This window comes from Hydra viridissima, unplaced genomic scaffold (genome assembly GCF_058129835.1).
Source record: "Hydra viridissima isolate aposymbiotic clone 2 unplaced genomic scaffold, HvirCarnegie_v1 scaffold_15, whole genome shotgun sequence".
Taxonomy (NCBI): domain Eukaryota; kingdom Metazoa; phylum Cnidaria; class Hydrozoa; order Anthoathecata; family Hydridae; genus Hydra; species Hydra viridissima.
This window is the reverse complement of record NW_028324314.1, coordinates 1,550,329-1,692,480: the sequence shown is the minus strand read 5'-3', so window position 1 is coordinate 1,692,480 and position 142,152 is coordinate 1,550,329. Positions and strand designations below refer to the sequence as shown.

Genomic DNA, 142,152 nt, shown 5'->3' with positions numbered 1-142,152 from the left:
AACTCACCTTAAGTAACAAAATAATTTCTTTCTGTATTCATCAGAAAATGATCAGACAAAAAGGAAATTATTTTCTATATTTTCGAAGTAAGTGAAGAGAAAGTAAGGATATTGTTGTGTTTATAAACATCTTTTCTCTAAGACCGGGTGTCGTACAAATTTATTTCCGTGGCGCAAGTTTCAGTTACTAAGTAATTAAAATTATGCAGCTTGCGCATAAAATTGTTTCCCGTTATAAATTTATTTCCGCAGCAGAAAAAAATTTGCAGAAGAAAAAAGAAAAAAAAAAAATTATTTTTTATTTATTTGTGAGGTAAAGAAGGTAATTTTATAGCAGAATTTTTCAACTCAAAAGTAAACTAGTCACTTAAATAGTTAAGGAGATCTAGAGGGGGAGCGCAAAATACCTGAGCCCATAGATTTTTGGGGCTGATTTTGTTTACTTTTTTGCTGATATTTTAATTTTTTCTATATTTTCTTAAATTTATTATACCAATACTGCCAAAAGGGGCCCTATTGGAATTACTTAGCCCAAGCGTCTTAGTACTTTTAACCGTGCCTTTGAAATATTCTCATAATATTAACTTTACCAGCTGTGAACAACTCTTAACACGGATTACTAGTAAATAAATCAATAACAATTTAACTTATCTGAAACCTATTATAATATGACAAAATGGATAAAAAGGCTAGTATCACAACCTAGCCAGCACGGGAACGTACAAAAAACATATGATTAACGTTTTGGACGCATTCTAAATGCATGCAACTAAAGACGCTCAGCGATGTCCTCTTTGGGCGATTATTAATATGCGTATAAAGTTGAACCTCATATCCTAGCTGATATTTGGTCCGGAAAAGACGTCTTTGAACGTTCAAAAGACTTTCAGAATTTCTTTTAAACGTTAAAAAGATGTTTGTTATGCTTTGAGCGTAATTTAGTAATCACAAATATTTTTGTGACTTTAAAGTTTAAAAAACATAAGTGACATAAGTGAATAAACAATTAAAAGAGCTTTTTTCCAAAAAATATTTTACATTAAAAAATCTACAAAACTGACAATATGGATTTCTTTTTCACGGTCACTCCTGCCTTTTCTATCCACCTAAAGAAAGAGAACAAAAACTTGACGAGCGTGTCATTAAAATCTTCTAGGTCTGATGCCTGATTAATTAAGCATGAATCAAGTAATTCACTTTGTTCACCTACCATAAATGTAAATCAAAGTTCATATATTAACTTTGAAAAACGAAAAAATTGTCTTGTTCTTATACGTGTTACAGGATATGCACCCTATCAAACATCTTTCTTGACTCTCATTGTCATCGAATATGCTAATCCAACAGGTAGCTGAAAAAGTTTTAGTACAAAAGGTAAACTGGGATTTTTGGTTAAAATTTTTCACTATTACTTTTTTTCCCATATGCTTAATAATGTTTTTAACAGAATTGTGGCTATGAAAAAAGCCTTTTTTGTGATGATTGTGACTGCCTAATCCGAACAAGACGCATCTTTTGTATTTACCATAAAGCATTGATATCATAGATAGAAAATGTAGATTCTTCAAGCAGGTTTAATCTTGTCTTCTGAAGACATTAATATCCACAGAAGCAAAATTCTAACTTTCAGCATGCTCTGATAAACCCTTGCAATAATAAACAACATAATTTATATCTGTATGCCCTAGGGTAAAAATAAATCAAAGTAACTTAATTCCTGATGCATAACACATTCTACCATTAAAACATTAGTATAAGTCGTTCCCTTAATGTTTGCTTCGACAAATCCTCACGTTTATGAACTTTCTTTTCCAAATATGATCTTGTAAATGATTTAAAATACTTTGCATTTAAGTAATTTTGCAAATGCTGGCGCATCGCAGATTGATTGTACGAAATGGATGCAACATTTTGTCCCGTACAAATATCTGCTGCAAATGTAATTGAAAACAAACCGCAGTCAATTCTCCAATTTGTTGCTGACATGGTTAGTGAAGACACATAACTGTATTTTTAGAAGGCAATATAATTGAAACAATTTGGTTTTGTACATGCCAAGTTGGGATTCATAATAAATCCATCACTGCAACCATGTGTGCTAATCAAAAGCCAGTGCAGGGATCCGTTATGCAAAATTTGTAGCACCTCCTGTGACTGTTTGCTGAACATAAGATTAGTTCCTAATAAAGTGTCTTGCATACCTTGAATAGCAGGATGTTGATTTCTTAATATTGCTTGAGCAGCATTAATTTCAATATTTGTTAACATGTTTTGATTCAGAATACTCTCAAACACAGATAAACTAACTGTTATCCTATTTTTGGGTGAATAAAAATAAATATGATCAATGTTTTTAATATCTGACTGATTTTGTAATGACATTGTTTGACTAAATGTAGTCTTTTGGACTACATTTGTTTTATGGTAACTATTGAATCACAAATCTAAATGAGTTGCTTCTTGATGTTGAATATTAGTTTCTACGTCTTGACATGGATAATAAGGTTTAAGCTGACAAACGTTTACTTTTGTCTTTAAAATTTCACCCTTAAGGTTTTTTAAAGTGCATTGACCTTTCACATTTAAAGCAGTAAGAATATGTGGTCCCAACCACTCCTTGGAAAAAGGTTCACCTTTGCGACCACGCTTTCTTGGATTTAATTTCATCACTTGATCATTAGCTATAAATATAAACGTCTTTACACCTTTTTCATGTGCTGCTTGCACTGCTTTTCTTGACCAACTTTTACATTTTCTCTAACTTTTTTCTCTACAGCATCACACTCATTAACTAGCTTTTCTACTGCAAAGTCAGCTATTTTTTCAGAAAAACTACTAGTTAAACTATCATGAGTCTCATTCTAAACATTTATCACCTCAATACCTGGAGGATGTCTTAAATACATAAGATAAAATGGAGTCATCTTTGTAGATTTCTGGCATGATATGTTCAGTCCATAACCAATTGCAGATGTGTAACTTATATAAATCATCAAAAAAGAAAATAATAATAAATGAAGTTGTACATTTTAGAGAAAATTAGCTAAAATTATAAAGACTATCTAAACTATCCCAGTCATTCATCTCATTACTAGTATACTTGTTTAAAGCACGCTTAAAAGTTTGATTTGTACGCTCATCTTGACCATTACTTTGAGGATGGTATGCTGATGTGACAGAATGTTTAATACCCATTAATTGAAAAATTTTATGGTTAAGCTATATAACAAAAAAATTAAAAATAATTGATAAAAAAATTTAAGTACCACAAAGAGGATGAAAATTTTTAGAAAACCTTTTAGCATTTACCTCATTTACAAGTTCTCTTCGTTGATCAGTAATTACTCTTTATGGTGCACCATACATATGAAAAGTGTTAACCAAAGCGGTAGCTAAAGCAATTGCAGATTTTTCAGGCAATGTCCTCGCAACAATCCATTTTGTAATTAAACCTGTTATTGTTAAAACCTATTTTTTGCAGTTTAATGTTTCTGTCACTGTTAACCACAGTGATTGCCAGGTTTGATTTTTCCCCACATCAATTTTTCTTTTATGTATATTTAATTTCATATATGAAAATAAATATTTGATTGGTAGAAACCTCTAATAGAGTGGAAAAATGTAGGTAAATCAAAATAACAAAAGAAGAATTTTTAGTTAAACCACCATTTTTAATTAAAACTATCCACCAAAAATATTGACTTCTCAATTAAAAAAATGGCATTATTGTATTTAAACATACTTTGGTAAACAGTGGCTTCAGTGTTCTTAAATGGAGGAAAACAATGTTTGTGCTGTTTGTTTTAAAACTTTTAGTAAGAAGTCTGCAAAGCTTCATAAAATGACTTGGGCTAAAGAAAAAATAAAAGCATTTATCTTGGATAGCTATGATCAAAATTTAGCAACCATCCTCAAGTTATTTGTAGCAATTTTTAAAAGAATCTTTATTGTTTGGAAAAAAATGATACAAAATATCTTGATAAATGGCTGAAAAAAAAATCTCAGGTTAGTTAATAAGATAAATTTTCATTTTGTTCATGACTAGTTAACTGTTTGATTACCTTTATTTGTTTTTGTTTTTTTGTTTTATCAATTTTGTCGAAGGCAAGAACTCATTTTATAGTTATATATATAAAAAAAAGAAATTTATCTCGATGAACCTTCATAAATTTAAATGCATTTTTTTTTCTTAACTTTGTATTTTAAGATCTTAGTATGTTTATTCATAAATTATTATGTAAGTTTTGTAAATTACCTTTTTATATATTTCTTCACATATACTGTTAGATTTGTGTGGTCATAATTATCGCTTATATTTAAGGACTCATTGAAATTCAGTTTTGCAACTAAATATAAAAAGTTAATTACTCTATATTAAGATATTTTCTGTTTAGATAAAACGTCAAGTTATCAGAAGAACTTCAGATATTTCAAAAATATCAAAAGATATTAGTATTAATGCTTCTTAATTGAATCAAGAAAAAATGGAAGGGATGTGCTTTAAATGTTATGGAGTTTTTAATTTAGGAATTGTTCACCATTGTGGGAAAGTTCGAACTTTAAAAAATTTAGTTGATGCAGCATATGGGTTGGAATCAGCAAGTGCAGAGCGTGTTGCCTCAAGTATCTTAAAAACCAAAATGAAACAGGAAAATATTTTTATAGGTAAAAAATTCACAATTGCTACGCATGGTAAACCATTTACCATAATATCTGGGACTCAAGACAAAAAAAGTGACTGTGCTGGTCTTAAACAAGTTTCTTTTGGAACAATAATGGAGCTTATTAAATATCTTGAACTTTCCCAGCATCAAACTAAGAAAATGTGTTTTATATTTAGAACAAGTCTTGCTTTTCAACATAGCATTGAAGAAAATATATTTGAAAAATTAAAGGCTTTAAAAGCTGAGTTGGATGAGTATTTTACTTGAAAAGAAGAAGAATTCTATGAAGCTGGTGATATAGTGAATTAATCAATGGTTTATATAAAGGATATTGATAAGTTTGTTATACTTATAATCACTGAAAGAAATATTGACCCTCTTTCTACAATTGTAAGAGCTGCTGTGGATTCTGGTCAAGGTTTTTTGAAGGTAACTATGAATACTTTTAATCCATCTAATAAAACTAGCAACCATCCTGACCTTGACGATGCTGGAGTCAAGTGCTGTTTTATTGTTGCTATTGCAGAGGGAGTATCAGAACACGATGGAAATCTTAGGAAATTACTTGATCCTTTTGATCTTCAAAATACTAAGTACTCTGTTACATTTGATTTTAAGTGTGCAAACCCAATCTTAGGTACTTCAAGTCATGCTGGAAAATATAGTTGTCTGTGGTGTGAAGGAGAGAGTCCTTTTGATGCTGGAGAAAAACGAACAGTTAGTTCTCTTGATTACCATTACAATAAATATACTGAAGCTGGAAAACTAAACTCAAAGATTGCTGGTTACAAAAATTTAATTAACCCAAAAGTATTGTATCTTGAAGTGGATCCAAGTAAAATTATAGAAAATTTAGTTCCAGTACCTGAATTGCATGCATTAATTGGGTTAGTTGCATATATTAATTGGGATAGTCGCCACTCTTGGAAAACTATTTTTGAAACTATGGTTTGACTTTGAGCAATGGTTAAACTCAAGTACTATATTTCTTAGAGGCTACCATGGTATTGGATTTGATGGCAACAATGCCAATAGATTCTTGGATAAGTTAGATATCCTTGCTCGTGATATTTCTGATCAAGGAAAATTTGAGTCATTTCCAATAATTGAATGTTTAAGAAAGTTTCAAGCAATCAAGCAAGCCACCTTTAGTGTAAAAATAAATGCTAATTATGAGATCTTATGCCAATTTGATGGAATATGTAAATAATTACATTCAAAATGTCCTTTAAATATTCCCGGGAAAGTTCATATTGCAGTTAACCATATTATACCATTCCTAAAAAGTACCAATGCTAGCCGTTTACATTTGGGTCTGTTTTTACGCATAATCTGTAGTTCAAGAAATAGACTAGACTTTGTGAACAGTTGAACCAACTTTTTGGATTGTTAACTGTTAATCAAGTTCAACATCTTTCAACATTAATTATTGATGAATATGTGACTGTACCAAGTGGCCTTGGCCCACTGTAGTTTTTCTTCAAGCAGAATTGTACTGCCTAAACAGAAAACTGATTGATTAACGTTTATAAAACTTGTTTGTGTGCATCAATCCTAATTGCAGTGCATCACGTGCACCAATGGCTACTAACTTAAGCCATAACACCGAGCAGATATTACTCAACTAGAGGTGAATTGTAATTGTGACATTTCTTTATTACGTTGTTTTTCTTCTCGTGTTGTTTTGATCATTCATAACGACACGTGAGGAAATGGTTCTTAACCCATGCCTGCCGCATTTTAAAACGGCTTTTTTTGAGCTGCATTTGATAAAACCTTAATTGAAACCTTTTAAGAACTAGCTAAAATTTTGATGAGCTTTCAAACGTAAAATACTCTTTCTTCATTGAAGAAAACCATCTATTTAAGTCCGCATTTATTTTATAACTACCAATGTAACTTCACTACCTTCTTCAACATTTAAGTAACCGCTCTTGTAAAACTTCTAAAATGAAAAAGGTCAATAATAAATTATAAGTTTGTACTTGCCATACATTCTGAGGTTATTGATTATTGTTTTCTAATCTATTTGCATTTCATTATTATTTACCAAAAGTTTTACCCAAAACAAAACGATGAAGCCTATTGCAAATAAAAAGATTAAAAAAAGAAGTTATAAAAAATGCAAAAAAAATTGTTATATAAAAACCATATTAAAAAAATATATACATATTGTAAAAAAAGTTGAATAAATAGGTAACTGTTAAACGAAAGACTTTTTAATCTTTTTAAAGAAATTTAACAAAAAAAGTGATATCTTAAGCTGAAAACTAATGTTTTCACTAACACCTACATTTTGTCCTGAAAAGTTATTAGTTGTTAGCACATTAAACTTTTTTTCCACAACTTTTTTAAGGTACTAACACCAAGAATGGTGATACCCGCCATTACACCGCCTCTTTCTGTGAAAATTCTCAAACATGAATTTGGTATAAGCAGTGTTAGAAATGTCTCTACACAATTAGCTGTCTAAACAACCCCCAACCAATCCCACTGAATTTTTAATGTTACGGACCCTAAGTGCTGTGTCTTTTATTTTCCTCGTTATTATTACTGCAATTTGTAAAGTAGCTTTGCTGTTTGTGTTGAAAGATGATTTCAATATTAAATGTAATAGTTACAAGTTATGAAACTAGCATGTTAAAAAAAATGCTGTCTTTCATTTAGTTATCTTTAATAAAAAAATAAATTTCTTAACTTTCAATATAAATGTAATTTAATTTCATAAACTTTAATCATTACATTTACTATCGGAAGTCTTTTCAAATTATCCTTAACGTTACGAGCTAACTTAAAACAGTTAAAACTTCTTTATGGATTCCAAGAGCGGCTGATGAACGCCCTTTTTCGGGCGTAAATGAAGACAATGTTAATGTCAACAATGTTATTACTATTTAACGTCTGCTATTGGAATCCGACTAATAGAAATATAACAAGGCTGAGGAAACAACTTTATACTGGAATGGTTAACTGAGAAAACATGAAAGTTGAATGACTTCTCTTTGTTAATAGTTACGGCTACATCACCACCTCTCAGGTCAACAATTAAGCTTAATACGATATCCACTAACTATTTTTAACTGTTGAACCTCAGAACATTAGGCATGCAGTTTTGAAGCAATGCTTATTCATAGAAACAACGAACCAAGGAGCATTTTAAGCGATAAAGAGTCTTAAAAGTGAAAGGATGAGAAGGGGACAAATGAGATCTCTCACTCTCTTGAAAACTACATTACGATTATTAGAAGTGAAAGCAAATAGAATAACTTGTGGTGCATTCTTTGATTCTGGATGCAGCATAACTGTAGTTCACAACGAATGATTGAAATCCCGAGTGTCAAAAAGCCAAGTATGGAGCCAACATTAGGAGGATTTGTGCATGTTAGCGGGGGCTCAAAAAAAAGCAAATTTTTCATTATTTTACAAATTACAGAAGTTACAAATGTATAGAGACAACTTTTCCGCTCTACCCAAAAGTAGAGCGGAAAAGTTGTCTCTATACATTTGTAACTTTTGTTCAAAATTTCAACAACCTAGAATAATGTCTTCTGTTCTGGCAAGGAACTTAAAGTTTCAAAAATTTTGTGAAATTGTCGTATTTTTATATTATTTTTGAAATATTTTTTAAGGGTCACAACACTTTACGGTGGTGTGCAAAACTTGCACTTATATATGGTTAATTACTGTACAAAATTTGATGCCCTACGGAAAATATGTTCCGTTCTGCAAAGAGTCTCAAGTTATCTCAAAATTGTAAAATGCACTCTTTATTATACTTTTTTAAAGTTAACTTTTTTAACGTGATTTTAAAACCAAAAACAATTGGAATAAGTGCAGCTGTTTCTATTCTTGTATCGATTTTTTTTGTTCTAATATTTTAAATCTCTCGAGACAGTAACTTTTTGATTTTATACGCGAGTATATGCTGTACACTAACATTACAAAATTAAAGCTTAAATATTAATTTGTATTTTTTATAATCTGCACACATTTCATTCAATCATCCAGATACTTGGATAAAGTTAATTGCATTGGTCCAGTAATTTCTTGGAATGCTTACTTTGCATCTCCAGAAAACATTCTGTTCGCAATGCTAACTGATAAGAGAACACATAGGGGAGAACCTTAATGAATGGAACAGTTTTTGTAAAATGCATTTTTTGAGGTTGATAAATTTGTTTAAAAATTACTTTGAAAATAGTTTGATAACTATTAACTCTCGTACTATGATAAACAAAAACAAAGAAATTGATTCCGCATATGAGTATTGGTAAAAAGAGAGTTTTATTGGACCATGGCATTTGTCCCATTCATTAAGAACTATCCGAGCCCTCGCCATTCGAAGAGTGATAAAAGCATGAGAATCAAATGAGATGGTTGAAAACGTTGGGATTAGACATTCTTATATTCCGAAAATAAACTTTAAAGCGAACGACTACATCGATCTAATTGACTGGTGGTCCAGCAAAATTACTCCACCACCAATACTAAATAATAAGACCACAGAAGATTTGAAAAAATACTGGAATAATCAATACCAATTGACTAGACTTTAACAAAGTTCCCATACCACACACAAGCTGTGGAAAGAACAATAAAGTTGGTTACGGAGGCCTAAAAGATTGTCGTCATAACAGTGCAGTCATAACAAACGAGAAGGATTTATTCGCTCCAGTCTAAAATCGAGATAGTCTATGCCCAATAATTAACCGTACATAGATGCAACTTTAGCACTATACCACAAAGTTCTGTGAAGTTTATAAAATATTTCAAAAAAATATGAATATATGGCAAATTTACTAAATTTTTGAAATTTCAAGTCCCTCGCCAGAACAGAAGACATTATGCTAGGGTGTTAAAGTTTTGAATATAAGTTACTTATGTATAGAGGCAACTTTTCCGCTCTACCTCGAAAGCATTATATAAAATATGTTTTTTTCAAGCCCCTCTAGTGCATATACTTGGAAAAAAGGAAGCTAATTTGGATGTTGATGAAATACGGGAGGCAATAAAATCTTTGGTAGCATCAGATTAACCATTTGTATTTGAATTCATATTTGTAATGGACCCCGTTGAAAAACGTAGAAGACAAGTTTTTAATTGGAATACGAAACGAACCATTCAAATGCTAGCGTTTGCGTTTGCAAAGATGATTTAATGAGATGATTTGATGAATGAAGCCAAAACAGAAGAACTCTGAGAAACAAACATCAGAAAAAATCGGCAATAAAGCAGCGAATTGGCAACATTCAATCGTAAAAAATGGATAGTAACGAGGAACAAAAGTTTCGAAAACCGAATCTAAGGTAACAGTATTCTAAAATCTATTCACAGAAAGTTTTATAAAAGTGGTATAATCATATTTTTTTATGAATATAACTTTTGATAACAAAACAATATCCTACATAAATACTAAAAGTCCCGACAAGCAGTTCAAACGAAAACCATCTTGCCATACTCCAAACGTTGACTCTTTGATGCAAAAATTTGCACACAAGCGTGAAACAAATAAAAAGTTTTACGTTAGTGGTGGTGGTATTTAGTCTCTTTTTTACAACTAATAAATACATAAATAAAGTTAAAGAAACAGCACTTCAAGCTGTGTAAATAAAAGTTTCGGGTGTCCTCGATGAAATTCGGTCGATTTCAACATGAAATATTTTCACATCAACAATTTCAAATTAATTCTTTTTTTTTACCATAAATAGTTAGAATTAGTTTTGCTTTGTTATTAGTGCGAAATGTAAACAAAAATTAGTTTACTCAATGTGCTGCAAATAAATTTTAAATTTATAAAAAGTGTTGCTGTTTTAAATAAAAAGTATACTAGCTTCACATTCCGCAATTGCAAAAGAATTAAACTTTGCGTGATCAATTGCAGGATGTATTTTCACACGCTTCAAATGGTCAATTTCTAATTGAGAGAAAATTTCTGTGAAACAAAGCTAAAACTTTTAAAACAAAACGATAAAAAAAGTGAGTCTGGATAATTGCAGATTCAATAACTTTTAACTGCTTAAAGACTGCGCCAAATTTTTTTCATCAGGAGTTAATCATTTTACTAAGACGGGTAAGGTAAAACCAATTATTAATTAGATGGGTAAGGTATAAACCAATTAAAAACAAAAAAAAAAGAGGAGACTTTATAATTAACTTAACCATATGCTTTGATGTTCCCCGATGCGGGGGAAATAGCCAGCCCTCTTAGTGTGGCAAGTAGTCAAAAAGAAATCGGAAAGGAAAAAATAAGAAAAAAGTGAGAATTTTTCTACAGAAAGACTTACAAAAAAAAAGGAAATCATTTTTTTTTAATGTAAAGTATTGAATAATTTAAATTTAAAAAAAAGGATCAAAGCAGGAACATAAATGTTTAAAAAAATGTTATAAACATTCTTAAGCTTTTTATACTTATTTTTTAATGTAATTTACAAATAAAGTTTTTATCTATTTTCACAACATATTTTAAAATAATTTCACAATATCAATATTTAGTTGTCTTTTTTTTGCTTTAATTTCTTCTTCAAAAAGAAATTAAAGCAAAAAATTAAAAATTTTGGTATTGATTTTATCAGAAGTTAAATTTGAATACTGACAAAGGCTTTTCTTAAATTTTTTCTAAATGATCTGTCGCCTTCTTTTATCTAATAGTTTTCAAAAGTGCCCTATTGGATTTAAATTAGGGCTTTGTGCCTATTTTTCTAAAAAACTTACATTGTTTTCATCAAAAAAGGTACGAGTTTTTTTATAAGTTTGTTTTTGAACTTTGTCCTTTTGATATACAAAATTGCTTACTAGCGTTAGCGTTTTAGCAAAAGATTTTAAATTTTTATCCAATATGTCAATATATAAGTTAGCATACATAGTTTTATCATTAAATTCTTATTTATCAACATCATGTCATGCTATACTAGTCCAATTTATCATATATTCATTACCATGCTTAACTCCTTAGTTTTTGCACCCATTCACACACATCCTCATACATACCATAAATTTTCAGCAGAATTAACTTTGTCATCTCATCATCACATTTTTTTTCTGTAAGAAACTATTCCCATCCAACATAAGTTGACTGAAAGACGTATGTAACTTATCTTTAACTCGTCTAGACGTCTGCAACTAGTTAAAGACGTGTCTAAGACGGCCTTTCCACACCTCATTAAGACGTCTTCCGACAACCAGTTTAAGACGTCCTTAAGATATCTTAACAAGACGTCTGTCGGAATAACCAGATTAAGATGTATTTCAGATTAACCGTTTTAAGACGTTTTAAGAATTTATAGAATTTTTAAGAATTTATCTAAGCCAATTTATGGCAAACCGCAAGCATTACTAAGTATTTAATATTAACATAATATGATTTACCAGCTATATAAAAACTAAATTTTATTTAGTTACAATTACAATTTAGTATAAAATTACAGTTACAATTTAGTATAAAAACTAATGGGTGATTATGAAATTTTTATGTTAATGAAATAATATATAAAATATGAAAAACGAAACCATGAAATATCTGGCCGCATTTTGCAAGATAATTATAAATTGGAATAACTTTTTAAAAGGTTTTACATTGTAAAATGAAATATAAAAAAGTCTGGTGAATGAAGGACCAAGCTGGTGAATGACGGACCAAAGAATTGAATGAAAACAGATCTTAACAAAAAATTTTAAGCTTTTTTATATTTCGCTATACTTTTTTTAGTCATTTTAAAATTAACCTTACAGGTCTTTTTTATCATTGACAAACTTTGTTTCCACGAAAAAAGTTCTCAAATTAAAAATTTGTTCGTGCCGACAACTAATTTCCTTTACCTTGCTGTAATTTGTTTAGTAATTTTTCAACACATGAAGTCGTTACTTTATCCTAAGCAGTTTTGTTAAACAAATGCTACAAAAGTTTAAACTAATACAAAAAGTTTAAACTATAATAATAAGTTGCACGTCCACTCTTATACGTCCATGCTTTAATTCCTTCCCTAATTGCGTCTTTAATTACGTCTTTAATTGCAATTGGGGAAGAATGATAAGAATTGTGTGGTATAAAGTTATATGGAAAAATTTATCTGACAATAAATACAGTTGTGCACATTGTTAAATTTAGAGCATTTCTCTGTAATACCACAGCAAGATCATTTTTAAAATGGACTGTTTCTCATACTGTATATTATTTTTGTGAAAGGAGCATAATCAAAGGTTCTTGGGAAGAAAGAGTAGTGTTTAATGAAGAACAAGAATTGTGCAAGCCGACAGATTACCATTTTAGCTGCCAGTCGTATAAGCAACATCAGAAATATAAGTCTCCTCTTATAGCTGCTGGTTTTAAATGTGTTTCCGAATTTCTGCCTGGACAAAATGCAAAAGACCAACAAATAGTTCAAAAGAATTTTGAATTATTTCCGTAAAGGTCCGATGGCTAGGTTATTACAAGCACATATTTTACAGATTTCTGAGAAACTAATCTTATTTAGAAAGTAGATTGTTCGCTAATGAATAATTTCAACATAGATGGAAAGAGAGGCGGAAAGAGAAGTTTTAAAGAAAGCCACCTTTACAAATGTGTAATTGGTAAGTGTCTTCTAATGATGCTTTCAAAAAAAACAATGATTTTCTTTACCTATTATTGTTTAATTAGTTTTCTCTTTTTAGCGGCTGTCCGAGAGACATATCCAAAAGGAATCGGAGAAGACTGTCCATAAATATATTTAAAACATGTTAAAAACGCACCAGCATTACGAAAATCTTATTAAAAATATAATCATGTACTCTTTTTTGTGGATGCAGTGAAATATTTTTATAGCAAATCATGTCTCTTTTTTTCATTTATTGCATTTGGATGTTTCATATTTATCACACCTTCCTTTATTCTGTAACCACCTTCCTGTGTCTTTCAAATACAATATAAATGTTTATAATTATAATGTATTAAAAGGAGACTGGAAGGTAATAAATGAATAATTATATATAAATGTAATATATATATATATATATATATATATATATATATATATATATATATATATATATATATATATATATATATATATATATATGTATATATATATATATATATATATATATATATATATATATATATATATATATATATATATATATGTATATATATATATATATATATATATATACATATATACTGTGAGGGCGGCGGATATTTAATTATTTAATCTTTATTTTATGTTAATGGATGATGATTATTAAATGTGACTGTGGTGATGAAAGCAGCGATGTGACTGCGGTGGTTGGTTCTATTTAAGTGTAATGGTAGCGCAAATATAGAGAGTGATAGAATGTGATGTAGGACTGTCAGTGTGTAACGCAGATGTGGTAAAAGCGCGATAGGAGCATCAGACTTTTTAATAAAAATTTTAACGCATAAAGCAATAATCAAATTACTAATAATAATAGTAATGCCTTATTTAAAATGCAAACAAAAGTAAAAATACTTACGACTGATTTTTCTTTTCTTACTTATTTTTCTTAATCAATATTCTCAATTATTTCTCATCAATATATATATTCTCTTAATATTAACTCATACAAATAACAATACATTAATACTTATAATAACGCAAATTGAAAACTACTCAAATACATTTCCTTACCAAATCCTTCTCATAAGTTCCTCTTTAAATTGTCCATAAATTCTTTTCATTAAATTCTCTTTAAAATCTTCAAAAATCCTTTTCTCATAAATCCTCTTTTAAAATCTCTTAAAACTCTTTTAAATCCTTTTCTCATAAATCTTCTTTTAAAATCTCTTAAAACTCTTTTAAATCCTTTTCTCATAAATCTTCTTAAAATCTCTTAAAACTTTTTCTTTCTCTTAAAATCCTTTTTTAAAGCTCTCTTTAAAACATTTCATCAGAATTTTCCGAAAACATCTCTCTAAAGAGAGGTCTCAAGAAAATCTACTCAAAAAATCTCTCCCAAAAGAAAACATAAAAATCTCAATAAAAATCTCCATAAAATCTCCATAAAAATCTTCAAAAGATTTTCTCAACCGCTCCTTTTCTATCTGTCCGCAGGTGTTATTTTGAATTCTCGTCCAGACAATAGATTTCTTTTTTTTTCTTCAAGTTCGTTCAGTATTTTAGTTTCAACTTCTGAGTCATGGTTTTCTTTAAAACAAGTTTTACTGGTTTTCTTTTTATTAGTCTTTATATCAGAGTGGCTACAGAACTTTCTAGAACTTTACTAATTAAAATCATATCATTGTGTTACAATTCGTGTTTGCGAAACAGTTTTAATCATTTATGGTGTGACTTATTCATTTTTCATGTTATTAGACATGTGTGTCCACCTGGTGTTTTTTTGGTTGACTCACTCTTTTCCTCGTTCGAATGTAGCGTGTTTGAGTCGGGTAAAACTTAAAGATAATGTTTACAATTTTCTTCATCTTCCCTCCTCACAATACATATATATATGTATATACATATATACATATATATATGTATATATATATGTATATATGTATATATATATATAGATATGTATGTATATATGTATGTATGTATGTATGTATGTATGTATGTATGTATGTATGTATGTATGTATGTATGTATGTATGTATGTATGTATGTATGTATGTATGTATGTATGTATGTATGTATGTATGTATGTATGTATGTATGTATGTATGTATGTATGTATGTATGTATGTATGTATGTATGTATGTATGTATGTATGTATGTATGTATGTATGTATGTATGTATGTATGTATGTATGTATGTATGTATGTATGGATGCATGCATGCATGCATGCATGCATGCATGCTTGCATGCATGCATACATACATACATACATAACAAAGAAAAAATACCGGAACTGAACCCATGCAGTGTGCACAGCACATTATAAACTGCAATGCATTGCATCGTAAAGTTGGAAAACAATGAAACTTAAATAACTTTGTGTTACGCATAAACGTTCTCCAATCGGTTTTATCTTTTGATTACGCAAGATCTCGCAGGGTTATTAAAGCTCTAGAACACACGCAATTTAAATGAAGTAGAGTAGAGTTAAACTGCTCGCTTTTCGGTCGAAATATCTTGACTTTTTATCATACATACATACATTCATACATACATACATACATACATACATACATACATACATACATACATACATACATACATACATACATACATACATACATACATACATACATACATACATACATACATACATACATACATACATACATACATACATACATACATACATACATACATACATACATACATACATACATACATACATACATACATACATACATACATACATACATACATACATACATACATACATACATACATACATACATACATACATACATACATACATACATACATACATACATACATACATACATACATACATACATACATACATACATACATACATACATACATACATACATACATACATACATACATACATACATACATACATACATACATACATACATACATACATACATACATACATACATACATACATACATACAACTCGTTTATTTTTCAATTAGTCCCACAAGTTTTGTGAAATTTTCATTTTTCAGTAAATGTAATAACAACAAAAAACAAAACAAATTTTGAAAGTAAAATACAAGTCCAAAATCCAAATGTTTTTCATCAATTATTTGTCTTTACTAAACCTTAAAGTTTTAATTGGTGGTTGGTCTAAATAAAACCTATACAAATGTAAGAAAGAAATTTTTTAAATTTCTACCTTGAATTCCGTTAAAAATTTTTTTTTCATTATATGATAACGACATTATGATGTGTATAAAATATAAGATGCTGGATTAATACTGACAATTTTTTAATCCTTGTTTCTCATAGGACAATGAAAAATAAATATCAAGCAATTTTCTAAGTGTCTTGTATGGGAATGAGGTCATAGTATTAAGCAGGTTGTTTAACTGCAAAAGTAAGAAATGACAATATTAAATACTAATTAATCTTTTTTTTTACTAACAATTGATTGCTTTCAACAATAGTGTTAAATTTCACAATAAAGTTTTGATAAATTTCATTTCTCCATTCAGATTCTCAATTGTTAATTTTTAGAAAATACTTTGGAAATCTTTTGGAAGTTGACAAAGGCTGATATACGCAAGGTTATGTAAAGCACATGGTGGATCATACTGATTGCAGGGCCAGTAAACCTAATTTTAATGTAGTTTAAAAGACAATCTTTCACTGTATTTTGTTTTAAAAAGAAAATTCTTTACTACCTTTTGTTTATCTAAATATTTTTATTTCCTTAGCTTAAGTAAGTTACTATCTCCTGATTTATTAGAGTCAAAGGTTAAGATGTAGACCCTGATGTATGTTTATTACCCCTGTGCTAGGGGTAATAAACATACATCAGGGTCGACCTTTAGCCTTTTTGTATAATAGACGAGTAACAAATACCCCTTTAAAAGTCAAAAGACTTTTAAGGGGTATTTTACTACGTTTTTCCTATTTCTAACGCGCAAATTTTGAATTTCGCAAAAAAAAAAAAAAAGTAAACAAAGTTGAAGAGGTTTCGAACATTTGAATTCGAACCTAAGAACATAGCTAAACAGTTAACGTGTTTTATTATGAAGGCTGAAATTTTAGGAGGCCTTAAAGAAATCCATCATTCTCAAAAAAAGAAAAAGTATGAATGTTTTTATTTATCTGTATATTTTTATCTATTATCGGCTGTTTCTATAAAAACAACGTCGGCTTATTGAAACGGTATACTTAACGTCAAATTCTTAATGTGATCAATCCCGTGAGGTGAAAACACGTCACACGTTTTTAAGGAAAAATAACAGGAAAAAAAAGCAAAATTTTCTCAGACTAGCCTTAAATCACCCGAGTTACGGTATTTTTTGAAGCAGCTTGGCTTTGGATATAATGTGGCATCAATGACAATGAAGTCCGTCGAAAGCACCATTATTGAACAAGATAGTAAAATAAAAAAAGGGACATCAACATTCGTAGATAATATTTTTTATTGAAGAGAATGTAGTAGCATGGAATACTTTGGAAAACTTTATAAAAATATGGTTTGAAATTACAGAAAGCGAAGGGATCGAATATAATGGACCACTTACCGGTGTTTCGTGAGTAACTTGCCGGTGTGTGGTTGGTTGCGCATTTTTTGCATCATTATTTAGCGGAGGGTAGCTTCTTTGAAAAGTGGGTAGGAAGATATGGTTCATGATATGGGGGTGAGGTTTGCGCTGGAAGAACTTTTTAAGAAAGTGGAAGAAAATGAGCATGAGCTTGGAGAATGGGAAGAACATAGTGATGAGGGTAAACTGTGGGTTGATGCCAGCTCTTTGGCTTTAAAAGCTCTTGTTCAAATTAGGGAGTTCCATTGAACACGCAAAATGGCTGCGAAAGGACAGATCTAAAGTTCACATAAATATAGAAGAGTTGGACGCCGTGTTACGCAGGTATGCATTTGAGGCTCAGAGCCGATTACTATTCTTCGGGGAATGACACCATTTAGAGAAACCACCGCACTTTCAAAAGTAGCAAAGCTATCAAAGTTTAGTGGTACAACGTCTCAATTGACAAAGAGGAAGCTAATCCGATGAGTAAACTGCATAACTATACGGAAAGAGTCGATGATTGGACGGAAAGATTGAGTTGTTAACGAACGTAGCTGGAAATTCTTAAGTTGTGAAGAATATGTGGCTGAAGCCACCCGATGAGAAAGCGGTTGCTAAACTTTTCGCATTTAACTAATACAAGAAACTTTTTCATCCTGTTTTTACTTCTGAGATACTTCCATTGCTAAAAAGGTTTGCTTTCACCATAGGTAAAGTAGATCACTATTTGCACTTTTTAGGTTCATAAATTAATTTGACTTAGTGAAACTCTTTTAAGATGAAGAACTTTTTCCCTTTTATCTAATGAATATAAATTCCAAGACAATTTAGTTTAGATAATTAGTTAGGTGGTTTGAATGGACTAACCGACCAATGGTACAACTAAGATTAATTTCTGGAGCCTTTAAAAAGCATTACCAAAATGATTCACTGTTCTAAATTAAACTAAAATTAACTATTTTTAATTTTTTCAAACTGTCATGTTTCCAGTGTTATTCAAAATCTGGCACAAAAAATATTTTCCTCCTACGATGAAAATTATGATGAAATTTTCACAGGTTTATTTCATATCCTTAGTACCTGTCTCAGAAAAATTGTTTAGTTAGCTTTTTTTGAAACCCCGTTTTGAGGCGCCATGATAACCAGGTTAATTATTGTGTGTTTATGCAGAATAAACTCTGAAGCAAGATCTTCTCTTATGGAAGAAATGCATATAATGTACCTTCCTATCAATTTTTATAGTAACAGAAGCAGAAGGTTTTAAGTTTTCGAGTCATAAATATTGTGATTCTTGGGTTTGGCTTCTTCTGGGAAGTCGAGACAATTATTTTGATTAAAAATATTTTTTTGTCTTTACAGTCATAATGGTAAATTTTCAATTAAATATCTGTCAATTTGCAACTCGACTACTCGGGGCAAATAGATGATTCGCCTTAAGAAAGTTATAATGAAAGCACCTTAAGATAACTACTATTGCCTTAACTTTATCAATATATATTAAGCCTCCAGTTGAATCTAAAGGTACTAGGATATCAACTTTCAGCTAACAGCTAGTATTACTTTTTTATTATTTGCATAAGCTCTAAAAACGATAACACAAAAATTTTGTGCTCGGCTTGTTAATGCTTCGTTAAGAATATAAATTTCAAATTTATGGTCTTTATCATTTAGATCAAAGTTTGTAATTATCACTTAATAACTAAATAAGCTTCCGAAACCATGTAGCTTCTAATTAATAAACTGCGCAGCGATTCCAAGGACAGCTGATTATATTTATCTAAATTTGTTTTTTCCAAATGTAGAATTAGATTGAATCAATAAATGAAAATAACGTTTTCAAAAAACAATTGTTTATTCTTGAAAACGTTGTATTAACAAGGATATAAATAGAAAATCGAGTACACAATTTCAAGTAGCTCTTGAAACTAAAAAATTAAAGTGGGATTAGAAAAATAGGAATTTTTTAATGTGTATACAAACTTAAAATATTAATATTGCAATATACTTTTTTAAAACTTGTTCCCCAAACTTTAATCTTTAGTCGCTTCGAACTTTCATGAGACAAATTAAAATGTCCTTTGAAAAATTTTCCTAGCTTGGCTAACAGTAAAAGCAAAAAATGTATAAAAAATTGAATAACTTTTAATATTGGAGCAAATAAGTTTTACACAAACTAAAACGTTTCATACCATAGTTTTTACCAACCGCTGAACTTTCCAGTATGATTCAAAGTAATTCAGAAAGTTAAATAAAAAAATTCGCAGGTGATGTCTTTTCTTAAATTACGGTAAATTAATTAGTTGACAACCACACTAAATCAAGTCATAAATTTGCGTGACAATGTTGCTGTAGAACTCAACTGACTTCCTTTTTTTGATTTGTTTCACAAAACGCGATGTAAAAGCGTTTATTTCTTTGAGTTATTTCACAAAGCGTGATATAAACGTGTTTCTTTAGAAAGTCTCCTACAGTTAAACAGCTAAATATACTCTGTTGAGTCGCCCTTTGCAAGGAATTCAACTACTCTAGCATTACATGAACCTTTACTAGTTATACTATTATTAACTATTACTAACTATGTAGCATTATAGTAAGACAAAACTTGTATTATTTTTTTTCATGATAAAGTACTTTTTTTGAAAATTATCAAAAAAACACGTTTTGAGCATTTCTAAATTTAACTTTCAGCGCATTCAAAGTTACATGAGTTTGGTTTTCACGTCGATGTTTCTAATGCGATTGATGAAAATATCCTTACATTAATCCAACATCTCGCTATCGTTCATCAACAAACTGATGAACGATAGAGAAGTTCTTGATAGGTTGTCACTTTCGGACAATTTCAACAATTGGATATTCTCCTCTCCAACAACCATGCCTATGGTTTTACATTTGTGAGAGACAATATGTTTCAAGTCGGAAAAAGGAAAACCGGTGTTCAACTCTGTATTGTAAAAGTATTGCTGAAAAAACAGAAAAAATAAAAAATCATGGTTTAAGTAATATTTTTATTTTTATCATGAAGTCGTTATTTTTTAATTTCAAAAAAATTCAGAACTTGTTTTTTTTATTTTTTGACTGTACATTGTGCTCAGAGATGTTTAAATTATCAGTGAAAATGATTGGTCTGCATGGGAATTGCTCTTCATGACTGCCTTCAATTGTCAGAAACAGTATTGTCAAGCAATTAAAATTAAAAAGTACATTGTTCAAAGCAATTCATGACAATATCTCTATATGGTTAAGTAAAGAAGCCTCCAGCTAAGAAACTGCGTTATGTTGGAAACTTCGTGCAATATTTCCACTTTTTAAAACTTTAAAATAAATCTATGGATCAAGTTTTCATCTCATTTGCATTCTTAGCTCCTATTTGAAGAACCATGATACAGTTCGGACACACAGGTATAGTTACATGAAAAATAAAACTTAATAAAGTTTAAAACATCTTTCGCAATAACGACCAGACATTCAGTTGTAACAACTGATAAACTGGTAAAAAGAAAACAACTCAAATTGGAGATGAATATGATTTTTCTTAAAGGCGTTGATATATTTACTGAGGGTATCGGCAGCACTTTTAAAAGGTGCAACCTTTCATTGAAATTTTTTTTATTACCAGTCTCTTGTCACACTCTGCAAACTGATTCCGAGAACTTGCTATTAAATAGCAAACTCCTTCATGATAAAGTCAAAACAGGTTTTGAGTTTTTATTACTGTAATACAGATTTGATCGTCGTTAAAGTTGATAACTTATTGAATGATACTATATCACACCTTCATTTTATTTAAATCAAATCTGCAACACTGAAAACTTTTACTTCAGGTTGGGTTGCATTAGTTAACAAGTAAACAGGCAACTAAAACAGGCAAATAAGAAAATTCTTAATTTGCAAACTTGTAGTTATTTTTTAAAAAGTTTATTGTCTGAAAAGATTTAAAAATGCTACAAAAAAGTTGCGAGACGTGTCGTAAAAGGATGCGAAAGGGTTGAGGCAAATCAATAGCAACTCAACTTCAAAAATGACGCGTGGCGGGGCTAAGTGATCTATGTGACAAAAAGTGAAAAATTATTTTTTTAAAACCAAAATTATTTAAGTGCCCTTGCCAGTGCAATGCGATGAGATTAAACTCCAGAAAATATCTCTTTGTTGTAGAAAAAAGCATCAACAGATGGAGCTGTATGTATCTAGCTGTCTAAATCCGTTCGCGCTATCACAATTGTTAGGTACACATTGTTTAGATTATACAAGTTATATTCTGTCGGTTTGTTAATATAATTTGTTATCATTCTAACAAGCCAAGTTATTATTCTTATTTCACACTTTACTTAGTGATTTTATTCGCAATAATGGATGAGCTAAACTAAATAAAAGTTTAAAAAATAAACGTTACAGAAAAATACAAAGCAAACAAAATAATGATACGTACGAGACTAGTAAAACAAACAAAAAGATTAAAAAAAAAAAACACAATTAAACGGGGTATGTACCATTACTTATTGTTAAGTTGTAATTAAAGTTTTTTACCTATTTTATCGAGTTCTTGTTTGATTTTTAGGTTTTCATTTTTTTTACATTTTTTTTTTTAGGTCATTTGTAAGTGTAAGTTTAGTTGTCCTGATGTTTTACATATGAAAAAAAGGTCTTCAATGATTTTTAAATGTTTAGAATTAATGAACTGGGGAGATTTTTAAAAGTACTCATGTAAATCCAACCCGTCCAAAGACGTCGACATGGGAAAAACCATTACAGTCTTACCAAATTTGAGAAAGAATATATGAGTCCGGATCAGAACACTGTCTTTCATCATGTGACTCAATTTATTCAAAGAAAAAACTGTTCACTTGGAATTTGTAGTGTACAAGCAACAGAGGCTCTTCATCATGATTTTAGCCTACACTAGCAACGCTTCAAATGCTCTGCTGATTTTCCATAATATGGAGAATGCTTGAGAAATTGCATGGTTGATTATAACAGCAAACATATTTAAAAATAATATGAAACGAAAAAAGTATGTAAAGGCAATATAACAGTGTTGTTGATGTAAAATTATGATAGTTTCATTACTAAGTTTGTCTTTGTAATCATAAAGTTCAGAATAAAATGCTTGATTTTAACCAATATCATGTACCATTGTTTGAACAATATTTAATTAAATACTGAATTTTTTATTTTCAATAAAAAAGTTTATATATTTGAAGACTACAAGATGTCCACTATCATTGCTTGGTCAAAAAGTTAGGGTTAGGTTAGAAAAAAACGATGCCACTGGCCGTGTCTGTTACATGAATCCCAAAGTTGAAACATGGGGTAGACAGTTTGTAGATGTTTGACTTCCAGATAATGTACTTATTGCAGTAACCCATTTCATAAATTTGGCAACAGCATCGACCTTACAATGGTGTAATTCAAGTTCTGTCTTACCTGATAAGGCTATCTGTTTGTTATTCTTTCATCGAGAGCATTACATGTTTTACACTTCTCAACCCTTTGCCTTTTAAACAAATGCTAAGGTAAGTCTTTCAAAAAAACAGAACGGTAAAATTTGTTCAAAATAACAATAACCTAACGATTTGAACAGATGGTTGTTTCTCTGCAAGCTGTTGCAAAACATCCACATTGTTCAAGAGTTTTTTACAGTCAGGACCTGCAAACTGTCCTCCGTGATACGCTATTACTTGAATATGAAGAGACTTAAAACAATCCTCCACAATTGGTGAGCGATCTTTCATAGCCTTTAAGAGATGGTTTACAACACCAATGAGCAAATAAAGCTCAATTGGTGGAATCGCCACAAGAACAAAATCATTCTCTACCATATTGATAATGGGTGAAAAAACCCCATTATTGAACAATATGGCCATCTTTGGTTGAGCTCCTGAATCAAGATAATTCTGGTAAGCCTGTCAGAAAAATTGTCCAGAAAAATTGTCCAGAAAAATTGGCCATTGTTCTAAAGGATCCACAGTTTTTAAGTTGATTTGAATCAACTTTACACTAACAGCAAGGATGAGAGTTAGAATGTGATTGGAGTCAACAAATAATGATTGCCAACTTCATATCACAAGACAGGAAAAATTTTAAATAATTAACACCCATCAAATTAAGAATTGCTGAAAGATTGCTCTATGTCTCTGGAAGTTATTCACAAAAGGCAACCAAAACCTGACGCTTTACAGAATCCTTGAAAATACTCTCAATGGGCATTGAGTTAAAAGGGGTTAATTTAAGGTGATATTTTGCTTGTTAAATATTACACCCAATCTTACATTTAGAAAACCCTCACCTCCTCCTATACTTAGCTTTAACATGTAATCAATGGACGCAACCTTAAAGTGAAAAATTCTCCTAGAAGACTGTTCAAGCTTGTACAGTGGGTCACTACTTTTTGACATGGGAGATCTTATTCATTGGGAAAAGAAATATTGCTAACAGTCAAATCATAGGTGAGTTCTTTCCCAAGTGCCTGAAATTTTGAAACAAAGTTTTTTTCCACAAACCTACGTTCTACAGGCTGTTTAATGTTGATTCTAGCTTCTTTATTCCCAAATTAAAAAGATCTGTATTCATCTGCTCTTGAATCATATAAAAATATAGCAATAGCAATAATGATAACAAAATGACTAAAAGTAACATATTCAAAGTATTGATTACAATCATAATATTTCAATAATATATATTGCTACCTAGCAATATTAATGATCATATTTAATTATATCATAAAAATCCTTATCGAGTTAAATGAAAATGATATATCTATAACAAAATAAAATACTGATTGATAATGATAAAATGACAATAATATGCGGGAGCTTATTTGTAAGACTTGGTTCCAGCAGCTATTTACAAGAGTAAGCAATAGATCATTTTTTAAGTATTTATATTCATTTTATACTTTTTCATGCTAACATTCCACATTCTAAAAAGCCAATGTTGTCCTTGGCATGTATTAGCTTTTATCAGAAAGTTTTGCCTGAATGAAGGTGTAAATTTATTTTCTGATTAGCCAAATATCAGGTAATTTGCATGAATGAAAGAGATTTAGTCATATAAGTGTTTGATAATTAATTTCATGCACTGTATCATCATTACTATTTAATAAAACTTCATTACCTGGAATAGCTGGAAGTGCTTGATCACCATTATTTTGTTGCAGCCTAACTGTGCCTCCTGGTGAAGCTACAGCACTAGAAAGTAGGGAAGATCCAATCATTTCTGAAGCAACTTGGATACCAGTTGCAACCTCAACCAGGTTTTTATGAAGGGTTCTATCAGTGCAATTGTGTGGAAGTTTTTTGCCAAAGGTTGAGAAGCACTTTGAACATTTCTTTTGGTTCCTCTCTGACTGTTTTGAGATGATATGGACTGTTAAAAGATGCTTAGAGTTTGCCTTCATTTAAGTAATTTTGCAGATGAGGCAAATAAAGTTTAATGAAGAGTACATTTTGTTGACTTGATTTTGGAAAAATCAAAGAGCTCTGGTAATTGAATCTTTTTTCCATTTTCACATCTTTGTATGGTTGTTCCACAGGCTCCACATATACCACAAGGTATCTTTGAATTATTAAAATCAATTCATATTTAGAGAGTAGCAAATATCTTTTTTTTACTCTTTGTTGTAAGCTCATTAGAGGCTTTTTTCATGCACAGAAAAAAACACGTTTTCTATTTTGTTCATGATCTCTTGGTTTATTAGGCATTTTGAATAAACTTACTGTAAAGTATCATTTTTAATGTTTAAAAGAAATATAAACAACGTTGCAGTAAGATTAACAGTAAGTTGGATATATGCTGAGTAGTTAGGGCTAAGATAAGCGATTTAAAGTTGGATATATGCTGAGTAGTTAGGGCTGCCGTGCAGTAATACTTTGGATGGAATGATCCTACTATTAGGAAGAGCGTTTTTGAGATGATTCAAGAAGACTTAATGATAAAGGTGCGATAAAAATTGTCCAGTCATTTGGATGTGTATCTGTCATCAATCGGACTTTTATTTGGAATTCTACTCAGTAATTTAAAATATTTTTCTTGTTTTTTCCATAATTAGTCTATAAAATAAAAAAATGCACTGAAGCAAACCTGATATTGTTACACCTCCATCTTTTATACTTCCATGATGAAAGACATCTTAAACTGGTTATTCCGAAAGACGTCTAGTTAAGATGTCTTAAACTGGTTGTCGGAAGACGTCTTAATGAGGTGTCGAAAAGCCGTCTAAAACACGTCTTAAACTTGTTGCAGACGTCTCGACGAGTTAATTATAGTTTCAAACGTCTTAAAGTCGTCTTATGTTGGGTTGGTAATATCTGGTACAAAATTGTGTTTGCTGTTGTCACCAGCTTTTACATTGATAACGATGAATCAAAATGATTTGTTACAAGATGGTACTGTAGTTTTACTTAAGAGTCGTATTGTAAAACGAGTTCAATTTATTAATATATTATAAAAATATTGTTATACAAATAGGCGATAAACACAAAGAAGAGCTTGTATATCACAGCTCCAGTGGTAGAAGAGTTGCTCGAGTCCGTTGCTGTTACTTCAAGAGAGCGAGGTTTCGAAGATCACGCTATTTATACATATTAACCAGGGGGATATTAATTGTTTTATAACGATTAGATTACAGCGACACTTATACATATTCCACATTAACTGTTTTATGACGAATTGATTACCGTAACAGGTACGTTTTTACATCATAAATGACTAAAACGTTAAGCTGTCTTGATTAACTCCACTTTTTTTAATTTTAATTATATATATATATATATGCAGTTGGAAGAGGAACAAGGTAATCCAAAAGCGCCTCACATTTTTATTCACAGAAAGACTGCTTATTAGTTTTGCCGAAAATGCTTACTTTCGTGTTTTCGGACCTTTTTACATGTCTGAGGCTCAGTAGTTTTTTTACACGTCTGATTCCAAATGTCTGTTGGATGATGATAAGTTAGGGTCAGAACTATCTGAGAAAGACTGAGAAAGAGTGAAGCTTAAATTACAATTACAGATTGCACTTATTATACTTGCATTAAAAAAATATTTTTTGATTGCATAACATATTTTTACATAAATAATGAATAAGTCAAAATAAGACTTTTTTAAAGTAACAATTTCATTACAAGTCTGAAATCTGTTGTTTTTTTCTCAAGCTGCTATATGTTATTTGTTTTCACATGTCATCTTTTTCAGGGGGAGTGCTTGGGAGTTGGCGGGAAGTTTGGGTGAACAAAGGAAAAACAAAATGATTTAAAAGTTTAAGTGAAAAACTGTCAAACAAAAAAATTAACAGAATAATAAAATGGCAGCATGAGACTATTACTTAGAATGGGGCTGCAATAATCATTTTGTCCAACCTTTTAAGCATGTTTATGGTTCATAGTGAAAAGTTTGGAGGCTCAGCATCTTATTGAATGTTTTTTTAATATAGTCAACATTTATACTTACGGATAAAATCAGTGATATCACAAGAGGACACCTACTTCAGGATTTGGCACAACTCGTGTAGTATACCCTCTAACAAACTGTTGTGAATAAATACTAAGTTATTATATTAAGTAAACTAAACCAAGTAACAGGCCATGCTAAATTTAAAATCTAAAAAATTATGAAACTACATTAAGTTTAATTACATAAGTCCTCAATATTGCTTTTTTTCGTTTTCTTAAAATGAAAATACTGTGACATCACTGGAATTTCTCTTAAACCTTTCAGTTTCTTTCATTTTTTTGATGTTTTAACCAAAAAAAGTACAAAACCAGTTTGAAAAATAATTACGCAGCCTTTAGTTTGAAAAATAACTGTGCTACCTTAAATTCGATTATATTTTGTCACATGGTATGACAGATCCTGTGAACTTGACAGGATGAGTTCGGATATTTATTTTTTAGCATAGAGCACACATATAAAACATCCTTCAAAGCTCAATTGCTGCCCGCGAGTTGAAGGCAGAGTGTTAGAATCACTTTGAGCGCAACTCCTCACCTATTAATAGAAATGGGAAAATTAGTAAAACTATGTTATGTTTCAGAAATGTGACTAGCTACATTTAATCGAGTACAGATTTTTATCATTAAAAAAAACTAATAGAAAGGTTAGTTTTATCCGTGATGAGAAAAATTTTTGAAGGTATACTGCTGGGTATTTTCAGTACCCAGCAGGATACCTTCAAAAAACTAGTCTCCCACTTCAAATGGTTGCTTTCAAAAAATAATGCTTGACAAAACTTGATTAAAAATAATTTTTTGTTTCGTTTTGAATAGTTTCATTTTCCAAGACAAGACGTAGATGCTTAAAGCAAGATAAAATTTGCAACTATTTAAAAAAATATTTAGCTTCATAAAAATTTGTGAGGCAAAAATACCGTTAAAAATATATAGAATCTAGCTTTCAGAGATCAATTTAAAAAAAATTCAGCTAGTAATCCATAAACTTCTTTAACATTAATAGTTTAAAACAATTTCAAAGGTTACCTGAATTTTTTTAAAGCTACCTAGGATATACAATCAGAGCCGGATTAAAGGGAAAGGGGGCAACCGGGGCGCTGGCCTGGGGCCTCCACAATAGGGGGCCCCCAACAAATTATGAAAAAAAAAAATTCAATGACATGCCTTAAATAAGGGTAACGATAAAAATAGATGTATAAGTTATTATATCTAATATAAAGTTTATGTAAACTTTGTATTTTAGAGATCACTTATATTTAATATATATATATTTGGTATATAAGCCAAATTCATATCGCATGGCTTGTAGGGAAAAAATTAAAAATGGTAGCAAATAAATAACAACAAACTTTTGCATGGTCTATTTGTTTCAATGTGAATGGTTTTGTTTGAATCAAATGTTAATCTATTTTATTAAAAATAGTGGTTTAAGTTGAAATTTGTGTCATTTTAGAAAAAATTGGTTTAAATTTTTGAAAAATCTTTTTTTAAATTCAAAGGTGGGCACTTCCGATAAAAGTTCCGATAATTATCGGATTAAGAAAAAATTATCGATTATCGGACTAACCTAACTATCGGACTATCGATTATCGGACCGGCAAAGTTGAACTTCCGATAAAGCGATAATTATCGGATCAAAGAAAAATTATCGTAATAAAATTTTTTTTTAAACTATCGGACTAAATTATTGGACCGACTCAAAACTATCGGACTAAATTATCGGACAGACTCAAAACTATCTGACTTCTATTTTTTAAAATGTTCATATATTTAATATTTTGCATTTTAAAATTGGGGCATTTTTCACGAAAAAGACGACATTTAGACAGCCTTCCGCGGCATTCTTGGACAGGTGGCGCGTAATTTGAACAATTTATAATAGTAACTCCGCTCTCGCTGGGTCCTTGCTGCATTCATTTCATCGTTCTGAGTATCACCAGAAGAGTCTGAGTGTCTCTGTGCTTTTAACAGCAGTTAAGTCTGCTATTATTAAAATGGACAGATTTTTTATCCCTTCTACAAGGCGGCCTTCTAGCGCCATGAGCCTAAGTGATGAAGAGCAAATCTGTGAAGGCACTACCAGTCGGGAAGTCAGCCCGTTAACACAGGAAAATGTCGCTTCTTTAGCCAGGACTGACACATCCAGTCAGGGGGACAACCAGATTGCCCATAACAGCGGAACCAGCAGGACCAGCTTGTCCGAGCCCCTGCCCTTTGTCTTACAGTACATCAAATCCTACTTTGGACCAGGCAAAGGCAGTTTGAAGATGAAGTGCAAGGCCACAATGTGCAACAAGGAGATCAGCTACGCAGCGTCCTCTTACAACAACCTCAAGGTCCACTACAAAACACAGCACCCTCTGGATTATCCGGCCTTCGTTGCTGCCCTGAGCGCCGGCTCCAAGCGTGGCAGACACTCTTCTGGAGCAAGGTATATTTAATTTTAATAGTTACAGGTTTCTTTAGTATAATATCTCCAGTATTAATGTATCTGTTGTAAAAAAGACTTCAGTATACAGGTATCTGTTGTATAATATCTTCAGTATACAGGTATCTGTTGTAAAATATCTTCAGGATACAGGTATCTGTTGTAAAATATCTTCAGTATACAGTTATCTGTTGTGCTGTATAATAACTTCAGTACACAGGTATCTGTTCAACAGATACCTGTGTACTGAAGTTATTATTCAACAAATACCTGTATACTAAAGATATTTTACAACAGATACCTGTATACTGAAGATATTTTACAACAGATGCCTGTGTACTGAAGTTATTATACAACAGATACCTGTATACAGAACATATTTTACAACAGATTCTGTTGTAAAATATGTTAAATGTTATATGATAAAAAATTTTTATCAGCAACTTCACATGTTTTATGTTACAGAATTTCCCATTTAATATGAAAAGGGAACAATTTTTTTCTGTACATGTTTGTAAAAAGGTTAGATTAAGAGCTGGATCCTTAACTTCGGATATGGATCTATATCAAAAAGTTTCAGATCTGGAACACTGATAGTAAGAAAGTCTCTTTAAATAGATTTGTTGTAAATTTTTTCTTTTTTTTCAGTGACACTTCAGAAGGTGGGGTCCTTCCTCCTGCGAAGAAACAAAACAGCATCGAGTACGCTTTGAAAGAGAAACTTGACCAGAAAAAGGCCCTTAATCTCTACTATAACTTCTTCATCAAAGACATTGTGCCCGCTCACCTGACAGACTCTCCTGCCTTGAGGGATTTTTTGAAACTGCTGAATCCAAACTTCATTGTCCCTTCCAGGAGGAAGCTCAGCAGGGACATAGCCGTGAGAGGAGAGGAGGCCAAATGCATCCTGACCAATCTCCTGGCAAAAGTCAGCTATGTGGCGACCACAGCAGACAGCTGGAGCGCCCACAACAGGGCCTTTATTGGAATGACAGTGCATTATATCGACCCTGTCAACCTCGACAGAAAAAATGCTATCCTGGGCATAAAGGAGATAAAAGTCCAGCAAACTGGTGCCTACCTCGCCAGGGTCATGCTTGACCTGCACCAGGAGTTCGGCATCTCCACTAAGGTCATCAGCACAACAACTGACAATGGTGCTAACTATGTTGCCGCCTGCAAGATCCTGCTTGGTGGATTTGCAGAGGAGGGTGAAGAGGAGTTTGAAGAGGTAGGCTAATCGTTATTGTAAAAAAAAAAAATTCAATGATTTAATTTTAAAGTTTCACTTTTGCTTATTGAACAGCCCAGATTGAGTAAGAAATGTTGCTAAAATGAAAAGATTTAATCAATTAAAATTTGATTAGTATTGGAATTATTTTAAGACAGGAATCTATATATTTGATAAAAAACCATACCCCCCCCCTTCCCCTTTGTGAACTTTTTTCCCCTTTTATATTTAAAAAAATATATATTTGTGTATGGTTCTGGGACCATATTCCCCCTGCACCCGGGGTATTTCCCAATATATAGACCCCTGATTTAAGAAGAGCTCATCCAATAAGAAATTTATTTGAATGTGGATCTCATCCATTCTTTTCTTTTTGAAAGAAATAGATTAGTTTAAACTATTTTAAATGTTGTTATTACCATACATATTAGTTATTATTACCTTATTATTTATTTATTTTCTAATTCACTAATGAATTCAGGAGGATTGTGACCCTGACCTTGACTCTGATGAGGCTGTTGTCATGACCATCTTGGTGGAGGACCTTCTGGAGGAGTGGATGGATGATGAGGTCTGCAAAGAGCTGCCCAAGCACCGCCGCTGTGCAGCCCACACAGTCAACTTGATGGCAACATCAGACATTAGCAAGGTGATTTTTTACACTTAAGTTTTAATAGAATATTTTAAGTTAAGTTAAGTATTATTTAATTATTTGTTACTAACTCTAACTTATCAATTTTTAAACGTAATTTTAAATGTTAATATAATTTCTAAGGTGCCAGGCTGGAACTATGGTGGGAGGGCTCCCTTCACTAAGACAGATGGGAAGGCACAGGCATTGTGGAATTGTCATAACAGGAGGACAGTGGCGGCCAATCAGATCAAGGAGGCCATCGGTAAAAAGCTCTAGACACCAGGGGTGACACGCTGGAACTCATACTACGATTCCTGTGCTGCTCTGCTTGAGGTGCTGGAGGACCGAGATATGATGGAAAAGCTGAATGCTGTAATGCTTAAGCAAAGCTTGCCTTATTTGTACAGTACTGATAAGGACCTGCTCGCTCAGTACTGCAAGATAATGAAACCGGTTGCAACATGCCTGGACACCCTGCAGTCTGAAGTGAATGCCTATATGGGCATTCTCCTGCCTACTATTAAGCTGATGAAGGACCAAGTAGCAGGCTTGAGGAGGGATAACAGCATTGTTGAGGGGCAGGCGTTGATAACATACCTGCTGGAGAACCCTCAAAATCCACGTGTGGCCTTGAAGGGGAGATTTGAGAAGATGTTTGAGGATAAGGACCTTCTAGTGGCCACTGCCCTCCACCCCCATTTCAAGCTAAGTGTGGTTGGGTATCTTAACCCAGCCTTGAAAGGTGACATCAAGAGGCAAATCGTCAAACAGATGGTGATCAGGGCCAGCCCTGGAGAAGAGACTGGTGGAGAGACTGGCCAGATGCAGAAAGAAGATGAGGAGGACCCCTTCAAGTACATGAGGGACGACGACGATCTGTTGGCAAGAAAGGGTGTCCTTGAGGAGGACATTAAAAAAGCTTACGATGAGTGGAACAGAATCAGAGTGAACAGTAAACTACGTGTCTCTTATGACCAGTTCCCCCTGCTCCACAGAGTTGCCTGGTTGGATATGTTCCTCAAGTACAACACCCTCCTCCCCTCCTCCGCAGGCTGTTCAGTAGTGGTTTAGATATCTTGAGGCCTAAGCGGTCGAACCTGACAGCCGACAACTTTGAAAAACTTGTTTTTATCAAGGGTAACCTTCCCTTGCTTTCTTAAAATAAATTTTTTGTACGTTTTTTATTTACAACTTTCTAAAATTTGTTGGAAAAATTACCATTCTCTTTTTTGTCGAAATTTTCTAATGCAAAAATTTTTGTGGTTATTTTTTTTATATGCTGGACAGCAATTTTTCTAAATACCACCATGGCATACTGCTTTGGGTGACAAGATAAACTATAACATGCATTTAGTTATTTATGTTTTTGATATTTTGAGATAATTATGATCGGAACATGCATTTTGGAGGTCAACATGTTAAAAAAAAACCTCAGAGGAAATTTTTTTATTCTGGAATTTTTTAACATTAATACACAAGATCTTTCAAGAGAAGAGATAATTTCATCAATTAATTTTTTTAAGTAAGATTATCGGACTTAAATTATCGGACTTAAAATTATCGGACTGGTCTTTTTTTTGAACTATCGGACTATCGGACTATCGATTATCGGACCGGTGAATCTGAAAAATTATCGGACTATCGATTATCGGATTAAGAAAATAAACTATCGGACTATCGATTATCGGATTAAGAAAAAATTATCGGGTGCCCACCTTTGTTTAAATGTAAATGGTTTAAATGTTAAACTTATTTTATCAAAAGTTTTTGTTTACTTTTTAAGTTATATAAGGTCAAAAAAGATCTAATCTTTGAATAAAGTAAAATGTGTACTGTGGCTCAAAGAAACTAGTAAATTAGTACGCATTTAACAGTTTTTATAAGTTATTATCCATATAAAAAGTTCAACATTTGGGTCAAACTTCTATTGGATAGCATTTATTTTCAATATACATTAGGAACAGCTTTAGAAAAAAGCTGATCATCAACATTTTAAACAGTGATACAGAGTCTCAAAAAAAGACTTCGGCTTTGAAAGTCATATAGGGTTTAGTCAGAAAGGGCATATAGGGTTATGAAATTGTCATATCCCTGATATGACAATTTCATAACCCTATATATATATATATATATATATATATATATATATATATATATATACAATTTCATAACCCTATATATATATATAGATATATATATATATATATATATATATATATATATATATATATATATATATATATATATATATATATATATATATATATATATATATATATATATATATATATATATATATATATATATAATTTACATATTTATAGTTATAGCATTTAAGTTATAGCAGTAACATTTATACTAAAATTTAATTTTTTTTAGAAAAATAATGTCTGATAGACATAAACCTTTTTGCAATTATGAAAGTGGATCTTCAAAGCGTAAGTCAGCTCAAGAAAAAGAGAAAAAAGCACAGAAAGTTTTTGCAAAATCAAGAAAAATTAGTGCCTTTTTTAGTAAACGAGATGGAGATTTAAATTCTTCAAAGTCACTACCTGGAACTTCAGCTATACTACCACCAGTTGAGGAGTTTCTATCGCAAGACATTGGTGACAATCAAACAATAGCAGAAGCAGATGAACAACAGGAAGCAACAGTAGCTATGATGACAAAAGCTGTAACAATTGAACTTGAACATGACTCTTTGCTTGGATTTGGGAATGATATTGATTTGTGGGCAGAATTAGCTTTAATGGATATGATAATATTTTGGGCAGAGAAGGGACCTACCTCGTTGTTGCAAAATTGTGATCAAGATCCACTAATGAAATATTCAATATCACAGAAACAGGAAAAACCTGATGGCCTAACCTTTTTTCGGAAATGTACCCCAAATTTGTTCCTACGAAAAACGACAAATAGTGAAACATGTCAACGTAATTGGTTGTGCTTTCCCTCACACACAGGAAAAGTATACTGCTTTATTTGCAAATTGTCTGGGCCCAAAAGTATCACTACTAATTTTTCAAGTTCTGGATTAGATACTCCAGAGTCCTGAAATGGTATTGCAGTCTGCAGTAGATGCCCTTTCTTCACTGAAAGCATTCGAGGAATCAAAACGAGAATGTTTTGCTCAATATGAAGAATGTGCAAAGAAATTATCTGGTTCAACTGAATATTCCCAAGCTCAACGTCGTCAGCGGAATAGAAATGTTTGGCTCAATCCATTGGGTTATGAAACTGGAGATGAAGTTGAGCAATCCCCAAATGATCAGTTTCGCTCAACAAGTTTTATCCCAATGAGTTTTATCCCATTTTAATGTCTCACTTAAAGACAGAATAAATGTTTACAAGAATATATGTGAGTATTATGGCTTTCTAAATCGCCTTGATGAAATGAAACCAAACGAAATAATGATGTCTGCGAACAATTTGGTTAACAAGTACAAGTCTGACCTTGAAGAAAGTCTCGGAAATGAGCTTGTTCAATTTTCAGCCCTTCTAGAGCTTTTTATGGATGACTATGATGGTAATGCAAATGTGCCCAAAGAACTTTTCTTTCACAAAATTTTAAATGCGAATAACTTCATCTCAAGTTTTCGAAATGTAGAAATCCTATTAAGGATGTACTTGGTCCTAATGGTCTCTAATTGTTCGGGAGAACGATCGTTTTCCAAATTGAAACTTATCAAAAACAGACTAAGGACCAACTTAGAGCCAAAATCGACTTTCTTAATTGACACTAATGAGCATAGTATCCGATTTACTACGGGAGATTAATTTCTCAGATATTGTGAAAACATTTGTTTTGCAAAATGCTAGAAATTGTTACATTTCTTTATAATCTAACAAATTTTTACAAAGTTGAACAAAACACATCTTTATATCATTATATGTTTCATGTCTATTGATTGTTTTTATTTGTCCATACATTGTTTTAGCATTAGCCCCAATTTATATGATGGTCAAACTTTATGCGGAGTTACTTTAGATTTTAACACATTACATTAGAATACAATTTTAGTACCGGAAACGGTACTAAACGTTAGCTATGCTTGCTTGAAAATCTTTCTCGAGGGCCCCCACAAATTTCAGTGCCCAAGGGCCACACAATTGTTTAATCCGGCCTTGTTTATAAGTGATACTTATAAATTATTGTAAAGTTCTATTTTTATGTTTTTCTCTTGTCTTTTCTTTATATTATTTACGTTATTGCGTTTTATTAGTGAATTACTATTTGCAATGACCAGGGTTTTTTGTAATATCTTTAACACGAAATGTATTGATATTGATATTGATTTACCAATAGTAAAAACTTGCTCAGAGAAAAAGTCGTGAAATCCAAAAGAAATTGCTGCTTTAATAAAACATTAAAAAATATATTTTAAAAAAGCCTTTAAAATTCATCTTTTTGCATGGTGATACAGTTTTTCACATACACACCAGCTCTTGTTTTTTGTTTAAGAAATCTCCGCACCAATAAATGGCAATTTCAGTTTTTTTATTTAAGCATAGGTTGTATCTTCTTGTGGTTGGTTGGCAAGGTTGGCACTTTCTGATGACTCCATTTAATTATCGGTTTTATTATTCTTCCTTAGATAGTTCGGTATCGTTTTTGTACCTTGCAGAATTAAACGTCTTAATGTGGTTTGCTTATCGTTACTAAAAGGTGGTTCAATTATGCCAATATATACTTAAATTGCTCGGAAAGTCGGAAAAAATAACATCTTTGTATAGTGTGTTTTCAATCAAGTAATGTTGGTTTAGGGGACATTGCAACCTGCTGATACAATTGCAGGAATTCTTATTTCGATCTGCAATTTCGGCGATGACTTTTTGGTTATTCCAGCTTATTACAGATTTTAATTTCCAAACTTTTTTGATGTTATTTTTGGTGGGTTGAACAATATAATATTACGCTTGCAACTATATTTCTTGCTGATTTTATTAGGAGTATTATCATATTATAACTTATAACTATAACCTGTTTTATTGAATGCTTGTTCATGACACTTAATCGCTTTGCGGAATATTTTCTCACTGGATGAAAGTCTCGATAATCTGCGTTCTAATGAAATGGGTATTTGCTTATTAATAATCGGAGAGTGGTTTAATTCCTTATGTATATAATTTATTTGATTTCCTGGCTTGCTATAGGGTTGATAAGTGGAATTCTTTAGGTTCAAAGTAATATCCGAGTAGTTAAGAATTTTTATGTTGCATTTAATGGTAAATTTTAATCCATATTCTTTAAACATTTTTGTGATCGTATTCTGAACTCTTTCTGATTCTCGGCCACTTTAACTTTTTAAAAACCGCCAAACCATCTTCTTTATGAGTACCTATAGATTTTTTTTTTATTACAAACTGATGAAAGCTTATCAAATAGGAAGATACTCTCTAATTTTCAAACTTCAGCTCCATCAATTCCACTCATTGCTACATCAAATAGACCATATCCATTTTTCATCCGTGTCTCAATTCCACGAAACAGAAGAGACTTTCCAGGCTGGTACACTATTCTTTTTTATTCAGCTGTAATACGTGTTTCTCAGTTAAGTACATCACAATTCTCAACTGTTCTTCTCTAATTCGTGGATAAAAATCTGTATTGCTTCACTAATTGGTATATATATATATATATATATATATATATATATATATATATATATATATATATATATATATATATATATATATATATATATATATATATATATATATATATATATATATATATATATATATATATATATATACATATATAGTTCTTTCAAATTGTATTATACAAAGTTTCCTTCAAAATCAAAAACACCAGTAGCCCACAAATGGAAAGAACTTGGCTCAATTCTTCAAAGACAATTGCCCACTTATTTCCATCCAATGTAAAATGAAAACATCTTAAAGCAGATTCCGCCCTTAATCGAGCAGCGATTGTCGGCCAATTCATCTAGCCAATACATATTCAGAAATTCTTCCTATATGTTCGAGGAAGCTTTAAAAAAATCCGGTTGCAACCAAAAGATTACATACATTCCCAACTTCCAACCCAGAAATAAAATAAAATACATCATCAGCGAAAAAAACAGCATCAGCAAAACCAGCATCTGGTTATCAAGCCACTGAAAATCTTTTAACATTAAAAAGTACAAGAACTTTACTGAATTATTTAAAGAAATACGGAAAATAATAGAAGAAAATTTTACACCTACTGTTAATGGAAAATTAATAAGCTCTGTAAACCCGGCCACAAAAAATTACCTAAACGAACAAGGCTTGAGATATCACAATTTTATAATAAAAATTTTTTTTGTATATTAAAATTTTATTTAACCAATAAAAGTTAAATAAATTTTGTTTTATTTTGTAGCCGGTGTAGCGTTTTTAATTTACTGCCATTAAAATTTTACTGCGCAGCAAAATTCCAACGTAAAAATTTTACTGCGCAGTAAAATTTAAACTTTGGAATTTTACTGCTATCGTTATTTTTTTACTGACTTTTTTAATATACAGTTTCTGGCGTTTATTTTTTTGGCGTTTTCATGATGTACAAAAATATTAACTTTCATGATATCAGGAAATACTTGAATGACAAAAGGTTTCCTGAAGGTGTAAATGAGAAAGGAAAAAAGGCAAACTTTAAAAGGCAATGTAAAAACTTTGCAATTATAGACAACAAATTGATGTATTGCAAAAAAAATATTGGCATGGTAAGAAAAACTTTTTAACTAATTCAAAATTTCAAAAAGTATTTTAACATTTAAAACATTTTTTAGTTCTAATTATTGTTTTTATTTAAATGTCTAAAAACAAACTTTTGTTTCTTGAAGTTGATTCTGGTAATAGATCGAGAAGAGCAACTAAACATAGTTAAAGAAGTTCATGAGGGTCTTGGAACTTCAGAGAAAGCTGTTGCATTAGCCGGTCACCTTGGCATTAATGCTGTTAGAAAGCAAATATCTTCAAGATTTTTTTGGCATTCAATAGTGGAGGATATCACAAAGCATATAAATCAATGTGAGCGATGCCAGAAAACCTCCAACAGAAATCTTAAAGTATCTCCTGCTTTAAAACCTGTTAAAGTGGAACAACAAGTAATGAAGCAAGTTGGTGTGGATTTAATTCAATTACCTGAATCGAATGGATTCAAATTTGTGATTGCTCTTATTGATTATTTTTCTAAATGGACTGAAGCCGAACCTCTAAGAAACAAAACAGCAGTATCAGTAGTATCCTTTCTCTATAAGGTTATATGCTGACATGGTTGTTTTAAAACACAAATCAATGACCAAGGTTGGGAGTTTGTAAACTCTGTATCCATTGCATTACATGACATGACAGGTACCCAGCAGCATGTTGCCTCGGCTTACCATCCACAAGCCAATGGCCTTGTAGAGAGACAGAACCAAACAATTAAGAAAGCGATCATTAAGGTCTTAAATGAAAATTTTCAAAATTGGGCGTCAGTTTTAGATGGAATCCTTTTTGCTCTACGTGTTAAAGTGCATGATTCAATGGGGTACTCACCATTTTTCCTTATGTATAACCGACAACCCTGCTTTCCAATCGATGTAAAATACATAGATAGACTCAATGATGATGAATATAATCCTGTATATGATAAAGAGGTTTTACAAAAACTTCAGAAATGAAAAGAGGAATTGAAGAAAAAGCCATGAAAAATATTGTTTGTTCACAAAAGAAACAAAAAATTGACTATGACAGAAAGCATGCAACAGCACCAAAGTATTGTATTGGTCAAAAAGTACTTTTAAGAAATCTTAAAAGAGATGATAGGAATGGTGCAAAAATGACTTTCTCGTGGCTGGGTCCATATGAGATTCTTGATATTTTATTAAATTCTACATGCTTATTAAGGAACATTAAAGGGGATAACACATTGCAAAAAAAATATTCTCTACATCATCTTAAACCATTTATTGAAAAGGAAAGTAATTCAAAAATGTCTGAATCATCTTCAGAATGTGGTGATAAAGATGAATTTCAACGCCACTTCAACCTAATGAAACATCCCTCCAAAGATATTCGCCAGAAAATTGCTGAAAAACTTGCTCTCAAAATACTTGTTATGCCAGATCTCATTGATGGAAAAGAAAATGGTGTACCTTTGAAAATGCATGCATGCAAATCTTATGGAAATTGTTTTTTTCGAGCAATTTTGTTTTTGCTCGAAAAAAACAATATCCATCAGATTTGCATGCATGCATTTTCAAATAAGTTTGTTTTTTTTAATTGCTTATTTTAACTTGATATATAGCGTTACATTACTCTTAAGAGTTTGGTCTTGTTAAAGTTATCTATTTGTTGAAACATGAAGGAAATATTTATAATATAATGATAGCCGACTAAAATGATTAAGAATATTTAGTTTTGTTTAGTTTTCATTTGGTATTAATGACGGTTGTATTAAAAAATCTTCAAAAAAATTTTGAAATTTTATAATTCGACTATTTAAAAATATGGGTAAAAAACCTTCTTTAACGGTTGCAAAACTTTCTGAAATAATTACATTGCATAAAAGAAAGTTATTTAGTTCGTAAAATTTGAAAAAAATTACAAGTTGCCAGAAGTACTGTACAAGATACCATCAAACGATGGAAAGAAACAGGCATTTTTGAAGACAAAAAAAAATCTGATAGACCACGAAAGACAACAAAAGCTTAAGATAATAGTATAATATTGATGAGTAAAAGAAATCGAAGACTTACGGCCCCGGAAATAACTTCAGGCTTTAATAGGAGTCATTCAAAATCTATTTAATTAACCACTACGAAACGACGTCTTAGACAAGCAGGACTTTTTGATCGTATAGCAGTCAGGAAACCGTTGCTACGGATTGGAAATAAAAAGAAAAGGTCACAATGGGCTATAGATCACCAAAATTGGACAGAAGAAGACTGGGGAAAAGTACTATGGACCGACGAGTCCAAATTTGAACTGTTGGGACAAAGACGTAGAATTTGCATCAGAAGAACAACAAAAGAAAAAATGATCCCAGAGTGTTTAGTGCCGAAAATCAAGCATGGTGGTGGGTCAGTTATGGTATGGGGATGTTTTTCTTCAGCTGGTGTAGGTGACCTAGTTAAAATTTAGGGTTTTATGAAAAAAGAACAATATAAAATAATTCTAGAAAACAATGCTATACCTTCTGGCTTAAGAACTATTGGTCGTGGTTTTGTTTTTATGCAGGACAATGACCCTAAACACACCTCAAAATTATGTAAGAACTATGTAAAGGAACAAGAGGATAATTGTGTCCTCAAAAACATGACCTGGCCGGCCCAATCACCAGATTTGAACCCAATAGAGTTACTGTGGGAAGAATAGGACAGAAAGGTCAGACAAAAATGCCCAACATCCAAAGAGCACCTGTGGCAAATATTAGAAGAATCCTGGTTATCAATTACAACCGAAATAATAAATAAATTAATAAATAGGATGCCACAGATCGCAAAAAAAGTGATAAAAACTCGTGGGCTATTTTTTGACGAAAAGACAGTTTACTAATAATAATGTTGTTAGTATCTTTTTTATTTCATTTTTTGTCTTTTTTTTTCTTAAATAGTAACTATATGTATCTTTTAAAAAATAAATATGATATTTGAATTTTATTGAAATAATTATGGGAGTTTGAATTAAAAAGTTAAACAAAATCCAAGTGTCCAAACTTTTGGCCTGCATTGTATGTGTTCGCGATCTGGTTGTGAAACACATGAAACAGAACCCTGCTCCAGTCTCTTATTAGGATATTTAGGTGATGACGTGGAAAGTTATCTCGCCAAAAGTGACATGGCCGCAGATGGTATATGGGCTACAGATGTAGAGATTCTTGGTACTGCAAATCTTATTGGAATTGAAATAGCGGTGTGGTCATTCACAGGACAAAAACTATCATGGCTAAAATATCCAGCTTCCACTAAACTTGATCAACTAACATCTCATACTATTCTTTTAGAAAATAAAAACAATAATCATTTTAATGTTGTTTTGTCACTAAAGACTTTAAAGTGAGAAAAATTTATACTGAAATAAAATATTGTTGGTTCCACTTGTTTTTCATGTTATTTTAGAAGTATATACAGTCCTATTGGAAGTATATCTGAACCCATTTGTCAGATATATACGTCAATAATTTATGGCCTTTAGTTATTGGTAAACTTATTTGATATATGTTCCTAAATGTAAAATCTTCTAATGCTAAGAATAAGGGAAAATGCATAACTTTACATAAAAAAGTGAATCAAAATCTAGCCTGGAAAGTAAACTATCATTTAATGTATGCATTAAATAATAAAAGTTTCATTAAAAGAAAAATTGAAGTACCCTTAGTTTTATAAAACATGTATATTTTTACCCGCCCCTCCCAAAAACTTTAACATCTCTTCTTTTCTTGATGACAGTAAAAAAATAACGAGCGCAGTAAATTTTTAACATTAAAATTTTACTGCGCAGTAAATTTTTAACGTTAAAATTTTACTGCGCAGTAAAATTATAGCGTTAAAAATTTACTGCGCAGTAAAATTTCAACGGAGTAAAATATTAACATGACACCGGTTTCGTTCGTTCTTGGTGATGAGTGGCGTGATCATCGAGATTTCAAACAAACGCGATTAAAATTGTCGACTTTGGTGAAAATATTCATTAAGTCAAAAGTAACGATTGTGAAACATAATCCATTTAAGTTTTTTTTTATTATCTGCCGTTTGAATTTGATGAAAACGCATTACAAATTAATGTAAACTCAATCTCATAAAGCGATTATTATTATTTATTTTAAACATCATTACTGTTATTTTAAACGGATGAAATCTTTTATTTCATTACTCGCTACAAAAGGTCTCATTGATTTAAGAGAAATAACTTTTTTAAAGCGAAAGACTAACTTAACAAAAACTCTCAGGGAAAATATTCACATGTGTATTAGGGTGGCGAAGCTGAAACGCGAGGAGGAAGAGGGGAATGGGTCTTAACATTTTTAAGCCAGTTAAATATTCTTTAAGATCTTATTAAAAGCATTCCAGTATTTCCTTTTTATAGGTTGAATGTTACACAAGCCATAAAGATAACAATACCACACACCAGGTGTGTCTAGATAATAAACACCCTATTACTCACACTTTAAAAAAAAATGCCACTAAATATTTGAACAGTTTTACATCTTTTCGGTACTAAAAATGTCTTCTTTTGACTTTATTGTCATTTGTATTTCCTAAACTTGTCAATGCTGGACAAGTTCAAAAAGTATTTTATCACCGCCATTTTTGTTGCTTTTTTGATATCAGAACCAGAAATATATAACTCCAACGTAGTGTGCATTTTGTTTCTGTTACCAAATTTCCTAATAAATAAAAAAATAGATATTAAAAAATAATTGCCAAAAATGACGGCTGACGGTTATAAGTAGGAAAGGCTGACTGTTGTTAAGTAGGAAAAGTGTGTTTTACTCTTTTGCAAATCTTGCGGACATACTGATCTATAGATCCAAAGATTATGATGTAAAAAATGAGCTTTAAAGTAATTTAATTTAAGAATACCTTCTTATTATTGAGCATTATTATCATTCAACATAAATTATGCATTATAATTGTTATCTTGTATTCGTGTTTTTTGTGGTAAACTTGTTAAAAAAAGGATTTTGTTCTTTAAAATAAAATACAATTCATTATAAACACATATTGTAAAAAAGGAAACAACATTTTAAATGAGGACTTCAAAACAAAGCACATTTCTTTAAAGATGCACATTTTTATTAATGGAAAGAAATTACTAAAAACATATTGAAAGAGGATTGAGCTATTTGTGGTAAAAGTAATTTTTTTATAAACGCACATAGTAAAAGAAGGATTGCTTTTTTTTTTAGCAAAAAAAATTTCTTTAATAATCTTTTAAAAAAAGGATTTAGATTTTTTTTTCGAACAAAACAAGAAGCAAAACAAGTCTAAAATTGTACAATTTTATACGAAGAAAGACATCAGTGAACTCAATCTAAATTGTGGAGAAATGTTTAACAAAAATATCTTTGTTATACAAAAATTAATTCTGTTTACAACTACATTTATATTACTGTGTCTTAGTGACACGCTTTGTATTAGATGTATGGATAAAGAAGTCCGAAGCAAAATTACTGGTGAGTTTTTAATAGCCGGCATATTTCCAATGAACTGTACTGTGGCCAGTGAGATCGATTACAGATCCATCGGATGGATGGAAGCATTGAAGTATACAGTTGATGAGGTAAATAGATTGCATAGCAGGAACATATTTGGCTACGCAATATACGACTCTCATGACGTTTCTAACTATGACATGACAACGGATGCTGTTACAAACGTATTACTTTCCAGTAAAAACTACAGCATGTGTTCTTGTTCCAATACTTATGACAACTTTTTAGGTTTTGTAGGTCCAGCGGAATCATCAAATTCCATTTATGCTCACGAACTAGCGTCATATTTTGGAAAAATTCCAATCATAAGTTACGCTGCAACAAGTTTGGAATTAAATGATACAGACTTTTACCCAAACTTCTTTCGAACAGTTCCTTCTGATGCATCTCAAGCGCAGTTTATCGCAGATCTGTTAAATAAATACCACTGGACCTACATTTCTGTAATAGCAATGGATAACTCGTACGGAAGAGCAGGAATAGATCGGTTCAAAGAAGAGTTCACAAAAAACTCTGACAATAGTATCGATTTAGATATAATACTCCCGGTGCTTTATGACGAGAAACAGTATGCTGACATTCTTGAGCGTTTAGATAAAAGCAAAGCAAAAGTAATAGTGGTTTGGTCACAATTTGTTCAGGTACGGAATTTTTTACAGCTGGCGCAAAAAAAAGAAATGTTAATTAGTCGATGTTTGATCTTGAGCGAAGCAGTTGGTAAAAACTCCTGGTTTTTGACACAGAATAACATGCTTAACAATAGAATTTTTTTAGTGGCTCAAACTGAGGGAATAGACGAGGATTTCAAACAACACTTTTACAGTCTCAATTATACAAACTCAAGTCAGTGGCTGAAAGTAGCATTTGAAAAACACGGAGTAAACGATAATACGCCAAACTTTAATGTTGGAAATATTTCAAAAACATTGATTGGTAAACCTCAACCAACAACAGTGGTATTTTTTTTCTTTACATAAACAATTTAGTGAGAAAAGGAATTGATGTCACCCATTATAACACATTAAACAATTCAATTTACTACTCACTATTATTGTCAGTCTATTATAAGAAAATTTCATTGTTTTTTATTTGATATTTCTTACCACTTTTTTCTCTTGCAATAATACTTCTCAATCAGAAAATTTAACACCAACATGTTCTTGACACAGTGTTAAAGAGGTTATGTTTTAAAAGTTTTATATCATTCATTTACTATATAATTAACGACTTCAAATGATTGATTATTTCCCATCAATACTTTAGTTAAAAAGCAAATAAACATCTTTTTTTGTCCCATAATTACTAGTATTAACAATATGCTCTTAGCGGCACTCTGTTTGTTCAAAACGCAGTAACAGTTTTAGTAAAAGCATTTTTCGAATACCAGAATAGTTATTCTAGTACATTTTCACCAAATACTTACCAAACCATTGAAAACAGGACCAGGTTTAATGAGAAAATAAATGACGTTAGTTTCTCTTTTCTAAATAACACAAAGACCTTCAGCTTCCATTCCAAGTATCATTTTGCGGCATCAGCTTCGTTCGAACTGTATTCTCTTAACGAATCTGACTTTGTATTGGCTGCTTCGTGGACTTCTTCGAATTTATCTGATAGTAGACTTGAAATTAAAAATAATGAAACTGTGAAACTTTACGAAATAATTTCCAGTTGTTCAATACCCTGCCCTCCAGGACAAAAAAAAGTCTATTGGACAACCAAATCAAGCTGCTGGGAATGTGAGCAGTGCCCAAAAAATTCAGTAACGGACCTCTCAAACTGGATTAATTGCGTTGCGTGTGCTGTTAATGCTGATAATTATTCAAATATAGATCAGAGTGATTGCATAAAGCTCAATCGCAGATACTGGAAATTAGGTAGCAGCGAGTATTTAAAGTACCAAGTGTTAGTTTTATTGGCCTCTGGTATTGGTGGTTTAATTGCAGTGCTTTTCATAGCTACATTTATTATAAAAAAATTAACCCCGATTGTCCGTTCTTCTAACTACAAACTATCATTAACCCAAATGACGATGCATCTTTTTTGGTTCATCTTACCTCTTCTAGCATTTGGTGATGAGACTGAGTTGAAGTGCTATATAAGAATTTATTTTAGTAGTTTCTTACACATTGCTATAATTACGATTGTATTAGTTAGAGTTACTCGTCTCGTAACAATTTTCAATCTTGGTATTAGTTGCAAGCTGTCAAAGAAAGAAATGCTGTACGTCAGATCCAGAGTAGTGATATTGCTGACATTCTTTCCCAGCGTTTATGCAGCAATAATTTTTGTTGTGCATTACAGCAAGTACAAAGTAGAGACTTCAGATGTGAGAGATACGGAATTGTTCACTGTGCACAAACAATGTAACTCATCCAGTTTCTCATTGGTTTACTTATGTTACTCGTTCATTTTGTCAATAATATGCGGCTTTCAGACATTGAAGGGAAAAAATCTGCCGTGGAAGTATAACGAAACAAGTTATATTGTCTACTCTTTGCTTTTATCGAACATAACCTTGAGTATAATGGTTGGGCTCATCCAAAGTAACTTGGCTTGGTCGGACTTAAAGTTTGCTCATTGCATATTAATAATTGCAACAAACTTTCTTTTGATGAGCATTTCGTTTATCAACAAAATAAAGATCATTTGGACGGACCCAAACAAAAATTCTCGAGCAGAGCTTCGGAAAGTAAGTTTTGAAAGCATCTTTTCAAACGACTCTCAGAGTTCTAATCTTTCAATTCAAAACAAATCAGAGATGAATTATCCAGTCGTTACCAATAGTGCTACTTCATTTAGTTTAAACGAAGTCAGCAGTAATGCAATATCAAATATTGACCTAAGAAATGTTGATTCAACTGATTTTAGAACTGATGCTGGAGCAAAGGAAACGGCTCTTGACTATTCTTTGTGTTTTAATTCTGCGAACACGAAGGACAAAATGATTTTTGAGAATGAATTTGTATAGATAGCTCGACTCCTCGTCTAATCACTGTTGAAAAATTTTTCTAACAAAAATGATAGTAACAAATGAGAAGACTAGTTATAAAACAAAACGTGCTTTAGATCGATAATTACTAGAAAAAAAAAGAAAATGATCGCCGTATTCCGCAACATGTAGAAAACGTTCCTTTTTCTATAACTCGTAATTACATCAGGTATTATGTTTGATTGTATTGTTGTTTTTCTGAAAGAAAAATTGGAACTTAATTAGTTTTAACAAGGCCTTTTTTTTCGGGTAGCCATGTTTGATTTTTTCGGGTAGTTACGTTTGATCGCGAGTTTTTATTTTTTTAACAACTCTCATGTTAATCAAGCGCTAGACCTCAATTTCCATTTCATGTAAATTTAGGTTTTATACCTTTTAACATTTTACATTTTACATTACAGTTTACTAAGTCGCATCCTCAATCGATAAACTCCAAACATGGAAAAACATATTTAAGTTCTCAATCGAACTACCAGAAGCCAGGAAATGCAAAGATTTGTTCTATACTTACAAGCTACAACATAATCTTTCACCCTCAATCTACATACATACATTAAATACATGTTTTCATCACCAGCCTAAAATGCTTTATTCTCAATTGTCAAGCTGTAACCAAAGGATACAATTAGTTAAAAAAGAAGATCAGTGGAAAAATAAGCGCCATTAGTACTAACTCATGTTGCATGAATAAAAAAAAAAATTAGTTAATTTACTTTATGAACTTTTTTTATTAAGTTGTTCTGGCAACTTCTTTGGCGTTCCAACTTTATTAATCCAACTTTACTCATACACACACACACACACATACACACACACACACACACACACACACACACACACACACACACACACACACACACACACACACACATATATATTTTTAGGTTTTTCCCACACCTTTTTTCACTTTTGGGCATTTGTTTTTGACATTCCATATTCATTTCATAAAAGTTCAATAAGGGAAAGAATGGATGATTGGTCATGGATTTCATCAAGTTTGAAAACTGTCTTTCAACTATAGTTTGAGTCTTGGCACATACGTAAATATATAAATATATAGATAAATGCATATGCACACAGATGTGTGTATATGTATGTATGTATGTATGTATGTATGTATGTATGTATGTATGTATGTATGTATGTATGTATGTATGTATGTATGTATGTATGTATGTATGTATGTATATATGTATGTATGTATGTATGTATATATGTATGTATGTATGTATGTATGTATGTATGTATGTATGTATGTATGTATGTATGTATGTATGTATGTATGTATGTATGTATGTATGTATGTATGTATGTATGTATGTAAAATTCTGATTTAAAAATAGCTAAATGTAAACCACAAGAGAAAGAAGCAGTTGCTTTTGAAAACGAGTTTTTTACAAAAAATGTGAAAAGTATGCGGCATCTCTAACAGATATAAAAATATATAAGAATATAAAAAAGGATATAAAAAACATGAAAAATTTTTTTCTCACAATGATGCATGCATATAATATATATAGAATAAAGAAAGATGAGCACAAAAATGTCTATCACTAGCTTGATTACAACGAACCATAATAGGGTTAGTAATAATATAAAAAGCAGAATAAATGCCTAAGGTTTATTATAGGTATACTTTATCAAGGTCGGTTAAAATTTAAGCAATGGCTAACTTTTAAAGCGTTTCTTTTAAGGATTGTGTTCATCCTTTGCTATAAAATTTTCGCCTTTTTAATCGCGGAATGGTTTGCCGAACTTTGTAATAATATTTTTGCGAAATGCGAAACACCATATAGTATTTCGCTAACAACTTCTTGTCATTATTATTGTTAGTATTGTTATAACATCTTTATTTATGGGATTGGTTGAGTTCAATGCAATATCATGATTTTAACAATTTTTATCCTGCATTGAATGGTGATATTTAATCCATGGCCTTTAAACATTTTTGTTATTATTTTCTTTACTTCATCTAATTCTGGATCACTTAAAACCACCTAAAAAACAAAAATATTTTTTAATGCCTATTCTTTTTTTCACAAACGGATTATAGTTTATCTAGTAGGAAGATACCCACCAATACACATTTTAAGCACCATCTAATGCACCAATTTTTACAACAATTAGACGACGTCCTTTTTTTATCAATGCCTCAATTTCGCGGGATTGGAGGAATTTTTTAGAGTGATATGTTTTTCCTTTTTCTTCAGCTTCAATACAATAGTTTTTCTCAGGAAAGGACATCCTTATTTTCAGCAATTTTTCACTAATAGATGGTTAAAATTCTTTAACATTGAAAACGATGAATTTATGAAGGTTCTTCTCCTGTGTACTCTTTAACTAACTAATTATGCTCTGCATTTTTTTCGATTTTTCAAAATTCAAAGCGACTCTGAAATTTTTAATTATATCTAAAAAAATTACGCCTTTTTTGCCGAACTCATTTTTTTTGCAGAATTTTTTACCCATACCCTTGGGTTGTTTGCATAGTTCTTATTGTGGTCTATAAGTATTTTAAAGGCATGAGCTGCCGCTTTGATGTGAGTTTCATTTAAATCAGCTGCACCTGTCATGATTTTTCTACAAAATTATCGAGAAAGGAACAGACCCAAATGAGCCATTCTGCATATGCATTAACAATCTGCAGTGTCCTATTAACTAACTTTCTCTAACTGAAACCACCCAATACAAAGCCTTTATTTCTCCTGACTTTTTGAACAATACAGTAAAGTATATATATGAAAGTGGGCTATGTAAAATTAAGACCTTTATTTTGTGCCCACCTTGTAAAGATATTTTTCTTAAAGTTTGTGTCAAAAATGCTTTTAAGTAATTTTCTTTTTTTGTAACTTTTGTAAGTTCGGATGCTCCTCGTATCTTTGTAGCAGGACGAATGATTCCATACGGTCGGCGAGTATGTTTCATCGGAAAAGTCATCAATAATCCAACGCTTAACGAAACAACTTTTCTCCTCTCTTTCATTCCCGAGCAAGAGAATTTTAATATCGCTCGTTTGCGATCTTAAACAGCTTCGTGTGTCGTTTAGCACGATTAAACAGCTTCGTGTGTCGTTTAGCACGATTAAGAATTTACTTCAAACAGCTTTGATTCTTACACAGAATAAAATGTTAAAACTTTTACCGCACACTTTCGATTCTTATGAAAGGAATAAAACGTATTTATGTTTATCCATTATGAAGACCTTGTTTTTTGTGTTAGGGGGGGTGTTAAGTAAAAGTAAATATTTACTTTTTAAGAGGAGGTTTTTTATCAGGGAATTTTCATCGGTTTCGTTTTATTGGCGTGCCTTAAATGTAAAAAAAATTTGTTTAAAACAAGTACTTAGCATTAAGGTATTTCCCACTACTTTAACGATCGAATACAAATTCTATCTTTACATTACGTTTTGTATATAAGATGATGTATTTTATTGATATTTCGATATAATAATAAATTTGGCTCGGCATGGCACAATAGTATTTTGGTCATGCCAAAAAATCATTTTTTTATCAGTTAAAGCTGATAGCTCTTATTAAGCTTGTATTTTCTGGTTTGAGAAAGAAAAAAAATTATGTCAGGATATGAAACCTTTAAGGTGGTAGAGCACAAAAAAGACACTTTTCATGAAAGATTTAAAAAATAGTTTTAAAAATATGCAGAAATGCTTCACTAAGAGAAATGAAATGTTTTTGCAAAAAAAAAAATTTGAAAAACTTTACCAAAAACCCATAATGGCGCAAAAACAGTGTAAATAAAGATCTAATTCTTATGTTTTCAAAACACGTTAACTTGAATTAGACTTAAGAACCATTAATTAAACTTTGCAGATCTGTTAATGAACTTATTTTATTCCATTTAACAGATAGAATTTTAATTAGTCCTTTTATATGTAAAGATATGACCTATTTTTTAAGATAAGTTAAATTTAGTACGATTTACAAGCAGTTTAAAGAAGTTAAAACTAAAAATAATGAGTTTTAAAAACAATTAAATAAAATCTATCTGTCAAATGAATTCTAATGTTGTTAGGAATATGTCCTGAAAATTTCAGAACAAAAGCTTTATTCAATCAGAAAAAATCATGTTTTGAAATCTTGATAAAATATGAAAAACTCAACTTGCAGAAAAAACAAAAATAAGTACAAAATAAAGAAAAACAAAATTCTCAAAATTCAAATTTCTTTAAAAGCAAAGTTGATAAATAAACAATAAAAAGCATGATAGACACAACAAAAAGACAAATTAGCTTGCAATTTTGCTCAACGTATATAATAAACGAGGGTATGTTTGTGGTTGCTATGGCGTTGCTAAGGTAAATAATTTTGCAAATGTAGATTTTTAACATATTTCCAAAAATAGTTTCAGTTTCATACTAACATCAAAAGAAAGAGGATAAAATTTTAAATAAGATGAATGAAAAATTTTTTTTTTCATATTTTGATCAAATATTTGTATTTTAATTGTGCTCTACCACCTTAAGCACTTTCACACCTGCAATATTGTTGTCTCTATCGATTATGGCATTTATTCACATATATTTAAAGTAATCATAGGCTAAAAATCCAGCTTGGTAATAAGTAAAGCTATCCTTCGTTATCCTTCGAAATCTTTATAAGATTTCAACAAATAAATTTCTAGCTTTTCTTCTAAATTTGGAAATGTCTGAAGTCACTATTTTTACAGCCAATGTTTAGTGAAAAGTTATACATTTTTAGATGTTTACCGTATATACTCGCGTATAAGTCGAGAAATTTTGGACGAAATATTTACTCTAAAACAGCAATTCGACTTTATGCGGATCAGAAAAAAAAAAATTTATTCCTAGAAATTTTTTTTCGTATTTCTTATTTTTTGATTAAAAAATGTTTATTGAAGTGCTGTTTTAGAGAAAATATTTCGTCCAAAATTTCTCGACTTATACGCGAGTATATACGGTATGTTAGGCATTTTTAATCTGTAGCACTATGTGCTTTTAGTCATAATATACTGGAGCTTCTTTAAGTTGCATTTTTTATCCAGAATTTTTTATTCATCTGTAAAATGTTTTGCAAAAAACCTGCTTTGTGTTGTTTACATTAACAAGATGAGAGGATTTACTTAATTTCTGTTGCATTTCTTTTATGCTCTCTTTCAGCAATTTATTTTCTAAACGGTAACTTTGTGGGGTTAATTTTACACGTTCTGGTGCAGTTTTAGATATTGGAGCTCTAAGTTCAGCTGGAATAAGTAATTTATCACTATTTTTTTGAAAAGTAATTTATCACTATTTTTTTGAAAAGATATTTTTTCTTGAGACTGAAGACATTGGTATGCTTTACAAATTTCATTGTCAGTAATAAAAACTTCAAATGAAAGAGATTGGAAATGTTCGATATGGTTTAAAGGTAAATAACTATTAAATAATTCACATTTTTTAGGTATAACATTAAGAAGATATACATAAGAACTAACTAATCTATTTGTAATACCTGGGCACATCATATATTATAACGAAATTGAAATAAGGTTAAAAATAGTTGTATTAAACATTGATCTTTTTAAATGCAAGTATATTTCATGATTATCTGGTAGAACCCATATAAACAAATATTAATGAGAGGCTATCATCAATATAAAATTCGTACTTAGAAACAGTGAACAACAAGTACTTAGAAACAACAAACAACATCATCCATCTTACTCAATTTTACAAAAAAAGTTTCATTATCGTTTTCACATCCCAATCAAATTTTTGTAAGCTAATACATTTCACCGACGCATTAAAAGATTTATATGAGTTTATATTAACTGCTTCATTTGATATAAAAGGAAAAGCTGATCTCTTTAGGGATATAGAAGAAGCTGATCCTCGAGCTTTGGGAATAAACACACTTGAAAAAGGACATGGCAATGAAAAGCTTTTAACCGGAAGATTCAATGTTCGTAGAGAACCAGGCTTGAGAGATTGACAATAATATGTTGACCTAGGGATACTTTTCGCAAATAAACCTTTTTTTTTTTTTTTTTGATTTGGGTCTTTAGGCTTTCATCAATTCCTCTATCTTTATTTATAACGTGTAAAAGTTTCTTTCTCCATTCTTTATTAAAATCATCATCGGTGGACGGTATCTTAAAAAGTGAAACACCTTTATTTCTTCGAGAAGTACCTCAGCTGAAAATTGAACAATTAGCACCAAGTATTTGCAAAAAACAAGGATAAATCAACTATCTTCTAGTAAATATTATTCTTAAACGCATCTTTGTTTACAAACAGTGTTCAGTCGACTAAAAGTTGATTTAGTCGAAATATTTGAATAAAGTTTTTCATTCAAATATTTCGACTAAAAGTTGTCAAGCAACATTAAAAAATATGATTATAATGTTTGAATATTATAATCATATACTTTAAGGTCGCTTGACAATTTATTTTTCAGATGCTATAAAACAAACTGAACTTTAAGAGAGAAAACAAAAAAGCTAGGTGGTATGCAATACTGTTACAATAACACATGCAATTGTTTTATCAAGAGCATTTTCTTTGTTCAATTTTAGTTCATCTAAATTATTAGATGAATTAAAATCGAATAAACAAACGAAATAAAACAGAAATTACTACCACAAAGTAAAGAAAAAATACACGAATGGGCAAAATTTTGCGTAATTACGCAATTTACAAAACTACAAATCAATCATCGAAACAAAAAAAAGAACAAGACGAAAGAAAAAAAGAACAAGAAAAATTTCGTGCACCTTTACAAAAATTAAAATTTTTCATTACACGTTTTCAGGTCATGAAAAAAATTGTTTTGTCCCAGAAAAATTTTACCGCGAGGAAGAAAAAATGATTTTGTCCCAGACCTCCCAATTCCTAGTAGTAGTAAAAAGTATACTTATACTATTGTGTACTTTACGGTATACTATACGGTAAACTGTACACTAAATTTTTAGTATACCATACACAAGCGATCCCTTGTAATTATAGAAAATTTTTGCGTAAATTAAAATTTTGCGTAATTACGCAATTTACAAAACTGCAATCATATAAAAAATGTGAATTTCCGGATTTTATATCATTTTTTACAACAATTAAAGCAAAAAGTTAACAAAAAATTTTTTAAAAAAATGCAAGCGTTGATAGGTGGGGGCAGATGGGGTGGCTAAACTTTTTTTAGGGTAGCAGATTTATAAATTTTTTTTGCATTCTTAACTGAGTACCATAACACATTACTTAATTTTTTTTCTTAAAAAGCATATATATATATACATATATATATATATATATATATATATATATATATATATATATATATATATATATATATATATATATATATATATATATATATATATATATATATATATATATATATATATATATTTGTGATTGGTAAAAAACTTCTTCACTCAGATTCATATATATATATGTATATATATACAGTATTGGACAAAACATTCGCAACCAAGTAATGCTAATTTAGTTTCTTTATATAGAAGTGCTGCATTTTTTCAATTTAGAGAAATAACTATGTAACTGTTTAGAGACAAAGTTCTTCAAGTTTTATTCATCACAAAGTTCATTATTTGTACACGAAAATTAATAAGTTAATCAAAAGTATTAAAAAAAGTTGATTTCCTTCTGGACAAAACAAGTGCAACTCGACAAAATGTTGACCAAGCTGTATTTCGCTATCAATATTTCGTGACGAATCCTTTGTTGTCGATCACAGCCTTGCATCTTCGAGGCATAGATTCGATCAGGTGATCAATGAAACTTTGTGGAATTGCTGCCCAGGCTTTTTGGATTTGTTCAAACAGCTGATCCTTATTACGAACACCTTCACGATTAATTCTGCGGTTGACGATCTCCCACAGGTTCTCGATAGGGTTGAGATCCGAAGATTCGGGCGGCCAATCCATCACCGATAGGTGGTTGTCTTGAAACCACTGCTTGACTACTTTTGCAGTGTGTTTCGGATCGTTGTCTTGCTGAAAAACCCATTTTATTGGCATATTCCATTCAGCATGAGGTAACATAACATCTTTCAGGATATTTTTATACATGAAACGGTCCATTATTCCATCGTTTCGATGTATTGGACCTAGACCGTTAGCAGAAAAACACCCCCAGACCATTACATTGCCTCCACCATGCTTCACGGTCTTATGGCAGTAACGTAAATCGAGGCGTTTTCCGGCCGGTCGACGTACACGGCAAATGCCATCGCTCCCAATCACGTTGAACTTCAATTCATCACTGAACAGGACAGTTCGCCATTTCTGCACATTCCAGTCAATATGAGATGTAGCAAACAGCTACATCTCATATTGACTGGAATGTGCAGAAATGGCGAACTGTCCTATTCTTCTGGCTATTTAGTAAAATCAGCGGTTTTCTTCTGGTTTTTTAGTAAAATCAGCGGTTTTCTTCTGGTTTTTTAGTAAAATCAGCGGTTTCTTTGTAGGGCGTCGAGAAAACAATCCAGCTTCAACAGCACGTCGTCTGATTTTTCGGTCCGATACAGGCAACTCTAATTGCTTTTGTATCTCGACTGATGATATCCAGGGATCTTTCTTGACGGATCTGACAATCATAGAATCCTCTCTAGAAGTGGTGGAACGCGATCTTCCACCATTGTTATCTGCTGCCAACTTCCCCGTAGAACGATATTTGGAACATAGTCTTGATACGGTCCATTTTTTCACGCGATATTTATCACAAATACTTTTTTGTGACATTCCACTTACGTAATTGCCAATTATTTTCTTTCTTAGTTCCAATCCAAGACTTTCGGGAGCCATTTTTGCACTTGAAGTCATAAAAATAATAAAAATAAATAATCACGCTTCTCAAGGCTTACTGTGTTACATTTACCTTGTGATGATACAATAATGCTCTGTGGAACACAACGTCTTGGTTGGATGTGGAATGTATTGATGTAATGAAACACTTGTTGTATTTCACTTCTTGTATTGATGTTCTTCGATAAAACACTTTGATAAAACTCACTTTGATAAACTGTCTTGATAATACTGACTGATTGACTTCCATATACTGGCTGAATTGCATGTCATTTACATGTCTCTTGTATAGTAAAATTTAATTATTAAAAAACTTCCGTGACGTTGACACGGACCAGACTTAAGAAAATGAAACAAACCAAAAAGTTTGCACTTGTTTTGTCCGCTGCAAAATGGCACTTGTCAACGAAATTCTGCCTGTGTGCTGTCACCTGTCAGCTGATTGCTCATGTCGTGGCATGCTATGACTCCAGACTCCTGAATTGTTTGCTGTGGTAGTATAGTTCGTTTCGTTTTTAAGACATGTAAAATTAGGAAAACTTTTTAGCATTGTTCGATGTTGGTTGCAAATGTTTTGTCCAATACTGTATATGTATATATATATATATATATATATATATATATATATATATATATATATATATATATATATATATATATATATATATATATATATATATATATATATATATCCAATGGGGATATATAGGTATTCCAAGAGCAAAAAATTTAATTAATAAAAGGATTAACATTATTTTATCTAAAGGTATCGTTTGTAGGAAATGTACCGCAAATACTATAAAAGATACTATAAAAAGACAAGCTTTAGAAAACGCAAGAGAAACTTTAGGTCTCGTTATAAAAATATTAAAAGAAGAACAATCAGAGCAAGAAAATACGGAAGACCAGGATATGACCGACTCAGAGGACAATACCTCACCGCCAAAACAATCCTTGCTGAAGGATTTATGAATGCAAATTATATAACTGATTCATCATTAGAAAGTTTCAATTATACTTTAAAAGATGTTTTAGCAGATGGACATTTAAAACGTATGAGATTATTATTTAGGTACTTCAGGCTCACGGGGGTTAGCCTAAAAATATGGCGCTCAAATGGCCCGTGTTGGGGCCAAGTCAAATTTGATGGCACTACTAAGGGGTAAAAGGTGCTGTACCTTTTACCCCTTTTGAATATAGATACGTTATACCGAGGAATCTTGACCAACAATTACACATGATGAAAACAAATACATACACTCACGGTGATCAAATCACAAAATACGCAGATTTTAGAGTTGAAAGCAATGCAGTTCATAGATTAAGTCACGGAGATAAGCCAATAAGAATTTTCCAAAAAAGGCCTCTCTTCGACTTAGAATCAAGATTCATAGGGGACAACCCAATTAAAATTAAAGATGTCGGTGTAACAAACTCAGACACAAATAGATATCAATGGTCTTTAATTTTAATTGGGTTGTCCCCTATGAACCTTGATTCTAAAATTCTAAAACTAAAGATGTCGGTGTAACAAACTCAGACACAAATAGATATCAATGGTCTTTAATTTTAATTGGGTTGTCCCCTATGAATCTTGATTCTAAAATTCTAAAATTAAAGATGTCGGTGTAACAAACTCAGATACAAATATATATCAATGGTCTTTAACTTTAATTGGGTTGTCCCCTATGAATCTTGATTCTAAGTCGAAGAGAGGCCATTTTTGGAAAATTCTTATTGGCTTATCTCCGTGACTTAATCTATGAACTGCATTGCTTTCAACTCTAAAATCTGCGTATTTTGTGATTTGATCACCGTGAGTGTATGTATTTGTTTTCATCGTGTGTAATTGTTGGTCGAGATTCCTCAGTATAACGTATCTATATTCAAAAGAGGTAAAAGGTGCTGTATGATATTTATTAAAAAAAAAAATTATTATTTATAGTTTTGAATTGGCTCGAAATGAGTTTTTTTTACTAATCACGGTTGAGTTATTTTATCCAATCACGTGTGTATTTAATTATTCATGACATCAATTATTAATATCCTTTCATCTCCATGGCAACCCCGCGCAAACGCCGCTTAGTATTACTTAAATTTTGTGCCCTCGTGCTTTTGCTTTTGAAGAGTTAGTATGTCTCGTGTTAATATTTGTGGTCGACATTGGTTAGCTACGTTTAACAATCCAAATGTTTTACCTGATGTGTCGGTGGAGTTTTTTTAGTTCAAATCGAATTAATTATATTTTCAGTTGGAGCGCGGAGTTGAAGGTACTGAACATTATCAAACTTTCATGAGTACAGCTCCAATGTTTTTTGATCGGCTGCTTGGTTTATTTAATGTTCGTGGATATATGATTCATCTTGAGCATATTTGCAACAAAAATAGTGCTATGTTGTATTGTTGTATAGAAGAAAAACGAGCTAGTGATCGTTATTGGACTGACATCGAGAATCTTATTGTTAGACCTAAGCTTAAGACATTGGTCGCAATTAAGAGAAAGATTGATCAAGGTACGTCGTTAAATCAAATAATGGATAATGAGGAGTTTTTTCCAACGTGGTGTTCATACAATCGTAGTTTAGTTATGTATAATTCTTTAAAACAACCCAAAAGGAATTTTAAAACATGTATATATTTATATGGAGAGCCTGGAGTAGGTAAATCACGTCTTGCGTTTGATACATGTAAGAAGTTTTTCCCGGATGTACTCCCATATTATAAGACGAAGGGTCAATGGTGGGACCTCTTTAATAACGAACCCTGTTTAATATGGGATGACTATAGGGGTGATTGCTAGAGGCACAAGAATTGTTTAAATTGTGTGATTATAAAGTGCAAGTTAAGGGTGGATTTATTAACTTTAATAGTAAGAGTAACTTTTTAAAGAATTAAGCGAAGCCAATTTATGGCAAAACCGCAAGAAGAACTTCGTATTTAATATAACATAGTATAAACTAAACTTTATTTGACAAATACAAATGGGCTTCAATATGCTTCTTATGATAAATGAAATAATATATGAAATATGAAAAACGAAAGCATGAAATATCTGGCCGCATTTGAATAACTTTTTAAAAGGTTTTGCTTTATCAAAAAAATTAGAAAAAAGCTCATTAGAAAATATACCTGCTAAAAAACAATGCATAGTGGAATATATATTGTGGAGCTTTTAGAGTAGTCGAGGCAAAAAATGGCGACATATCGGAAAAAATACTAAAAAAATACACAAATTTAAGGCTGGCGAATGAAGGACCAAGGAATTGAATGAAACCAGATCTTGACAAAAAATGTTATTTAAACTTTTTTATATTTCGTTATACTTTTTTTAGTCATTTTTAAATTATCCTTAAAGATCTATTTTATTATTGACAGGCACAAAAAATGTTCCCAAATTTATAAATGTTTATCTTGAAAAAATTATAAAATCTGTTCGTGCCAATAACTAATTTCCTTTACCTTGGTGTAATTTGTTTAGTAATTTGTCAACATGTAAAGTGTTTACTTTATCCTAAACAGTCTTATTAAACAAATTCTATTAAAGTTTAAGCTAATACCACGTGATAAGTGTTTCTGTTTTAAAACTGTCTGCATCCATTTTAATAGATTTTTTGTTGACGGGTGAAAATTTAGAGTTTGTCGGAAACTCGCATGGCTAATTTCTGCGGTCTTTTTGATGTAAAACAATGAGTTGCGCGTCCATCTCTTATACGTCTATGAAATTTTTAACGGTTTTCTAATTCGATTCAAAATACATAACTGTTTTTGAAACAGTTTGAGTAACTGAAACGAATGCATACTAAAAGTAAACAAACGAACGTCGTGTGACTTTGAACGGTTTTAAGCTTAATAAATTTTTAGTTCAATTTCAATGAACTAAATTTCAAGTTCTACAAACTATATTTTAAAGTGAGCTAGTATGTGACTCTACGAGTACTATTACACTCTTCCCTTCTATTTTCCTACACTCCTACTCTGATCCTACATAATCCCAATCAATGAGAAGCTACCTGTGTTTAGGTTCAAAGACTTTAAAGTGAAGTTAAGTGACAACTGCAGTGGCGTATCTAGGGTATGGCAGGCAGGGCACGTGCCATGGGCGCCAACCTGAAAGGGGCGCAAAAGAGGCTTGGTTGCAATACAATAAGCGAGAGTCATATAAAATAAATTAAGAAATAATATATTATATAAAATAAATATATTATATAAAATAAAGTTTGCGTCATCATTTATTAAAAAATTGTAATTAAGTACTTTATGTGGGGGAGGAGGGGCGCGAGATCGGTGTTTGTCCCAGGCGCTATTTACCCTAGGTACGCCACTGGACAACTGGTTTGGTTTATGCTAGTGATATCTGCCCTTCTAATTTCTAAATGATAAAAACTTGAAGCATACACTAGAATAGCATTACTGAAATACAGAATATACAAAAGATATGTTAAGACCCTTACTTTTATTTATATAGGCTTTCATAATCGTTTAACTTTTTTTTTTTTTTCGAAGTTTTACGGATTTCAAAGTTGATTAAAAATTAAAGTTACAACATTTTATGGCTCTCGTTTAATTAGTTTTTTTTTTCGAAGTTTAATAGATTTTAACTTTGTTTAGTTTAAGAAATGTCACCGAACTGACGGCTTTCAAAGTGAAACAAAAAATATACGAATTTGAAAACCGTATCTCGATTGCTTTATCTCTACTCTCCATGATGCTGTAATATAGTTCTAATGCAAGAATATGTCTTTAATGAAATTTGTGGCTATGAAAAAAACCTTTTTAAATGTCTATTTTTGATTTACTACACAGTGGAGAACAAAGTTCCTTTCTTGATATCTTTTGTTAACTAATTTGTTCTTTTGTTTTTATATTTGATTTAAGCAAGTTTACAAGGTCCTTTGAATGGGAAAATGAGAGAACACGAATATAAAGAGTTAAATGATGGTCTAGAAGATTGGGAGACATTTCTTTAGATACTTTGGTAGAAGAAACATCGTAAATTTTTGAGAAGGCCCTTACAAAAAAACCCAGGGGGGAGATAAAACTCTAACATCTTGAAGCAACTCTTCAGCTATCTTGCTACAGTCAATATTTTTACTTAAAATTTTTTTTGATTTTCTGAATGCTATTTCTGCTATTTTGTGTTCCAAGTGAAGTTTTAATTTATGTTAAATTATGCGTATCCGCCATGTTGGTTCACAAACAAATTATAACACTGAGCGTATTCAATCTTTGTCTTGAGTACGGCAGAGAGCGATTATTATAAAAACCTTTCAAACCAAAGTAAAACTAGATATAGAACTAAGATCTCAAAAATTTATAATATTGATCCATATACGTTGAAAAAGACAGGTTATCTCTCCGATCCAGAATTCTATCCTTAAATCTCCCATGCTGATATTGTTACATATTTATTGTTTGCACCAAGCCCTGCCACCAAAGAAGAACTTAAATGCTTTGTAAGTTTAGAATCTTATAAATATTTTAACTACAGTATGCGACAAAAGTGTTTACATGTTTTTGAAAAATATTCTTTTTTAAAATAAATGATTGAAATACATGTTTATATATCAATATATATATATATCAATATATATATACCAAAATAAAGGTAATTCATTGTAGTTTCATGTTTTGAGCCTGAATTTAAATGAATGAGAAGTGTTTATAGCAAATTATTTATTGAAACAAAATGTCAGATGTAAACAGTTTTGTCGCGATTTATGCTATTATTAATTTTAATGCGAAATTAATACTTTGTATAGCCTCCACGACTTCTAATGACTGCTGCAATTCTCGCAGGCATGCTACCAATCAACTTCTTGCATTCTTCAACAGTTATCGAACTCCAAACATACTCAACTCGTTCCCATAATTCTTGTCGACTGGCTGCTCTTGTTTCATAATTATAAACTCGATTCTTCACAATAGACCAAAGATTCTCGATCGGGTTAAGATCGGGACTTTGCGCAGGCCACTCTAGAATCTTAAATTTCTTCGAATTTAGGAATTCTAATGTAATTTTTGCCTTGTGCTTTGAATCATTGTCTTGCATAAAAAGTGTCGAACGAATTTGCTTTCGCCATCCTCGTAAACTAGGCAAATACCCATTGTTTAAAATGTCAATATAATGTTTCGCGTCCATTATTCCATCAATTTTTACGATTTTACCAACACCAGACGAATAGAAACATCCCCAAAACAACAACTTTCCGCCGCCATATTTTACTGTTGGAATAAAGTCACGATCAGAAATTCCTTCTCCAGCTTTTTTCCATACATATCGAATGCCATCAGAGCCAATCAAGTTAATCTTGCTTTCGTCTGTCCAAATCACCTTACTCCACTCAGCAAAAGTCCAGTTTTCATACTTCTTTGCAAATTCCAATCGTTGTTTACGATGTTTCGGTGTTAGTAGTGGTTTCTTGATCTTCTTTTTTGCCTTGAATCCAATTCTCTTGAGTTCTCTCTGCACTGTTCGAGTACTTACCACTGTACCTTGAGCATTATTTAATTGTTTCTTTACATCGTGTGCTGATTTTGCTTTATTTGTCATGATTAATCTAGAAATTGTTCTCTGATCTCGAGTGGTGAAAATTTTCTTGCGTCCATTTTTGTTGCATTTCTCCTCTATATCGTTTCGCTTCTTAATTTTATAGACTAAACAATAAGATATATTAAGTTCTCGTCCTGTCTCACGAAGAGACAATCCTGATTTAAGCTTCTGAACAGCTAAATTTTCAATTTCTTTCGACACTTTCTTCATTCTTTCAATTATGATTTTTCTGTTGCTTACATTACGAATTTTAAGTTTAAATAAACCGTTTATTACTAATTGAGATATGTTTTATTTAAACAAATTAAAAATATAGCCACAAAGTATTAATTTCGCATTAAAATTAATAATAGCATAAATCGCGACAAAACTGTTTACATCTGACATTTTGTTTCAATAAATAATTTGCTATAAACACTTCTCATTCATTTAAATTCAGGCTCAAAACATGAAACTACAATGAATTACCTTTATTTTGGTATATATATATTGATATATATATATATATTGATATATAAACATGTATTTCAATCATTTATTTTAAAAAAGAATATTTTTCAAAAACATGTAAACACTTTTGTCGCATACTGTTTATAAAGACAATATCAAAATAAACAAAATTCCCAATAAGGCTAGAAAGAAGACATTTTTCAGTTGTGCAGGCTATTACACGTGTACAAAAATATCTTATATATAGTTTTTATATGAATAAGAATGAATATGTTAATATATAATATAAACTAACAAGAAGCAAAATGATCAGAACAAACTTTGTAGTGACTGGCACTTGTTTCGATATATTTACGTTTTATAACAGCAAACCATTTTCCTCTTCGTTCTGTTGACAACAATTCCGTATCTTTATCATGGTGATTAGTAACCTTAGGAATTTTATAAAACGACTTCTTGCAGTTTTCAGAACGATTACTGTAATTAAAAATGCAACAGAAGACCATATTTGAAGATATAAAGAGTTTATGAGTTATTCAAATAAAACCTTTTCTGAAAGAACTTTATACAACACTTTTGTTTTGCTATTAACAATTTTTGAGTTGAAACTTCTACTAAAAGGAAATAGTAGCTAGGAAACTTAGAGAACCGCAACCTGAATAAAGTTGAGCTAAAGTTGTTTGTGAACCAACATGGCAGAAAAATGTATTTTGATTTTCGTGACGTCATCCGGAACACAGAATTTTAAATAGTGACAAAGCATCAGATGATATAGACCAAAGACTGCCTCGATTTTTTAAACTAGTAAATTTTTTATTGGTACCATGATTATATTCGTCAAAATAATTAGATTTACTTTCTACGATTTTTCCAGCCAATAAAATTGAGAGTGTTTCATGACAAAATCTGGTTTGTCAACTTTTTGAATGACGTATACTTCGATAAAAGGTACTAAATACATATCCACCCAAGTATTCAAATAGTTTTTTCTTTATTTGTAAACTAAATTTCTTCATTCATAAGTCAAGTGAGCCAAAATGTGATTTGCAAGGTCATATCCTACGAGAGTTGAGGTTTTTATCTGTGAGATTTTTCATAAAACCTTTCTGATCAACAACTTTGTAAAATTGTGGATAAAAAAACCACTGAGTCATTAGTAATAGATCGAATCAATATTTTGCATCATCTTCTAAGAAACTGTACTTCGAAAGCTCATATGATACTGCTCGACTTTCTCCACCCCCTAATTTTATGATTGGTTCTGATAGAGAATTTTATGCTGACTAAGAATCGTTTTACACTATAGGTCTCAAAATCAATGGAATAACAATACTCTTAGAGTGATGTATTGTTATGCAGCGTTTGAGTCCTTTCTCTGATTTGCATTTTTTCACACATTGCTGGCAGTAAAAGTTGTTTGAAACGCTTCCATTCTCAATTTTTCTAAGAAAAGCATCGACATTATTAAGAAACTTATCTTTTTCAAAAAAAACGTCTGATTCTCGATCTAATATAAGAGAATTAATGGACTGTTCCTCTTGAAAGCTTGCCATTTTTAGATTTTTGTGCTCTAGTTAGTAGACTGGGCAAGATAAATGAACTATTTTCAACATAAATCCAAAACTTTTACTTCTATTGTTTGAAAACAATCGAATCTTGTGAAAACCGCTCAACTGACCATACTATCCGTTATTATGACTATGCATTGTCTTTGAATTTTGAAAAGATCATTGCATAAAAAAAGCATCCAGTTATATTTTGTTCAGGCAATAGTTTTCTTTTAGAAAACTCACGCTTGGAAATGAAAATAGTTAAATTAGCCTTCGAAAATCATTAATAGATCGTTAGTAAGTTAAATTATTTTTTGTGCGGAAACATTTACTCCGATCGATAAATACATTTCACTATGATGATGTGTTTTAAATACTTCCGTACACATACTCCGCTCAGGCAAATAATAATTTTTGATTAATAGTGACAAACAGACTGGTGACTAGCAGCGGGAGACCAATAAATAGGGAACAATTTAAGGAATGATTTTAAAAAATATTCGTAAAACACTTTGAATGTTGCAGCAAAACTAGCCAAAAAAGTAAATCGAAATATCTATAAATAACATATGAATATCACAATATATATACATGGTAAATATTTACACCAAAATAGTATTTAACAGTTCAATAAATAGCAAAAATATGGGCGAGCGTCTTTCTCGCTTATAAATATGGTTTGAAGTGTATCCTAGGTTACATAACAAGACACTGTTCCTTTTTTGTAACTCTCGTAGGTTCAGATGCTGTTCGCTTCTTTGCAGCAGAACGAATAGCAAATTCAAATAACAAGTTCACGGAATGTTTTTCCTTCGAAGATATAACGAAATGTTTAAACAAAGAAAAAAACTCACAGGACGCAACATGATCGTGCAACGCAAACATACTTTCGCATTTATCGGACTTTGTGCCAACGATGCACAAATTAACGTCTTTTTCTCCCAACTCATTTCGTACGTAAGACAAATACGTTTTTGTTGACTCGATAGAATGGATGTCGCCAGTTTCGTATACCAAAAAAATAACATCTGATTTTTGAATATACAGTTTATCCATTGCTGGAAATTCAAATGACCCTGCAGTATCGATTACAGAAACATTTATCATTTTGTTTTCGCACCAAAATTCCTTGTTGTAATGGTTACACACGGTCGGCGAGTATGTTTCATCGGAAAAATCATCAATAATCCAACGCTTTACAAGACAACTTTTCCCAGCTCTTTTATTTCCGAGCAAGAGAATCTTAATATCGTTCGTTTGCGATCTTCGTGTGTCATTTAGCATGATTATGAATTTACTTCAAGTAGCTTTGTTTTTTACACAGTATAAATGTTAAATCTGTTAACCATTAAACTAGTTAAAATACTGCGCCAACTTTTACCGCACACTTTGGCTTTTTATTAGAGTAATAAACGTATTTATATTCATCCATTATGAAGCCCTTGTCGTTCGTATTAGGGGGTGTTAAGTATAAGTAAATATTTACTTTTTAAGAGGAGGTTTTTTATCAGGGAATTTTCATCGGTTTCGTTTTACCGGCGTGCCTTAAATCTAAAAATTGTTTGTTTTAAATTTATGTATTTTGCATAGAGGTATTTTCGGTCTGATGACACCAAAATCAATTTCGATTTCTGTTTCCTTTTTTTTTTTTTTTTCTTTTAAGTCCAAATCTTTTCGCTTTTAATCCGTGCTTAATATGAAAACATTCGAAAAAAAGGTTATGCAAGCTGAAAAATATTTTAATTATATATCGTTTTTAAAAAAAAACCACCTTTACATAAAATTATGTAAAATCATATTTAATACTGAAAAAGATGAAAATGGAAAGGTGGAACCAGTTGCACTCCTCTCCAAAGGGATTACGTGTGGGTGTTTTCTTCTGTGCACTCTTATTTGGAACAACATTTTGAACCAAATCAATCATGTGAGCAAAGTTCTGCAAAGTCCAAATTCCTCTCTATAAACAGACAGAAGGTATGAGAAAGTACCTCATGCGCTACAGAGAGATTCTTTTTTCTGTTAAGAAGAGCAATTTACAATTAAACAGAAAAATGCGAGGGGAAAAAGTATTGTCAAAGGCAAGTTGCAAAAAAAGTTGATACTTTTTTTAAAGATGTGCATTATTCGCTGTGAAGGAAATGATAAACAGGTGCCAGTAAAAGATAAACTGGGGGCAAAAGACGAGGCGTGAGATTCAAATTAACATCAAGAGATAAGAAAGTTTTTGAGCAGTAGGAGACTGTTGCTTCAATGTTTAAAAAATCAAAGCACTCCAGAGGAGTATGCTATGCCGACTAATAATTATGATGGAGGTTGATTGATGGTTTGGGGCTGAAATTAAGAAGCAAAAACTTTACAGAACCATCCTTTTTTGTGGAAAAATGTTATTGAAGGTGATAACTTTCTATTTAAATAAAAATAAGATTATAAACATCCAAAACATACATCAAAAAAATTATGTCAATTTTTATTTGCTTTCAGAAATTCGTTTGCTTTTAAGACAAGAAAACATTTTTCAATAGCCAGGTTAAGTAACCCTAATAGGCGCTTGACTTATCACCAATGAAATATTTAAAAATTTGAATAAAAGTTTTGTTTTATTGAATAAATCAAAACTTTTATGATACTATTGATTTATGTTTAGAAATGTGTATTACAAACGGTGAAACATACATCTTCAATTCCAAGCTAAATAAGTGTTGCACAGCTTTTATCTACTCTTTAACCAAATGTTTTTAGGTTTTTAGGGTGATAGAAAAGTGAGATTTTTAACTGTCATATTTCAACAGTTTGCGAAGTAAAGATTAACACGACAGCTTCCTAACACGGAGCTTTGGAAACAAAACTCAGATTCGGTCGGCCAAGAAATTGTCAGCTATGTAAAATGTCAAAAGGTGATGCTCGCCTTACTGCCCTGCAGATTGCTTTTGAATACAACCAACATTCTGAAGTACAAATATCTGTATCAACTGTAAAAACATTTACTTGACAACAATTAATTTGGAAGACGTCGAAAATCATTGATTTTAAAAAAGAACCGGATAAATTTAGTAAAATTCGCTAAAAAGCTTCTGCACAGGACCAAATAAGATTGTAATAAAGTGTCACGGAATAATGGAAGTGAAAGTAATTTGTTTTCATCTGATGGTATTAAGTATGTTAGACGTCCAAAAAAACAAAAGTAAAGATGTTTGGTACTAAACAGGAAGGTGGTTGTATCATGGAGAGGGGATATTTTTCCCGTGGTTGTGTCGGCTCATTAGTTTTAATTAAGACCATCACGATAGCCAAACACTATGCCGGTCTGATGAACAATTAGATACTTTCACATATCAAAGCAAAAATTTGCAAATTGTGTTTCCAGGTAATGCCTATAAACGTTCTGCAAAGGCTGTGAAATATTTGTGAGCACCTAACAAACTCTGTTTTATGGACAGCCCAATTAATTTCTTCCTTTTTACATTATGACATTAGTAACATTAAATGAATTCTAAACGTTTTCATAAACTAAATGTCTTACCTAGAGTAGCCCTTTTAAACATTGGTGAAACAAGACTTAAAGCATAAAGATTAAATGCATACATTAACACGTGAAGTGTTAATGTATGCATTTAATCATGTTTAACATAACCGCGTTTCGAACGCGTTTTGGCTGTTCATAAATAGTCAAATACTAGAAGAATTCATTTTAAGTTATTGTAAGTCAATTCAAGTTATTGATCTAAAAGTTCTAACCAAGGTCCGATCGGATGTTTTTTATCATCGGATTGTGCCGTCATTCGGATCAAATCAGTCATGTTATTAACACGACGTTTACAAAAAATTATGGGAGGAGTTTGATCATCAGGTTAGAGAAGAAATTTAAACTAATAAAAAAGAATTGGTTTGAAGATTTTTAATCCAAAAATGGAAAAATATGCTCGAGACAAGTTAACTAAGCTTGTCGACTCGATGCCTCTAAGTCGTGCTATGATTGGCTCAAAAGGCTTTGTCACTAAATATTGATCGTAATGTAGTTATAAATTTCATGAACTCTGAAAGTTATCTTCATTTTTTCACATTTTTTTTCAAAAGCAAAAATACTTTTCACCCGAGTAAAATTGAAAAACAATTAATCAAAATATGTTAACGCAAAGTTCATTAAAAAAATTTTATACTCAATTAGAATGTTGCTAAGGTATATTAAACATAAAATTAATAAGCTATCTCCACCTGTTCTCATCATTATTTTTTTTTTTTAAAGCAAAAATATAGTAAAATTACTTTTCAACGCCAGTGCAAATCAAAGAAGGGTTTAAACATTAAAATATCTGTTAATGTCTTAATCTGCTAATTTGGTAAAACAATAACAAATTTGTTAAATTTTCAAACACAATTGAATAATTAAATAGCATCCTTTGAAAACTGATTTCTGTAATGAAATAGCCAAGTCTTAGGACTCAAGAGTTATTTTATTGGTTTTAGAATATTTCTGCTGTTTGTCGTGATCATCCAAACAGATTTTTGCAGACCTTCCCCAACTAGGTCAGAAGGATGATGGCGTTGAAGTTAGAGTTAATCAAACTGGAATGGTAACTGAATAAAAACAACATCGAAAAAATCATTAAAATTAAAAAATTTAACTTATAAATTCTTCTTGAATCAATCTTTTGTGTTTTCCCCAAAGTAATATTTGAAGTCTTAAATTAAAAGCGTAATTTATTGTGATCTTACTTAACTGAACTTGTTCTGTTTCGTTTAAACATGAAACTTACTTAACCGTTCTGTCTCGTTTGTTCTGTCTCGTTTTTTCTGTCTCGTTTAAACATACAAGTAAATTGCGACATCTCGAAGTTAAAAGAAATAAAAACAAAATGACATCTACAAGGGAAAATCAATGATGTCACACAATTATAAAAATGCTTTACGATATTACGAGTCGTGTATTTTATTTCCAAAATAGCTGCAGAACGTTTCCAAAGTTGTTTTATTTACTGAAAATGAACAAAACATGATATAACCATCCAAACATACAAATATAATAATATCACATATATTTATATATTGGATGGTTCAAAAATACGCTTTTGTGCTCTCCCAACTTATTTAACAAAATGTCAATAAAATAATTCGTCTTATATACTTAAGTATAATGCAAAAGTAAAACTTGTATTTAACAGTTGTTGTTTTTTGTTTTGTTTTTTTTTTTCTTGCATCTTTTGCTGTTCAGAGACCACGTTTAAAAAAATTTGAACCATTTATCATCATTTTTTGTTTCGGGTTTGTTTTAGAATCAGTGTTACTCCTCTTTCGGTGATGTTGTTCGGCATGAACAGTCAGGGAATTTGAGTTTGAGCTTTGCCATCCAACAACGAAAACTTGTATTACTAGGTACCAGATTATGTCTTCTGTTAGTCCTTGAACAGTCAGGGAATTTGAGTTTGAGCTTTGCCATCCAACAACGAAAACTTGTATTACTAGGTACCAGATTATGTCTTCTGTTAGTCCTTGAACAGTCAGGGAATTTGAGTTTGAGCTTTGCCATCCAACAACGAAAACTTGTATTACTAGGTACCAGATTATGTCTTCTGTTAGTCCTTGAACAGTCAGGGAATTTGAGTTTGAGCTTTGCCATCCAACAACGAAAACTCGTGTAATCCAAAAAATGATTTAAGTGATTTTCTGTAATATATGTTGACATAAATTATGCCAACTATGGTAAACTTTCTGCTTGCTAAAAATTAAAAATCGGCCATTTCTTGTCTCAATTTTGTACAATCTAATTTTATCATACTATGACTAAATATTGTTTTGGTATTCATTGGGATAAACTAGTGTTTCTAACTGACCAGGGCTACGACGGTAATCTGAGTTTCTTAAGAGCTATGTTGAATTTTGTTTTATCTATACTTATGAAATATAAATAAAAAATATAAAATGCCAACAACCTTTTTATTAACAAAAGAAAATTTATCACCTAAACTAAACACGAGTGTTTATGTCTCGCAACTGTTCGGTGGTAAATTCATTCCTATACTCTGTAGAATGTTAGACACAGGTCCAGATAGTCCCTCTTGGTTAGAAAACGATTCAAGAAAATTTTTAACAAGGTTAACGTCTACGTCCAGCGTTTGATTGTTCATACCAATCGTGTCGTCCTGAATTAAAAACAAAAAAATATCAGAAGGATTTTTTTTCATTAGAAGTCAGAAAACCAAAATTTAAAATAGAATACCTTGATGTGTTCAAAACTCTTCTGCAAATTTGTGGAACTAAGTTCATCATCCATTTGCTGCATCACTGCGATCATTTCCGGATCTAAGTCTGAATCAGATCCTGAACATAATAAAAGTTCTTTTGAAAGCAGTGAAAATAAAAGTCAGATCTGGAATCAAGATAGTGGTATTGGGCAATAGAGGAGGGCAAAAAAACGTAGAATAATACCATATTCATCTGATTCATCTGACTCATTCTTTTGTTTTGTTTCACTTGATGACTCTAAAGTAATAAGCTTTTTTTTTTCAATGTTAAATTTTAAAAAAAGGACATTTTTTTTTATATTTAAAAATGAAACAAACAAAATCGCTATAGAAAATAACCAAGTAATAACTGATAATAATACTAATAAAAATGAACGAAGTGTCTTCGTAGAGCCCAATGCGTTCTACATAGCCATAAGCTGCTCAGAGCGCAATATTGTACACGCATGCGCAATTATTTTATTATAACAGTGCGATTTATATTTCACAATAAAGCTGGTTAGATAGGCGTTTAGGGTTAGGTTAAGGGTTTGGGTTAGGGTAAGGGTTAGGGATAGGGATAATGATAGGAATAGGGATAGGGATAGGGATAGGGATAGGGATAGGGATAGGGATGGAGATAGGGATAGGGTTAACATCAACAAGAATTTTTAAAAAAAAAAATTTAGCGCATGCGTACTAAGTATTGCGCTCCGAGTAGCATATGGCTGCATAGAGCGCATTGCGCTTTAAGTAGCAACGTCCAAAAATGAATAACAATTTACAATAATAAATAAAAACTAATGAAATCATTAGTTAACTAATGATAACAAATAACAACTAATGATAATAAATAATCACTAAAAATAATAAATAATAACTAATAGTAATAATGACTAATGATAATAATAACTAATAATAGTAAATAAAAACTAATGGTAATAAATACCAACCAGTAATAAAAATAATAAATAATAACTAGTCTACCCATAAGATTCTTAACGGTTCTCAGAAACACATCAGGCTCAAATTGAATTGGATCAAGGAATTGCTTTTCCTCGTTATTCTTTGAACCTCCATGAAATGATTCGGCTCCTTCATAACTTGAAACTTGTTCAACGAAAGATTTCATGTTATCAGCCAACGTATTCAGATTTTTTGCCTGATCAGCCTACAGAGAATGTACCATGTAAATAAACAAAGTAACATTTTTCTGTGAGAGAAAAATTTGTCAAATGTTTGTAAGGAAACCAAACCAATAGAAAAATGTCTAAAAGAATACTTTAGTGTCCGGATGACCTTTACCCCACATATTTAGCATCATTTTATCCAATTCTTCCTCAGTTAATGTCATCCATGAATCATCTAAAAATTAAGTTTTTCATTTAACAGAAATTGTAAACAAAAATTTTTTAAAATATTAGAATGAATATAAATATTTAAAAAAAACAAGCTCTAGAGATGTTTTTATAAATTTGCAGAAATGAAAAAAAACAGCTTACCATCTTCTGATCCTATGCTTTCACAGGCAACTTGGATTTCTTCACGATGATCTTTAGCTTCACATATTAACTTTTGAACAAGCAGCCCAACTGCATCACCTCTGTAAATATATATATATATATATATATATATATATATATATATATATATATATATATATATATATATATATATATAACAAAAACAACTTCATAATGTTTGCATTAGGTATTTTAAAAAATAGTTTTTACTTGTAATTATCAGAAATATATTCTTGGAAATGTGATTTTGCTTTATTCATATAATCTTTGTAAAGTACTGAACCTTCCATCTCATTCTAAATAATTTTAAATGTAAAATTGGAAATCCGCATACATAGCACCCATGAATTATAAAGTAGCAATTAAGTATTTGAAAGAAGTCATCAGTGTATGTTCAAATACCATGTATTAAAACCACCTTGAAGTAGTTGTTTTTTTTTAGATTTAACATGTACTGCTCCCAAATCTTTCCTGAAGGTTCAGCCACCTGTAAAAAAATTCATAGTTATTTTGCATGAAACATAACAATTAAGTCAGTCAGTTCTTTAAAAAGACAACTAGTTAATGTTAAAAACACATTACATGATCACCATTTGAATCAGCAACATTTACTCGAGATAATAAAATCTGAAAACCACATGTCTAAATAAATAAGTCAACAAATGTTTAGAAAACATTACTGCAAATATCGTTTTGTTACAATCATTTGTTTTAAAAAGTAAGATTTTAGAGAGATGAATTTTCTATAGGTACAATACTCTAGAATCTCTAATTTCAGAATTATCTCAGATGATACCAGAAACAGATTACAACTATTAATAAGTATCAGCTCAATGTTTTTAAGATTTTAAAAATATCAGGAAAAACTAAATTAAACAACCATATACCAATTTGTAACCTAACTCTGCTGGCTTCCGCAGTTTATTGCTGACTAAGGGAAGTCTCCAAGAGCTATGTTGTTCCGGTTGAAAATGAGCTTGCATAAGTTGGCAATATAGATGGCGGGTGAACTTCACCTACATGAAATTTTTTTTTAAAAAACCAAGATTAAATCAAACTACAAAATGCTTTAAAATAAGGAGACAAAATTGCTTGATGAACTAAAAAACTTTATTTATATAGTAAATGTAAACACTTACTTACCTGAAAAAGTCTCCTTGTTTCAGCTTTAAAAAAACTCATTCTTATGCAGGTCTAAAAAAAATTTATTTACTAAAAATTTATATAATGTAGAAATGAAAATTTCCAGAGAAATTATCATACACACATAGTTAAAAAAATTTTCCAGTTATTTAAAATATAAAGTTTAAATTTCAAGTTTAACAAATGTCTATTAAAATTTATGTTACTTTCATAATAATCTACTACACATTAATTTGATTACAAATATTGCATATTATAGGCAAACATATGAGATATTAAATCATGATTTAAATAGATTTTTCTGTGCTATTAAAAAGAAGTTAATTATAAATACTTTATACGCACATAACAATTCAAAAGTTTGTCTAAAAGCTATTAGTTGAATGGTTTAGAGATATTTGAAACCAGTGTCAACAATATTTGAAATATTGTATATAATATATTATAGACAATATTTCAAATTTGAAAACTTGAAACGTTTAAAAAAAGATATTTAAAACCAGTGTCATCCTATAGATATCAGCCAAGAAACTAATTTTCTTTTTTTGCAGGCTTGTGTAATGGAATTATTTTAATAAGCAATTGTAAAAAGAAAAAAAAGTATTAACCTTCACATCAGATGCATCCCTCTCATAAAATGCTTGCACAGCTGCAGCAACAAGCTTTGGTTGTTTCAGTAAAACATAAACTACCTCTTCAGGAATATAGCAATGAGCATGATGAAACTCCAGCACAAACTTTGAAGGATAACTAGTAAAAAAGATAACTAATTATGAAGGTTACTTTGAGGGATAACTAATAGATAAATAAAACAACAGGTAGCAAAAATAAATGGAAATCAACATCTAGAAGATTGAAGAACATCAATCACCTGCTTATTCTTTTTTGAATTGCATTCTGTATATTTTCATTAGCAGCTGTTGTTAAGGATGATGCAAGCAAATGATATGCTTGCTTTAAGGTTGGAGTAGAAGCAGAATAAACTGTTATTTCTGCAGGATTGCTTGGAATTGGGATAAAATGCAGTTTACCATCTTTTAAAAAAACCTGGAAAAAAGTGTTTATAGAAAACTTTGGGCTACATAAAAATACTGAAGTCTTATATGACTTTTTATCGTATTTTTTTACTTTTGGTTACATTACAAAATTTGCAACAGAAAAAAAGCAGCTGCAAATAACAACTCAAAGTAATATACTCTGTTTTCACTGTTTGCAGGTGTCAACCATGAAGGTAAATAATCTGCTGCTTCGATTAAAAGAAAATCTCCATCACTATCATAAATTCTAAATGAAAAACTTTTTTTTCATTATTAATTTTTTCTGCTATTTAAACTATCAAAAGTTACAAATATCTGATAATCATTTTGGTTTCCAAGAGAAAAAAATCTCAAAATATGAATTTTTGTACATTTAATTTCATTTTAATGATATTTTTGAATAAGAAATTGTCACCACTGATTTTTATTTTAAATAGTACAATAAGAAACAAGATTAAAATAAACAATTAATTTAGGCAATTACATATCTTCCATAGAATTAATAAAAGAAAACAGTTTATCTGTATCATTAAATAAAGTTGTTATATTTCGATTTTTAAAAACTGTGTATAAATATGGCATCCAACAAAAAGTTTACTGTATAATGGTATCTTTATGATGTTTACTAATTTCAAAAAGGAGATAAACAATGAACCACTCATCATTGATATTCTCACCAACATTAGTGCTTCCATTAAGGCAAGCAAGACCTGAAATAAACATATATCACAATATCAACAAAAAGGATCTTCAAGTAAGGTTAACTAGTTTAATGATAAGTGACAACATTTAAAAAATTTTTTCATAAATAACTCATACATTTTAAGCTTTAGCATCAGTAAAAATTAGAACAATTTTGCTTTTTTATTTCCTTGAATCTCAGTTCAAAGCTTACAAAATATACAAATATGAAATAAAGAAAAGTAAATAGTTTCATTTCTCAAAACATGGTAATCCCTTTTTCTCAACTGTTAACATATAAACTACCATCACATACTAATCTAGAAGAATTACTCTTCTCTGAAGATTAAGAGACATAAAAAAAGGGATACTTTCGTAAAAACATGACAACATCTTTTTTGCACTATTTTGTGTTTTTCACCTGAAGATTCTTCAACTGATGATAAACCAAAACTTTCTTTTTGCCAAATATAATCTTTTCCAAGGGAGCTCACCAGATCCTCACAATGACTCCTGATGCTTCCTAATAAATTGGCATCTGAGTGAAAGATCCTATACTCAATAACATTTTCACTTGACATAGTTTGTGAGCCTATAAATAAAAGTCAACATACTCTTGTATAAAATAAAAGTATAATTTCTCAAAGCTTGATTAGATTTAACTTCAATATAATATTTGGGCACTGATAAACATAGACAGGTAAAAAATGAGGAGATTAAATTGACAAAATTTTATTACTGTTATTTTTTGGCTTGAGAGATAATAGGGTGTATTTCTTCTAGAAGGTAAATTTGATATTTTCACTATAAGGAACCAGGAGCCCACCAGACCAGATGGATGGTCAAAGTCATATCCTACTTATAAATTGATCTTGCATCTCAAAAGCTTTGATACTGCAATAATATTCAGTATTTTTATCACCTACTTAAAAACTTTTTATCAGGAATATTTGTTTTAGCAGCTGCAAGGAGCAAGAATTAGAACAAATTTCCAGCACAGACTATACAAACAAGCATTCATCAGAGAAGAACCTAAAGTATTTCTTGCTATCAGTGCTATATCTGTAAAAGATTGATTGGTTTGGCTGTCCTAGATAATATACTAATTAAAATTAAGAAGCTCACCATTGGTATTTAAAACTCTCAGATTTTGTCATCTTAAATACTAGGAAGTTTTTTCAATATGTTAAGTAAATTTTTTCTACTTCAACCTTCAGAGTGAAAATTCCAACTACATTTAAGTTTAAGGTCATTCCAACTACATTTAAGTTTAAGGTTTAAGATCAAGGAACTTAATATTGTCAACAATTCTGGTAGAATCACAAAATACTGCGGTAAAAAAGGTGATTTAATTAGATAGAAATTTTTAAATAAATATATATACATGTATAGATATACATCTTTTAACTGTAAGCCTTCACCTATTAATCAAACGATAAAAAAAAGTATTGAAGTTTTAGGTCTTATTAATTTAAATCATGATTTTTATTTCTGATTTAAATTGTGATTTAAATTGTTCATTATTATTACTATTTCGTTTTAATTTATTTCATTTATTTGTTTATTTTATTTTTCTCATTAGTATCAAATGTTCGCCGCTATGTGTCTATTAAAAACATTCTTTAGTAATATATAAAATAGCCTTTTTAACAAGTTGTATTCCACCATTTTTTTTTTTTTTTTTTCTCACGCTTTCGCTCAATTAGAATAGTGGGAATGCAAAATTAAGAGCTGTTAATTGATTACTTTCGATTTAGTCATGTTGTTCTCTAATATAGTTTATAATAGATTTTTTGAGTGAATTTGCTATATACTTGCTTCTTTTTTAATGTTTAATTTTTGCTAGCTGGAATGTACTTTTTTGTTAGCTGGATGTGAATTTATTTGCCATTTATTTTTTTCTCTATTTTGGTTTTTTCTGTTTTTGTTTCTCTTGTGAATATACATTTCTTTATTTGTTTTATTGTATCTGATTAAAAAAAGAGCCTTTTATGTCATTTCTCTGCAATTTTATTTATTAACTGCAGCAATTCCAGTTTTACTCCAGGATAGCACTTTCTCACCTATTTGATACCAAATCATCCGCTGTCTTTAGGGCTGCTTAATGCATTTTTGTGTTGACCATAATTCTATCATGTTTTGTGTGTGTGTGTGTGTGTGTGTGTGTGTGTGTGTGTGTGTGTGTGTGTGTGTGTGTGTGTGTGTGTGTGTGTGTTTTGACATTCTATTTACTCGTAGGGAAAGTAACTTTAAAATGATACGCATTGTAAGTCAAGAACTTTAGAAAAAAAAAATCTTTTAATCCGTAAAGTTTGTAGTGAATCTTCTCTCTTCTATTCTTCTCATATTCTTCACATGTTCTTTGCATATTTAAATGTAATATAAAATTTTTAACGAATACTTTAAAAGTTTCTCTACAGAGCACCATCTGTTTAAAATTATACCTCGACATGCATTTTAAATGAACTTTTTTAAATAAACTACAAGCCGAAAAAAAATTTATAATTTAAAAAAAGATGAATCACGATGAGTTAAAAAGACAAATCGTAACAAAAAGTTATCGTATTTAGTTAAATATTTTTAAATAAAATTTATTTTAAATAAAATTTAAAATATTTTTAAATAAATATTTGTAAAGAGTTAAATATTTTTTAAGATATTTTTAAAAAATATTTCCTCCAAATTTCACGTCCGCTACAAACGGAACAGCTCCGTTAAAAATTGTGTTGAAGAAAAGTTATTTTTTATCAACAAAATATTTTATTTACCATTATTTTAGAGTTACTAGTAAATATACTCTTGGGGTCAGTTAATGACAATACTATGTTAGTATTATTTAATATACTCTTTAACTGACTTAAGTCAATAAAGCTTTAAGCATTAAAGCACCGGATAATTTAAGCACCGAATAATTTAAGCACCGGATAATTTAACACCGGATAATTTAAGATCAGAATATTTTCTAAAAGCAAACTTTCTTTTCTTCGTCCTTCCGAATTTAAAGTTTGCAAGAAGCGCTACATAGTTACTTCTTATCTGATCAAAAATGTCTACTTTAACATAGAAACATACATACAACAATATATTGTGTGCGCAGAAATTGTTTTGTCTTTGGGGTATGTGGTTGTTTTTGTTTAGTCATGTCAGTGTATTTGAGTGTTTTTGAATGGGTTGTTGGGTTCCCTCAGTGTTGTTTGGTTCGTGTGTGGTTCGTTATACGGTGGATCTCTTGTCTTCACAAAGCTTGATTACAAAATCTTAATATAAATGATAACGATAACATAATTCCTAAATCAAAATATAAATGGCTATAAACATAAATACTAATGGCGTTTCTCGTCTCGTTCAATGAATATTATTTAAAAATCCTCCAAATATTTAAAGATTTCCCGAATGTTTTAAAAATCTCCCAAAAAATTTGTTAGTTTTTCAAAAAATCCCAAGAAAATCGATTTGATTTTCTTTTTAGAAATCTCAAAAATAGTTCGCAAGATTTTCTCAACTGTTTTTTTTCCCTGTGTCGGTAGAAGTATCTTAAATTAGGAGTTGATTTGGTATAGACAATCAATTTTATCTTCAAGTAAGTTTAGTGTTTTTGCTTCGACCTCTTAATTATGTTTCTCTAAACAAGTTTTACTAGCCATCTTTTGATTAACTTTTGTCCCTGGTCTCAACTTATTTGTAAAATCATAAAATAGTTACAGAATTGTCGCGAACCTTACAAACTATAATCATTTTATTGGTGTTGATGAAATTGATATTCTGGTCGTTACTAAGAAAACAGTTTTAACTTTAATGGTGTGACTCATTTATTTTTCATGTAATTGTACATGTGTGTCCTTATTGTTTTACATTTGAATGGACTTGTAAAACGAGTTTAATTTTTTGTGATAAATAATAATATACAATACAGTTAAACACAAAGAATATATCATAGATTACAGCTAGTATTAGATGAAGTGCTCAAGTCTGTTGTTGTTTAACAGTTGACTGCAAGGGAGAGAGATCCTGCCATAATCATGATATTTATACCTATTCCCGAGGAGATCATTAATTCTTTATATAATACTAACCAATTGAAACACGATACGTTTAACAGACTTGATTAGCGCAGCATGTCCACCTGGTGTTTTGGTTGCCTCGCGCTTTTCTTCAACCGAATACGTTAACGTATTCGGTTATATAAGAAATTGAAATCCTTCATGACCATCCGAGCAAGAAATTTCAATTTGAAAAAAACAAGCTAAGGCCACAAAAAATCCTCTTTGTCTAATTTAGTAAAAAACTGTTGTTGGATGTATTAAACTGTTGTTGGATGTATTAAACTATGAGTTTTATCTTTAGAATTGATCAATAATGAATGATAAATCCAGTAAAATGCTTTAAAAACATCAAATTATAGGGAGTAATGATTAATGATGATTAAATATGATTTAACAAGATAAAGCTAAAAATGTTCTTGAAAACTAAAAAAATATGCACACTTTTCTGTGGATTGCTATATTTTTATTTATTCTTTAAACATATAAAAAAATGTTGCAAAACAAAACAATTTCTTTAAATTTTCAGTATTAAATGTAGAGATGAAAGACTTTTTTGCTTGGCTTGTATTGTATGCGCTTGTTGTTGAAGTCTACAATGCAACTAAGCAGCTGTTCTGAATAGTCTGGATGACACATAGGCCTTTTGTTTCTCTCCCAGTGCATTCTAAAGCTGTGATGAAGGGCCTCTGTTGCCAGTTCATTGAATGGTCCAAGAGACTCTTGGACCATTCAATGAAGGTCAATGAAATCTTTGAAGATCAATGAAATCTTTGGCAATAAAGAAAATAGCATGCACTTTTGGTGTGACGCTTCTTTTTGTCAGTGAGAGGAAAGCCAGTTACAACTGCTCAATTTCGTAGGAGTAATTTGAATCCAGATGATTTCCAAAGCATGCTCTAACAACTGCATCAAATTTTCTCAGTGTATCAATGAATGGAATTACATAAAAAGCGGAATCATCTGCTTGTCTTTTAAGAGCTTCGATATTTTTGAGGAGTTTGCGGCGTTCATTACCAGCAAACTTCCCTCCATGAAAAGGTTGTTCTTTGATGAGAAGAGCTTTAGGCCATTAAAAAGGATGTTCTTTGATGTGAAGAGCTTTAGGGGCTCATGTTCCACATTTTGACATTGTTTAGCGCTTTTTGTGTCTAAGCCAGCTACTCCAAAAGAGGTATAAGATTTTCTGATGGATCCAAAAGTGCGATGGTTTCCACATTGTGAAAACCTATTGAGGTAAATGTTATACCATGTGCAAGGATGTGAGTTGGCATGTGACTAAAGCCCACAAACAAGGTCTGCCACCTTCATGTTAATTGAAAGAAGAAAGCCAAAAGGTTCAGAGAGTATAAGAGAGAGTATTGTTTTCAAATTTTTATAGTTTTCTGGTACATCCTCTGCGACAGCAATAAGAAGTTGAGGCCATTTCCACTATCTTATGCTGTCCAGGATGTTAATGTCTTCTTTTCTAGTAGAGCTTGATTTTGAGTAAACATTTCATCTTCTTGAATTCCAAGGCTGATTTTGAGGAAAACACCACCACTATCAATTCCAAGTTTCACAATATGTTCTTTGTACATTTGTCTTTTTTAGCAAAATGTTGTTGAGAAGAGTTGCAAGATCTTTCAGTGAACCACAATTTACTACCTTGATTAAGACTTATCATGAGCCACAATGATGTCTATGTAAGTGAATTGCTCAGATAGTTTTGTACCAATTTTGTGAAGCTTGGCTCAAAATTGAGGCTCAAAGACTCTCGTTTTTGTGACATGATTTATGCTGGGGCCAGCTTTTTGATGTTAGAATTAGATAGACCAGTGTTTGTCTGAATGTTTGCAAGGTCTTGGGCTTTTAGAATCATTTCATCACCAAACAGTCTTTTTTCACTAGCAGAACCTGTATGAATTGAATTAAATCAAAGATATAAATAAATTATCTTTAGGTTTATATTATATGCAGAAGTGCAGGTTTGATTTAAAAGGGTAATCTTTGCTAAGGGTTAGTTTGATTGTCAAAAATGTAGATTTAGATTCCTTTTTGATAAAAGGTTTGCAAATCCTAACTACCTGGAGTGATTGGCAAAGGTTGCCCACCACCACTATATGCAATTCTTATGGTTCCATGAGGTATGGCTTCTTTTGAAAAAATGACTCCTGAAGCAATCTGTTCACTGACTTTGGAGTCTTTTGAAACTAATGTCCTAATATTTTGTCTGAATATAAACTGATTGACAATGTAAACTGATTGACAGTCTTCATGATTTTTCGCTGAGTTTGGCATTTTTGAGCTGTACATCAAGAGAATCAAAACATTACCGTAAATTTTTATAAAGATGTCAATATTTTATTAGGGATGTTTCAGAAATACTTTTTTTTACAAAATATTTAAAAAATAAATTTTCTCATTTTTTTAGCAAAAGTATATTTTTAAAATTGAAATTTCTTGCTCGGACGGTCATGAAGGATTTAAATTTTTTGATTATCAGAAATATATGTGGATTACTCCCTCCAAAGGTTTTTTTCCGGAAGCTTCTGAGTTATTATTTCCGATTTCGGACAGCTGTGATTAGTTTCTATAAAATCCGCTCGCCGGCGATGAAAGGGTTAAATTTGAGCAAAAAAAAAAAAAAACCAATCTTAACCAAAAAAATCACTTTTCAAAACTTTATTTCTTCATTAAAAGGATCGGCAGATTTGACACAAACCAATATTTAGGCAGCAATATTTTTATAATAAATGTAATTTTTTGATAATTGTTTGAATTCTAGTATATTACGTGATTACGTGAGTTCTAGTATATTATTCTGTGATAATTGTTTGAATTCTAGTATATTAAAAATTGAATTCTAGTATATTACGGAATAAGTAATAAGCATCCAAATTATTTATTTTTTGTGGCATTTTTAAATATCTCTTTTACGCAGTACGTTAAATAGATTGTCAAGAATTTTTAAATATCTCTTAAAATACGTGAAATAGCTTTTCAGGCAATGCGCATCATGCAGTTACCATCAACATTTCTGGTTATCTTTCAACAAAATCCTTATTTTTTCACTGTGTACAAAAAATGAATTTATCATTCATAATTTCATTGATTTCTTTTTGATTTTTCCTCTCTTTTTTAATACCAATTTAAGGTTTTAAAGAGGGAATAGTAAATGTTTAGTGTTAAATATATTCTATCAGTTTTTTTTGCTGTTATCTTTTATTGATTTATTTATCAATATAAATTAAGTATGAACTTATGTAACCCAGTGAGCACTTGCGGAAGATTTGAATAAATCTCAAAGCTGTGTTTTTTCAAATGTCATTAATTCTTTAGATCGCGGTTAAGGACTTAAATATTTAATTTTTTTTTCCTTTCTCTTAAATCATTCAGTGATATTAGTTGCCTTATTTTCAAAGGCAAGCTATTCTATCGTTGAGAGATCTTCACAAAATTACTGTCATCTTATGATGACAAGGAAGGTTTACATTGCCATAAGCTTTATCAGTACTTGGGTGGGTGTATTAAAATCTTCGGACCTAAACGTAACTCAAGATGATAAAATTTCACTCACTTTGCAGCCGAGATTAACGTGAGAACTTACTTTACTTGATAAAAATAAGAATAAGCAGAATAATAATAGGACAATAAAGATAATAATTAAACATTTAACATAAGCAAAAAAAACAAATGCTCCTGTATAGAGGTAATTAATTGTCTCCGAATAAAATTTTTTTGCTGATTTTTTCATTTGAAGGGATTCAATAAAATCAAAGGATGAAAAAGATGGCCTTTTACCGGAAGCTGCACTTAAGCTGGCAATGAAGAGCTACAATAAAATAATCAAGCCGAAAGGTAATTTTAAAAAAGTTTTTTTAAATTTTGTCTTTTGTCAAAAAAAATTTGTTATTTTTTATCCGGAGCTCATTATAAAATGTTTATCATGATCATACGTAAACTATTTATCATATATTTTTATCGTAATATGTTGAAACCAGGCGCAGTTGAGATACAACTGAACATTCATGTTTTATCATTCGATAATTTGGAGGAAAGTTCAATGGTTTGGTTTTTTAACTTTTTTTTTTTTTTTACCTTTTCTTTTCATTAAAGTTTTTAGATTCCAAATTTATTTGCTGAGAATGAAGTGAAATATTTTTTTCTCAATGTTTTAAAACAAAATCGATTCAACGTTAAACCTCAAATAATAAAATTTTGCAGGGAAGGAAAAAAAATTATAAACATAGGTTGATAATTTTTGCTAAATATAAAACATCTTGCTTTAATCTGAGAAGTTTTTGCAAGAAGAAACTTTCGCAGATCCGCGAAACTTGTAGATTTCAAGGGAATTTATTTTCGCAGATTAGAATCTACGAAGAATTTTTCCTAAAGAAATTTCTGACATTAAAGTACTCGTAGAACGATGAAAAGTGTGAGAGAACCGAAACACAAGGCGGACGCACTTGTACAACTACATAAAGATAAACAGTTAAACAAAATTTCAATTTGGTTTTACAATATTCGCTAGAAATTCAATTAAATATATAATAAAAAAATAACAATAGTTTTAATTTGTTAGGCCTTTGACCATTTTGTAGCTTTTTAATGATTTTTACTAAAATGTTATTCCAACTCTTACCCAAAACGTTTACGTATGCGTCCGCATATGCAGAAGTATCCTCATTATTTCACGCAACTGTACAGTTGCGTCTGCCTTGTCTTTCGGTCGACTAGAACGTTTCATAGCTCGATGAGTAATATTTTTACATTGCGTAAATTAAAAACTTATGTTCATAATATCTTTTGTTTCCCTTTCTCGCAATTTTAACCGATTTCTTTAATCGTTCAGAAGTACAAGATGGATTTTTACTTTGCTCAGTATTGGTACGACGAAAGATTAAAAGTTTCATCGATGAGCTCACAACCCTCTATTAATATTGTGGGGAAGAAAGCTGAAGACTTTTGGCTGCCTGATACAGTGTTCGTAAACTCTAAATCCTCGACATTTCATTCCGTTACAGTAGAAAATCGATTTATTACAATAAACTTATCGAGCGGAATGATTCTATACCATGCAAGGTTTGTATAAAATTTTTGAATGTAGACTCGATTATCAATTCTTAAAACAGAAAAGCAATTTTCTCTAGCGTTTTAGGACCAGAATGGGGAAAATTTCCGTAAACGAAAGGGAGGGGTGCACTGGTTCTGAAAGGATGATAAAATAAATAAACAAAGTGATGATAAATAAGTTTTGAAAAAAATAAAATAAAAAGAATTTTAAACATGTAAAACTTACTATTTTTAAACTTTTTTAATAATTCTATAAATTTTGTTATAAACTTGTCAGGATAAGTACCACCGCATCTTGTCACATGGACTTCAGGAAGTATCCCTTCGACATCCAGACCTGTTACTTGGCAATTGAAAGTTGTGAGTCTCTTTAATTTGCTCGGTAAAAATGTTAGCAAAAGAGAGGCTTTTTGAGGGTTTGAGGGGCTGTTTAAACTATTGTCCCCCTAAGCATTTTTGCTTTAAAAGAAGTCTTTTCTTTGAGATTTTTTAAGATTTTACAAAACTATGTAACAGATTATTTTCTTAAAAAACTTGTTTAATACGCACGCTAAACCTGTTTTTTGTTTGCAGATGGTCACGATAATAATGAATTAGTTTATAAATGGTATTTGCAAGAAAATTCAACTGATGAAAGCTATAGTATAGTTGTTTACGATAAAGAAATGGCAAGCTTCGATGTTACAAGCGCGACAAAGAGCTTAGAGAAAACTCCTTATCATGAAGGTGAAGTTATCTTTTTTTTCCCGTCGTAAATAAATATGTTAGCTTAAATTATACATGTGTATATACATATATATATATATATATATATATATATATATATATATATATATATATATATATATATATATATATATATATATATCATTCTAAGCAATAGAAAGCCACTTTTCAGAATGACAGCTTTTGGGAGGGAATGGGCAAAAGAGATCTGGAAAGCCAATTGAAATTTCAAGCTATGATAGAAACTATAAAACTATATTATGGTCTCTGTTACTATGGCCTCTGTTATCAAGGCCTCTGCTAAACTTATACTTTATGTATTCGTAACGTTTAATGTTAACAGATGACGAATTTAACTAAACTGATGTTAACGAATAGATGTTCTCTGCTACTTTTTAACAGGCGGAAGAAAAGAAACCACTTAGCGATATTAGGGCAGCGTTGAAGAAACTACAGCAATAAAATTTCGTGACTTTTGAAAATGGTTTAGAAAGAACTTCAATTAAAACAAATTGATGCTGAGATAAGTTGAAAAAAGGTGGTAAATTCTCTAAAGTACGAACTTTAAATGAATTTAACAATTTTTACATGAATAAACCATGAAATACTCAACCTCATAAATATTTATAGAACCGATTCTCCACTAGAACGGGTTTACAGGAAAGTTCTTCATTAGAACTGGCTTAAAACAGTTTAAAAGATTTACAAGACACGCATACACGCATACACGATCAGTACATACACGATGAGTACGTGCTTTCAAATATAAAATTTTCGGGTTTTTTTTTACTTTTATTAAGAAATAGACACCAAAAGCACCAACTTGAAGCCACTAAATTTATCATTGCAATCAACAGGCCGTTGTGCTCAGATATATCGGCCGTTGTGCTCAGATATATCGAACAGATGTAATATGCAATATGCAGCTAAAACGTTTAAGATATGTCTTAACACACTTTAAAACGCACACTTTTTGTATTATGATTATGTTTCGCAAGTTAAGGTGTGAATATACAAAATAGTGTCTTTAAAACCGCTGAGCAATAAAAAATTTGCGCCGAAAGTTTTTTTGCTAATTTATCAAGTAGATGACTTAAAAAGAGGTAAAAAATCATGTTGAGCTGTTGTTTATTTAACTTTAGTTAGCGGCTAATAAAAACTATAAAGTACTAAACATGCTTGCGCGGAAATTTTTGGTGTTGTAGCATATTTTCTTTTCCGCGAACTATTTGCTCGATTAATTAATCGCTCAATTAATTAATCCAATTGTTAAAAATAAGAAGTCGTTGAAAGTTTGCACGATTAATTGTGTTAATAAATGAGTGAATTACTTTTGTAATGCTATATCTACTCCAGCTTTTTTTAAAAAGATTTTGTGAAAAACTTATTTGCTTAAAATTTTAGCATCATTTTCTAGCGCAACCGCAAAGTTTACATTCCGCCGGCGCCGAGAATTTTTTATTTTGCAAATTTATTTACCTTGTGCATTAATCGTAGCAGTGACGTGGGTGTCTTTTTGGATTGTACCTACTGCTATTCCTGCACGTTCAGGAATTTGTGTGACAGCGATATTGACATTGATTACCATGTTGAGCATAACAAATGCAAACATGCCAAAAGTTGGATATATAAAAGCTCTGGACCTCTACTTGTTTTCTTCGTTTGTTTTCGTCTTTTTGGCTCTGATCGAGTATATTATTGTTCTCAATTGGTCTCCTAAAAAGAAGCAAGGAAAAACAAATAAGAAAGTAATTCTTGTGGAGTATTTTATAAACTTATTAAAATAATCTTTGCTATCATCTTTAACTTTTAGCGAGAATCTTCAAGGTTAAGATTCTCGCAAAACTTCGAGGTTAAGATTCTTGCTAATGATGTATGTGCTCTTTTCAGAGAGAATATTTATTTGTTGATTCGCAACTGCAATCCGACTACATTTTATCTGACGTAATGGATTATTCGAAGCAGATCCAGGAAAAAGCCGATTTTATATCCGATATCGTCGACTATTCAAAAGGTGCGGCGCTATTCTACAAACAGCTACACAAAAGAAATATATGTAAAACTCAAATACCCGACGGAGTCCATGTTAAATGCGAGAGCCGTAATTTACTTAACGAAAAGTTGAAGATAAATTTCAGCAACAGAAACTCAACTTGTCCTCCAGAGAACGAATGCATAGAGATTGAGATTTCTCCAAAAGATGAACAGAATTTCTCTTCTTCCACGATCGATTATGCTTCTCGTTTTGTATTTCCTATTTCTTTTTTCAGTTTTAATTTTCTTTACTGGTGGTTTTTTTATTTTAGAGAGTAATACGAAAAGAATAAAAAGAAAAAAAAGAAAAAACTTGAAATTATTCACTTTTTATAAAAAGAGGACGTTGTAATCAATTTTAAGAGAATTTATTCGCGCTCTCATTTTGTAGATTTCATCTGATTAATCTTTTACATATGTTCTATTTAGAGCACTCGTCTTTTTTCCCACAGCTATTATCGTTTATCTTGTATCAATTGGATGCCTCTATGTAAATTCTATAGTTACAGTGACACAGTTCATATTTTTGTAAATTATTAGTTTAAGTGTACGCAAAAACTTGTCGGACGGGGGTAAGGCTTAGCTACATTTATTGCGAGGAGGATTTAGCTAAATTCAAAACGCAAAAAGCAACTTTTGACGAAAGATATACGATCACTCTTAAAAAGGCGATAAAATTCTTTTAAGTCTTTTTATCCTGAAATCTTACAGAGATCAACTTCTAAAATGAACAAAATTTTTAAAATAAATTAGAAAAATTAAAAGAATTTTAAGGAATGTGATTTTTGTACTTGATTCAAAATAACTTTTTATTCGCTTTTTGAAGAACTAATCTGCCAAAAAGGATTTGATTTGCGTAAAAGATACATTTTAATTTTAATAGAGACTTTAACAACGGTTACTTGAAATAGAAATAACATGCAGATGACAAATTTTTCTGTTCAAACGTTTAAATCCTGAAAAACGAGTTTAAGTTGTTGATTTAAAAAAAAAGGAATGAACGCCCTGGTGAATCTACTAATTCCAACTATTTCCCACAGCGACACTTTTCCATTCGAAATTATATTAAAGAAAAATTAAAACAAATAATATATTTTCAAATAAATAAAAAAAAAAAAGAATAGAAAAAGGAGCTGGGCTCTGAGAACATATTAAAAAAGAAGCTGGGACTCTATAACTTGTTAAAAATAAAAATGTTTTTTTAAAGTGATATTTTCTTATTGGGCTTTTTTATGAGCGGCGCAAGCAAACGAAACTGTAACGAAATTATTAGAAGCAAATCTTTATTCACATATTTCCAACTTCATCTCGTGGACAATAACAGTTCTTGAACCTATAATAAAAAATGCACTTACCACAGAAGATGGATAAAAAATAACTTGAGCATTTCAGTTCGAGAAGAGATATTTTACAGATATATAAACTCAAATAAATAGTGACACGGTGACGAAAATTTTTAATATATTTTTAAAATAACCTTCGTTCTTAGTAATATATTTTAACAAATCTCGTTACCGCGTCACTCTCTACAACTTAACGCTAACACACCTGCTGTTTATATAACGCCTTAACATCTTGCAAGTCCATTTTCAACTCTTCGTTTTCCTCTTCTTTTTCACCGTACATTTGAAGCATTGCGTTGTAACGATTGCTCAGTTCCTAAGATTGACGAGAAATCTTTAAAAAGGAAATTTTATTTCTTGAGCTGTAAATAACTTCTGTAAATTATACCGAATAGAAATGGTTTCCGTTACTTAAAGCTTACTGAGCACTTGATTTAAAAAGTGCTGTTTCTTAAAAATAAAAAATATGTCAGTGCAATAGCATTTCGATCAAATGAACATCTCGATGTGACGAACTAAACTCTATTTCCCTTATCTTTCAATAGCATAACTTGCTATTGATACTATTGTTACATAAATAAACTTTCTAAATAACACTCTCGATATAACAAACCGATTTTTCGTTTTCCTTCAGGTGTTGTAACATCGAGAGTGCTTATATATAACTTTTTCCACAACTGTATTTTTTTTTACCGCTCGTTTGCCACGTTTATACTATAACAATTTCTCTTTACTTAGAAAACCCTTCTTTATCTCATAGTCACCGTAAATTGATTAGATAGTGGAAAGTACTTGAAGAGGAGGAACTTAAAAAAATTTCAAACAACTAAATTTCAGAAATAGCTAGCTACCTCGTATTTACTTTTAAAATTTTCTAATTCCTGCGAATGTGCCTCAAGCTCTTCTAGCTTGCTAGACGCAGAAACCAAATCACGTGCCAATGATGCTCTAGTACGTTCCAAAGAGCTCACTTCTTCCTGCGCAACAAATAGAAAGTTTTGCAGTACACAAACTGTTTCACACTTGCTAAAAAATAAGTTCAATGTATGTAAATTAATAGCTATAGTAAGTTGAGATTTAAGTAAAAATACACGTTTTTTGGTAGCGCTATCGTATTAGCCTAGGTGACGCGCTCGTTCTCGTTTCCTCGATACAGCAAATGTATATGGTGTTTAATAAAATAAAAATAATTTGCATATTTATTTATAGGTATACTTTTTTACTTTTTTTTATAATTTAACCGCATATAGCATTATTGATTTGTATATTTTTTAGTATTATTTATATTACTTATCTATATTTATTTGCACATTTTTAAGTTGAATTCATCATTCTTATGTTGAATCGGATATTTTGTAAATACTGCTGGATTTTACGAATGTTGTTTAAAACTTCATTCAAGTTTTCACCAACAACCAAAATTTCCCATTTCAGTTTTTGTTAAAGGCTATGTTTGGCGAAAAGGATTGGAAAACAACCAATATTTAATGATATACTAATAGCATCATAGTTTTTTTAACATTACCTATTGTTTCAAATTTTTAAGGAGCTACAGTGGGTTGCATAAAAATTCAGTTGATTTTTATTATGATTTTTTTTTTGTTTTTTTTTAAATTTAAAGCAAACAAAAAAAGCTAATTTAAATTGTTTTAAATTTTATTATTTTTTAATTATTATATTATTTATTAATTTTATTATTTATTTATTAATTTTATTAACAGCGGTTTTATAAATAAAATAAGAAAAAAATTTTTCAAAAAAAAATTTAAGATTTTTATGAGAAATATATACAACTGTTAAAAAAAAACAAACAAAAAAACAGCAAAAATATGTCATGGTGCATATTAGTATTTTGTATGCGCACCACGAACTTTCACACATGCACGAACACGTCTAGGCATAGATTCAACTAATCGGATGCATAATTCTCTTGGAAATTCTTTCCAAAGCTTTTCCAAGGCCTGCTGTAATTGCGCAACTCTGGCTATGCTCTCTTTGACCAATCTCTTGTCTATCCAAGCCCAAGTGTTCTCGATGAGATTGAAATCTGGAGAACGAGCTGGCTAAGGCATGACCGTAATATTTTTCCGATCAAGCCACTCTTAAACCAAGATTGCAGTGTGAGCCGTTGCGCCATCGTGCTGAAAAATCGATTGTTGTCGTCTTCCGTAAAAAGCTCTGGCTGTTGGCAAAAGTTTACTTTTGAGGGTCTCTTTGTAGTTGTACTGGCTAATTCTGCCGTTATAAATGCTGTATGACCCTGTTCCTTTATGGGAGAAGCATCCCCATATCTCGACTGATCCTCCTCCGCCTTGTATCCTTGGTACAAAAAAACGCTCTTTGAACTTTTCACCAGCCAGCCTGTTGATGATAAATCTTGAGTTGCGATTTATCACCTTAAAATTAGATTCGTCGCTGAAAATGACTTTGGTCCAGTCTTCTACAGATCAGTGAAGTTTTTCTCTGCACCATTTTAATCTTTTTTAGGCGATCTGAGACACGCAAAAGTGGTTTTCGAGCATAGCAATCTAAGCGCTTCTTATTTAGGCATCTTCGTACAGTTCATCTACTAACACTAACGTTACCAGGCGTATTTGTAAACCCTTCAGCAAGTTCGCGGTAAGAAATTTTAGGGTCTTGTCTAACCTTTCAATAGAGATACTTTTGGTCTCTTAAAGTTAGCTTTAAAGGCCTACCAAGCCTTGGTAAATCTTTGACATCATTATGTAGCTCGTGGTTTTTCAACGTTGTTTGTACACAGTTAAGAGAAACATTGTACAGCTATTTCTCGTTGGCTTTTTGTTTTATCTTTTAGCAGACCTACAATTTGCCATCGTACGTTGTCTGAAACAGCTTTTCTGCCCATTTTTGTCTTTTTAATTTACCAAATAATTACCAATGCGAATAACTCAAGATACAAAAATGATAACTTAATTTTATTTTCGCAAGAACGTTTATATAGTTCGAAAGAAATCAACCATCAAATTTTAGATCGCTCGGATAACATTTCGTTGAGATACTTCAACTTAAGTCGTAAAATTTTAGTTGATTCTGTATTTTTGCTACATTAGAAATACAGGTATAATTGAATTAATAATTACTCAAGACTGGTTAACCTAACGAAATCGAATTATATACCATTCGATAGAGAATCAATTAACATATATAATACGCTTTTTAATCGTGTTAATTTGTTAGTTTCAAAGATAATTTTGAAAAAAACAAAAATTTCGCATAAAAAAACTAGTGACTCTTTATTTATGCAATCCACTGTATTAACACTGCTTCTAAAACTTCATTCAAGTTTTCATTAAACAGTATTAAAGGAAATATTTAAAGAGCAAAATAACTGTCTACAACAACGACATGTTCCTGATGAGGAAACAGAAATTTTTAAACAATCGAACTCTCTAAACTTATTTTGAGAAAATTTGATTGGTTCAGAACGTAGGTATCTTCTTGTAACAGGGAAATATTTTGCGAGTCAACTTTTGTTCATAATCAGAGCGAACAAAAAAGAATCTTTCTGACGTCATGGAATAACAACACGAAATTATTTTTGTATCCTAACCTTGAGTGAAGATTGGTGCCCAGTTGATAAAATATTTTGGGTAAATAAACCATTAATAGAAGTAGCAAAGCAGAGAATCCAGAGACCTATCTGCATTTCAAAATATTTGCGTTCACCTTTGTAAACTTTGATTGCTACAACTCTTAAAAAAGGATACGACTTTATAGTCGTTTTTTTGTGTAACCAAACCATAATGTAATTTAGTAAATTCTGTTCCTTAGAACCTTGGAGAACTAGACTCTGATCTTGTTTCATAATTTCATATCTGTGCAAGTTAATGCAGGTTTTAAATAAATTTAACAGTTACCAGTTTTTACTGCATGAATTACAACTATATTAAATTTTGATTGAACTCATGGTTAGTTTTTTTTATGAATAATAATTGTAGATTCTAATAGATATCTAGCCTTTACTATAGATATAACAAAAAGAGATGTGCATTTACTTATTATTATTATTATTTTTTTGTATTTAATTATTATTATCAATTTAGTATCAATTAGTGTATTTTCAAAAATAAATATGCCAAGCATTTCATCATATCTGGCAAGCATAGCATGACAATTCCCAGAATTGAAAAGTTTCTATTTTATCATACATGAGTTTTAGAAGAAACTAACATGTTGTAATTAAGTAGTTAATATGTAATTTGTAATTAATTATGTTGTAATTAAGTCTAAAAAGATCTGATGAGCAGAACCAGTTAATAAGCAACTTACACGAAGCAGAAATAGTTCACCATCCCGTTTCCTGAGTTGACTATTTAACTGTTCTAAAGATGCTATTGTAGTTGTAGAGCGCATACCACTAGACCATTCTTGAAGACTGCTGCTGGATGCATTTGTATGTGAATGTAAAGAAGAATTCCAAATATCTACATTCTAAAATCAAATCTATTTATGATTAACAAGTTTTATAAATCTTTGTGTTATTTTAAAGTATGTTTAGCACTTTCTGACCATTATAGTTTTAACTCCTAAAAGATCACACTAAAATATATTTCTTTCCATTAAAGTAAATAAATCTTTTTTTCACAACTTCATTGATGTAAAAACAAACAAAAAGTAAAAAAGATTTAGATGAAACAAATTTGACAAAGTGTTAATTTTAGGCTGATTGTTTTTTGTTGGTTTTTTTAGAATAACAGATTAATAACAGATAGTTTTAATAGATTCTTCATTCTTACCAGTTTTAACAGATTGGCAGATTTATGACAACAACAACAACAAAAAAAGTCACTACCTTTTGTGTTGCATCAGTTTCATCCATTTTTATTATTGAGTCCACACTACTCTGTCGACTTAATGAATCAAGTTTTACATTTGAATGGTGTGATGCAAGCTGAGAAATATCATTTTCATAACGCAGCCTTTCAGCAGCTAACTGCTCTTCAAGAAAACTCTTAAAAACCATATTAAACCATATATAACCATATATATAAACCATATATATAAACCATATATAAACCATATTAAAACTCTTAAAAACCATATATATTAAAAAAAACTTTAAATTTGTTCAACTCTATTTTAAAATAGAATATTGCTTTCATATATAGAAAACTATTCTTTTAAAATCACTGCAATTCATATAAGCTTTAACAAAATTATTGTTAATTATTCATACTTTAAAGGGTTTATATGAATAAAACTCCTTTTCATTGACTTACATGTGATTTTAGGTAGAAATATACTGTAATTTTTACTGATCAGATTTATGAATATCTAACAGCTGGTTATCAAAATGCGCTTTTTCATTTCTCTTAAGCATTTTACTTTTGCTAGAAAAAGATCTTTTTTTTTGCATATGAAACAAATAAATTTTTTTTTAAAACAATAAAACTTTAAGAAATCATTTGCCTTTAACATTTTGTAAAAATAAGATTTTTTAAAATAAAATAAAAGTTAAAAATTTTCCTCTACTTTTTTAACCAAAGATCAACCGAAAACTTCTGCGTTTTTTAGACCTCAAACAATCCTCTTTTTTAATAAATAATTATTCATAATTCATTCAAAATCCTATAACTTTTACTAATTGTTAACTTTTGATATGAAAATAAACAGCATGCCATCATAAAATTTGCAACAAACTTCAAAACCTATGAATATTATTACTTTTTCGTTTAAGACTCCGTCGTACATCTTTTTCAGATTGCTATTTTTAGTTTCATGTTGTGATATCTCTCTAAATAAAGAAGTTTGAAAAGGTTCATTTTCAATGTTTTGTTGATTTTTTTTTAACAAATAACTTTAGCAAATTTAAACTTTTAAAATAGTTTTATAAAAATTTCCATGACTTTTTAATAAATTTCAAGATTATTTTAATTTTAAAATGAGAATTTTTTTAATCAAAATTAGTTTAATAAGCTGTAAGAAAAAACTAAAAACAAACCAAAGTTAGGAAAATAAACCTTTTCAAAATTTCTTCTATACTTTTTCTTTTAGATTGTTCCTCTTCTAATATTTCATCGCACATAGATTTCTCTTGCTTTATTCTTCGATACTCTGTTTCCAATGCTTTACATTTTGCCTTCAACTCATCAACAATTTCTGTCGCAGATCTTTCTTTTTCGATTGCAAGGGCCAACTGCTGTTGCATGTCACCTGAAAAAAGAAAAAATGAACACAACACATGGTTCACTGTTATCGAAAAATCAATAGTACCACCACAAATCATATCTATTATCATTATAAATCATTCTAAATTAGAAGAAACTGGAAAGTTACAGATATTTTTGTTATGTTTCATTTTTTTTTTAACCTCAAGTTAAAAAAATAAGGAAACTCAAGAGCTAAAATAAAAGCTGATAGTAATGAAAGAGTTTTGGATTTCAACTGCATTTAACACAGCTTTTGTAAAATCTTCAACAAACCCAACATGTTTACACATATTTACAATGGAATTTCATAACTTTTATTACTGCTATGTTTTAAAAATATATTTGCTCAACTTTATTTTTTATTGCAACAATCTGATCATTATAATCAGTGGAAAATATGGTTTATAATAAGTATTAAAATATTATATCATATTATAAAAATTAAAATATTATGAATGGGTTTTGAAAGGAATGAAATTGAATAAAAGAGTAATGATTTTAACACTTTAATAATAAAAAAAAGATAAAAGAAATTGTTACAGGTTTTTCAATTAAGATTGAGTTGATCAGTTAGATATATTTTTAAATAGATTTACCTAAGCGACTTGTAAGATTAAACTCCACTCTCTCCCAGTTTTCTACTTGTTTGGAATGACTTGTTTGCAAATTTTCTATTTGACGCAGAAGAGGTCTGGTTGCTAAATATCATAATTTAGTAAATATTATAGTATATTAATTTGCTGATATATAAAATATAAAAAATTTAGGACAAAAATCAAATTTTAATTTGTGCTCTGCGACTTTTATATAATTGAAAACATCTTAAAAATAAGTAAAAATATGAAAACGAAATAAAATAAGTAATATATGAAAATGATACCAGTAGATACGCTGTGTAGAAGTTCTTGGTTTCTATTCTCTCCTTCTTCTAGCCTCTGAAATGTGAAACAAATGTACCAAACAATGTACCAAAAGTAAACAAAAAAAATTTTATACTATATCTTTTTATAATCAAAATAAAGGATCATCAAAAAATTACTTTAAGAAGATCTTGTACTTCTCTTTTAAAATAATTTTCTTGCCTCGCAGATTGTTGCTCAAGGCGAGAGTATGCTATCTGTAAGTCATCCATCTAAAAATCCATACCCAAAAAAAAATTTTTTTATATGCAGTTTTTAATTAATTAAAAAAAAAACTGTTAAGAAAATTCACAATCTTCATTATAAAGAACTCCATTAATAAAAAAACAGAAACAATTTTAAAAAATCTACTTGTCTTAGAAGTTCCTCCCTATCAAATGAAGAAATTTTCTCAAGCTCTTTAATCTTCAGCTCAAGTTCTTTTTTCATAGCAATTGCGGCAGAACCTTCCTAAATAAATCTCCCTATAGTTGTTTTTTATTTACTATTCAAAGTTGTTTAATAGATTAAATACACCACTAAAAATCTTAAAAACTTACATTTGCTTCTGATTCTTTTTGAGCTTTTTCTAAGTTCAGCTTGTTGATTTCTCTAAAATTGATTTTCATTTGCTAATTCATTAAATATCCTTCTTTCTTTTTAGATAAATACGACAACCTTAGCTACATTTTTAGCTGTAGTATACTCAAGTAATGTATATTTTAAGCAACATACATTTTAAAGAACTCCAGACTAAAGTTAAAACAAATTATTACGCATAAGCTATTTGTAGTGTCGCTTCCATTGCTTTATACTTTTCATCATTGTCATCAATACTCTCTTTCAGAGCAGTTATCTCATCCTCTTGTGAATCAGTCATCTTGTGCAGCTTTATTAGTTCAGCTGGAAAAAAAGTTTCTTTGTTAATTTCAGTTTTATAATAAAATAATCTAAATTTAAAAAAATAAACTTTTGTCTCAAAATCGTTATTTAAAAACATATGGGATTTCCTAGAGTTTTTAATATTAAGTTTTACTCATGTTATTCTGTAAAGCTTTTACTTTTATTTTATTTTATTTTATTTTATTATTTTCTAACCTACAAGAACTTGAACAACTTAGCAGAGCATCCAGAAGATACTTCAAAAATATTACCTTCTTGCAACTTAAGTTCTTTTTCTTTTTCAGTCAGCAGATCTTTGCATCTTTGAGTTTCTACATTCAAATCATTGATCATCACACTGTAAAAAAAAAATATCATTTTTGTAATTTTAAAAAAAAATCACATTTAGCGTGTTTGTTTTATGTACCATAGCAAACCAATGCACCACTGTGATCTTATTAAATGCCTGATTTAATCAAATGACACATTTTTTGTGCTTCAGCTTACTAGATCGACATATAGCCTTATTTATGAATACACAATGAATACACAGAAATTAGTCACAGTTCCCAAAATTGTTTGTATTGATACTAGTGGTTAATTTGAGTGTAGTTGTGACCAAGGCTATCACCAAGAAAATACACCATATTATGAAGGTGAGTTGAGATAAATGCACTAGAAAAAGAACTTGATTACAAAAGATACTATAACTAGAAGATATAAGCTAGAAGAAGGTGATTACAAAGGAACATGATATTACAACTATGTTCTCACAACTATAATCTAAATTTAACTTGTTCCAACTCTATAAAAAAAAGTTTAAAAACTAGAATTAAATAGTCTAAATAGATTCTTTAAACAGTATCGTGTAATCTTGATAACTCAGATCAAGGATTTATTGCTTCATCAATTCATCAACTTCATCAACTATTGAGAAATATGTTAATATTATAATTTGAAAAAAAGAGTCTCAGTAAAATATATCTTAAAACTTATTTGTAGACTTATTAAGACAAACAAACTTCTGATAATAAAACTTTCTTATAAGAAAATTATTTCTCATTAGAAGATTATTTATTTTAATCAGGGTAATTTCTTAAAACAACTATTAAAATAAATAAGTAAATAATTCATGAAGTTTTGAGATACCTAAATTTTTCATTTTTTGCCATGACATCTTTAAGTTTTAACCTTAACTTTTTTATCTTGATATTGTTTTCTAATTCTTTCTTAGATAAAGCTTCCCCTAAAAAGAAAATAAAATAAAATCTTTTTCTTTTCTTACCAATAAAACAAACAACAAATGAATATTATTGCAAACTTTCTCTTTTTTACATTAGCATAAAATATTGCTGAGAACGTATATAATTATATATATATATATATATATACATAGCAGCCAAGAGAAATTTCGGGCCCCGTGTAAGTTTTCTTAAGGGGCCCTCATTATGATCAATTATATACCCAGAACCAATAGAAGCGTGCTCTGGTCATTGAAAACTAAAAATAAAAGTTAATTAAATCTTTTAAAAAGCAAAACTATTTAAATCTTTTAAAAATTACTTTAAAAAATTATTTGTAAACACACAGGGCCCCAGGAATCTTCCCCATTCACCCCCACCCCCCTCTTGGCAGCCATGTATATATATATATATATATATATTATATCATATTATATATATTACATTATAATTATACTTAACCTTCTTCCAACAATGCTTTAATGGTTTCTTCTTTCTCTGCTACAGACTGACTTAATGACATTTGTAGATCTTTTTCACTAAAAAAAAAAAACCACTACCAAATAAACAGGTGGTAGGATCAAGTATCACAAATAAACAGGTGTCAAATTCTTCTATAGTTAAGTCAGGCATCATTAGAGCCCACAGATTAACAGAATGATCCAATAAAAATGAAGTCAGTTAAGTTATGAAAAAGTTGAGTGTATTAAACATTTTCTACATAAAATCAAAACAAAAAATCTACAAATTTCTATAAGGAGTTTAGACAACCAGTGAAGTAAGAGAATATTTAGACCTTTTTTGGATTTGCAATTCTGCTGCTGCTAACTTCTGTTTTAAAGCATCACGCTCCTAAAGAAATACAAAAAGTTTGTTATTTATCTAAAATCAAAAGACAACAAATTATAAGGCAAAACAATCTTTTTCTTTTTTGCATGTAAGTTTTACTAAAACAAAATTTGTTGGTGTTAGGGTTCCAATTTTTGGGATTAAGAATCACTAATTAAATAAAAAATAATGCTCGTTTACAAAATGTCCAGAGAGAGAGACTGAAAGTGAGAGAGATTTATACATTAGATAATAACTGAATAACATATTGAAATAAATTTAAAAATATTTTGACCTTGATAACAAGCTGCAGCTTGCTCTCTGCTTCCATAAATGTTTTTGTAAGCTGGTGTCTTAATTCTTCTTCTCTTTCATCTTTCTGCTTTAAAGTTGTTTCATATTGTTCAAGTTGACTTTATAAAGATAAAAATTTGAGTTCCTCATTAAAATTACCTACCCTTTATCATTATTTAATAATCAATCATTTATAAAAAATATTACTTTTTATAAGAATTGTTGCTTTCACTCAATTTAATATTTTCACGACTTAGTTCAACCATTTTAATTTCACGAGCTTCAAGAACACACTTTAGTCTTTTAATTTCCTTTAAAAAAAAAAAACAAAATAACAAATGACTGTAAAACACAGAATACAAATTTAAACATCAAATCAGCAAGATCTTAGCTACTACATGTTTGAGTAGTAGCATGAAATGTTCCCAGTTGGGACAACAAAAATGCAGATCATTTGATATGAGGATATAAAAAGCATGGGAAAAATATTTTCTTAAGAGCAAAATAAAACCTTACCTTGGTATCTTCTGATATATCAACTTGAGAAAAAGAATCATTTTGAAGATTGTTACATGGGGCATCAAAAATAACTTCTTCAACTTTAGATATATCAGTCTCCTTTGCTGTTTTGTTTTCAACTGTTTTGTGTTGATCTTCCTTCCTGGACAGTGATTTATCTTCACCATCAAAACCAATATTTTTATTCATATTTGATACTTGCTCTGTTATTTGATCAAGTAAAAACAAACCATCATTTTCACTATCAGTTTCCTTAAGATGAATTCCATAAGAAGGCAAACACTTGCCAAGCCTTTCTTGATTGTCAGCACTTTCTTGATTGTCAGCAATTTCTTCGTTGTCAGCTAGTGTATCAGATGATAAACTAGCTGACAATTTTTTGTTTATTTGATTGTTAACTACAATATCAGAAGGCAAACATTCATAAGTGTTCTCTTGAGTGTTAGATATAGAGCTGTCAAGAAACAAGCTGGAATCAACAGGGTCATTAGCAACAATAGTTTTTACAAAAACACAATTTTTCTCTGGATTTGATAGTTTATTGTCAATTTTTAAATCTATTAATTTTTCTTCCTTTATTTGAAGAGGAAATGAATTTTTTCCGTTAACATCTTGACACATTGTGTTTTCATTTGTTAAAAAGTTTTGTTGATGGTTTTGAAATGAATTTTCTTCACATGTTGCACCATAAGAAATTTCTTTGTTAGAAGAGACTTCTATGTTTTTATTCTTTCCAGAACAATCATACTGGTTCGTATAACTGGCTTCAATTTTTTCATGTTGTAATTTATGTTCAACTATGTTACTTACTGCTGTTTCTGAATGTGTTACTGGATTTTTTAAAGGTTTTTTTGAAGAAGGTATCTTTATATCCACATCAGAAAAATCATCCCAACCTGTTTGTAATGATTCTTTATTGGAAGAATTATTTTTAAAAAAAATGGAGCTATTGTTTGAGCTTTCAGCTTCATTGCCAACTTTTTCAGTCTTGTTATTGAATTTGGTCACAGCTGATTGGTTTTTATTTTTTGTTTGTGTTTCTGAATTTTCAAAAAAAGAATCAAAAAATGTGTCATCACTGGCAAGAGTTGATCCAGAAACTCCAGAACGAGAGTGAATAATTGCAGAACTGTTTGGAGTTGAAGTATGAGGATCTAAAACAAATATTAAAAAATAAATAAAACAAGTATATATATATATATACATATATATATAATAACATACATATATATATACATATATATACATATATTTATACATATATACATATATATACATACACACACACACACACACACACACACATATATATATATATACATATATATATATATATATATATATATATATATATATATATATATATATATATATATATATATATATATATATATATATATATATATATATATATATATAAATACACCTTAAATATATACCTTCAGAATTATTATTACAAAAGTATACTGCTTATGTAACAAAAATTTATATATGCATGTAAACTCTAACAGAATAATGGTTTGTTTATACTTATACTAAAATATGTATGTAAATAGATACATATGAATTTTTATGTAAGCATAAAGAAAAAAAATTTTCAACTCTGCTTTTTAATGCCAGCAAAAAGAAAGTTAAATTTTTTATTTGTATTCATTTTAAATATCAGCCAAAATTAATTTAAAAATAGTAAAGTAAATAAAATTAAATGATACAAAACAAACTTTAGAAAATTTACATAGATAATAAATTAAATATTACTAAATGTTAACTATTATTTAAAAATAAAGTAAATAACTTACTTTTCAAACAATTAGATAAAATTTAACAACATTGTAACAAAGCAAACAATCAAAACAGATGGTAAATTTTTTTTTTATTATATAGCTTGTTTGAGTGATAGATAGTATTATTTATAGAGAACAAAACCATACTTGTAGCAATACATATGGATACTTTTACAATTGTAGCAATAATACTTCTTAACATTTTTGCGGCTATTTCAATATCTCTCAATGTTGCAAGCTTTTGGTCAATATTCAAATCAAAGTCATTATCAAAAAGACCCTCAATGTATCTTATAGTGAACTTGTTAAGTATCCATTTTATACAAGGTTTAGTTACAATACCACTATACACAGGTAAAAAAGCCAATGTATCTCATTTGAAATTAAATAAATTCTTTTGTGATGGATCCCAATTTACAAGCGTACTAACATTTTATGGAGCTGTATACAGTGTGTTGTTTATTGCTATAGACAGACTTCTAGCTACACTCATTGTAATGAAGTACAAAGTTTGTATAACCAAGACCAAAGTTTGGTTAGTTCTTTCACTCTATTGGTTATACTTACTGTTGCTCTCTCTTTTACCATTCTTCAACACAAAGAATATATCAGAAATAACAAATAACACAAGTTCTTTTTACAAAGAAAAAAACAATTGCAGTTATAGAATATCAACCCTATGGTCAACTTTGATGCTGACAATTAACTGTGGTCTCCCATACATAGCAATCATTTTGATTTATAAGATTCTGATTGGCCGAATAAAAACTATTGAACTACAATCAAGAATAAATTCAAAAGGATACAATAAAGGTTTAAAATTTGTAATGACCCGACAACTATCAATACTGAATAAGCATTTCCAAAGAAGAATTATAAAGCTAAGCATAACTCTAACAATGGCGTATACCATACTTTGGTCACCAACTATAATATACTACATTCTTATTAACATTTGTCAAAAAAAATGCTTCAAACATGAATACTTTATTTCTAAAGAAAAAGAGTACATTGAATTTTTTTTAAAATGTCTAACATTCCTAGATGCACTTGCTGCACCAATTCTTTACTGTTTGTGTACAGCTGAGTTTCGTAACTCATTCATTCGAACATTTATGAAGAGAAACCCAAAAGTTAGCATTGGAATTATTGAATAGATAAAAAAAAAACGAATTACATGTCTTTAGATTTTGATGATTTGTAGTTTTAATTTAAACTTAAAGCAAATAATTTAAAAACGAATTAAACTTTAACTTATAAAGCTCTGAAATATTTGCCATTTTTACATCATAACAACAATTTATAATTGAGATTGCGATGAAATTTTTAAAAGCAGCATTAAACTTATGCGTATAAATAATTGATGACTTAAAAATAATCAAATTTAATTTTAAAATATAGCAATCAATTAATGGTCATTGATTTTTCTCAGACTCTGTTCTATGCTTTTTTTGTGTAGAAAAGAGGCTGAAAAAACAACCATTAAATGATTGCTATGTATACTTTAAGTTATAGTTTGATATCACAAATAAGTTCTCATTGTTTTCTACACTTTTTTTTGTGAAGAAAATAATGAGAAGTTATTTGTGAAACCAAACTATAAGTTTGTTGAGAGAGAATAAGAATGTCCAAAAATGTCATTTCAATTAATTACTGTGAAAATCTTATTATTTAATTTAAATGGATTAATTTTAGGAAAACAAAGAACAATCAATAAAAACAACATGAATAAAAACAAAAACTTAACAAGACAAAACATGATAAGGATGCTGCTTAATGGTATTACAATTGATCGAGGAAAGTTATATATGTACTAAATTAATTTTTTTTAGATAAAAGACTTACTTTCAAAACTTAAACTACAGAGTTAAGAAAAAAAACTCATCATAAAAGCTTTAAGAAAGTTCATGAAATATGAAACAGTATTTATATAATTGACTAAAATTGCTACTTGCATTGACTAAAACTGATACTTGAAGAATGGTTATAAAGAAAAAACATTTTTGAAATCAAATCTTAATGATCATTAAATTAACTTTAAATATAGTTGCAACTGTATGCCTTTGTTGACAGATTTTAAAGAGTTATGTGTAAATTTAAATTGCAGAAACAAGGATTCTAGTCTGGAAAATCCAATATCTGATTGTATATAATTGGTGGTATCCCTAGACACTTGGAAATTCAGGTCTATTGAGAGGGTGAGTGAGGCCAATGCAAACTTACTTCTGTGGCCTTTAAAGCCCATAGACTATTACAAAGGGGATTAGTTTTAGAGTTGTCAAATTTTTTTGGAGTTCTGTGTTGTTTTTTTTTTATTTTTTTTTGGTTTTCACATGTAACTAAGAAAATGTGATTGATTGATGTAATTTTTATAATTTAACTTGAGAGAGATTGACCATTTGATAATTGAATAAAGTATAAAATGATGTTTATCTAAAGCTTTTAATGATAAACATTAAGTCATGTTTTGTTTTCTACTTAAATATCAATTACTCTTATATAGCAATAATAGTCATATAGAAGTAATCAATTTTTAAAAATATACAAAAAAAGATATTGACTTTATAAGGGACAAAAGATATGTGGAATCAAAGCTAAAGAAACTAAATGTGCTGTTAACAGTTACAAATAACATTGTATGAAAAGAAAATACCTGGTATTATAGTAAAAAGACATTAAATAAAAAATTAGTCTTAATATAGTGTAATACTGCACTTTTTCATAGTTATCCAAAGAAGCTTTTGCTCTTTCTAAAATTTACTTTATTGATTGAGAAAATTTTGAGAACAAATAACAAACCAACAACTTTCAAAAATAATAATAATAATAATAATAATAATAATAATAATAATAATAATAATAATAATAATAATAATAATAATAATAATAATATTGATAATAATAATTATATAATATTAATGCAAAAAGTTCAGAATTATTTTAAGTTTACTCTACGTGAGCTTACACTTTCAAATGCTATCACTTTTTTTTTAGCTTTTTTTTGTTTTGTTTTTGTTATATACAGCAGCATTAATGAAAAACCTTTACTAATCAAAAACCTAAATAACAGAAGTAGTCACCCACTTTTATATAATAGACATACTTGGATACGAAGTTGCGGTGTCTGTGGCTACATCATCTTTTATATCTAGTACTTTGTCAATATTTTTTTGAGCTTGTTTTAGAGCAGTCTTTGCATACTTGGAGAGTGTCTTAGCATCAAACCAACTCATAACCAGATTAATGCAGAATCAACATAAATATAAATCTTTTTCTGCTACTCATAAACTCTTTTTTTTAACCTTACGTATCATCCATCTAACAAAGATAAAAAGAGTTCAGTTTTAAATTGCATAAAAATTAAAATGTTCAAAATTGAAATGCATAATTGTAATAAATAGATTATAAATGTATTACATTTGTTATATATTCATTGAAAATTGCTAATAAATTTAAACATATAAAAACATTAGTGTTATATTTATGTAGCTATCTTAAGGAGGCTAATGTAGAAAAGCAAAAATAACAATGTAACAATAATAATAATAATAATAATAATAATAATAATAATAATAATAATAATAATAATAATAATAATAATAATAATAATAATAATAATAAAAATAATAATAATAATAATAATAATATTAACAACAACAACAAACACAACAACAACAACAATAACAATAATATAAAATAATATAAATTAATAATAATAATGATAATAATAATAATAACAATAATAATAATTATAATAATATTAATAATAATAATAGTAGTAATAATAATAATAATAATAATAATAATAATAATAATAATAATAATAATAATAATAATAATAATAATAATAACAACAACAATAACAATAATAAGAAGAAGAATAACAAGAATAATAATATAACCAGAATAATAGTAATAACGACAATAATTCAATAACAACGAAAGAAAAAAAAAAAAGGTAAAACAATAACAGCATTTTAAATAAAAATAAGAATCCCAAATTATGTTTATTTGATTATTTGATGACTTGATTTTAAAATATCGCCTTCTACCTTATTTTATTAGATTAGGCTTCGCGAATTATTTTCTTATGTTTTGAAATATGCTTGATTCTTCTGCGTATTTCGCTTTTTACGCAAACCGCTTTTGCGTAAACGTTTTCGAGTAAAAATATTGAAAGAAATTTGCAATTCTGAGAAACGTAAGCTAACAACAGTTTAAGATGTCATGTTAAAATTTTTAGATGCTCGAATAATTTACTTTAACGAATTAACAGCAATGTTTCTAAATATTAAAATTTTAGATCACAAGTTGAGCCTTTAGCTATCTCGCTATAGGAAATTAATAAGGCCTTGTATCTCATGACAATGTTCGAATTCCCTGAAAAAAATTGTTCGAGTTATTTCTGAAACAAAATCATTAACGGTTTGTTCATAAGGAGTTTTAACATGTTACTGTTTATAAACTACATTCCTGCAAATGGAAAGCTACTTTAAAAGTGCTTGTAGTTGTAAGCAACAACAGCGTTTTTTAGCGCCTCTATATAGTTTGGACTGTGCTCTCCAACTTTTCTCATTCGCTAAAACTGATTGAAATCCTGATGAACGGATTCGAGAGCTTGTTCGGTCCAGTAACCTAAGCCTATAGAGTATAAGTAGTACAAAAGAAACACAAGTTTGTTTAATAAATATTCGTCGTAATTTATGCAAATTTTACGATTCAACTGTTGAAGTAGAGTATTTAATTACTAATATTAAAAATTTTTTTTTTATCAAATTCAAAAATTATTATCATACCGAAGACTCCACCTTTCATGTCGATGAATTCGATAATATGTTGCTCAACTATGTGCACCTTCAAAGGAATTCCAGCCCTTAGATTTCTATAGCTAGTAGAGAACTCCTTTATATCTTTGACCTATGTGGAGCGTAATAACTTTCCAAAACAACCATGGACTATATTTTCAACCATTAGACTCATTGGTAAAACAAGAAAACAGCATTTGATTTATATTATATTATATTAAACTTATTAAAATGCTTTAAAAAAAAATTTGTCAATTTTCCTGCTTTTTTATTTCATATTAAACTTCATCAAAATTCATCGACAGATTTCAAATTACATCAAATCATAAGACCATTTAAAGTTATTTCAGGGGGTAATTAGAGGTCATTTTAAGCTTTGCATGATTATAAATCTTAAAAAAAAGAGATTTTTTGATAAAATTTGGAATTTATCGATCAATTTTGATTGAGTTTATAATAGAATAATAATAAAAAAAATTATGATTAAAGGAGACGTAGTTCTAGGAAGGGGGCAGTAAGAGGTCGGGGCGGGGTTGGTTTAGCTCCAATTACCCTAATTTTTTTGCAAGTCATCCTCATTCGATACCAGTATCAATATGCTAGAAATTTGAGTATGCCCCTTGCCTCTTAGTTACTTATCTTGAAAAACAAAATTCCTGGGTACTCCCCTACAACATGTGATTTCTCCCCAGGCCCCCACTAAAAAAAGTTGTCTTTCACGTTTTTTGAATAAGGAAACGTTTTCCGATGAAAATCAAAAAAAAAAAGATTTCTGGGGATGTGTTGCAAGATCTTTGAGCATGTTCCTATGCACCGTTCTGTCCTTCGATGGAATAAAAAAAAATTGAAACCAAGCCTTAGATTAATGGTTTCGTAATTTCTGCGCCCATAACAGTCTATTGAAGCGTAGATGTATTATTATAGTTCAACGTAAACCGAGAAATTGAAATGATTGAATGGTTCATTCACAACTGGGAAGGTACATAAAAGTAATAGTCAGTAGATCTCCTTCTCTTGGTCATTGCAAACAAAAAGGATGACAACAGAAGTAAACAATATGTCCGGGTTGTTTTTAAAGAAAACAATCTACTGTTTTACGCTTCATTGATTTAGGTTATTTGTTAAAAACTGGAGATAATAAGGTAGAATAAAAGGAACCCATAGTACGTAATAATACTTATTGATTTATGTTTTTTAAGGGCGGCATTCTACGTTGTAACATAAGTAAACAAACTGTTGTATTTTATCATTGAAATAAGAATATATACAATTTTGTGGATTTTAAATTGATTCCAAAATGTCCGACGATAAATCAGGTCTTCTGACAAGCATGGAATTGTCAGTAAAAAAAAGAGACGATTCAACAAAAGACTTGTACTTTGAAGATGGCGAAAGAAAAATAGATTATATTTTAGCTTATGAAATTGATGAAGATGACGATGAACTGACAGCAAAAAAAAAAGCTGATTGGAGAAAAACATACTTGGATAATATAATTTTAGAAGGACTAGAGATTGAAGAAACTATATCTGCCAAAAATGTTGTAAGATTTCTTGTACTGTTGTAAACTTAATGTATTACACTTTGATGCCGTAAGAGTATATGTGTGTGTGTGTGCATGTGTGTGTGTGTGTGTGTGTGTGTGTGTGTGTGTGTTTGTGTGTGCATATGTACATGTACAATCAGTCACAATAGTCTAAATCACTCCAACAAAAGTTGTATATGTAAAAAGGTAGACAAAAATCTATACTGTGTATATATAAAGATTTACTATATTTACATTTAAAACCCTTGCCACTAAAGTCTGCATTATTTTGATAATCAAAACAATTAGTACTTGATTTATGCATTTTAATATACCTTAAAAAAAAAAATTACCCCAATAATTTACTTACAAAATCAGCATGTATTGGCAATTCTCTAGTATACCTGTAATTTATCAATTCTCTAATCTTAATTACTGCTGTTGATTCCCAAAGTATTGCATCACCAACTTCATATTTGATCGTGGGAATCAGGTTCTTTAGATTTCTTTTTTGCAATCCTCATTTTCCATGGCTGTCACTTCAAAAAATGTTGTATATACTTTCATCAGTAAATAGAGTATTTATCCAAAGCTCAAATCTTTACATAGTACTATTTTGCAAAGTTCAGTTGTTTTTCTAATTTGCTGTAGATATTAGACGTTTCTTCTAGTTTCTCTTCCATGACATCCTTTTTTCTGAGGAGACTTCTATCACTCTTTACACAATCAGTCTTTCCAGTATTGACCCAAACATAGCATAGGCACTTGTATCATTAACCTCTAGAATTATATATAGCTAATTTGTGAATGTTCAGACTAGATAGGCAATTGCTTGATCAACTATTTTTTAACCATTTGAGAAAATCAACTAATATTTGACCATTAAACAATTTTTACAATTCCCAGATTAGTTCTATCCGAAACTATATTTTCAGAGCATATATATATATATATATATATATATATATATATATATATATATATATATATATATATATATATATATATATATATATATATATATATATATATATATTGAAGATTTATTAAGATTTCAGTTCAGTTGCAGATAAATGAATAGTGGTAAGTTGTTTGAGTATGACAAAAAATTGTTTATGCACATAACTCAAATAAAAGTTCATCGCTGTTACCAAAAGTTACTTTCTGAATCCAATTATGAAATCAATTAAGAAAATTTTATTATTAAGGATGTTTTCTGCTGTTTTTTATTTAATTGAAATGTGCTCCAATCTGAATGTTATAGATTATAAATCAAATGGTTAAACTTATTGGTTATAATAAGTACAATAGTTGATAATTTAGTAATTTATTCCGTGTGGCCCTTCATTTTCAACTTTTCTGACTGCCTAAAAATGAATGTTGGTAGTCAGATTGAGGCAATCATTTGTTGTAGATAAAACTTCAATATAACATATTGTAAAAGAAAACATCTAACAATTTAGGCTAATAGCTAAAAAAAATTTTAAGTAAATCATTTTTCATTATACTTAATGAGTATATTTTGTTCATTTTTGAAGAATTCTCTGTTTATGTTTTTATTTTTAGAACAAGGAAGAATATGGCACTTTCAGTGAAAATAAAAAGGTATAATTTCTAAAAACTATTTATGATGCAAGTTAACAATTTCATCCTCACTTCTTTGCATTTCTTATTTCTTGAAGTTTGACAAAGTTTTTTGAAAATGAAAAGTTTTTAAAGTTTAACATTATTTAAGGCATTTCAAGAATTTATCTTTAAGTTAAAAAGTAAATTTGTCTATAAAATATTAAACAGCAAAGTTAATGTAGGCTGAATATATTTAAATATATATGTCTAAGGCTATATTGAATAATATATATATATATAAATATAAATATATATGTCTAAGGTTGAAATATACACATAGTGAGTTGTGTTGGTTGTTACAAGGAAAAAATATTTCTTATTTACAAATATGTATTTAAAAATATTTAAAGGTTTCTTCTTTTGTCATGATGTCATTTTGAAATATAATTCTACTGTACAATAAATAAATGTTTGTTTGTAGTTTTTACTTAAGGGCTTATTGGTAAGGTATTTAAAAAATAAATAAACTATTTCTTTAGAAGGAAGATCTTATTCGGTTTATCAAAGTGCATGCTCCATTCGATGTTTTATGTGATGTTGCAGAAGACTTAAAAATGAAAATGCCTATTAAGGAATATGATATTAGCATAAAGGAATGGTACCAAGGAAATTTGTACAGATTTATTGAAAGTATTGATCCTTTTGTAATTAAAGATCGACATACACGTGATGAAAAAAATTTCTTTGTGAAAGTTTTTGATAAAGATCAACTTTCTGAGTTTATTTACAGTGATAAACCAGACAGGTTCTTCTCAAGCATTGAGCGAGGAAGAATTGTTTATTCTATTCTTGAAAAAGCCAAGTATGGTAACAATGAACTGGATTTGGGTATAGATAACCTTCAAGCTAATGGTATTTTTCTTGATATATATCCATTGCACAGTGGACCAGTTAAAGCAAGTGCTAAAGATACCCCTGTAAATGATAGGCAATACTTACAAGAAGACTGGGCATGCATGAGACGGATTTTCAAATACCAACCTATCTCAGCAATTCGAAGTTACTTTGGGGAAAAAGTAGCACTTTATTTTGCATGGCTTGGTTTTTACACAAGTTTTCTTGTTCCAGCTGCGATAGTGGGATTCATTTGTTTTTTGTATGGTGTTGGTTCATCTTTTGGTTCTCCTACTATTAAGGAAGTGTGTAATCCAAAGAATGAGACTGATGGAACATATAAGTTTTACATGTGTCCTTTGTGTGATAAACTCTGTTCATATTATTTGCTAAAGGATCAAGGCTGCATTTATTCTAAGATAACCCATTTCTTTGATAATGATTCTACCCTGTTTTTTGCTTTATTCATGTCGATTTGGGCTACTATATACTTAGAATTCTGGAAACGCAAAGAGGTTTCCCTGGCATATGAATGGCATACAATGGATTTTGAAGAAGAAGAAGAGCGTCCTAGACCTGAATACCTTGCAAAAGTTACCCGGCTTAAAAAGAATCCTGTTACTTTGAAAATGGAACCTTATATGCCAACTTCTCAAAGATTTTCTCGTCTTTTTGGTGCTTTTGGTGTGGTTTTATTTTTCATGGTTTTAGTTCTCAGTGCTGTAGTTGGTGTGATTATCTTTCGGGCTGCATTTTATATTTTACTTATTGGTCAGCAAAATGAAACCATTCGAAGTCGCTCAAAGATGGTTGTATCAGCATGTGCTGCCTGCATAAACTTGATTGCTATAAATGTCTTAAAGTTTGTATATCAGAAAATTGCTATTAAGTTAACTAATTGGGAAAACCCGCGAACATCCACAGATTACGAGGATAGTTTCACCATAAAAATGTTTTGGTTTCAGTTTGTTAACACCTATGCTTCAATCTTTTATGTTGCTTTTTTCAAGAGTGAATTTTTTGTAGGTAGTCCTGGAAATTATAAGAGATTTACTAACAAGAGATTTCGTTTTGATGGTTGCTCTGTTCAAGGATGTTTCCTGGAGTTGACCATACAGCTGGTGATCATCATGGTTGGGCAGCAAATAATTGGAAATACTATGGAAATTTTAATTCCGTAATCATTTTTGAGAAACTTTCTTTTTATATCAATTTGTTAGAAAACATTTTATGCTGTAATATACTAGAGAATTAAAAATGTTATGTCTTTAAAATTTCTTGACTTATTGTTTGTTACTCATAATTAATTTATCATTTTTTAATTTTTTTAACAAAAGCTTCTTAAAGAACAAGTATCGTAATTGGAGGTATGCAAAACTTACTTCTTACACAGCCAGTGATGAACCACAGTGGGTTACAGACTTCGAAGGTGAAATGCAGACTAAATTTTCTTTGTTCTGGCAATACTTAGAAATAGGTGAGTTTTTGTTTGAATACTTAGAAACAGGTGGGTTCTTGTTTAAATTAAAACCATGGTTCTAACATCATGTTATTGTTTATAGTTTTTTTTACCATCATTGTAGCTCTTTTTATTGGACTTTTCTTTTTAGTAATTATAGTCATTGTGTATATCTTGTAGTTGTTTGCAATTTGTTTAGTGCTTCAATATGGGTTTGTCACAATGTTTGTAGCTGCTTTTCCATTAGCTCCGTTAGTAGCTCTTTTAAACAATATTATTGAGATAAGATTAGATGCTGTAAATTTTATACATAATTTCCGCCGTACTCATGCAAATCCAGCAGAAGATATCGGTGCATGGTATGGAATCTTAGCTACTTTAACAATGGTAATGCCAAGTTATTGTTTTTTGTTTTTTTTTTTAATATAAAATTTGCTATATTTCTTACTTATATATATAAACACAGTTTAACCTAATTTAACATAAGTCAGTAATAGAAGATTAAAAAATAGAAGGTGTTAAGAATTTTAAATTATTTTAGAAGTTTTAGTTTTTAGCAACTTCAGTAATTAACTAACCATCCATTGCTTTGTATGACTTTTGTACATCTCAAAGGCATGCTATTTACATGTCTTGTTGAAAAGACTTTTAAATAGTTTGTCCTCATCTGTTGGCCAATATAGACAAAACGTTTTCTATTGAGTTTAAATCAGAGAGACTGTGCTTGCCAAAGCATACCTGGTATCAATTTGGGTACTTTTATTCAGTTGTGCTGTGTGTTTGGGATAGTTATCCTTTTAAAATATGTAATTACCATAAGAAAAAAGTTCTATACAAGTTCTATGTTGACTAATTAAGATCTTATGATCATGATGCTGGTCAATTACTCCACTCACCCATGTAGTTTTCCAGCTGTGTGTGTGCTAAAACATCCCCAAACATTAATCTTTTTGTCAGTTATCTTGCAAGTCTGAGGGTTAAGACTTTCCTCAATTCTTTTCCAACAGTGAGATCAACCATTGTAAAAGAAAACATCACTCCAGATAACTTTTGCCCACTGTTCTAATGTTAAATGTAATTGCTCTTTACACCATTGAAATCTTTTTTTTTTCCAATTTCTTTCACTGAAATTTCGAAAAATTCATCTGATGCTTTCACTTGACAAGATGTCATCTACTTGGAGATATTTTTAATGTTTAAATCTAATTACACTTTATGACAAATGATATGACAACCTTTTTTCACAGCTCTAAGAATGTAGCAATCTTCTCTTTTAGTAGTTTTCCAACAGACCTTTTAGTTTTACCAGTTTGTTGATATTTCTTCACCAGTCTGCTAATAGTTGTCCCCTTAAAAGGTGATCCAAAATTTTGTTATGAGTAATGGAAGTTATAATGGAAGAACAGGTTTAGTTTAAATCTTTCAAGAAAAAGATAAGTATAGTCACATTACATAAAAACCGTGTCACTTTGAGGGGGATTATTTTGTTTGTTTTTCTCAGTGACAGTAAAATATTGTGCTTATTCTCCTTCTCCTTCCTTGCAGAGTTGTTAAGGTTTTTAGTGTAGTTAACTTGTGTGTTAGTAAGGTTTAAATGTAACTTTTGTTTTTGTTAAAAAGCAAAAGATTTGTGTAATGAGGAAAATGACAGCAAAGAATGACTTTTTCTAACAGTATTCTTCTATTACCACCTTACTATGAATGAAATCTATACATATCTCCTCCTTTTTATATAGTTTATAAGCTATGAAATGTTTATAAGTAATCTTGAATTATGATGATACAAAGGCATAAATTTTAATTTCTATATAGATTTCTTAAAATCATTTTTTATACATTGGGATTACGTCTATTTTGCAAACAACTTTTTACTTTTTTTATGGAAGATGTCCCTTAACTTATCAAAAAGAAGTTGGCTGTGTTTTTATTACTACAAACAAAAAATGGCACACAAAATATCTAAGACAAAAGAAAAAAAACTACTACCACACACTGTTGCTTTAAATTGCTATTATGATAAGCTTAAGTATTTTCAAAAGACTACTGGGCAGGAAAGATGAGATTTAATGATGATATTCAATGTGCTGCCTGATAAAAATGCACAGGGCTAATTTTTCTCTTCTTTAATGTAAATTAGGTGTTCTTACCTAAAAAATGATTGAATTGACAGCTGAAATTATTGTATTCTCATTAACAAAAATGATATAATTTTAACAGTGCCAGTGTGCTTTGAAGCTTTCTTTTCAAAAACCATGACTAATTGATTAAGAGTGTTCTAATCACCAAAGGTGATTAGGTCCTTTGATAATTATTCATAAATAGTTATATTTAAGAGCAAATTGCATTATTTTATGATCCAAGTTGCTCTTAAATATAACTATTATTAGTAATCATCATTTTAAAAATGTTATTACCCATAGAGTGGTTCAAAAATTTTTGATTTTTTTTAGTCATTTTCTTAGGATTTAGGAGAAGTAATGGTTTGTATTTACTGTTATTTTAGGCATATCTTTCTCACAAAAATCTATATAATCCCTTTTAAGACCTACCTCCTATAGATAATAGAGTAAAGAATAACAATGTCACAGTCAGACATCCCCTGACAGACCAATTTGAAAAAGAACCCATCTCGTGTTTTTGTGGTTGCATTACTCCAGAGGAAAACTAGAACTTTTCCCAATATTTCAATTATAGCATCTGACCATAAGTGTTAGATGTGAGTCTTACTCAAAGATATTCAATGACAGTTTCTAAATCTACATAGGAATAATTCCTCTAAATGTTCCTTATACAACTTAAACATTTGAGTATGTGTAAATAACTTATACATTGCCCAACAATTCAGCCCTTTTAAAAGAGAAAGCTACTGTAAAAAGAGACTATGAATCATTTTATGCAAGAAGGTAACAATCAAAACAAAATGCAAAAGGCTACAGCAAAGTTTTTTCAGTGGCTTCTAGAAGGAGCTTTTATGCCTTAACAAAAAAGTAAATGATGTGTTTTTCCATAGCCAGTCTTTCTTTACACTCTTTCCATATCCATAAGTTGGTCGCAGAGAAAATATTTCTGACTATAAAACAGTTGCTAATACAGAACCTGACAATATTGCAACAATGTTGGCTACTGTATTAAGAATTGTCAAGAAAAAAGCCACACCTACCATATTCACAATACATTATAATGAATATGCTAAGAATAGAATTCAAGGTTTTAGTTAGTCTTAAAACAGGCATTTGAGGCAAATCTCCTGTGCTAAAGCAACCAATGAATTAGATTCACATTAAACACTCCTATGCTCATGAGATACCACAAATCTTGAAATCTTTGCTTCAAGAACTGCTAATTTACAGCAAGCTGTTACATTAGCTGTGAAGAGTTGAATCTCAGCTGAATTACAATGATTTATAAGCCCTAAGGCATTTTTGCAACCCTATGAACTATGGTAATTTTGACCAACTGTTACATGATCCCAGGACTTTTGGGATGAAGAGGAGGATCTTGGCTCTGATTTTTTATCAAATTTTTTGCATTTTAATTTTGCTGTTTGTTCCAAAGCATTTTTCTTTGTATTTTTTTTAACCAAATTTAACAAAATTTAATCTTAAAATTCTTATTTTTGTGTTTCATAGTGTGTAGCATTAGACCCCTAGCATCCAGACAGTTACCATATACCCAGATAGTTGGCAAAATTATTCATGAACCATATTAAGCCTCTTAGGTTACCAAATTTTTTTAATCTTAATTTTGAATTGTTCACTTGAGTTGGATTCCAATTTTTTGGTCAACTCTTTTGGTATAAGGGAAAGGAGGATTTTCTTTATAAAATGAATAAAAGAGAAAAGTGACATGGCAATTTTTTTTTTTTTTTTTGTCCTTTTTTTAATCGTTACTTTACTTGCTTTGCTTCCGAAATTGAAAATCATTCTATAAATATCCAAATGTATTTAGACAAATACACAATAAATAAAATGTTTTTTTTAACAAGTCTTGAAACTTTAAAAATAGATTTTGTCGGTTTCAGTTTTAGGTGACTATGTCTGCTCTTCCTGTTGATGATTATTTCAAATATTGCAGCTGATTATGATTGTGTTTTTAGTTTTCTACCGTTGTGAATGCATTTGTGCTCGCATTTACCTCAGAACTCATACCTCGTTTAGTATGGATTTATTACAAGTCATCTGATGGCAATTTAGATGGTTTCACAGACTGGTCCATGTCAAAGTTTAAAGTGGCTGATTTTTCAAATGATTCCAGACCAGAAAATCCAATGAAAAATGGGTTAAAGCCACAGGAGTTCTGCAGGTGAAGCAAAAAGAGTCTTTAAAAACTTTAAAAACGATTTTTTTCTGCAGGTTTTCTATAATGAAGTATCCAAGTTTTTTTTTCTTAAGTGAATTTTGTTGTCAAATTTATTAGATATTTAAATAATTACAATTCATCTTTAAATGATGATATCTTCGGATGTTTAGATACCCAGGTTTCCACGAAGACACTGCACCGTATAGATATAGCCGCGACTATTGGGTTGTTTTAACAGCTCGTCTTGCCTTTGTAATTGCTTTTCAAGCATTCGTGCTGACAGTTAAAGAATCAATTGCGTATATTATTCCAGATGTTCCAAAATGTGAGCAGATATATCTTTTTTTGGGTTTTATTTCATTTTTGTATGCTTTTTTTTTTAATGAACTGCTTGTAATTTTGAACGATTTTTATTATAGCTTTGGAATTAAAAATAAAACGTGAGAAGTATTTAGCTGAACAGCACGACCGCGTCCACAAGGAGAAAGTTGGTAAGCGCAAACCCAAAGGAACAACGTTGACTGATTCGATAAATTATTCATTGCAACAAGGTTATGGGGATCATCAAGAGCCGACAATATCTCCAGAAGTTTAAAGAAATGCAAATTCTTTAAACATTTTATTAGTTAGGAGAACCTTTTTGTATATTTAAACTATGTTCAGTTTTTTTGAAGTGTTTGCCAAATTAGAGATGAGACAGTTAATGTCAAATAGTGTCACGTATTTGCCAAATTAGAGGTGAGACAGTTCATGGCCAATAGTGTCACGTGATTTATAAGGTTTTTTAATACTAATTTCGTTATAAAATAGATTTTCTTCAAAATAATTTTGATTGCATATTTTTTTATGGTTTTTATTTTTTTTTTTATTTATTTTTTTTTTTTTATGTGATTTGTTGGAATGGTTTTTATTCTTTATTTCAATTTTGCTACTAATTTTATACTAAAAGTTTAAATAAAAATAATTTGCGGTGTATTTTTGTTACTATTTATAAGTAAATATGAATATATAATTTTGTTTTATCTAAACGGATGATAATTATAAATAATTGATGTCAATAAACAGTTTTTTCTTTTTAAAAAAAGAATTTTTTTTTTGTACCTGCTATTTCCAAATCAAAGGTGTGGTTTCTATATGAATAATATTACTATAGAGAGAAGACGTTTTAAGATTAAGAATTTAAAGACAGTTGAAATTCATGCAGCCTGTAAGATTAATATTTATGAGAAGATAATGATTTAATCAACCACAAAACATTGATTATTTAAAAGAATCATAAGTTTTGAAAGAAAAACCAAAAAATGCTGGTAAAAGAAAACTACCTATAATTAGACGGGTTAGAGGTCTGGGAAATAAAAAACTTAGTTTATTCGCTTAAATGAGCTGGAGTTAATTGTATAAATGTGTCTATGTATGATCGAAATGCAAAGACTTGTGTCATCTTAAAAACTCATCTTTTTTACATGCAGCAGCTTGATCCGATGGTGATCAAAGAATACCGATTATCTATTATTTAAGTATTTTTAAGTTTTCTACGTTTTTACTGACATTTTATTCATAACCTAGTCTATTTAATTAAATTTGTAAAAGATTAATATTGAAATAATGTTTCTTGTGGTGAATTTACCGTTCTAGAAAAAAGTGTGTGCTGTTCTTTTATATAATATATTATATATATATATATATAATATATTATATAAAAGTAATTTTATATAATATATTATATATATATATATATATATATATATATATATATATATATATATATATATATATATATATATATATATATATATATATATATATATAAATGTAAATCATATAAAATGTTAACTGTAACAAATGCTGACTTATGAGTCGTAGCTGCTTTTTTATTGATTCGTGAATTCCGCTTTTTCTTATCTTTTTCTTGTATTGTAGGTGTGGTTTTTAATTGCCTGTCTGGTTTAAGATCCTGCTTTGCGTTTGTTATTTCTGAAATTGAAAAAAAGAATCCTAAATCCTTTGGGAATCCTAAATCCTTTTTCTATTCTTAGAACATTCTTTAAAAATGAAAAATTCAAAAAGGTTTTCGACTCACTTTTTTTTTTTTTAAACAAGCAAAGAACGAAACTCCGAAACTAAAGAAACTCATCTTTTAGCTCATTCCGCATTCTTTTTTCTCTAAACTTTTTTTTTTTTTTTTTTTCGTATCAAGAAATAAAGATTTCTGGCTGTAAGAAAGTTTTAGCTTTTTTTTACTAAGAAAGTTTCAACTAATTTTGGAATTTTTTATTACATTTTTCGCATTTGTTTTGTGTTTGTATCGATTATGCTTATTTTACGTATCTTTATATTTCTTGTTTTGCAAAAAATTGAAAAAATGAAACCGAAAGAAGAAAGCATCAAAAAATATAAATGTATGTTGAAATTCTTTTTAATCAAAAAAATACTTTATATTTGAATTAGTTGGCATGAAATTTTAAAATGGCTATAATGATCGTTTAAGCAATATTTTTTTTGTGAAATCGTTGATAAAATTACGCAATTTAAATTTGGCAGCGACACCTAAAAAAAGCCACAAATAAACTCGGCAGCAATGCCGAAAAATAAAAACGTAAGACGTAAGTTGGTATTGACAATAATATATTATATATACTTGATGTCTAACTTGGGGGATTTTATTGGACGAAGAGTGAAGCCGCTTTTTTTGTTTACAAATTTAATCCGCCATTTTTAATAAGATATTTGTGATATTTAGCTCTTGCCCTTATTTGTAATAAGGGCAAGAGCTATATCCGACAAGCGAAATAAAAGTAAAAAATGCATGTTGAGAGCATCTAAATTTCTCAATAAATTAAAGATACTTCGAAAACTCGTTTTAATAATGACTTAAATAAGTAAAAAAAAATAATTGCTACAAAGAACCGAGTGCTTTAATGTAGTAAACTTCTCACGTTTAAATGCGATTGTCTACTTTTTGCAAAATTCTTAGTTAAGAACTGGAAATCTGTGAAAAAATGTCAACTCCTTTCATGTATCTTTTGGAACAACCATACGCAGCTCATGAATTCACTATTTTAATGTTAACTTTTAAAATGTCATATAGGTAGATAAGCATTTTGACCGAATTAGAAATGGCTTCCAGGGCTGGCAAAAATTTTGCTTCACTGCGGAAGCACGAGTTAGATATCTAGTTAATATATATCATTGGTTTTTACTGATAACCATTTAAAATTTTAATTTGAGATTCAATTTTGCTTTGTTTAAACTTCTTATTTCTAAAATGTGTTAAGCAAATCGAATTAAAAATCAAAAAATATTATAAGAAAACATTATGATGCCGATCTTTTCCTATGCTACATCACAAGATTAATAGACATATTGTTAAATTATATAAACGAAGATTAAAAGTTATTTCCTATAATTTAAAAGAAGAATTTGTTTTTAATTTGAAGGAATTATTTATTCAAAATGTTTATACTTCAGGGAGATGAGGCCTGGGTACAATATTGTTTTTCTGTTAATATTTCTACAGAGTATGGATTCTTTGCCTACGAAAAGATTGAAAGATAAAACCAATAAGTTCAGTAATGCCGACTCAGAAATTGAAAATGTCTACAAAATAAACGCATCAAGTGAACTTTTCAAACGATGGTTTCATTTGGGTGATATGGGTGTTGCTCCAATTGGGTACAGTCATTTCCGTAGCTATCCAGTAGAAAGAGATTCAGATACGGTTTTTTATCCTAATCAATTCCATCATCCATGTCATCATCAATATTATGATAGTTATCACCATTTTCATTGCTCTTATCCATTACATAACAATCATGTACACATTCATGGTTTTGGATCCTGGGAAGACACAAACAATCACTGTTGTAATTGTGGCTATAAACATGTCGCTAGTGAATACCCTCGTGCAAATCAGTTTGAAAATCGTTTCGAAAATTTTGAACTGTGTTCAGACTCATGCAATCCTCATCATGTTTTGCATAACAACAACATTCTTGAATTAACTCACGGCTGCTACGAACATAGCGATGAACTTGGACCTGTTTGTCCTTTGTTGCCTCGCCTAATCAACCATAGTCCATCAGGCTATACTGAAAGTTATTTTTACCACTGCTGGAACGGTTGCCACTGTGACAATTATTTGCATAGTAGCTCTGGTCTTGGTTATCCACACATGCTTCCACGATTTCCATTTGTTATCAACAATGAGAATGTCCCTGCTCACGATGATAATAGCGTCGAGAAAGAAGAAAAGAAAAATGAAGAAAAGAAAAACGAAGAAAAGAAAAATGAAGAAAAGAAAAATGAAGAAAAGAAAAATGAAGAAAATAAAGAAGAAGAAAATAAAAAGGAAGAAAATAAAAAAGAAGAAAACGAAGAAAAAGCAAATGAAAAAACAACAAAAAAATCCCGCATGGTTTTCACTAAAAACAGTTATTCAAATTGATGTGAATAAAATTGTAACATTTAAATTTTGCGAAGAAAAATACTTTTAGATTATATATATATATATATATATATATATATATATATATATATATATATATATATATATATATATATATATATATATATATATATATATATATATATATATATATATATATATATATATATATATATATATATATATATATATATATATATATATATATATACATGGCCTACTTAAATACACGGTCTTCTTTATTGCTTAAATCGAAAAAAAATAGAAGGCCAGTTTAAAAATCGTATATTCGGCCGGATGGACATACTTTCTCAAATTAATTTTAATTATCGCGCTATAAATTTTCAGTATGTATATCTGGCACAGGAAAAAAAATTTTACGTTAGCTAGCTAAATCTTAACTGCTAAACTTCAATAAACTTAATTGTGAATACTTAATTATGGCTTCTTTTTAGTATAAGATAATGGTTGCACTTCTAATTATTTCTGTTGTAAAGTAGTCTCAGTTTTTTGTTTTCCAAACTACAATGATTTGAGAAAGATATGAGTTATATTTGGCAATAGAAATTTTGGGACTGTCAAGTTCTGTGCATGAAATAAAAATACACAAATTCTCAAAAATAAGCTTCAAAAGTATAACAAACTGATTAAAAGTGAAACAAAATATTTTCATTTTTCTCTCTGTCTTTTTTTAAATGCAACTATGTTATCTGCAACAATTGAATCCCCGACTCTCTTTCTGGTGTTATTAAAATAAATATTTGAAATAACAGTGTGTATAATTTCTTTTCCATGACTTTGATGGTTTGAACATAAAAATGGTTGATAGCCTTCTCTACTGCCAAGAACTAACTTTGCTGCTTTACGGTGTTGCATTTGAGACTGATAAATAACATCAAAAATGTGATCTAGCATAGCAAAACTGTCACAGACATATTCTAAAAGCAGTACTGATGGAGTTGTTAGCCCACCTCTGGACAATATATTTAAATAATTATAATCATTTAACTGCTGTTGACAATTTTGAGTACAAAGCAATTTGCAACATACTCCAAACTTCTTAATCAATTTTTTGGCAATAAAACCAGCAATATAACTGGCAACTTCACGAGAATCATCCGATAAAGTCACACAATCAAAATCTCTTTCTTTAATCTGCTCCATCGAGGATCTAACATGTTCTTTATCTTTATCAGCATTGATATCATTTTCAAAAATGTCAATTCCTTCTTTTATCAAACTTTTTATTTGGATTATACTCTCACTATAAATGACATCTTTCAAACTGACAAGGAATCTGCCACCGCTCATTTGACGGTATTGTCCATATCTTCTTTCTAAGGGATCACTTTGAAAACAAGCAGTCAATATAAATTTGTACTTATCTTCCAGCAGATCTTCAATTAATGAAGCATGACATAATAAAGTTCTTTGCAGTGCTGATGATGTTTGGGGAGATAATGTATATTTCTCAAAATTTGGAATTTTTGTGTTTTTCCATTTGTTTAACCAGTCAGCAAAAGCTCGAAAAAACTCAGGTTTTTTATCATTTATAATAGCAGCATTACCAAGAAAATTATTAGAAAACTGATTTTTTGAATTTGTAATTGTCCACCATTTATTGAATAGAGTTAAGAATGATGCAATATCTAAACGGTCAGGAAAATATGAAATTATTGCTGCTGCTGTAGTTTCATGGAAGATACCTAAGGCAACACTGACATTTTGCTTCCATTTTCCAGGATGGACAACTTTGTTATTTATATTTGGTGCTTTTTTTAAACTTGCATCCAACAGACTGTCCTTTTCTAATAAATCATGAAATATTTTCCATGATATTTCTCCTGATTGAACATGAATTTCATCTTTGAAAGCTGAAAAATTAAATTCTGGAAAAATTAATCTTTTTTTATTAAGTAAGTTGTTTCGAATATTTTTAATCAGATGCACTGTGTCAAAGAATAAGTAAACTTTTTGTGATAGTACATTAATAAACAAACCATCTTTTTTTTCACCATGCGTATCAAGTAATTTTGTAAAAGAAGAAACATTTGAAGCGTGATTGTCACAAACAACACCTCGAACATTAAAATTATTTTTTATTAAAAATTGAATCAGGTTAAGAATTTCAGACTTTAACCAGTCACTGTTCAATTTTACAATTGGAATTGCTTTGACAACACAGGAGATATTTTCTTTCAAACCAACTACCATGAAAGAGACAATGCTTCTATAACATTCATTTTTCTCACTAATCCCAATAACATTGCCACCAGAATATTCAGCACATTGTTGCAAATACATTTCATCAAAAATTATTATAAGATCTTTTGATAAGCTCCCATTTTCATGTAGCAACTTCAAAACTTTCATAGAATCTATTTCACCTGATTTAAGCTTGCCTAACAAAGATATAGATGGGAGTGGGAATTCCTTCAGCAGTAAATGATAAGTTTGCAGTGAAGTGTACCGCAACATTAATGCAAATTGAAGAACATTTGAAGAATAAATTTGTTTTTTTTTTATTTGGTGACTTTTGAGTTCTTCAAGAATAGAAGACAACTTTTCTTTTTCTGTACTAAAATGTGAATTGAGATTTTCCAGCATACTCCTTCTTTTTAACATACATTGGTGGGTTACTCTGAACCATGATGGTAAGGAAACTGGAAGATTTTTATAAAAAAGTTGGACATGTAAATTTTTGTCGATACGAATAGACTCAGGAACTTCAGGTATGTGTAGTTCATTTTGAATAATTCTATGGAACACAACACAATCATCAAATTTTGAAAATAAATATCCTGCTGGTGAATCAGCAGCTGAAAGGGAATCAACATCTTTATTAATATCCTTTGATAAAAATTTCTGATATTCATCTTCTTGAAATATTCTTTTAGCTGGTGATTTTCTTGGTCCAGATATAACTGGAAGAGAAGTAGTTGCTATGCTAGCAGGGTATATTGTAGGAACAGGCTTTAGGTTATACAGCAAACGAAATCGTTTTTCTGATGCTCCTTTATGTACTAATTTTTTCTCAGAGTGTTTTAAACAGATCACAGATGATTTTGTGACAGTCCAGAAATTTCTATTTACAAATCTAATCCATAACTTTCTTAAATCATCATCTTTTGGAAAACTGAAAACTGGAACTAGTTCACCACCTAGATAATTGGAGGTACAACCAACAACACAGCATTTATTAACCATAATTACTATCTATTTATAAAAAGAAGCTATAATCAACTATGTGAGGTTTAGTTGATGTGAAGATTTAGAAAACGCTTAAGTTTTTATCCTATGCCGGATTTACTTATTTAAAATTTATAGCGCAATAATTAAAATATGTTAAGAAAGTTTGTCCATCCTACAGAATATACGTTTTTTAAACTGGCCTTCTATTTTTTTCCGATTTAAGCAAGAAAGAAGGCCGTGTATTTAAGTAGGCCATGATATATATATATATATATATATATATATATATATATATATATATATATATATATATATATATATATATATATATATATATATATATATATATATATAGTAGTGAAGAAATTATGTTAATATTTCCAGTAAGAGTGCTCAATACAGCGTAGAATAAGTAGGGCGAATATATTATTATTATTATTATTATTATTATTATTATTATTATTATTATTATTATTATTATTATTATTATTATTATTATTATTATTATTATTATTATTATTATTATTATTACTATTATTATATAAACTAAATAATTAGTTTGGTTTATATTACATTACTTAAAGTTTCACACAATAGCGCTCATCAGATGTTATAAACCGTGGAAAGACGTAACGACAAAAAATACGAAAAAAGTGCTACGGAGTGTCTGTTATGATGGCATTAAGGTTTTTTATTAAAAATTTATTTACATGGCGGCACTTTGCTGTTAGCTCGCTTCGTTTATTGAGCAAGTCTAGTTTCGAAGTAAAAATGTAGTAGGGGAACCTGTTGTACCTTTGACCACGTTGTACCTTTAGTCACTCTGTCATATTGGCCGACTATTATCATTTTGCAAAAAATTGAAGTGCCATTTGAAATATTAGTCCATGACGATTCTTTTTACCTTAAAATATCATGGTTGGGGAAGATTGTGTTGATCCACAAGAAATTATTAGTTTTAGCTCTTAAAAAGTAAATATTTATGTTTATCTTATTTTGATAACAAAACTGTCATAAATAATGGTTTGGCTAATGTATGATATTACTTACATTAACCAACATCTTTTTTTTATTATGGAAAAGTTTAAATAATTATTTCTAACCCTAAATGGGGTTTGAGATGATAATTGTTGAAGAAACCCATCTCGTGTACCTTGACCAGCGTAGGACGTTGTACCTTTGACTGGTTTGTACTGCGCTTTAATTTTTTGCGTACTTAAAGAGGACACTTTTATAAAATTTTTCATCAAATTTATCAGACAGCTGTGCTCTTGCAAGTAAAAATCAGCGAAAGGCGTACTATTACTTTCTTGCTGGTATTTTGAAAGATTTAAATATAATATAAGTGATAAAATGATATTAACAAATTATATTTTTATATATTTCTATATCTTATGCATTGTTTTATTTAATTTATTGATAAATAAGAGTAAATTTTACACTTGACACACAATCCATTATTGGAATGTATATTTTTATGTACTTATAATGCTTGATAATCAGTTTTAATAATCAAGTTAGTTGGCAGCTGTAGCAAATTGATAATTAAGTTGATTATATAGTTGTACTTGATTTCTGTACAGCAATAAGGAAGTAAGAGCAAATAAATATATAATCATTTCTGTTAATATGTTTTAATCTTAAAATGCCAAGGAGTAAGGTTGGTGTTTTTCGTAAGAAGATTTGCGAGAAGGATATGTTTGATGCAGTGAATTTTGTTCTTGAACAAAAAATGAGTCTAAATAAAGCAGCAAGACATTGCAACATTAAAAAATCAACTTTGATATATCAGTTAAAGCAGTTTAAAAAATATGGAAGAACCCAGTATTTGTATTTACATAAAAAACCAAAAAAAGTATTCTCAACAAAAGAAGAATTAATTTTGGTAAAATACTTGGCAGATGCTGCAAATATGCATTATGGGCTCACATTAAAGCAAATCAGATTCTTTGCATATGAGTATGCTTTAGCAAACCATAAAAAAATTGAAGCTTCATGGATAAAGAATAAATGTGCTGGTGAACAATGGCTACGAGATTTTTGGAAAAGATATAATGATAAGTTATCCCTACGTAAACTGCAGCCAACAAGTCTTGGTAGATCTTCTGCATTCAATAAAGAAACTGTAAGAATTGTGTTTAAAAATTATAGAAATGTTTTAGAACGTTATCATTTTGAGCCATCAAATATTTGGAATTGTGATGAAACAGGAATTACCACAGTTCATGTACCGCCAAAAATCCTAGCCCCAAAGGGCAAAAAGCAAATAGGAAGTATGACTAGTGCAGAATGAGGCAATAATGTAACAATGATTGCAGCCATTAATGCTACTGGAAGTAGCATTCCACCATTACTTGTATTTCCGCGTGCAAAATTTAAGGACTACATGTTGAATGGTGCTCCTCCTGGAAGTGTAGGAGCAGCTAATAAATCTGGATGGTCAAATGAAGTCATTTTTCTGCAATTTCTTGAGCATTTTATTAGTAATGTACGACCTTCGGTAGAAAAACCAGTTCTTTTATTAATGGATAACCATGAAAGTCATGTTAACATTTCTATTATTGAATTAGCTAAAAGATCGGGCATAATTTTAATGACATTTCATCCTCACACAACCCACAAAATGCAACCCCTTGATCGTGGTGTTTTTGGTCCATTTAAAATATTTTATAATAATGCCATGAATAATTGGATGATATCACCAGGAAATGCTGGTAAACCAGTTACAATTTATGATATATCTTACCTTGTTGGTCAAGCTTATCCTCATGTTTTTGTACCGAATAATATTGTTAACAGTTTTAAATGTACTGGGTTTTTTCCCTTTAATGAAAATATTTTTACTGAAATTGACTTCTTAGCTGCAACTGTTACTGATAGGCCAATAGTGGATACTGAAACTTGCATTTCTAATGATAGCAATGAGGTTGAAACCACTTCTGGCAATTTACCATCAACATTGGAAATTGTTTCACCTGAAATAATACGACCTCACCCAAAAGCCAAATTAAGAAAGGCAGTTATTTCAAAAAGGCGTAAGGGAAAATCACGCATTTTAACTGATACACCTGAAATGAAAGTTATTTTACATTCAAAATCTAATAATGAACAATGTCAAAAACCTTTTTCAAGACAAATAAAATCCATGGCAAAACAGATTATTTTTAATCAACATTCTGACACAAGTTTAAATAATGAAAGCTTTGATGAAATTGATTTTGGAATAAATATACTTGACAATGAATCAGAAAATAGTGAAATTGTTTCAGGAAATTTCTTACTTGTCAAGTTAAGTGGAAAGAAATACTCTAGACATTATGTGGCAGAAGTTATTGAAGTTGTTGGTTTAGTTTACAAAGTTAAGTATCTTAAGAAATCAGGGGACAATAAATTTATACGAGAAGATGACAATATTTATGATGTAGAACTTGAAGATATTATAATGAAAGTTCCATCACCAAGTGTTGGTCATGGATCATCTAGACGTCAGTATCTTATGTTTGATGTTGATCTGACATCTTTTACTGTACAGTAATGTTATTTAATATAATATATTTTAATTTCGTATTTTTCATTGTCTGCATTAAAAGATTTCCTCTAAAAAGCATTATGTTCAAATCTAAATGAATCTGACAACTAAAAATAGTTTTGGTTGGGTTTTAAGAGGTTTCTAAGTTAAAAACCTATTTAGGGGATATTAATCTACTTAGGGCCAGATTTTTTGTATGATCATATCATACAAAAAACTTCCTATTGATATCGACATAATTACTTAAAATATAAAACTCCGCCAAGTAAAAGGGTTTTAAAATCGGTAACCTTAGGTACAATGAGTTCATTTCTAATTGTACCTAGGCCACCAGCTAGTATAGCAAGTTATAGAAATATATTTTTGCTCTTAAATTATCTAAAAGATAGTAACAACTTAATTAAAAGCATTTTGTACAATTCAATCACATTTGAAGTTTCCAATCTTAACCCTAACCGTCCCATGTAAATAGCATCCAACTCAAAAAAATGTCACTAAATCGAAATAGTATTGATAATTGATGTCATTTTCTTTTATTTACTACAAAAAAACAAAATCATAAGGATTATGACCGTAGATGTTACTTTAAAACACGGCCCTAAGTACAAGGACAATGAATGGCCCTTTGTACAAGACTAGATACAAAACAAGATCTATCAAAAAATCCAAACCAAGGGAGACTTATGTAATGCTGCAGTTAGTAGTTATTTTTCAAAGCAAAATTAATAAATTGAATTACAACGAAACGTTTTACTTGGGATTGTAATATAAAAGCGACAAGAAACAAAATTTTACTTTAGACCATCAAAAAATGTTTTTTGGTTATAACTTGCTGCGGCAATGTCTTTAATTTCTTACAAAATGGTTTTATGTAAGCTTTTATTGACATGTGGTTGGCTAGAAATTTCTTTATAACACATAGCAAAGCTGTAATATGTCATGATTACTTATTAAAAGTCCAAATATTCATGAGAACTTGTTAATAACATTACGGTCAAAGGAACAACACGCCTCGGTCAAAGGTACAACGTACATGTTGTACCATTGACTATTTGAGTACTTTTTTAAAAACGCTCAAAAATGATACTTTTTGGTTGAATAAGAAAAAAATCAAAAGTATAATTTTTGCGCAAAATATAAGAGAATAACATAAACTTTGAATGGTATAAATTGATTCAACCGTGGAGCAAAAAAACGCCCGGAAACAAAAAGTGGTCAGAGGTACAACAGGTTACCCTACTTTTCGGTCAAGCACAAATTACAGTAATTGCCACCAGGCTTAAATGGTTCTGCTTGTTTTTATTATTATTATTATTATTACTATTACTATTATTATCATTACTATTATTATTATTATTATTATTATTATTATTATTATTATTATTATTATTATTATTATTATTATTATTATTATTATTGTTATTATTATTATTATTATTATTATTATTATTATTATTACTATTACTATTATTATTATTATTATTATAATTATTATTATTATTATTACTATTACTATTATTATTATTATTATTATAATTATTATTATTACTATTTAAATAGTAATAATGATAATAATAAAAATAATAATAATAATAATAATAATAACAATAATAATAATAACAATAATAATAATAATAATAATAGTAATAATAATAATAATAATAACAACAATAATAATAATAATAATAATAATAATAATAATAATAATAATAATAATAATAACAATAATAATAATAATATTAATAATAATAATAATAATAATAATAATAATAATAATAGTAATAATAATAATAATAATAATGATAATAATAATAATATCATCCGGCCAAAAATTTGACTGATATAGAAGTTTTTACCTTATTCTTTATTTTTCTATAAAAACCGAAATAATCAAACGCCAATGCTTACAAATTATATCTTTAGCAAATCGATTCGTTTTCACGTTCGTAATAATTCTAAGATCAGTATGAGGAGTGTTTTCATTTAGTCGTTCAGTTTCGACTTTGGTTTTTTTAGGTTTATCAACTAACCAACTTATAACCCGCTTTGACATTTTATACATTTTACACAATTCATTTCGTGTAGTTCCAGCACGATAACCATCAAAGATTTTTTGTTTTAACACACTCTAATACTTATTGCGTGTTATTCTATCGTTTTCAGCCACAATTTTACTACAAGTTCTACTAAGCAACATTTGCTGTGTTTTGTGCAATATAAATAACTAACTATAAAACTATTGCTTCTTCATTAAATCAAAACCCAGATTCAAAATGGTCAATTTTTTGATTTAATTTCAGCGCTGTTCGATAACTTAACGGTATAACTTTAAAAATTCTGTTTCCCTTTTGAAATGTAACAATTTTTAGAAAACGGCATTTTTTCTATTCATACAAAAAAATTTGGTTAAAAGAGTGGATACAAATGAGAAAAAAAAAAAATACTATATTCAACATTTAAAAGAAAATAATTTATCTAATAAAGTTAAGGCTGTTATTTTAAACATTTTGTTGTCTGAACAAATATTTTACGTTAGAACTTCCTTAAATTTGAGGACAGTGTGTGTATAGATATTTTTTAACAAAAAAATGTGTGTTTATATGTGTTTCTAACATATATACAATGCATTACATTTTTAGATACTAAAGTTCATTCACTAAAGATTAATGCTTAGATCATTTAACTATTTATATAATGCTTATATTATTTAACTATTGGTTTATTTTGAATAACTGTTTTATATCCATTTTATTTTTGTATGTGGAAAATTAAAGGTGGAGTTTAAACTGAATGCAAAAGCCATTAATGAACATTTAAACCAAACACCTTTCATCTACTAAAAATGCTAGTAAGAATAAATATCTGGTACATACTTAAATATAAATTTTTAAATTTGGTAAATAAATATTCACCTCAAATCGCCAATCGATTTATTATTTAATATTTAATGTCTTGAACATCTCTTTTGTATATCTTTTACTAATAGATACATACATCTCTGAATGTAATAAAAATGTATCTATTGTTATTAGAAATGAAATTTCGGTTTGAGCTTTTTATAGCTTTATCATTAAATAATTATATACATATATATATATATATATATATATTAGTAAAAATGATATTATAAAAATGTTTTTTATTTACCAATGCGAAGCTTTCAAAAATTACGTTCTCTCTTTTTTTTTAAAAAAATATTTTTTTAACCAATTTCCAAATTTCTCATTTCTAAAAACTTTTACGGGATTTTTTGAGAATCAAAAATTGCTTTTAAAAATTTATATTGATGTTTCTTTTTTTTTTAGTATTATTTAGAATTTATTTAGAGATTTTCTTGTTAAGTTATTTAATACTGTTAATATATTAATAATGTAACAGTTTCAATTAAAAAAAAAAAAATTTAACAAGGTTGAAAAAACACGTTTAACATACAACACAAGTTTTGGTTTAAAACTTGAAAAAAAAAGTTTTTTTATACCATCATTTAAAAAATTTATCTGCGATTAAAAAAAAAAAAAAAAATTTGATAAAGAGTGTATCTAATCTGCAAAAAATAAAGATCGACTTTCGTCTTTTCATCTGTTTAGCCTGCGTGATCTCTTTTGCCTCTGTTTCTTGCGTTCTCTACTCGTACATAATTTTATTTTTTATAAAATCTTTATTACTTAAAAGGGCATTTTATCATCTGCAACACTTAAATCATTTAGAATTTTCTTGAACTTTTAGCCAAACGTTGATTTTTAAGTTAGAAGGTTTTATTTTAATTTTTAATAATTGTCTTCATAAGCAATTTAATTATTTTGTTACGTAAGAAACTCAGACTTCATCAACTTCGTTAACTGCAAGTGCATTCATTAAATATTTAGTATTGACAGTGAAAAAGATATTTCGTTTATTTTCGCTTGAATACATTTTCATGGATCAAATTAGCTTGAATCGAGAAACATTGATTGAATGTCGGAGAAAAGTTTGCGTCAGCTTTTTAATGAGACGAAAGATATAGTTGAATAATGTTTAATGAACGTTAAGTATTTTTAGTTGAACCGCTCATTTCGAATCAATGAGATGGATAGTCTGTAAGCACGTTTTTTGAAGGCGTCTAGAAGAATAAATATAAGAATAGAATCAAATGAAAAAGCGATGATGAAAACCTTGGAAACTTATATCTGCTTCCTTCTCTTTCTTGTCCAAGGATCTCTGGTTATTGGTAGGTACCGTTTTTTTGAATTTGTTGTTTGCAAGAACAAATCAATCCCCTTTTTGGAACGGGAAATTAAATAAAAGAAAAAAGAAAAAAAATTTAGTCAAACAAGCATCAACATTGATTAACCACTCTTCGAAGTTTAGAAAAGTTAACAAGTTTACGAAAATAAAGCAAAAAAAAAAAAAAAAACTAGTAAACTAGTTAATATAGTCTTTGAGTAAGATATCTATCATTTCTCTTCTAAGCTTAACATATATTAACATATATTAACATATATTAAGATTAGAGGATGAGTAATAAGTTTCTCGAAGTGGTATCTATTTAAATTCAACACTTTCCTTACAGGAACACCATACGTTAACTCAATTCAACCCAATTGTGGAAGCTTTGCAGGCGGTACTACTATGAAAATTTACGGCAAAGGTATTATTTGCATTTTTTTTTTAAATTATTTTAAGAATGTTCGATGCGTTGTTAGTAAAAAAAGGCATTTCTTTTGTATCCCATTACAACCTGAAGTCTTGAACTTCATTAGCGTGAATTTATGCATCATTTATTTTAATCACAATTTTCAGTTACACTTGCTACACTTGGTAAAGATTTAAAAAATGTCCGCCCAACTCGCCTCCTGGTCAAACGTAAACATTGTGTAGTGAAACGTATAAAATAGTAAAACCAAATTAACAATAAAAAAGCAGCTTCAATGAAACCTTGATTTTTCTTTATCTTCTCGTCAACTACAATCTAAAATTTTAGTTTTCCACTCTTGGTAGCTTTCAATATTTGTAAGGTAGGTTTGTTGGTAGGTTTCAGTGTTTTAGTGCTTGATGAAGAGATGATTACAGCTTAACCTTTATCAACAAGTGTACAAATTCATCCAAATGTCGCGTGTTGTTTCTGAACAATTTTTGCACCTTTTTCTTATTTAGCACAAGATTTAAAATTCTGTATCATATCATTAATAGCTTTAAAGCCTAATGAAGGTTCTTTGCCAAGGTTGACAAGGATGCCATGGATGGGAGCTTTTAAAGCAAAGAATGTAAAATAATACTACACCTTTATGAATGAGTTTGCCCTATCTCAATATTATATGACAAAATACCATAAATATGGTATGATATGAAGCCATTTGAGTCCTTAATCATAAATCTTTTAAATTCCCTGCCCAACGAAAAATTTGCAAGTTGCATCAAGTATCTTTAGTCTTTTCTAGGAAATCATTAAACTAATTTTATTAATTCCGAGACCTTCAGTTTAATCAAGAAACGGATTGTTAAAATTTTTATATATACTCGTATGTAGCATATATATACTCGTATGTAGCTCATGTAATCAATGTATTAAACAAACATTATCAATCACTTATGATTCTTTAGAAACGTTGCAATTTTTCCTTCTAAGTCTTTACAGGTTATTTTTACATTTCTGCTTTCGAAGAAAGTTTTTCAGTTTCTTTTCAGCCTTTTAAATGGTTCTTTGTTAAGTCCATTCAGCAGTTTTTTAAATGCTTTTTTGTCTTTGAAGATTTCACATAGTATTGCGCTCAGCCAAGTGTTTGCTGATATTTCTTGCAACTAAAAGAGGGTTTGCTTCAGGTTTTTAAATTTTTTAACACTCAGTGATATTCTTTACTTCCATCATCCTTAGCAATGACTAAACCATCTAATTTCTCTTTTAATTTCTAAGTTTTTAACCCTTTTCCTTTCTAACTTGCTGCTTCGCCTTTAGTTACATCATGCTTATTTCTCATTTTGTCTAATGTTTTTTTTTTGTCTTGTGCCTTTTCCATGCCTTGTGAAATTTTATCTTTACTTATATCTTTCTTTACTTGTAATTTTGTTGGCTTACACCAAAAAACTCATTCAGCTTCCCAGTAATCCTATTAGAAAAAGTTACATCTATTGTTACAAAAGGCATTTGAATTTGGTCAATGAGGGTAGGGAATTAGAGATGTGTGTGTTAAAATTTTTTTTACTTAAATGGACTAACAATTGCAATCATCATATACCTAGATCTACCATTAATAGTGTTACACAAATTCGGTGAATCTTGAAATCTTAACAATTTGGGGAAACCCCTAAAGATAGTGTTTTGGTAATCACCACTCCAGATTAGTATTTTTATAATTTGAACATTTAAAGCAATAAACAAAGTTAAGTGATAAAGAACATCTTATCGCTGAAGCTGAAATAGATAAAATTGGGAAAACGCCAGAAGATATTTTTAACATTTTAAAATCTCAGGGTGTCAGTCGCCACTTTGTGTATCACACTGTAAATCTGTACATAAATACTAAAGGTATTGAAGATCAGTAAAGAAAGTGGTCGGCCACGAACTGCATAAAAACCTGCAGTAATCTAAGCCGTGAGTAGCAGAATTCTGAGGAAGTCTTCTCATTCAAATTATTAAGTCCAAGTTAATAAGTATTTTACACGGAGCATGTCGCGCGTTATCAATAGACCTTTTCATAAAGCATCCGTGAAAACGAGGCAGTGTTTGTAACAATCAAAACAAATCAACGATATTTAAAAATGGCAATATCATCTGGGTTGCAATGTGCTTCTTATGAATGTTTTTCATATAGCTATGATTTTGTAGATGGAATTAGAGTTCCAAAAAATATTAGTTTTTTCACATTTCCAGCCGAAACTGGAGATAAGAATATTTGGTGCAACTTGATAAAGACAAGAAAATAAAGATAATTTCAAAATAACAAAATCTACTCGATTATGTCAAAAGCATTTCTTACAAGAAGTGATCCATAGAACCCCTGGTGGTACACGGATAAGACTTATAAAAGGTGCTAGGCCGATATTGCACTCATGGAATAACTTTTCAGTGGCAGATACATCTAGAAAACCACCAAGTGTCAGTCAATTTTTAAAGAAAATATGCAGGCCTCAACTTCAAAATTTCGATGACGATTCGTCTGCATCAACATTATTGTTACCGCCGCTAAATGAAGTAAATTCCTCTTTATCAACATCATTATTAATGCCAACAACATTAATACTATACATAAAGTGCCTCTCAAGAAAAAGAAAGAATCCAGAAATGGAGGGTTATCCTTAGACAATAACATAGTAAATGAAAATTAAATTCTAGAAACTAAATAGAGAAAACATCACCACTTATCACCTCTAAACCCTACAAAATTTTTGGTAAAAGATAAGTTTGTTTTGATTGTTACAAACACTGCCTCGCTTTGAAAAATCTCCATTCTCCGTCGCAGATATTTATGAAAAGGTCTATCAAATGTAAATGATGGGGGTTTGGCGAAAAAGCACTCGATATTAGCTTATTAGAGTATTTTATGAAAAGGTCTATCAAATGTAAATGATGGGGGTTTGGCGAAAAAGCACTCGATATTAGCTTATTAGAGTATTTTAACATTGATTTACTGGTACAATACAACATGTATGGCATTTTTTTTTTTTTTTATCTCTTCAATGAAAAACATTAAAGATAAATTTAATAAATAAATTGATTTGTTGTATATGGCTCTCGAGAGGAGGTTCAAGTCAACTGAGTTCAGAGAGGTCATCTTTCAGCATCTGTGATGGTTTGGTGAGATATCTCATATAAAGAGGTTACTGAGCTACATTTTTGTGCTCAAGATGAATGTAGGCAAGTTCATACCAAAATATCATTTTGGCCAAGACCGTCAAGCCTCTTTATGAGACCATATACAATTTTGATCAGATCTTTCAGCAAGATTCTGCTCTAGCTCCCAACAATGGTTGTAAACTCTGACACCGAAGGTTCAATAAAGCTGAAGACTAGTTTTCTGAAAGCCCAGATTTAAATCTGCTGGACAGAAAATTGCTAAGATGTTAAAGGATTGTTGATTGCTGTCTTTTAAAGGTCTGTGTAAAAGCAAAATGAGAGTAATTTGAATAAAACTTTCAAATCTGAATTAGTTAGTTCAAGTAAATAAAAATATCAAAATATGACTCAATTAAATGTAACCTTTTGGAGTTAGTTATGGTAATCTGTTACATTGTCATTTAACCAAAACCAGTCTGCCAAATTAATATCATAATTATGCTGCTGTTTATGTTAATTCAAAGTGCTTGTCTAAGTAAGTATATAATCATGTTATTGTTTGAATAATGAAAATTTTTATGAATAATGAAAATGATTTTTTTTACATTTTAGAATTCCCTGATCAATCAAATAATTCAGTTGTTGTGATGTTAACAAATACGGTTTCTTATGTGGTAAATTACTGTGATATTGTGATTACAGCCTCAAGCCATGAAATTTTAAATTGTGAAACAAGGTAAATAATTTTATGAAACTTTACTAGGTCCAGCTAATTAAAAGAATATTTAACTTTTGAATTTTTGATGATGATAATGATGATAATATAACACTGATGATGATTGTTGTCCAACATTCTCTATAATAAACATGTTTTTAAGAAAAATTTCTGATGATGAATCTACATTTGATTACTTCCTCACTGTACTTATAAATGGAGTGGTAGTTTCTTCACCAAAAATTAATTACTACGTAAGAATTATATTTTTTATATACATTTATCTATATGAAAAGTTAATTTCAGTGAAAATTTTGGTTTTTAATAAAAGTTGTTATATAATTTTGCTGCAATATTTTATTCCTCTTTTATTATTGCATGTATTTCAGCGTCGAGATGGGTGCACTCCAAAATTAAAAAAAGTTACACCATCAGCTGGTTTACCTGGTATCATTTTTTCTTTCTTATTTCATTCCATTTTGTATTGATCACTGTTTGTCTATATTGTTTTTAAATAATATAACATAAATAAGTTATCTTTTTTTTTCCATTTAGTTTAATTTTACATCAATCACTGCACATTCATAGTGTTTTTACATAATGTAATGTAAATATAGTTAAATATGTTAAAGTAAATCACAAAAAATATAAACATAAATAATTGTATGTCCATACTGTTTCTTTCCCATTTCATTTGATTTTAAATTGATCACTGTATCCATAGTGCTTTTACATAATATAGCATAAATATGGTTAAGTTTATTTCAATAAATAAAGTTAGTGAAAAAAAATGTAGATACCATTATTAAAAAAAAAAAAATCTCTATAATAAACATAAAATTGGTGATACCATTTTATGAAACAAACTCTATATTTAAATTGGTTATTCTTTAAAAAAGTTTACATTATCACTCTGAAAGAAATTTGCTTATCAATTAAAAATATAAAATATCTATTAACTATTTGTACTAGTTGAGTAATTTAGTTTTGTTGCTTATTAAACAAAAAATCCACTTGTAACTTATAGTTTAGTAAAATGAATACTAATTTTCTGATTTTAGGTGAAACAGTGCGTCTAGAAGGTCAAATTTTTACAAAACAAATCAGCAGATTATCTGCAGATTTTGATCCTAACAACTATGAAATTTCAAAGTATTTTTTTATTCTAGTTTTTTAGGTCTTGATTAATTTTTAGTCAAGAAAGAGATTATTGAGAAAAATATTTAAGTACTTCTTTAATACAGACTCTGTATATACCAACCTACTATGTAAGCGTTTGTGCTTTTTTCCTGAAATTTTTTTTTTTTCTTGTTAAGAATGTTTGTCGGGAATGACATTTGTGAACCCTTCGATCCTGAAACCAATGAGCTGTATATATTTTTTGTTTGTTTTTTTTTACTTTGATATTATTTTTAGGAAAGGTAAAAATAGTCTTATTCATAAAAACTCATCATTTTTATTTCAAAGAAAATTTTTTTAATGTTGTTATTTTGTTATTTAGCATTGGTGTTATTGACCTGACTCCGTTTTATTGGTGGAATGATGGCTGGGTGATGTGTTCACCAAAAATAAAGACTGTTGGTAAGCTCAAAAACTCTTCTAAAGAAGTTTTTTTCATTGCATATTGTTAATATTAGTAATTATAGGACAAAATCAAAAAACTTTTGAATTTCTTTTCTACCTCTAAGTGTTTCTAAGTACTTTCTTTTTTTTCCTACAAAAATTCTCAAATTAGTTTTCATTTCTTTTCTTTCCTACTAAAATTCTCAAATTAGTTTTCATTTCTTGCTGTTAGTTTCACAAAAACTTGTAACAAAAGTTGTCTCATTTATTCAATTATTTGGTTAACTGTGAGCTACTTCTGAGTTAAAATAGGTTATAAAACAGGACTTTAAAAATAGAATATCAAAATAACAGTCTGGTGTAAATCACTGCAAGTTTAGCATAATTGTCATAATTGCATAATTGCTTGAAACACTACATAATTTACTTAGTATTGGAACACTACATAATTTACTATACCTTCATCAGAATTGTTTTTATTGCTTTTGCTCTTTTTTTTTTTTTTTTTTTTGTTTTGTTATTCTTTTTTCTTAATTTCTTGCTTCAAAGCATTTGCTTAACTTTACCAAAAAGATTCACCTTTTTTCATTGCATAATTAAAATTTTATTACATAATTATAATTTAATTGCATATTGTTAAATAATAAAGCAAAAAAACATGATTCTTTTTATGTCCCATAATAATGGGACATAAAAAGAATCATGTTTTTTTGCTTCTTAACTAACTTTGATGGGACAGAATCATAATTTAGAATCACTTTGATGTTGAGTACATGAATAAAATGTTTAAATTAATTTAACACTATCTCTTCAACACTGCAGCAAGAACATGTAGGTTTTAAGTTTTCTGGGTAAGAAATATTATTTAAATGGAAAAAAATGGTAAATATCATACAAAAAGAACAAAATTTTCTTGTAATGATAAGAACTGTTTTTGCTGACTAATAGTGGGAGGTAAATTGAATTATTAAATGTGCTATAATGGCTGACATTGGTTCTTTTCTTCAGATTCAAATGGATACACATGGTAGATTATCTGCTTCCTGGTATTAAGACCTACTTTTGCAATTTCTAAAGTCATAGAAACTACATAATTTAGGTTTCAACCAACAACTTTTCTGATATTAAATTTAGATCTATACCAATTATGACAATCATTTTATTGCATACATTTATTTGAATCTACTCTATTTTCAATCAACATAAATACTTTTTAATAATTAGTCAATTCAAATATGCTTTAGATAAAGTTTTTGATTGAAATGAAAGTTTGATGGAGTAGGTGTAAATCAAAAAAAAAATGAAATAAACTGAAACTTGAAAATAAAATTGTAGGTCGTCTTTATAGTATCACCATTTTTAGTAGTTTGAAAAATAATAGATTAAAATTTCAGTTTAAAAACTCTTCAGTTTAGTTGACACCAAGCAATCAAGTGGTTTTATTTTTTGATGAAAAATTTAAGACAAAATTTTATTTAAAATGATTTTCCTATTTTGGGTTAAAATAATGCCTATATTTTAAATTTCTTTAATAAGATTTAAAAGTTTAAAAATGGCGATGTTGTAGAGCTTCATGGCAGGCTGTAAAGCTCATTAGCAATTCTTTTAACAGATATGGGTACAAATTTAAAATGTGAATGCAAAACACACAAAGTAAATACAAAACTTCATAAACAATGTTTTGGAAAGAAAAGTATTAAAAAACAGTGCCTTAAAATTTAAACTGCACAAAAGCATGGTTTTTAGAAAGTGACAACCATTGCAGTTGCTTTAATAGGAACTTGTTTGGGTTTTTGTGCTGTGTTTTTCACAGTTTTTATGGTGTCATAAAAAGCAATAAAATGTTTTAAAGTGCATGCAGTAAGTTATCATGCAGGTTTAATTCACTACAACCTTTCTAGTATGCACATTACTGCTAAAGAGTCTATTCTAAAATTACTGAAAGCTTTTTAAGAACTGAAAAGATCTTTGTTTGATGTTTTCTTTTTTGCTTTTTGTTAAGGTTCCTGGAGATCTTCTTTCATCGTAAGCAATTCAGCTGGTCGCTCAACACGTGAAAAATCTTCAATAATGGTTGATCAAAATGATTATATTTACAACTATCAAACTTTTGCAGGTTAACCATTTTTTAGAATTCTTTTTTTAAAAAAAACTAAAGAAAATGTGGAGAAAGTTTTTTATATGAGGAAAAAACCTGATTATTTGTATTTTAAAAGTTCTATTTGTGATATATAATATTGGTCTAGCTATAAATTAGTAATTATCAAATATTTTTTAAAAAGGAAATTTAAAAGAACCTAAAAACTTGTATTTCTTATTTTTTTAAATTAACCCTCAAAAACTAAGTGTGCAGCTCTTCTGTTACACCCCAGGATAAAAAAGGTCTGTAATGTTTAAAAAGTGTATACAAAGTTATATGAATCTTAAAAACTTCTATAGAGTCTCAAAAGATTGTAGAAGTTCTATAGGATTTTTAAAGAGTTTTCTTGTCCTGGGAATGCACCATTAGAAGTGAAATATTTTTAGGAAAACTTCATAACTAAAAGTTTAACTTTTTATTTATCGTCTTTAAATGATTTTAAAATAGTATGATATAATATTGTTAGATTTATTTACTTTTTTTTAATCAAGAAATTGAAACTATATTGCCAAGAAGTGGCAGTACAGAAGGAGGAACTGTTATCACAATCACTGGAAGATTCTTTGGAAATATCGAAGATAATGTGAAAGTTAAAGTTCACGGAGTTGATTGCACAGTGTTGTCAGTTAATGATACAGTAATAAAATGCCAAACAGGGCCACTCAATGGAACATACCAAACTGGTGATATATTCCCAGGTGATATTTTCCTTCTTTTTTCTCTTAGAAATAACACAATAAGAAAAGTAATGTAAACCAAGATTATTTTAAGACTTGCGCTAAAGCATCTGATAGTTGTTTGATTTTTTAACAATATTGTTTACCACTTATGATGTATATCTAACAATGTAGTCAGAAAGAGCCAAAAAGGGATATGGCTTCATGTAATTCTGTTGTGTTAAGTGCTATAACATCCAATGACATTATGGAGTTAATTTTTACCAGTAAAAAAAAAAAGCAATCATCAAAATGTATAAGTGGTTTTTTGTTATGATTTTTGAAGGATATTTTTGGAAAACTATGCAGTGTAAATGTATGAGAAATTTGTAAAGACAGCTTTTGCTTGTAGAGAATGTTAATCTTATTTTATTTTTTGATAGGTACCTTGTCAATATTATTATCCTAATTATATTTTTGTTAAGGTGGGCGTGGCTATGATGCTGAAATCTGGCCAGGTGTAAGTTATAATGTGGCAGATGTAAAAAACAAATATAACCAAACATATCCAGTTCCAGTTGTCAAAAACACATCTTATTCAGAACTGCAGATTTATAGCAGAATTAATTATCTACCATCACGATACAACGCTATTGCAGCAAGAGTTACAGGGTTTTTGCGACCACCACAGGATGGGTTTTACCATATTATAATAAATGCTGATGATTTAAGCCTTTTAGAAATCAGTGACTCTCCTTCAAATATGTCAACCACAAAAATGGTAAACTTAAATTGATTTTTTTCATTATATCAAAGTTTTTATAAAGAATGTTACATAAGAGTAAAGCGAGTAGAGCAGAGTTTAGTTTGTTACATCAACATGTTTGTTACATATGACAGTTCACTATATCAAGATTCTACTTGTATGAATACTTTTATCTCTTTAGGTAAAAGTTGCTTGGTGCAATGCTTGGACAGGCACCACTTACTTCAGGTATCCAGAGCAAAAATCTGCAAAGATGTTCCTGAGAAGTGATCGAGAATATTTTTTCAAAGCTTATTTAGCAGATTATGGTGGTGAATATCAGCTGGAGGTTGGGTTACTAGGATACAAAACTAATCTAAGTAATGCTGATGTAGATGATGTCTTCAATGAAATTCAAAATTTAGCAATATATTCTGATTACAAACCAGAAATACAGGTAAACACATTTTTAGTATTGCTATGAGTACTTGATGCTAGCAGTGATGTGCAGTATTTCAAATACATTTACTATATTTGAAATACTTTTTTAGGAGTTATACATTTAGTCAATTCTGCGTTTTTATATTTTTAGCTTTTTTTCTTCAGTATTTTTTCTGACGTTTTGTTAAAAATAGATGAGCATAAATTAAGAATAAGCAAATTTTTGCAAAGATCCCAAAGAAAATGCATTTAAAACAATTTTATTAGAAAAGACTGCAAATAACCTTAAAAATCGTGCAGTAAGAAAGACAATGAAAGTTTGTGAAACAGTGAAATGATAACTAGCAATAATTAGAAATTACTGTAAAAAAACTGGTGTTAAATATAATATACCTATACCATCAACACTGGTGTACCTTCTTTTTGGCTATGGTGGGCTTGTTCATACATTATAGTCTTTTGTCAGATGGTATGTTTGAACAGTGATTATTGCTAAAAGAAAATCAGTTGCTAATTAAGATAAATTATTGGAAAAAGAAAACCAATTATTATGATAAATTATGATACATTATAAAAAATCATGTAACATTTATTTAGTTTACGCTTTATTGCATGTAATGCATTAAATTATGATGATATCTTAATGATGTATTAATTGATTTTTTACATGTTTATAAGAAACAGAGATGATTATAAGTAAGCCAGTTAAGTTTTACTTCAGACTTATATACCAATGAAATACTAAAGTATAAAAAGGGATGTCTGTAATATTATTAATGACGTTTATATTATTGTTATTGCTATTGTTATTATAGGTATGTTAAAAATATTATCAATAGTTTTTAGACTGTTTTATGACTTGTAAAGTATGTTTTTCTAGATAATTGATGTTAGCAAACTAAATGCAAGCAGCCAAATTTTGTTGGCAGTTGAAAACCGCATCACTAGGTCATTCTCAGTAAATAAATCTTTCACAGATATTGAAAATATTTTAAAAGCAGACATCTTCTCAGAAAATTGCTCTTTTTTCTCAACTAATGGTATAATAATTTTTTTGAATTTAGTTAATATTATTAATCTTAAAGGCAATCATCCACAGTTATGCACAATCGGAAACATTCTAAAAATTTAAATTTTATTACAGTTTGAATATTAAACTGGGGGAATTATTTTGCCTTTTATTAATAACCAATCCTGTAAGTTTTTTTCATTTTCCATCTGCATACCAAAATTAATAAAATTTATTGAATGATATAAAATAGGGAGATATGATTTTTTTTTTCCAAATGCTATCAACTGGAAATTTTTTTAGAAATTAAAAGTTTATTAGAAAATAAAAGTTTTATATTTTTATTAGGAGCAAATACTTATAATTAGAACACTAAATAGCACATAAACATAGTTTTAATGTTTAAACAAAGAGTTATAAAACTCCTAATATTCTTGATATGATGATATTTTTACCATAATTCTTATTTGTTAACATAGAAATTATTTGCATGTGTGCTCTGACACTTTCTTTTGTTAGCATTTTTGTTGTTTTTTGTAAAGCAGAATATATTGTTGATTTTTCAGGAGCAAACGTGTTTTACTCTGAAGGGTATGAGTTTGATAAGATAACTGGAAGTCAAGAATATGGCGTGCGTATAGAAAACCAGCGTCCTTTTTGTGGTCGTCGCATGCTTCAACTTTCTAAAGAGTTAATAATATTTTATGCTGATCAAACTGTAGCTGATGATGGTACTAAAAAGTCATCAATCAATATATTTACACATCAATATGTAAGCATAAATTTAGAACATCTAGATATGTTAATATTATGCGTGAAATATTAAATCTCTACAAGTTTTTAAGATTTCATATTTATTTGCAATATTCAATATTCATATTTAGTTCTTAGTTTTATGTTTCATTTCAGTTAATTTAAATGATAAAAACTTACTTTTAAACCTAAGTAATTTCTTTGTATTTTTTTGGTGATTTGGATCTTG

General features: G+C 29.7%; 11 protein-coding genes and 3 pseudogenes across 16 annotated transcripts in view; 10 read left to right on the top strand and 4 right to left on the bottom strand.

The window, feature by feature from the left end:
* Window positions 1–1,988: 1,988 nt before the first annotated feature.
* On the bottom strand, window positions 1,989–3,195 carry LOC149878094 (uncharacterized; annotated as a pseudogene).
* A 577-nt stretch (window positions 3,196–3,772) lies between these two features.
* Window positions 3,773–13,069, top strand: LOC149878093 (uncharacterized; annotated as a pseudogene).
* A 15,981-nt stretch (window positions 13,070–29,050) lies between these two features.
* LOC149878092 (E3 SUMO-protein ligase ZBED1-like) lies at window positions 29,051–31,659 on the top strand. The gene is made up of 3 exons (XM_090073196.1): window positions 29,051–29,655; window positions 30,301–30,883; window positions 31,365–31,659. The coding sequence occupies exons 1-3, from the start codon at window positions 29,219–29,221 to the stop codon at window positions 31,548–31,550; spliced, it is 1,206 nt and encodes a 401-aa protein (XP_089929322.1). The 5' UTR covers window positions 29,051–29,218; the 3' UTR covers window positions 31,551–31,659.
* A 2,914-nt stretch (window positions 31,660–34,573) lies between these two features.
* On the top strand, window positions 34,574–39,401 carry LOC149878091 (uncharacterized; annotated as a pseudogene).
* Window positions 39,402–43,312: 3,911 nt separating this feature from the next.
* Window positions 43,313–44,623, top strand: LOC149878090 (extracellular calcium-sensing receptor-like). Its single transcript, XM_090073032.1, has 2 exons — window positions 43,313–44,342; window positions 44,476–44,623. Exons 1-2 carry the CDS (start codon window positions 43,536–43,538, stop codon window positions 44,494–44,496), a joined length of 828 nt encoding a protein of 275 aa, XP_089929158.1. The 5' UTR covers window positions 43,313–43,535; the 3' UTR covers window positions 44,497–44,623.
* Window positions 44,624–57,586: 12,963 nt separating this feature from the next.
* Window positions 57,587–60,438, top strand: LOC149878089 (uncharacterized). Its single transcript, XM_090073154.1, has 2 exons — window positions 57,587–57,984; window positions 60,347–60,438. Exons 1-2 carry the CDS (start codon window positions 57,765–57,767, stop codon window positions 60,436–60,438), a joined length of 312 nt encoding a protein of 103 aa, XP_089929280.1. The 5' UTR covers window positions 57,587–57,764.
* Window positions 60,439–64,688: 4,250 nt separating this feature from the next.
* Window positions 64,689–65,425, bottom strand: LOC149878088 (ras protein let-60-like). The gene has a single exon (XM_090072838.1). The coding sequence runs from the start codon at window positions 65,303–65,305 to the stop codon at window positions 64,718–64,720; it is 588 nt and encodes a 195-aa protein (XP_089928964.1). The 5' UTR covers window positions 65,306–65,425; the 3' UTR covers window positions 64,689–64,717.
* A 3,498-nt stretch (window positions 65,426–68,923) lies between these two features.
* LOC145193229 (protein ecdysoneless homolog) lies at window positions 68,924–75,861 on the bottom strand. Of its 4 annotated transcripts, none has more exons than XR_016447579.1 (17): window positions 75,045–75,215; window positions 74,541–74,652; window positions 74,102–74,189; window positions 73,777–73,952; window positions 73,514–73,655; window positions 72,906–72,956; window positions 72,650–72,778; window positions 72,345–72,404; window positions 72,165–72,249; window positions 71,973–72,058; window positions 71,742–71,842; window positions 71,522–71,604; window positions 71,227–71,410; window positions 70,445–70,498; window positions 70,236–70,336; window positions 69,978–70,158; window positions 68,924–69,734 (listed from the first exon to the last, which is right to left on the bottom strand). XR_016447579.1 is itself a non-coding variant. In XM_090072835.1 (17 exons), the coding sequence occupies exons 1-16, from the start codon at window positions 75,202–75,204 to the stop codon at window positions 69,997–69,999; spliced, it is 1,758 nt and encodes a 585-aa protein (XP_089928961.1). In that variant the 5' UTR covers window positions 75,205–75,215; the 3' UTR covers window positions 68,924–69,734; window positions 69,978–69,996. The 4 variants fall into 4 exon arrangements, 3 of the variants coding, with proteins under 3 accessions (XP_089928961.1, XP_089928963.1, XP_089928962.1); XM_090072835.1 differs by having other exon boundaries at window positions 72,181–72,249; XM_090072837.1 differs by lacking the exon at window positions 68,924–69,734 and adding an exon at window positions 75,749–75,861 and having other exon boundaries at window positions 69,939–70,158; window positions 72,181–72,249.
* A 6,185-nt stretch (window positions 75,862–82,046) lies between these two features.
* LOC149878087 (gamma-aminobutyric acid receptor subunit delta-like) lies at window positions 82,047–86,797 on the top strand. Its single transcript, XM_090072674.1, has 8 exons — window positions 82,047–82,240; window positions 82,406–82,503; window positions 82,647–82,711; window positions 83,498–83,727; window positions 83,996–84,078; window positions 84,292–84,444; window positions 85,849–86,192; window positions 86,335–86,797. The coding sequence occupies exons 1-8, from the start codon at window positions 82,116–82,118 to the stop codon at window positions 86,755–86,757; spliced, it is 1,521 nt and encodes a 506-aa protein (XP_089928800.1). The 5' UTR covers window positions 82,047–82,115; the 3' UTR covers window positions 86,758–86,797.
* A 760-nt stretch (window positions 86,798–87,557) lies between these two features.
* On the bottom strand, window positions 87,558–104,586 carry LOC145193054 (TATA element modulatory factor-like). The gene is made up of 22 exons (XM_090072673.1): window positions 104,491–104,586; window positions 103,542–103,756; window positions 98,652–99,808; window positions 98,343–98,446; window positions 98,137–98,254; window positions 97,810–97,865; window positions 97,476–97,552; window positions 96,922–97,018; window positions 96,045–96,130; window positions 95,667–95,793; window positions 95,451–95,502; window positions 95,263–95,361; window positions 95,031–95,123; window positions 94,872–94,926; window positions 94,588–94,689; window positions 93,803–93,995; window positions 93,507–93,576; window positions 92,635–92,793; window positions 92,112–92,273; window positions 88,673–88,798; window positions 88,027–88,137; window positions 87,558–87,811 (listed from the first exon to the last, which is right to left on the bottom strand). Exons 2-22 carry the CDS (start codon window positions 103,669–103,671, stop codon window positions 87,782–87,784), a joined length of 3,204 nt encoding a protein of 1,067 aa, XP_089928799.1. The 5' UTR covers window positions 103,672–103,756; window positions 104,491–104,586; the 3' UTR covers window positions 87,558–87,781.
* On the top strand, window positions 100,534–101,595 carry LOC149878086 (uncharacterized). Its single transcript, XM_090073165.1, has one exon. It carries the CDS (start codon window positions 100,600–100,602, stop codon window positions 101,593–101,595), a length of 996 nt encoding a protein of 331 aa, XP_089929291.1. The 5' UTR covers window positions 100,534–100,599.
* A 1,602-nt stretch (window positions 104,587–106,188) lies between the features above and the next one.
* LOC145193608 (anoctamin-4-like) lies at window positions 106,189–116,070 on the top strand. The gene is made up of 8 exons (XM_090072994.1): window positions 106,189–106,786; window positions 108,335–108,373; window positions 108,874–110,405; window positions 110,566–110,705; window positions 110,887–111,074; window positions 114,784–114,989; window positions 115,157–115,311; window positions 115,406–116,070. The coding sequence occupies exons 1-8, from the start codon at window positions 106,541–106,543 to the stop codon at window positions 115,579–115,581; spliced, it is 2,682 nt and encodes an 893-aa protein (XP_089929120.1). The 5' UTR covers window positions 106,189–106,540; the 3' UTR covers window positions 115,582–116,070.
* A 1,076-nt stretch (window positions 116,071–117,146) lies between these two features.
* On the top strand, window positions 117,147–119,459 carry LOC149878085 (uncharacterized). The gene is made up of 2 exons (XM_090073112.1): window positions 117,147–117,201; window positions 118,455–119,459. The coding sequence occupies exon 2, from the start codon at window positions 118,459–118,461 to the stop codon at window positions 119,428–119,430; it is 972 nt and encodes a 323-aa protein (XP_089929238.1). The 5' UTR covers window positions 117,147–117,201; window positions 118,455–118,458; the 3' UTR covers window positions 119,431–119,459.
* Window positions 119,460–130,082: 10,623 nt separating this feature from the next.
* The window catches only part of LOC149878084 (fibrocystin-L-like), a 48,688-nt gene continuing 36,618 nt past the window's right edge, over window positions 130,083–142,152 (top strand). The window contains exons 1-14 of one of the 3 annotated variants that reach the window (XM_090072477.1): window positions 130,083–130,358; window positions 130,701–130,778; window positions 134,514–134,637; window positions 134,780–134,870; window positions 135,006–135,063; window positions 135,678–135,768; window positions 135,933–135,986; window positions 136,118–136,197; window positions 138,182–138,295; window positions 138,811–139,017; window positions 139,461–139,756; window positions 139,923–140,177; window positions 141,042–141,201; window positions 141,737–141,942. In XM_090072477.1, coding sequence (XP_089928603.1) covers window positions 130,292–130,358; window positions 130,701–130,778; window positions 134,514–134,637; window positions 134,780–134,870; window positions 135,006–135,063; window positions 135,678–135,768; window positions 135,933–135,986; window positions 136,118–136,197; window positions 138,182–138,295; window positions 138,811–139,017; window positions 139,461–139,756; window positions 139,923–140,177; window positions 141,042–141,201; window positions 141,737–141,942 — 1,881 coding nt within the window. In that variant the 5' untranslated portion in view covers window positions 130,083–130,291. Of the gene's footprint in view, window positions 130,359–130,700; window positions 130,779–132,850; window positions 134,437–134,513; window positions 134,638–134,779; window positions 134,871–135,005; window positions 135,064–135,677; window positions 135,769–135,932; window positions 135,987–136,117; window positions 136,198–138,181; window positions 138,296–138,810; window positions 139,018–139,460; window positions 139,757–139,922; window positions 140,178–141,041; window positions 141,202–141,736; window positions 141,943–142,152 lie in introns of those variants that run through there. The other 2 variants (XM_090072478.1, XM_090072479.1) reach the window with 2 other exon arrangements.

Bases quoted from the DNA above. Each gene is read 5' to 3' on its own strand.
- LOC149878092 (XM_090073196.1), top strand. From the start codon at position 29,219: ATGGACAGATTTTTTATCCCTTCTACAAGGCGGCCTTCTAGCGCCATG. The intron at 29,656-30,300 runs GTATATTTAATT...CTTTTTTTTCAG, and splicing joins AGACACTCTTCTGGAGCAAG to TGACACTTCAGAAGGTGGGG. The intron at 30,884-31,364 runs GTAGGCTAATCG...TAATGAATTCAG, and splicing joins GTGAAGAGGAGTTTGAAGAG to GAGGATTGTGACCCTGACCT.
- LOC149878090 (XM_090073032.1), top strand. From the start codon at position 43,536: ATGTTTAACAAAAATATCTTTGTTATACAAAAATTAATTCTGTTTACA. The intron at 44,343-44,475 runs GTACGGAATTTT...GAATTTTTTTAG, and splicing joins TTTGGTCACAATTTGTTCAG to TGGCTCAAACTGAGGGAATA.
- LOC149878089 (XM_090073154.1), top strand. From the start codon at position 57,765: ATGAGTACAGCTCCAATGTTTTTTGATCGGCTGCTTGGTTTATTTAAT. The intron at 57,985-60,346 runs GTACGTCGTTAA...ATTTGATTTAAG, and splicing joins TAAGAGAAAGATTGATCAAG to CAAGTTTACAAGGTCCTTTG.
- LOC149878088 (XM_090072838.1), bottom strand. From the start codon at position 65,305: ATGCTAAATGACACACGAAGATCGCAAACGAACGATATTAAGATTCTC.
- LOC145193229 (XM_090072837.1), bottom strand. From the start codon at position 75,204: ATGTCAAGTGAAAATGTTATTGAGTATAGGATCTTTCACTCAGATGCC. The intron at 70,337-70,444 runs GTATTATTCTAC...TATTATGTTCAG, and splicing joins AGATGAATCAGATGAATATG to GATCTGATTCAGACTTAGAT. The intron at 70,159-70,235 runs GTATTCTATTTT...TTTTTAATTCAG, and splicing joins AGAGTTTTGAACACATCAAG to GACGACACGATTGGTATGAA.
- LOC149878087 (XM_090072674.1), top strand. From the start codon at position 82,116: ATGATGACAAGGAAGGTTTACATTGCCATAAGCTTTATCAGTACTTGG. The intron at 82,504-82,646 runs GTAATTTTAAAA...TGTTGAAACCAG, and splicing joins TAAAATAATCAAGCCGAAAG to GCGCAGTTGAGATACAACTG. The intron at 82,712-83,497 runs GTTTGGTTTTTT...TTAATCGTTCAG, and splicing joins ATTTGGAGGAAAGTTCAATG to AAGTACAAGATGGATTTTTA.
- LOC149878086 (XM_090073165.1), top strand. From the start codon at position 100,600: ATGGATACTTTTACAATTGTAGCAATAATACTTCTTAACATTTTTGCG.
- LOC145193054 (XM_090072673.1), bottom strand. From the start codon at position 103,671: ATGAGTTGGTTTGATGCTAAGACACTCTCCAAGTATGCAAAGACTGCT. The intron at 95,794-96,044 runs GTAATATTTTTG...CTTTTTTTCCAG, and splicing joins AGAACTTAAGTTGCAAGAAG to CTGAACTAATAAAGCTGCAC. The intron at 92,794-93,506 runs GTAATAATATTC...ATGGTTTTTAAG, and splicing joins ACGGAGTCTTAAACGAAAAA to AGTTTTCTTGAAGAGCAGTT.
- LOC145193608 (XM_090072994.1), top strand. From the start codon at position 106,541: ATGTCCGACGATAAATCAGGTCTTCTGACAAGCATGGAATTGTCAGTA. The intron at 114,990-115,156 runs GTGAAGCAAAAA...TCGGATGTTTAG, and splicing joins AAGCCACAGGAGTTCTGCAG to ATACCCAGGTTTCCACGAAG. The intron at 115,312-115,405 runs GTGAGCAGATAT...TTTTTATTATAG, and splicing joins TATTCCAGATGTTCCAAAAT to CTTTGGAATTAAAAATAAAA.
- LOC149878085 (XM_090073112.1), top strand. From the start codon at position 118,459: ATGAGGCCTGGGTACAATATTGTTTTTCTGTTAATATTTCTACAGAGT.